This window comes from Amblyomma maculatum, unplaced genomic scaffold (genome assembly GCF_055883805.1).
Source record: "Amblyomma maculatum isolate TAMU_Amacu unplaced genomic scaffold, ASM5588380v1 scaffold_18, whole genome shotgun sequence".
NCBI classification, from domain to species: Eukaryota; Metazoa; Arthropoda; class Arachnida; order Ixodida; family Ixodidae; genus Amblyomma; species Amblyomma maculatum.
Window position 1 is genome coordinate 6,007,150 of NW_028146743.1, and position 144,179 is coordinate 6,151,328.

General features: G+C 46.5%; 1 protein-coding gene across 1 annotated transcript; it reads left to right on the forward strand.

Annotated features, from left to right (window-relative positions):
- Positions 1 to 7,385: 7,385 nt before the first annotated feature.
- Positions 7,386 to 86,507, forward strand: LOC146171816 (neurotrypsin-like). The gene is made up of 26 exons (XM_084586353.1): positions 7,386 to 7,513; positions 17,343 to 17,400; positions 17,599 to 17,796; positions 17,893 to 17,953; positions 21,027 to 21,158; positions 21,228 to 21,388; positions 22,327 to 22,509; positions 23,337 to 23,588; positions 24,914 to 25,041; positions 25,919 to 26,033; positions 26,131 to 26,194; positions 26,688 to 26,758; positions 27,818 to 27,906; positions 28,421 to 28,580; positions 35,705 to 35,812; positions 35,878 to 36,046; positions 36,354 to 36,541; positions 39,219 to 39,329; positions 39,413 to 39,560; positions 43,025 to 43,233; positions 65,027 to 65,137; positions 74,562 to 74,739; positions 82,825 to 82,946; positions 83,405 to 83,584; positions 85,113 to 85,289; positions 85,843 to 86,507. Exons 1-26 carry the CDS (start codon positions 7,463 to 7,465, stop codon positions 85,971 to 85,973), a joined length of 3,555 nt encoding a protein of 1,184 aa, XP_084442479.1. The 5' UTR covers positions 7,386 to 7,462; the 3' UTR covers positions 85,974 to 86,507.
- The last annotated feature ends 57,672 nt before the right edge of the window (positions 86,508 to 144,179 follow it).

The following is a 144,179-nucleotide window of genomic DNA, read 5'->3' on the forward strand; positions in this document are numbered from 1 at the left end:
GGTTAATGGGATTGAACGTCCCAAAGCGACTCAGGCTATGAGAGGTGCCGCAGTGAAGGTTTTCGGAAATTTTGACCACCTGGCGTTCTTTAACGTGCACTGATGTCACACAGCACACGGGCGCCTTGCTTTCAGCCTCCACTGAAAAGCGGCCGCAGCGGTTGGGATTCGATCCTGCATTTTAGGGTACAGGAGTCGTGGTTCCTAACCACTGCACCACCACGGCGAAGTCTTAAATTTTTGGTATGAACACGATATCACTTTTTCTAGATGACTGGTAGATATGCATTAATACTTACCTCAAAAGTATGGAGTAGCGCAGGGGATAAAACAGGTTTTTTTTTTATTTATTTATTGGTACCTCAAGTTCCCACTAGTGGCGTTACATGAGCGGTGGGCTAAAAGATTACTTAATTAGTTCGCTGATGAACTACTTGAAATGTTCATTGCCAGGATGAGCAAAAGCTTCGTTCCAATCTCTTGCAGTCGCAGTCTGGGAAAAAACGATTTGAGATGATAAAACTTGTGAAAAAGCGAAAGTCTGGCTATTTTACGACGGGATTCAAGACTGGGGAGGTTAGGTTTTCTTTTCAAGGCTCGTAGAATATGAGTAATCAGCATATACGAATAGTAAGGCTTGATTTTGAACGGGCTCGAGTGTTTCGGAAAGGTTATGTTACTGGGGGTGCAAGATAGAGCATAAGTATTCTAGTTTAGGAGTTCAACATGCGGCAGGTTTTGCTCCAGCCGGTGCCAGAAATTTTCTTGAAATGCCATCAGGTCTTAGGGTTCTCGGAAGAGGCAAACAGTCAATTGCCTTTTCCACTTCACGTAAGGTTAAAAGTGAACTTATCGCCGTGAGCTTACCCTCAGAAAGAGGCTTCATCATAGACACGAAGCGCTTTGTATGAACATAATCAGCCGTGCTTGAAGTAGCAAAAAAGAGAGTTGTAATAATTCTAAAACTGGGTTGCTCTTTTATCCGAGTTTGTGCGGCAAAGCACAACCACACTAGAGCTCAAAGGCTGGTTTGGCAGCCACTAGGCGACGCTCATCTATTAATGCCAGTTTAGCTGACTCCTCGGAGTGCGAAACACGTTTGCTACGGAATCGTACACAGACCGCGCGAAGGCGCTATACGTCGAAAGTTTGAAGGTGGAACTTTCTAGTAGCGAATTTCACTGTGTCCTTGTCATCCTAGGATACCCGCATCCAAGTTTGTGCAAATGTATAAGAAGCAGAAGCAGACTTTTCTTTTCACCGTATTTGAAGTAAGGCATCATGGAGCCAGTTTCAATAGCTGCACCACGAACTTCTTACTTAAACATATCCGAAGCTGCAAATAGTCAAAAGAGATTCCAAAGCTGTCCCCACTCGCTGAACACAGTCAAGAGTTGAGCTCGCCCAAAGCAAACTGAGACTGAAACTTTGGGCGGACACTTTTACAATCCGCACAAGTCACTATAGAATGATCACAGAAAGATATAGACTTGACAACTGTCACGAAATCGGCACAAATTTTTATTAAGCAGACGCGGCGCGAAGTCCGCGGGGCGCCGCACAGAAGGTTCGACGTTCGACAACTTTCGAGAAACGCCTCCTTCCCCGCGCGAGGAGAGCACGTGGCCTTGTATGCATCGGCTTCACCCTCCCTCTCATCGCTCGGCGATGATGGTGACTCACCAGACTGGAAGACGCGAGTCTTCTCTGGAAGCTTCGGTCGCGCATAACCAATGACGACGCGTGGCTCAGCGAGAGGAAAAAGGGAATGCTTCAACGAACAAAGCTAAGTGTGTGCGCGCGTCAGCTTTGGCGCGCTGGAACAGAAAGACGCGGCGAGCCCTATTTATGGAGGTCGTGTCACTTGTGTGAGTCAGTCAGCAGTCAGTGTGTGAGGTAGTATATCGGCATGTTCGCAAGTACTACGGCTCGACTCCTGGGGTTCACCCGCTGCTGGCAAGCCCACAGACCTGCGAGGGAGCGGCGCTCGTCTTGCATGGCGGCCATATCGTGACTCTCGAAGCGTCGGTCTGCAACAAGCAGTGCCCGATGAACAATTTTGTGTTTGTTTATTTGACTCTCTCGTGTATTGTTCTGTGTTGAAAAGCCTCTGTGTTATTGAATACCTCTTTAGTTGCATGCTTAGCGTTGCTTTTTCTGTGAACCTCTCGTCTGTGCATATTAAGTGTTCGTGTGTATTCCTCTGTATCGTCTCTTGCTGTGTATAAAGTTTTGTTTGTTACTTCTGACTCCGACCCTTACTCTGTCTTGAACCGGAGACCGCTGGGCACCAAACGGCCACCCCCTTCTTCACTACAAGGTAGTTGAATTACGGCTGAGCTTGACACGCAGGTCGAGGGCATCTCCTTCGCGACCGGAACAGCTACCCCCACTCACTCTAAGGGTGTCTGGGGGTCTGCGCACCATTAAGGGGCACAGTTAATAATCCTCTAATTATTAACGGGTGACAATAACACATGTATGCGCCGTTTAAAAATATATGCGGAGACATACATCCGATCAAGACGTGGATAAGGGGCTTCGATATATATATATATATATATATATATATATATATATATATATATATATATATATATATATGTATATGTGGGGGGGGGGGGGGGGGCATCAAATAAATCTGCGTTTCTAGCTGTAACCAGTAAAATATCAGGGCTCTTATTGGCATCCCGGTAGGCCCTGTACGATGGTGAGTCGCACACACATTTGATTTCACCCATGAAAACCACATACCGATCACAGTATAGAAGGTTTTCAAAATAACTGAAGAAAAAAGCTGCCTGTTGCGTCGATTATTAGAAGCACACACATTGAAAACTTCCACGACTCGCCACACAGCCGAAAGTCACAACAAATAATGCACCCTTTAATTTCGGCATTGTACATAAAGACGGAAACAATGAGACTTCAAAAAACAAGGAGCAACCCACCTAAAAGTCTATCAGCTTCCGGACCTTTTCGTCCTTTCTCGTTTCGAACAAGCACTGCGTGCAGTCCGCGTAACTGTTTTGAGCATTCTTTTTTTGTTTTTAACTAAGAGTAATATAACGTAATATTTTAACTAGTCACTAAAAGATAAATCCTCACTGTCGATGTTTGGTAATTCTTAAAAATGTGTTAGCTATGCTTATCTACCGAAATGATCAGGTTGCGTTACTATTATTTGTTTTGTGTTCCTTACCTATGTTATTGTGTTCTTTATTCGTATGTGTATTCTGTTCCACCATACTCAAACAGACAGCAGGGATTGCGGTATGTAGCAACGCGAGAAATAAAAAATTCATGAAGTGTATAAATGGAGACGTCACGAGTAGTATCCCTTATAATGTGATATTACTCATTTATAAAGTGATTACTTAACATGTGATTAAAAAAACATTAGTCGTATAAACGGGCAGCTGAAGAGATAGTTTTGCGTATATGCGTGCCGCCTCGTCGCGGTCTGAGAAGTTTCGAAATCGGCCGTACCTCGCGTAATTGTCAGCCTGCAACTAGGCGCGCTAGTAACAATAAAGCTACTTCCGATACGCCTGCTTTTCGATGGGAACACGGCGTGCGTCTTTTAATACATGTGTTCGTACAAGAGAAATAATGGAGTTTAAGACTAATATCAGAACTGCCAACGTATTTTAAGTCTAATCATGCATGATCCATTTCATTGTCTCAAACAAAAGCCTTGAAGCTATTATTTGAGATTTGGTATAAGCACTGCCTACAGAGCTGGGTCTGCAAAGAACTATCCGCATATGTAGTCCACACTATATTGACCTTGGTCTACACTACGTATGCGGCCATGCGAATGGATGCTTACTCATTATGGCACTGGAATGCGCTGAACGCTGTTTAGGACGCCAACCGGAGTGCAATTAAACCGCCCTTGGTCAAAGACCTTTCGCTCCTGCACAAAAAAAATAAATAAATAAATAAAAAAAAAAATATATATATATATATATATATATATATATATATATATATATATATATATATATATATATATATATATATATATATATATATATATATATATATATATATATATATATATATATATATCATAACCCGTGTTCGTACCCTTCAAAACAAAAGGCCCATCCCACTACTACGTTCCACTCAATGGGAAGGACATCTTTTGATAATCGACGTAATGTGGTGCCAGTGATCATGCACTGGCACCACGTTATCATTTTTTATATTTTAGGTTCACTGTACTTATGCGGCAGCTTGGCCTTTTGAAGCAAAAGCTTTACTACGATACCTCGGGCGGCCGTAGGCGACCATGCAGTTTTCACCTTGAGATGAGCTAGAGGTCAAAACACAAGAGAGCATTTCGGAACCCTGAAAGGAGACATCAGAGAGTTTTAGAATTGCGGACCCCACAAGGAGCTTGGGGCGTCGAAATGTGCATGCGCAGAACGTAAGGAGCGCTTGGGGTCTTGGGTTAACGCTAGGGGTGGCCCCTATTTTTCGGAAATAGCGTTCGCCCCAAGCCGCCGTTGGGTCGCTTGGGTTACGTCAACATGGCTGCGTCCGGCCAAGCAGCGGCCGCTCGCCTCGGCACACATTCGTTGTCACCGCTCCATGGTGTCCTGCGTTCATGGCAAACGAAAGGCCAACGAAGCTTATGCTATGTCTCATGATGCCCGCACCACCAAATTTTAGCGATAAAACACACTATAGTTTCTGATTGCTTCCGGATTTACCGAGCTGCTAGGCTTAGCGAGTTCGCCTCATTTGGTCGCTATGGGGACCAGACTGCGGAGAGCGCGGAAGGTTCAAAGGAGGTTTCCCGGCCTCGGCCTGGATTGACAACTGGCCAATTTCGTCTTGTCTGACGAAAACGGTTTATATAACTGGTAGTCTTAATATATTTTTGAGCAGTAATAGTACTCTTTAATGAATAAAATAGCGTTGTTGGCTTTTATAAAAAGGCTTTTCCTTGGTTGCACGGGAAAGCACGGCTCCGCTGCGTCAGGAATATATAATAATTGGTTCACGGGAAGAGAAAGGCGCGATATCTGTCACACTTGTGTCTGTGGACACCTGAATCACGCCGTAAGGGAAGGGAGTAAGTTGGAGTTAAAGTGGAAAGTGAAAAAGGGGAGCCGTAGTGGAGGGTTACGGAGTAATTCCGACCACCTGGGGATCTTTAACGTGCGCTATCTTTAACGTGCGCTGACATCGCACAGCGCACGGACGCCTCTCCGTTTCGCCTCCATCGAAACGCAGCCGCCGAGGTCGGGTTCGAACCAGGGTATTCCGGACAGTAGTCGGGCGCCTTACCACTGCACCACCCCGGCGGGGCGCGTCGGATAGGGAGTTTTAGAATAGGGGGACCCAAGGCTTGGGGCCCCCGGCGGCGCAACGCGCTAGCCGAGCGGCGAGTTTTAGAATAGGGGCGTCGGGAAAACCCTTATTCTAAAATTCGCCGCACGCTATTTCCTTGAGGCCCCATGCCTTAGGTCCTGCTATTCTTCCCGAGAAGAGTAGGAGTTTCCCGAGAAGAGTAGGGCCTGGCTGCGAGGCTGGCGCTGTAGCACTGTAGAAGGTTGGGAGGCTAGGCCCGCCGCTGCGCCAGGGAGACGTCGCCGCTTCCCATTCCGCAAACGCGCCGCAGGAAGGTATAGCGAGGGAGAGATAGGCGGCTGCTGCTGGCACGCATCACTGTGGGTGAGTGCGCTCCGGCTCTGCGGCAGCGGGGCGAAGATGATGCGCTAGAATAAAGGCAGCATAGAGATTCATAAAAAATGCATAATATTTAATCCACACTTTCAATACATAAACAGCGACAGGGACAGCAACATCATCGCGAAGAGGCTGTCGCCTCGCCATCCTCTCCTTCGCGCCTCAAGTTCACGGAGAGAGACAAAGAGACCGAGAAAGCAGGCGTAGGATCCCCACCAGCGAAATCCGTGATTGCAGGCAAAAGTGCCACGCACTAAAAGTTTTGACGTCAATGTGACGTCAATGGTCAAGTCCATCACATCTGAGGAAGAGGTTTGAAATGGAAGTTTCCACCCATCGACCCAGTACAACCACTCCGTGGAAAGCCAGTTTAGACCTCGTCTTGCAGTGGAAAACTTCAAGAATGTGTATTGTCCAAGTTACAACCAAGTCTCACTACCTTACTGATCACCATAATGTCTTTATAGGCGTAAAAAAGATGATGAATAAACAGTGTATTCATCATCTCAGTGTATATTATTGCGAAACCACAACTCTGCCACAGCTCGACAATAGGCCTAGCCAGGGTAATGAAGCTTTTACTCTTAACCAGGGTTTCTCAAAGCTAAACCACAGCCATTTTTTTCTGCCTGCTTATGCTTACAGATGATTGGTTTATACTCCTCCAAAATCCTCATTATATCATCACTGATGTCGTTCACTGTTAGGCCGAACACACAGGTTGGTGGCCACCGTATTCGGAGTGCCAGTACTCCTCACCCAATTGCACATCGAAGAAAAATGAGAGCCCGTGCGAAGAACCACCTCCAGCTGTCTCTTCACCTGTGCCACTTTGCTCCAACGCGTGCTCGTGGCAGCCGAAATTGTATTTTGAAGAGGGCAACCATCTACTGGCGTGTTCACCCTAACAGTGAACGGACCCTGTTCACTCCTCTGCCTCATACTGAGCGCGCCCTTTATTATGTTGGAATCATTTTGTAGCGGTACCCAATAGGCCGTTTTGATGTGGGCGCCGCCATATTGCCACTCGACTGCCGCACCAGCCGACGAGAGGAGGAAAGGGCACGTCGCTGCGTTCCCCTTGCCCGCGAAAACGGTCTACAGGCATGAATAAAAGCTGTCCTAACTCTACGAGATTTTAGGTGTTAAAAGAGCATCACGTGCCGTAAACACCTAGCCTAAAGCAATGCATTCTTTTTAAAAGTGGCGCATGCGCCTTCCACTCGGTGTTTACGTAGCTTGCAGAAGAGCAGACACACTGGCGGCCTGCGAGCGTCGCCTTCTATCCACTTTTCCCTCGCACGCTACATCGTTCAAATTTTTAATATTAAAAATGCCCCTCCAAGCAATGTGGCCACTTTGTGTATGTTACGCTCAGCGATTTAGTATGGCATACAACCATGTTGTGAGGTGTTTGCGTCAGCAACATAATCTACTTGCCAGTAAATACAGATCAAATTTCGGCTAAGCAAACAGACTACGCTTCGTCGGCACGCGCTTTCCCAATTCCTTTTCTTCGGCCTTTTTTCTAGTCTTTAGCTTGGACGGAAACACCATATCGTCGCAACGCCGGCTATCTACTGCTTCGCTAAAGCAAGGGCCGCATGTAAGAAGCGATAAGCGAATGCCTAGGTTGCAAGAAGCAGCTCGCAGTCTCTTCGCGTCGAGCACAGTTCGCAAGAGGTCACAACACTGAGTGGACACTGGGTGCGGACGCGATTCTTTCAGCCAGCGAGGTGCGCCCGTATCTGCGGCTGCCATGACTGCGGTGAAATGGATTACTCTGATGGCTTTTGTGATCGGAAGGAACGTAAGAGACAAATGTTCTCTTTTTTGTGTGTCAACTCATTATGTCCACTGCACGTCGATATGACTGACTTCTCAGCCAGTTTTATCTATCAAGCTGGCATTGCTTTCTTTTCCCGTTTCTGTATTTTATAATTTTTTTTACTACAGGGCTGTTACGTTTATATAGTCGGTAACTGAGAAAAAGGCGACAATAAATATGTGCGCCATTTTCCCGGTATGCATAAATAGAAAAGGTGCAGAACGCGAGGACGTCCTTTATATCTGCGGCATTGTTATTTCCCACCAGCTAGAGCTATCAGCTTAACTCAGACTGCCTCTTTGTGTACGTCGCTTGGGAATGATACCTTGTGGAGAGCAAAGCTGAGGCAGCTGCTCGACATTTCAAGTGCCGTGCTCATGATCCGCTATCGGGAAGCACTTGAACTTTTTGCTTTCGCACAGAGCAGTCTTTTGCTACTTTGCAGCTCTGTGGTTGTGTTCATGCACATTCTGGATCCTTAATGCCAATATTCGCCTTGCTTCTTAAAACGGCGCGCAGGACGAACTCAAAGTACAAGATGACACAAAAAGCCTTGGCTCTCAGCTATATTTTTGCAAAAGTTTCCGTGTTTTTACATATATGCATGACTTAATGCACGACAGATGGCAAGAACACAGCGCAAGCAACAAAATTAAAGCATTGTTTTTGTTTCTCCATATGTCACGTATCCAGCCATGTATATAGACACACGTAAATTTGTGATAAACGCGGTTGAAAGCAGTAGCGTCATTAGGGGGAGCAGGGGCCACCGACCGCGTCGGATGTAGAGAAGACGGATGTGTAGCCACAGCTGGCAAGAGAGGGGCTGTAGAAGGTGAAATGACCAGATTGTGAGGCGGAGCCTATTACTCCAGCCTTGCTGTTGAAATGTATACGTAACGATGCAAATAGGCTAAGGTTGAACTTCGCGTTGTTTTCAAGAACATTGACATACATACTGATACAGGGATAATGGACCATCAAAGTTCCTGCTGTGCACTTGTCATCCCAGCCTCCGTATTTCAAGTGTTGATGGTAACGATGAAAATGTGCTACTCTTTAAATTTTGGACGGGTGGACCCCACGCACTAACCCTCTCCAGGTATGTCCATGTAAAAAAGAAAAAAGAAAGATGTGCTACTGCTGAATTTCGTGCTTAAGTGCTTCCTTTTAAGGCATCACTTTTATCTATGGACTGTTGATAAACGTACTGATATAAACATATTAATGGGAATGGCATAACATTTCAGTGCTTAGCAAAACCTTGTTTGGGCGTGTCCTGGGCTCGCACTGAGTGAAGACTGCCCCATAAAACCAGCGGGGAACGTTTTACTTTACGAGACGGTTGTAGAATGTTGTCAGACACTGTTGTGAACCCACCGATGATGTGATTTTCAAATCATTGTCACTATTCCGCTTTTAAAGTTTGTCCTGGGCCCGTATTCCGAGTTTGCGTCGTTATCGAAAGTGTCGCTATCTCCCTGACCTCGAGCCATCTGATTGGTGGAAACGCCAGAACATGATGTTGCCACCTTTTCTGGTTTCGCAGTGGCAACACCCGGTTCCGGCGTTTCGACCAATCAGATGACTCGAGGTCACGTGAGATAGCGACACTTCGATAACGATGCAAACTCGGAATGCGGGTCCTGGTCTCGTACCGAGCAATTAAGTCTGCATGTTTGTCACGGTGCAATCTGACAGTATGCGAAAAAAAAATGCATTCATAAATTAGCTACAGTTGAAAACATGCGCATGTCCAAAATTTCTGGTATGTATTCATGAGGATAACATAGCCGCGCATTTTTTAGCTTGATTTTTTGCTCATATATGTTAAAGCAAGATTCGTATTTATCGAAAATTTATTCACTATAAAGTTTTGCATTGTCAGTCCAGAGTCGCGTCACTTTCACGACGTTCTATCTCTCATTATTGCTCCCATTTAAAAAAAGTGTCAAGCTCTCGTTTTTAAACGTTTTTCAAACGAATAAGACTTCAAATATTGAAACTTAGGTACATGCGATTTCGGTTTGGTTTAAGGGGTTTAACGTCCCGAAGTGACACAGGCTATGAGAGACGCCATACATGCGGTTTCATCATTCGATTACCACCAGGTTATCGCAGGTCGTTAGGGAGGACAAGGGCCCCGAAATGGCCTCCTCAGTTGCAGCGCGTGGTAGCAATAAGCTTAAAGTGATGCTCTTCTATCATTTAATATTTCGTGCCCCTTTTAGGAGGAGGTGGGCTCTGTACCTCGACGCTTAATTTTTCCATTAGTTTGTGCTACGTCGACGAGGTTGCGGTCTACTCAACTGAGCTTCCTACATACCTCCAATGGCTTTTTCTTAGCCATACATTTTATCGTCATGGGCGGCTCTATCTCGGCCACAGCTTTTCACCTCTCTTAGCGGCCTGTTCGATGCCTCAGGATTACAACCAGACTCCATTTAAATTTGCGCCGTCAACGACTTCCGGTTAACAAAAGCCACCTGAGGCTTTGACGGGCTTTGTTCGTATTTATGCGCTGCCCTGGCCCACCAAAACAGCGGCCATGCATGTACGCACTTTTGTTTCTGTCTGCCACCTTTCCTCTGCCGCCGAGCACAATTACTGCACCACACAGCGCGAGTGTGTTGGCGCCCCTGTGCTCGATTGTGAAATTTCACCTTTATCTGCAGTCACTTCACAATGGGTAGCGACACCAATATTTTTTGTTGTCTTTCTTAATAAAAGACTAGCAAGAGCTGAATCAGCCGCGGAGCTTTCAGTCTGTAAGAACATTCATTCACCGTCTCGTACAAGTCCGTGTGTCTACTCCACGACGTGGACTACGTGTCTCAACATGATAAGTAGCCGTCTGACTCAAATTAAGCCGGCGACTGGTCTTGCAATTTTACCATTTCAAAGTTTACAAGCATCATCTTTACTGAGCACTGAGTACCATAGAACCGCTCAGTGAAGGCCTCGACTCTACAAACCCGAATGTCTTCCTCCAGCTATACTTGCTCTCAGTGATTGCACCCTGTACACTGGCAGACCGCAGGTTCTTCTGGTGGTGCCCCAGCAGCTCCTCTAATCACATCTAATAAAATTTACAAGCACACTTAAGCTCAGTCTTTTTTTGAAGGGTATGACGGGATAGTGTTAATCGCTTTCGTCTGCGACTCCTCTTGCGCGTTCTCGTTCGCGTTCTCATTGAATGCTCGGCGCGAGAGTGCGCCTTCAATCTGCAAACGGAGTGAGCGATTGGCCTGTTTGGAAGAATAAAGCAAATGGAAAAATTAGAGCATTCTCTACCAGCTAAATGCACTGCAGTTTTGTGAAATGCGTCTGTATTAAATATTGCCTCGTATTGAACAGCGTCTAGTTTCGTGTTGAGAAGTTTTGTTTTGCACTGTAGTGTATTTTTTATATTGCATCATCTCGCATTGAAGGGGAAGGAAAAGAACAAACGTGTGACGATGGGGGTGACGTTCCGTTCTCACTACCCAAGAAAAATCGTTTGTTTCGAATCTGCTCCACACAGGCCATGTTTTTTTTTTTCGTCCAAGTTCCGTATATGTTCGGCATTTCTAGCTAATGTCAGCCAAAACGAGCTTAAGATGTATTTTTTTATATATCGCGCTTGTGTGCCTCTGCCAGCTTTCATAACTGCATATGTAATCTGAATGTTGTTTGCTTCCCGCTTGTTACGCTTGTAACTGAACGCATTCACACTGTTTTGGGTTTGTAAACCGTCACCTGGCATCTGTTGATAGTTTGATTAGGCTGAGTTTTTAACATTGTGTTCAGTTTAATCCAATTCATGTGTGTTGTGTCGCTAACTGTCAATTAGAGGTTATTTGGCCCCTGTCAAGCCATAGTTGGCCCTTGAACCTCTCCAGGATGTATCTTTCAATTCTGGAAAGACAAAGAATTGAATCTGAGAGCCAGAACGTCCTTGGTTTGGTTTGTCCTATACTACACTCATCAAGTGTTTAACCTGGTTAAACCGATGATACCACGCGAAAGCTCCATTTGAACTAAACGCACCAGTACTTATAAGCTATGGTGTCACTATCTATCGGGCCAATCAGAAGTCGGGATTCTTGCTCGTATCTGGTGTACATGTGAGCGCTTTCGCGCTAATAGACAGGACGTGCTACAATATCTCCCGCACAAGTCCCTTGTTATCTCTTTGCCTGAGCGTTACTGGTTGCGTGTAAAACTAATGTCAATGCATTACCCTCGCGTGAATCCCATAGATCCTATTGCGTTGTTTTTTTTAACTTATTGCACTTATTAACCTATTAGCTAATTGCAATGAAAGTTCAGCGGTGGCGTAGCGGTATAACATCCGCCTCGCATGCAAGAGGACCGGGGTTCAAATCCCGGTGCCGCATAATTCTCCACCAAAATCAAAAAAAAAAAAAAAATCAGCGTGTCGATGGAATTGCATAAACAGGTTTGGGGTGCGACCTGATGCCGGTGAACACCCCCGGCAACGCACTCCCACACCAGAGCAGGAGTTGCCCACCCTGGTGCAGTAATTAGCCGCAACCTCTCATGATTAGTTCCATAAAACCCCGGCCCTTAGTCACCAGCGGCTACGGAACAACTGACCACGGCGGCGGTCAGACCTGTGACGCAGCAAGGCGTGCTAAGAATATCTGGCTCCGCTGGACAGGCCGCCATTGGAAACTGACCCTGGCAACGTTTAACGCTACAACCCTAGCTAGTGAAGCTAGTTTAGCAGTGCTGTTAGAGGAACTATAGGGCATAGGGCGGTTAGGAGGCCGAATGAGGCATATAGTGCACAGAAGGATGGGCATGCACTCTGTTATCGAGTTTACCGGAGAGGCGAGAACTAGGAGTAGGTTTCCTTGTCTATAAGCATATAGCGGGCAATATAGCTGAACTCTGTAGCATCAATGAGAGGGTGGCAGGCATCGTAATTAGGCCTAATAAGAGGTATAAACTGAAGGCTGTACAGGCTTATGCACCTACATGTAGTTATATAGACCAGGCAGTTGAAAGCTTCTACGAAGATGTAGAATCAGCAATGCGAAAAGTAAAGACGCAGTATACTGTACTAATGGGCGACTTCAATGCCAAGGTAGGGAAAAAGCAGGCAGGAGACCAGGCAGTAGGTGACTATGACATTGGCTCTAGAAATAGCAGGGGGGAGTTACTAGTTGAGTTTACAAAGCGCAATAACTTAGAAATCATGAATACCTTCTTCAGCAAACGGAAGAACCGGAAATGGACATGGAAAAGTCCTAACGGAGAGACTAAAAATGAAATCGACTTCATATGTTCAACCCCCGCCATTACGCTAGATGTAGAGGTAATCGGGAAAGTGCGATGCAGTTACCACAGGGTGGTGAGGTCCCAAATAACCCTATATTTGAAGAAGGAACGTAACAGATTAGTAAGAAAGAAACCCATCAACGAATTAGCGGTGAGGGAGAGGGCAGAAGAGTTTAGGATCTCACTACAGAATAGATATTCAGCTCTAACTGAGGATGACGACATTACCCTAGAAGCAATGAACAATAATTTCAGAGATATCATTACTGAGTGTGCGGTAGAAATAGGCGGTAGGATAGTAAGAGAGGATATCGGTAAGCTGTCTAAGGTGACGAAAGATTTGATTGAGAAACGCCAGAGCATGAAAGCTCTCAATCCAACAAACCAGATCGCAATGGCCGAGATATCAAAGCTAATCAATAAGCGCAAGGTGGCCGATATAAGGAAGTATAATATGGAAAAAATTGAGTATGCTGTAAAGAACGGGGGAAGCCTTAAGGCGGTGAAGAAGAAATTGGGGATAGGTAAAAACCAGATGTATGCGATAAGGGACAAGGCGGGCAACGTCATCACGAATATGGACAAGATAGTCAAGGTAGCTGAGGAGTTCTATACAGATCTCTTCAGTAGCCAAAGTAGTCAGGACCATACCGAGATTGGCGGTAGGGAAAAACACTCAGACGTTCCACCAGTGACGAAGGACGAGGTCAAGAAAGCCTTAGAAACTATGAAAAGGGGGAAATCAGCTGGAGAGGATAAGATAACTACAGATTTGCTAAAGGACGGGGGGATATCGTGCTAGAAAAACTGGCCACCCTGTATACGCAGTGCCTGGTGTCATCGACGGTACCGGAACCATGGAAGAATGCAAACATTATCCTCATTCATAAGAAAGGGGACTCTAAAGAACTTTAAAATTACAGACCAATCAGCTTACTGTCTGTTACGTATAAGGTATTTACTAAGGTAATTGCTAATAGCATCAGCACAACCTTAGACTGCAATCACGCAAAGGGTCAAGCAGGTTTTCGGAAACGGTACTCTACTATCGATCATATTCATACCATCAATCAGGTGATAAAAAAATGCTCGGAATATAACCAGCCCTTATACATAGCATTCATATGATTACGAAAAAGCATTTGACTCAGTTGAAACCTCGCCGGTGATGCAGGCATTGCGAAATCAGGGGGTAGACGAGCCGTACGTGAAAGTGCTGGAAGATATATATAGTGGCTGCACAGCAACCATAGTTCAGCATAAAGAAAGTAACAAAATTTCTATAAAGAAAGGTGTTAGGCAGGGATACACAATCTCCCCAGTATTATTCATAGCTTGCTTAGAGGAAGTATTCAGAGACTTGGAATGGGAGCAGTTAGGGATAAGGGTAGATGGAGAATACTTCAGTAATCTGCGATTTCCTGATGAGATTGCCTTGCTAAGCAACTCGGGGGATGAACTGCAAATAATGATTGATGACCTAGACCGGAAAAGTAGAAAGGTAGGCTTGAAAATCAATATGCAGAAGACTAAGGTAATGTTCAACCGCCTCGGGAAGGAACAGCAGTTTACATTAGGTAGCGAAGTACTGGAAGTAGTAGGCGAATATGTCTACTTAGGACAGGTAGTAACCGCAGATCCGGACCACGAAAAGGAAATAACAAGAAGAATAACATTGGGATAGAGCGCATTTGGCAAACACTCGCAGATTATGACTAGCAGCTTACCGGTATCGCCCAGGAGGAAAGTATACAACAGTTGAATCTTACCTGTACTCATCTATGGGGCTGAAACGTGGAGGCTAACCAAGAGGGTTCTACTTAAGTTGAGGACAACGCAGAGGGCTATGGAACGAAAAATGGTAGGGGTAACATTAGGATATAGGAAGCGTGCAGAGTGGGTCAGAGAAATAACTCAAGTTAGCGACATTCTAGTGGGAATTAAGAAGAAATGGGCATGGGCAGGACATGTAGCGTGAAGAGAGAATAACCGATGGTCGCTTAGGGTAACAAACTGGATTCCAAGGGAAGGAAAGCGTAGCAGAGGGCGGCAGAAAGTTAGGTGGGCGGATGAGGTTAAGAAGTTCGCAGGGGTCAAGTGGATGCAGCTAGCACAGAACCGCGTTAAGGGGAGAAATATGGGAGAGGTCTTCGCCGTGCAATGGGTATAGTCAGGCTGATAATGATGATGATGATGACTTCTATGACATTCGTGTATTATGGGGGTGACGAGAGAGCTCAGTGAGAGAGGAAAGCTTGGTTTGGTTTTACGGGGCTTAACGTCCCAAAGCGACTCAGGCTATGAGAGACGCCGTAGTGGAGGGCTTCAGAAGTTTCGATCACCTGCGGTTCTTTAACATGAGCTGACATCGTACAACACGCGGGCGCCTTGCTTTTCGCCTCCACCAAAAAGCGGCCGCCACGGCTGGGATTCGATCCCACATCTTTGTACGCAGTAGTCGAGAGCCCTTGCCACTGCATCACCAGGGTGAGGCTTTGCAATGTACTATTGTCCCCATGAACCAAAAGTAAAAAGTTAATTTGTTATTTTTTCATAATTGCGTAATCACCAAGCTCAACCACATACATGGTGTCCACCTTGCTGCAAAACCCACCAGCACAGACCGCACAGCTGTATCAGTCGGAGGTTTTACAATTAGAGGTTTATATAAGTGGTTAAAAAAATACCCTGTTTATTTACCCCTAGAATGAAGTCCAAACTTCCACCGGTGAATTACGAAGGTGGTTGCATTCTAATCGGCGTTTGATGTCGTAACTTGAATCAGCCATAAAATCATAGTCCAACCATCAACCAGGGTATGGGTGAGCGTCCTTGAGAGCGGGTTGGTCCCGTACCGCAAGCTTGTTGACTGACAAAAAACCTGACGTTCCATCCTTTGTGAACCAACGAGGAGGCTGCATGCGGCACACAAGTTCACAATGGGCTCTACGCTATCGATATTTCACGTGTAATGCGCTGCACCTGAATTTCCTTGTGCTTTAAATACAAATTCCTTTAAGAAAATACTTCTTAGTGTAGGCTTGCAACAACACGGTCATCGGTCATCACTCCAAGGAACTGATAAATACTTTTGGAATTCTTCAAAGGGACAGATCTAGCAGTGCTTTTTGTAACATGCAACATTGTCCATCTTGCTCTGCAGTGCTGCTTTAAAGGCTGCTTGTAGAGTATGAAAACCTAGCTAGGACGACCAAGGTTAATAGATGCCTTAAAAATGTTGTGTTGTCTGAGTAAATATGCATCGACGCCGGTGTTGGTGTTCTAGCTACCTGAAAAAAACAAACCGGAGGTGGTCTCATTAGAAGTTTAAAAAGGGGAGGTTGCAGAACGTTGTCTAGCGGTCATTTTGTGGAGACAGCTGCGATATCTTAAAACGTTGACTTTGACAACACGATGTGAAGAAAGGAACGCGAAAGATTGCGCATATTACACTAGTAATAGGTTGCAATTTAATCCTTACAAGTATCCAATACCCACCAAATCATGAACAGGACTACTTTGGCAAGGGTAAGAGCATTTCCCCTCATTTTCAAGCAAGCTGATAGTATCCTAACGTGCACTTTTATATGCCGCGCGAGCTTCACCACAACTCCTCTGGAGCATAAAGGGAAATACATTCCGCTAATAAGAGGTCCACTTATATGTGGCTTGTTTACTGGTCTTACGTAATGTGTACGCAAGACACCGCTGAAGACAAACCAAAGCTGAACTCCTAAGCTACGCCTCATAATTTCTGACACTGGAAGTAAATATTTGTAACCAGGCTCTGAACTCCGAACACGCAATTCGTTACGACATCGAAAACGAGATAGACTGGCAAGGTGCTCTTTTGTTACGTGCTAATCATATCAGCCATCAAGCCAGAGTTACCTCACAAAACGCGATGCCACCTTTTGATCAATTTTGTACGTGATTGTCATTTGTTGTGGGAAACTAAAAGTCACCCTGACTTTAACCGTGGCGTGCTTGATGCCCCATATTCGTGAAACTTCGAAACTGGTTGCGCAGCGCGAAGAACTGTTAACACAAGTGAGCAAAATGCACGCTGGCACGGTGTGTGTGCCTTTCCTCTTGCTAGTACGTGAGACGACCCCTGCGTGCTTCCATGATTGAGCGCCAGGAACATGAAGATAATCAGCCGTTTCCTAATATGGTCTTCAGCTTTAAACGGATCCACCCTGTTATTCGAAAGCAATACGACTGCGACAACTAATTTGCTATTAGCCATGTCACCAATTTCGCATGGTGCATTGCTGCCTAATCATAACTCTCTGTGGTGGACTCCTGCATCCTGCATCGCATTATGGTTTTGGTAGCAGAAAGCTCGCAAGACTGCCGTGTGCTACGTTAAAAAATCCCAAGGGGTTCGAATTAATCCGGAGCCCTGTGCTAGGACGTCTCTCATAGCCCGAGTCGTTTCGGAACCGTTATAACTCGTAAATCAATCAGTACTCGTGTTCTACGCCTAAGACTTATTCATTTCTTTTTCACAAATTCATTGCAGAACTGTCAAGTGCCGACAGTATATACAGGCTCGTATTTCACCCATCAACGACGAAATGGTGAGTGTGTTCTAACAAAGGTATTGCGTGCAAATGAGAAGTAATTCTCCTCGTGATCACGTAACTTTTCGTCACCTTCACAAAAGTTTGCTTTCATTGATCTCTATATGAAATCCTTCGCTCACCATCTTTCTTCTTCTCCGCCATGTTGTTCCTGCCCGGCACAACGGGTGGAACTCACGGGCCCGCAATGACCAGAACTCGTTCAAGCTGGCCACCTTCCTCAGCCAAACTTTCAAAAACCACCTCCGTCCCCGCCCCACATACATTTCTTCGCTCCTGTCTGGCCCTCATGGTTCGGTCATTGGTTGGACCCGAGGCATGCTAAAACTGGCGAGTCCCTACAGTGGAAATCTCCTCCGTATGTTCTGCCAGCCAGCAATGACGCTGCAGGAGGTATGAACGTGAGCAATGGGAAAACGGTGCGCCAAAATTTCCGTGCACTGCGGGCTGCAAAATGCACTTAATTGTGCTTGGTTCCTTTGTCTGTAGCTCCCCGAAATGCGCTGCCAGTGCGACTCTCTGTACTGCCCCCTTCCAATCATACTGTTCGGTGAGTACTTGTTTGTTTGTTTGTTTGTTTGTTTGTTTGTTTGTTTGTTTGTTTGTTTGTTTGTTTGTTTGTTTGTTTGTTTGTTTGTTTGTTTGTTTGTTTGTTTGTTTGTTTGTTTGTTTGTTTGTTTGTTTGTATCATGCTGTCATCCGAGGACCTTACTACAGGCAGTATACAAGAGGCGCCGTGAGGAGCGAATACTTGGGAAAAGAAACTAAACAGCATCCGTCTCATATATGCATACAGGCCATATACAAACCAAGCCTAAACTTTCAGCAATAATTCAAGAAGGGTGGTGCTATTTACTGCTTGAGGAATTAAAAAAAAAAAGGCAAGTCGAGCTTTCTTGGCCAGCCCTTGTGTTGAAGTAACTGTGGGATATTGTAACATACATCATCATTATCATCATCATTAGCCTGACTATACCCACTGCAGGGCGAAGGCCTCTCCTGTATTTCTCCACTTAACCCGGTTCTGCGCTAGCTGCATCCACTTGACCCCTGCGAACTTCCTTATCTCCTCCGCCCACCTAACTTTCTGCCGCCCCCTGCTACGCTTTCCTTCCCTTGGATTTCACTTTGTTACCCTAAGCGACCCTCGGTTATCCTCTCTTCGCACTACATTTCCTGCCCATGTCCATTTCTTCTTCTTAATTTCCGCTAGAATGTCGGTAACTTGAGTTATTTCTCTGACCCCACTCTGCACGCTTCCTATCTCTTAATGTTACCCCTACCATTTTCGTTCCATAGCCCTCTGCGTCGTCCTCAACTTAAGTAGAACCCTCTTGGTTAGCCTCCACGTTTCAGCCCCATAGGTTGTAACATACAATTATGAACATATTCATGGGTGTCGTCCTAACTTACGAACCGTTTTCCTGCGCTCGAAAATAGTAGTTAATACTGGCATACGAAACGAAAGAAGGGCGTTTTTGATAACTCGCAAAAAACTACAAGCGTCCTGAAAGATATAACCTGCATCAAAAAGCTTTCGCAGACAATGTCTTGTTAAAAAAGCGCTTGTTCATAATTTGTGCATAAGAGAAAAAAAAATGCAATTTTTTAAACAGAACAAGAGCGATCGAATGGCAAGCAGATGGCATGCAACGAGAGGTTTAGCCTAGAGTGCCCGCAAAGACAGAAAAAACATGTCATTCTCCGCACAACAGGCACAAATAAAGAAGGCAAAGTATTTTAGTTTATCTTAGATTCGTCAGCGGTTAATTTTAGTTATTTGCCACATAACACGTTTTCGCAGACCCGAATGCCAAGGTAAATGATTGCAGTTGGAGTAAAGCGGAATTTATGCAGGGGGACCAGTACACACTGATCAAAGCAATGGCGCAGTAGGGAATTATGGTGGTCAGGCTCGAAGTTAAGACGGCATATGTGCAGGACGATCTAATCAGCTACTAGCTGAAAGCTCCATGCACCAACAAAAACAAATCATCCGGCGGTTACTATCAGTAATTACAATTGCAGCGATGGCACGCGCGGCAGAAGGTTTACGCCTTCGTCGTTTTAATACGTCGGCATTATTATTAGCATATTCGCGAGCATAAACCGTTAGTCCACCGTCGCCTTGAGGTTTCGGCCACAGAGGAATGTAAAGGGAAGGGGGGTGGGATGGAGAAGCAAGTGGTTTGGTTTGTAGTGTGGTTTACAATGCTTAATGTTCGAAAACGTCTCATGCTATGACAAAAGCCGTAGTGGAAGGCTCCGGAAATTTCGACCACCTGCGGTTCTGTAACGTGCGCTGACATCGCACAGAATACAGGCGCCTTGCTTTTTGCCCCCATCGAAAAGCGGCCATCGTACCCTTGGGCACAGCAGTCGAGCTCCCTAACCACTGCGCCACCACGGCGGGCAGGAAAACAAAAAGAGCGCAGTAACCACTTCAGCTTTCGGTGGACACCTCAACTGCTCCGTGGAGATGAAAAAAAAATGGCGAGGAGGGTTGAGCTCTAATGCGATAGCATTAGTATAGTTCATTACGGGTTTAATGCGACATCATTGGTGGTTTGAAGGCTCGGTGTAAGAGTGCTACAAGCTCAGAACCACCGCCGCATGGAACATTTCTGGCTTCTGGACATCTGATTTCAACTAATTAAAGACCAGGGTCAAAAGTAAACTAATCACCAAATAGAATTATAGTTTTCGTTGGTGCGAATGAATTTACTTCTATAGAAATCGGTCATACATTCGGAGCCGCAAATCTAACCATACCCCTCAGCATCAATCACATTAACGGTCTGAGCATATTTTTTTCCTCGACGTCAGCAGCGCGTGCTTCCATTTCGATAGTCCCATATATGAGACCTGGTAGCGGATTGCGTTTGCGACCAGCGTCCCGAGCGGGTTCGTCCTCTATTCGATTCGAAGGACTCTGTCATCAGGCTTATGTACAGCACCAGAATAAACCACTCCCTTGCTAAACTGCATCCATGGTCAACATTTGTCAAAACACCGCAAAAGAGATGTCATTGCAAGATGGCTAAACTGCGATGTCGAACACTGCATGATGCACAGCGCATTTAACTCATCTGCATCTCTATCTTGTCATCGTACTGCCTTGCATGATCAAGTGGGTCTTCACTATGTAGCTGTACTGGCAGAAAGACAAAATTACTACATTAGCTAACTGCGAGATACAACCACCCATTTCTTGAGCGTCGATGAAAGCTATTAAAGGCTGAAATAAGCGCAGCCGAAAGGAGTGCTTAAGAAGCGGTTCTGCTCGCCGCATGCCAAAACACCTTGTGGCTGATATTGGTAATGTAAGAAGCAACCGGTCATGCAAAGTTTTTCTGCCGAAAAAAGCGTTTCGATGCCGTCTTGTATAGGAAACACATCGGCGAGGCATATATGACTATACAGCGCTGGGCTGCTGATGATGCAAAATCCACTTTCCTTGCTAGTATCAACACTCTATATGGAGATGTATTTGCTGTCAGCCAGAGTCGCCATTGTCCCAAAATAATGATTCCAGAAGCTTCATACAGCGCAAACAGGCGCTAAATTACCAAACTAAATGTCTCTGCTCTCGTAACTCACACTGGTTTGTTTTCTTTTCGTAGCCTGCATGGAGGAAGATTGCCACACGAAGGCTTTCTGGAAATAAAAATTGCGGGAAAATGGCAGTCGCTGTGCGGCGACGCTTGGGACCAACGACTCACAGTATTGGCTTGCGAAGAGATGGGCTACACCAGGTGATTTTGGGATACATAACACGTCCTGCTTTGCCAGAAATTTTAACGACGACTCTTCTTTGTCTAAAGAGGTGGAGAATACATCCAGAGAAAATACCCTTGGCTGACATCTCGACACGGATTTGACGTGGACTGTCCCAAGGAAGTGAAAAAGATGGGACAGTGCAGCGTTCAAAGAATCCTGTGCTCCAGCACACGGCGGATTAGGATTTCTTGCTTCCGGGATTATGGTGAGTACATGTGCTCGATTAGTCTGCTTCCCACTGCATTGAGATGCCTGTGACACGACGAAGTGCAGCATAGTGCTCGACAAATCATCATTTCATGTTCCTTCACATAATGCCACATATGATTTTGAGGATTCAAATGTTTTCAGAAACGTTAACGGCGAGGGCACCTTTGTTTCTTCTCGTGAACGTAATTTCACGCTTTAGCAGCAAGCTAAAGACGGTGAAGTGGTATGTGTTTCACCGCAATACGAATTTACAGAAGGGTTTTCAGGGCACATTGGAGCACAGAACGAACAAGCTTGCACCGCCAAAATACACTTGTGTGTGTGTGTGTGTGCGCGCGTGCGTGTTTTTGTGTGCATGTGTGTGTGTGTGCGTGTGTGTATTGCGTGTGCCAGTGTGTGTGTGTGTGTGTGTGTGTGTGTGTGCGTGTGTGTGCGTGTGTGTGCGTGTGTGTGCGTGTGTGTGTGTGTGTGTGTGTGTGTGTGTGTGTGTGTGTGTGTGTGTGTGTGTGTGTGTGTGTGTGTGTGTGTGTGTGTGTGTGTGTGTGTGTGTGTGTGTGTGTGTGTGTGTGTGTGTGTGTGTGTGTGTGTGTGTGTGTGTGTGTGTGTGTGTGTGTGTGTGTGTGTGTGTGTGTGTGTGTGTGTGTGTGTGTGTGTGTGTGTGTGTGTGTGTGTGTGTGTGTGTGTGTGTGTGTGTGTGTGTGTGTGTGTGTGTGTGTGTGTGTGTGTGTGTGTGTGTCGTACCATGGTGGGTCCCTTTGCTCTGGCGTAACCACTGCTAAATGTGTCAATTGCAACCAGTTGCTTTATTGGGAAGGAGGGCGAGACGGTTTTAGGAAAAGGGTGCAATTTGTTCTTACATAAGCATTTTCTATGGAATGTGCACGAGTCTTTCTTTGTACAACCTGCCCACCACGTAGTTCTTTCTTCCTGCAGCCTCCGCTTGCAATCCGGGAGAACATCCTTTCCAAGGTATGTGCCACCTAGTGGTTGGAACACCAAGTTTGTCTCATGCCGAAGCCAAGTTGTTTTGCCAGTCGAAGGGCTCCCGACTGCTCACCACCAATTCTGACGTCAAAAGCAGCTTTATATCGTCCTTACTTCCGGCAATTCACAAAGGTAAGCACCAAGAAGAGCGCTCGTTTCAAAAGTCAAGCTAATGCTGTTCCATGGCAGGACTGGAACGTCAGCGGAGGCTGGAGTGAGCATCTGCGTCTCGATAGACTCCTCATCTAATGCCAGTAAGCAGCGGATCAAACGTAAGAGGGGAGAGCAAACAGGAAACCGTGTCAACAAACGAAACTCCACGCCAAAAATGACAGTGGTTTGGCATACCTAAGCGCAAGTTGTACTTGCGAAAACTAGAACTACTTTCGCACTAAATAGACTGTCAGGCCTATCAGAAATTAGCTAGCCTAATCAAGCTTTATTATTCTTAGGAAGGTGTAATTGCGTATAATGTGCGTTCAGAAAGCAGAGTGCTACTGTAAAATGATCTTACATTTTGACTCCGCTAGGCCTATTAAGCTATCATGCTCAATTCGGCTTAAGCAGTGGTGCCTGCGCCAATGTGTATGAACACATTCAGACGTCATCTTCTAATATGTGTTTCACAATAGTTTAATTAATGTTAATAAGGCCTAATTAACTTGCACCTCGATCTTGACCATGGTACTCATGCATGGTCACTCGACCTCGTAGAAAGCCACATTATAGTCATGTATAAGCAAGGCTCGGGTTTTGCTTGTTGCCGTATAGCGACGTTGGGTTAGGCGGAAACCGGTACTCGGATGTCGTGGTATAGGACAAAAATGAAAACATCGTTTTTAACGACGCTGTCACACGTGCACAGCCAAAAGCGTTCGCCGTCGCTCCAGTCCGGTTATGGCTGCTTACAGCTAGAGACTGGCAAATCGGCTCATACCGAATGGCTGTCGCACCCGCAGGCGTTGACCGCTGGCACACGGATGGCGTGAGGGTTGACGGCGTCTGGATTTGGGAGACGACGAAACTCAGTCTTGCAACCGACCAGCCTCGGCCACTCGGAAGTACTGCGACTCCCTCTGTGCATGAGTGTCTCATTCTAGAAAAGGTGAAACCTCAAGCACCACAACTCAGAGACGCCCGACATGGCTGGAATGCTGCCCACTGCTCAGAGAGGCTTCCTTTCATTTGCGAGAGGCCCGCTTTTCCAATAGGCAAGTGCCCAAGTCGTATCAAATTCCTTTTAACGAGTCATTAATAGAGGAGCTGAACATTAAACGCATGTAAAGGAGCTCAGATATCTTGAAATATATTATCTCCTTAACTCCAATTAACTTCTTAAGCCTCGATCACCCTAGTGAGAACCTTCCCGTAGCGGCGTAGCGTTCACGGTGTCGCAGCACCTTGGAATACGTTCACACCAGGCGTGTTTTTCCATCTCGTCAGACGAGGTATTTAGAGAGAAAAGGCGCCGAAAGAGAACGTTAACGATCAGAGAGGGAAGGGGGTAGTCACGTGACACCAGTCTTAAGTTGCTGCCTAGCAAAGTGGCCACTAACTGCACTGCGCAGCCACAGCCACCCGTGGGTCACTGAACTTGGACTGACGTCACGGTCCACGGTCGGCTCAGATTGGCTGCTCCGCCATGCGGAACGGGAAATTGTTCCCGACCCCATTGTTACTCGGGACATCAGGCAGGCCAAACTGCGGCAGAAAAAAAAATAGACGGGGTTTATAACTCAGCTTCAATCGATTAAGACGTGTGAAATAATTGTTTGGCGTGGTTTTTATTGGCAGTTCAGCATTGAAAAACTGGCACAGAGTTTGGCAAACTGCTCAATGTGTTTGGTTTGGGAGCAAAGGAAAGGCGCACTATCTGTCTCTCTTCTTGGGGGGACCTACAATTCAGTTCAGTTCAGTCGTTCAGTCGTGTCCGACTCTTTGTGACCCTATGGACCATGTCGCGCCACGCTTTCCGGTCTCTCACTATCTTCCTAACATCACATAACTTTATCTGCAGCGCCTCGAGAATGCCATCTAACCATCGCGTTCGCTGCCTACCCCTTCTCCGGCGACTTTCAACCTTTCTCCCTTTTCCAACATCAAATCTTTCTCCAGCGACTCCTCTCTTCTCATCAGATGACCAAAGTAGCTGAGCTTTAACTTTAGAATTTGACCCTCCAATGAGCAATCAGGGTTTATTAATGGCATACAATTGGAGCTGCATATGTCAATAGTTCAAATACCTACTGCAAACTATAGCCTCCAGCTTGACTAGCAGATAGATGCTAAATGGGAAGCGAAATGGTGTGACATCACCCTAAGCGCTGCACAAAGAACCATTACGTCACATCTGTGATACGAAATCATGCAATATTTCGTTGCCACTCCTCGGTCACACTTGCTGTACACACCTCGCATGAGCCAAGTAAAGCTTTCGCCTTAAAAACGACTTCTGCGGGAGTCGGCACGCGAAGAATGTTCTGCGTTGCGCGTTTTCCTGCTGTAATGTGAGCCTGCCTTTACTCGATCTTTCCAGGGTGTCGTCATACCGACGGCGCTTACTATGGGATAGCGAACGTGACAGAAAGTGGCAGACCGTGCCTCTGGTGGAGTCATAGCAGCATTGACGAATTTGTCAGCAGAAACTACCCGCAATCTCGCCTGGTAAGTGTTCAGTGACAGTGGTAGATTTAAGACTTTCTTCTTCCTAACGTTTGAAGACATGACTGCATACCGAAAATTGCTTCTAAGTAAAAATAAGCAGGAAAGCCTACAGAACCCTAGATGTAGTCGATGGAATCATAAATCACTTTCACAATTCACATGCCACCACACTACGCACAAGCGATTACAGAGGCCGTATTCCTAGTTTTGCGTCGTTATCTAAAGTGTCGCTATCTTCCTGTCCTCGAGTCATCTGATTTGTGTAAACGCCGGAACTGGATGTCCGTTTGATTACCACCACTTTCGGTTTCGGCATTTCCATCAATCAGAAGACTCGAGCATCGGTTATGGTTGCAATTCCTCTCCGACAGCAGTGTTATATCAGAGCGCCTAAAACATACCCCTTTCGATATCTGCAAGCTTCGATCTTATTTTCATTGACGAAAATCCCAGGACATGTTGACGACCGTTTCCAATACGCTCGGCTACAACCCCGTGCCATGTGACTCCGAGCTTTCAAACTAACCACGAGAATTTCGAGCGTTTCGTAAATCCCATTGATTTTAAATGGCTGTCAGGAATATTTCTTGTTAGCTCCAGAAACATTTCAAGGGTCAGAATTCAGAACGATAAGGAAGAGGCGGCCATGGCAATCATCATTCATGCAGAGAACCTCTTTGTGTGAAATGTGCGGTGGCGCTACGTACGCTTTAGTGTTTTAAAAATTAAGGGTTTAAAATATCCCCATTGTGTGACTCAGTGTTCGGTGCTTGCGGCCAAAAGGTGGCGCTATTTCGTGCTTGTACAGGATAGTAAAGCTTTAGAATTTTCCAATGACATTGACCTAATGATAAAAACGTTTTCGGTTTTGTTCCAGGAACTGAGAGGGCATAACTACTGCCGCTCTCCCGATGGTGATAGTGCGCCCTGGTGTTTCGTGGATGAAAACGAATACGAGCACTGCGATATTCCAGATTGTTCCCAACTTTACGGTATGCACGACGTCTTTTTGGGTCTACCCTTAGGCGACACTGAACAGAGAACGACTAAAATGCTCATATTGCGCCTTCGATTCTCGTCTTCCAATAGGTCAAAGTGCCACAATCGTGGTGAAGAAATGCTCCGAAAACGAGTTCCAATGCAGCCCGGACCAGTAAGCGCAACTTGATGCACTCTGCTCTTCACAACCCCACGAAAAAACGCTAAAAAGATGTCGTCCCGAACGAAAACGCTGTATCTCCATGTATATAGAACAGCACGCGTGCTAAGAAAGAGAACCTGCAATTTGACGTTAGTACGCAGTTTCCAGGAGGAGGAGAAAAGGAGGTCGGAAGGCAGGGATGACGCAATTTTCGCAACTATGCTGCCGCGGTGTAAACGTGTGGATGCAAAACGTTGTCTGATCAGGGTCTGTTTGCCTGCTTCCGAATTCTGCTTTAGTAAAACGTAAAAACCATACAGGAAAAACATGAGGTGGGTAAAAAAAGGAGAAATAAGTTTACGTCATATATATGCCGCCATTCCAGATCAAAGCCCCCCGTAGGAACAAAGCATGCGAAGCACACGAGCAGCGCATCCACTCACTTTGTAATGTTCGCTTCCTGACATTAAAACAGAGCATACTTTCTGCATCCATCTGCATTCAGGTGCATTCGGAACGAGTGGATCTGCGATGGCGATACAGACTGCCGGAACGGAAGGGACGAAGCTGGCTGCGGTGAGTTTTAAGCGATTCGCGATTTTTTTAAGGCGGCGCGCTCCGCACAAAAGGTTTTTCGGAAGCCATGGAACAGCCTACGTTAAAGGCCCACTGTCCACCCTCCGGTCGAAAATATTTTCTTCCCCGGTGATTGTGAGACTTCGCCCCAGAACGCAAGGCCGCAAAATGTTTTTGAAAAGAGTAGCTAATAACGCAGTTACAGCCACCCCAATCACCCGATTCTGTCGTGTTTCTCTCCTTCCGTTCCCTCGCAAAGGTTTTCCACTCTCCTACCCGGTCGTCTAGCCTCCGCAAGACAAATTCCCCTTCCTCCTCTGAGTTTGGCGGGAGCAGGGGCGTGGCCCTCCGCCTGCGCGAAGAAAAAAAAAGAAAACGGGCGACGGAGCGTACGCCTCTGGATTCAGTCGGGCCGTGGAGAGGAAAACGCGCGCAGCCAGCGGTAGACACCCATCCTTCACCCTCAGACAGCGAGACGGACCAATGGACGTCGTTCGCGGAAACTACGTCATAACTGTGGCTCGACGGGCCGGCGCAGGAAACGAGGAAGCTGGCTTCCCGAAGGAGAGCATAAGAGAGCTTTGATTTGTATTTTCGTTGCTTTGCAGCGCGCGTTTCACTGTAGCATTTTGCACAGACTATCTCCGATACCTGATCGAAACACTGGGCTCCTTCGCCTAAAAGGTCCTTCCCTAGACAGTGGCCCTTTAAGAAGATGGTGAATTTGACTGCAATTACCATTGACAGAGGTAAAGTGACAGCCGCTTGGAGTGTGATACAACTAAAAAACGAAGAGACAAGACACCTTCAAAGAAGCCTCTTTGAAGCAACGCCGTCGACCAATTGTCACGACATCGCGGTTAATCCTTTAAACTGTAGATAATAACTTGCATCAAGCAGCGCCTGCAATGTCGCACTACAAGGTTCAAGGAGATTAAACATGGGGTCATGAAAATCAGTCCACACCATTGGCTGGAAGGCTTCCTCTGGGAGTCATTAGCCGTTTCTTTCTTGAGTATATTCGGCAGTTTCAGATGTTGCTTTTCCGCATAATTTCAGATCGCCTCCTGGAACTGTTCCAGAAGACACCGATGACGAGAATGAGCCGCTACGAATCTGCGAGATACTTTTCTGCAAGCGTCACGAAGGTATGGGGCCTCATTATACTACTTAAACACAAAAAGGTTTGGTTTGGTTTGTGGGGTTTAACGTCCAAAAGCGACTCAGGCTATGAGAGACGCCGTAGTGGAGGACTCCGGAAATTTTGACCACCTGGGGTTCTTTAACGTGCACTGACATCACACAGCACACGAACGCCACTCCGTTTCGCCTCCATCGAAACGCAGCCGCCGAGGCTGGAATTCTATCCCGCTTCCTTGGGCACAGTAGTCGAGCGCCGTAACCACTGCGCCACCCCGGCGGGGCTTAAACACAAAAAGGATTCCTCCTTATTTTCCTTAACGTTGACGCAAAACACCACGACCTTGTCAAGCACCTTGCCAAAATTCGTTGTTTCCTCATATCACAAAGCTAAATCCACGGTCTTCCGAACTCTCCACCTGTGGCACAGTTCTCTACTCGTGATATGCCGGTTGCCGTTACACTTCTCGAAATCCGCGATAAAAGCCTGCTCTCTTCATTATTTTTTCCCTGCACACGCAGTGTGCGGCGAAGTGCGTGAACACGGCGGCTTTCACCTGCCGCTCATTCAGCTACATGGCATCTGGAAGCCTGTGCATTCTGAGCGACCGCAACGTGGCCCGGACGGGATCGCTCGTGGTCGACACTCGGTTCGACTACTACGAGAGCACGGCCCACTCTGGCAAGTGGATACGGCGCATGCGCTGTCGCGCGCATCCCGCGCACACCAGACGGCGCCCCGATAGCACCCCTTATCGCGAGCAAATTCTAGAATCGGAGACAAGACAAATAGAACCTTCTTTGTCTTAAGTGCACCCCGCGGTTTACCGCCGCACTGCACGTTGGGTGAAAAGCTTGGCGTGCCACAACTAGGGGGTCCAAACATATGCTGCTTCATTTAATGCCAGCCATGAGCTCTGGTAGGCAGTTAGTAACACAGTAAGTAGTTAATTATTGCTTATAATAAAAACATTGCTTATTTTTTGCTCTTATATACGTCGATACACTCATCCGCGCTATACGACAAAGAACTTCATTTCATTTATTTTACCTTCATGGCCCGAGAGCATTTAAGAGGGGAGTGGTAGAATACAATAGATATATATACAGTGCAGTAGATATGCAGTTATGTACAGGGTGTTACAATTGTAATCATACAATATTAGCTAGCGCGGAACAAAAACGCTGATGATCAATGATGGAAGCAGTAGTTCCGGGAAGGTGGTTCCAGTCCTTTGCTGTTCGCGGGAGGAAAGACTCGGCTGCATGTTTAGTTTTAAAAAAGGAATACCGATTTTATGTGAATGATCAACTCGTGACGAAACATATGAGGGGAGAGGTATAAGATCGCTGCGCAGACTGGGTTATGAAACATTATTTTATGAAGTAAACAAAGACGGAGCGTACTTTCGACGGCTAGCAAGAGATGTTAACTGTAATGTACTCTTCATAGATGTTGCGCTGGCGGTGCGGTTATAGTTCCGAAGAATGAAATGTGCCGAGTTATTCTGAATTAGTTCCAGGGTGCTGATTAGGTTTTCAGTAAAGGGATCCCAAATGGATGCAGCATATTCCAACTTACTGCGAACTAGAGGTTTGTAGAGCAGAAGTTTAAGTTAGATGGGAGCAGAAAAAAAGTTACAACGAAGGTAGCCGAGAGCGCGGTTGGCATTGTTAATTACGGAAGTCATGTGAAAAGACCAAGTTAGATCCCTTGTTATGTGAACGCCTAAATAGCGGTATGAAGACACTTGTTCAAGTTCGATATTATTACGATGATAAGAAGTGGGCTGGGTCGAAATGCTCGACACACGTAGTACTTTACAATTGGTTATATTTAGTTGCATTGACCACGTGGTACACCATTCACAGATTCCGTCAATGTCTTTTTGCAAAAGAAAAGTGTCGTTAGAGTCATTAATTTCACGAAATATTACGCAGTCATCTGCAAATAAATGAATGTTAGAAGAAACGCAAAAAGGGAGGTCATTAATATACATTAGAAACAGAAGGGGCCCTAGGACTGAGCCCTGTGAAACCCCAGAGAGCACGGAAGACAATGAAGAAGGAATGTTATTAGCTAGTACAAACTGTGTTCGGTTACAAAGAAAATATTCTAACCATGTTAAAACATCGGGGTGAAGATTTAGCTTGCTCAGTTTATAAAGAAGTAGTTTGTGACTAACCTTCTCGAAAGTCTTCGAAAAATCTAAAAAATACAGTCCGCGCATGAACGACGATCAAGAATAGCGTGAAGTTTGTGCGTGAAGGTAAGTAACTGTGTCTCGCATGAAAATGATTTGCGAAAGCCATGTTGAGCGTTAGTGAAGAAGGAGTTAGATTCAAGAAAGTTAACTATGTTAGTGTATAAGATGTGCTCAAAAATCTTACATGGAATACTGGTTAGCGATATTGGGCGGTAATTAAGAGGGGAATTTGTACTACCTGACTTGTGCAGCGGAACCACCTTCCCGATCGTCCAGTCCGCTGGAAGCTCAGATGTATCGAGTGACTGCTGAAATATTTTGGAGAGGATGATTGGGGGGGGGGGAGGAAAAAAGTTTAGTACTTTTCAAGAACTTAGCGTTAATTAAATCAGCACCAGGGCTTGTAGAAGGTTTAAGATTTTCTATTAATTTTTCTATCCTTTGGGTCTCGACGTATATTGCGTCCATCATTGAAAATCGACACTGTTCTACTGAAGGAAAAGTGATGTTAGGACAAAGTACAAAATCAAGACAAAAAGTTTCATTCAGAATTTGAGGACAATCAGTATCAGCGATAGTTGACCCATTTTCATGTAACAGTTGAATTGACTGATTCTTATCGGGATTGATGGTACGCCAAAATTTTTTGGGATCATTTGTAAGCATGTTCGGCAGAGTGTGCTGTAGGAAGTGAGCCTTTGCGTTTTGCATTGCCGATGTATACGCGCTATTTGCCGCTTGATAATTTTCCCATTTATAAACAGAGTTAGATTTTTTAGCAATGTGTTAAAAGCGTTTTTTTCTGTTAGAAAGCCTTTTTAGGTGAGCGTTATACCACAGTGCATTTTTATGAGTTGTAATGGTGCGTAGAGGGATATATCTTTCTGTTAGTTCGTTAATTTTAGCAATGAAAATGCTCCAGTTCACTTCCACCTGGCGGTTATTGAAATCTCGTAAATATACATCGACAAATGAAGCTAGCTCTTCATTAATGGCCTGAAAATCAGCTCGGCTATAATCACGTATACGCTTGATTTTCTTGTCAGCATTATTCGATGGAATGCAGAAATTAAAAGAGAGTAGAGAGTGGTCACTTATGCAGGGCATGCAGGTCAAGTGAGAAATGAGATCAGAATGGGATGTTAATACCAAATCTAAAGTATTAGCAGTGGTATCTGATGCCCGGTTTGGTTGCGTTACTAGTTGGGAAAGGAAAAAAAGTGAACAAAGGTTCAGGAACTCATTGCCTTGCGACGATGGGAATGTTTTAATAGTTGATTCTAAAGACCACGTCAGCTCAGGAAAGTTAAAATCACCCAACAAAGTAGTAAGTGCTGCAGGATAGCGCGTAACAACAAGGTTAAGCACATCATGTAGTTGCAAATTACGAGCGCTGCGACGGAGAACAACAACGAGAGAGTAATGACAAGGACAGGCGCTACTATCAACTGAACGTTTATTCGAAGAACACAGATTAAATACTCGCAGAAGACAACCAAAGGCACATGCGCTTCACAGATTTTTCCTAGGTATCCAGATATAAAATCTCACAATCTGACAGTTCTCTAGTCATTTGATCTTTGTGTCTAAACTTAATCTTGGTTTTGTTAAAAAGCGGTAGGCATTTTTTCCTACTAGGCACATTTGACCCACTAGGTTTATTCAAATGACAGTCCCTGTAATGAAGGGCCAAATTGGATGAGGGGGCACTATTCAAAGAAGTGTTATGCTGGCGCAGGCGCGTATTAATACATTTGCCGGTTTGCCCTATATAATTTTTCCCACATTTAAAAGGTACTTCATACACAACCCCTTCTTCGCATGCGACAAAACGCGAATCATGGTCCACTTGGCACGCACCTTTTCTTGTTCTACTTTTTTGTTTCTGATCTCTAGCCCTTCTGTCAACAACCGCACAAATTTTGCCCAGCTTATTAGGAACCGAAAATAACACTTTAACTCCATATCTACTGTCGATTTGCTTAAGCCTGTGGGATAACCGATGGATATACGGGATCAGTGCTTATTCTAGCAGCAATAAAATCATAAAGAAGATTAAGGCTTTTTGTAGAGAAGATACACAAGTCCATATCAATAGCGATAGAAAGAAGTATGCAGTGATCCCGTATATCCATCGGTTATCCCACAGGCTTAAGCAAATCGGCAGTAGATATGGAGTTAAAGTGTTATTTTCGGTTCCTAATAAGCTGGGCAAAATTTGTGCGGTTGTTGACAGAAGGGCTAGAGATCAGAAACAAAAAAGTAGAACAAGAAAAGGTGCGTGCCAAGTGGACCATGATTCGCGTTTTGTCGCATGCGAAGAAGGGGTTGTGTATGAAGTACCTTTTAAATGTGGGAAAAATTATATAGGGCAAACCGGCAAATGTATTAATGCGCACCTGCGTCAGCATAACACTTCTTTGAATAGTGCCCCCTCATCCAATTTGGCCCTTCATTACAGGGACTGTCATTTGAATAAACCTAGTGGGTCAAATGTGCCTAGTAGGAAAAAATGCCTACCGCTTTTTAACAAAACCAAGATTAAGTTTAGACACAAAGACCAAATGACTAGAGAACTGTCAGAGTCATATCACATCCATAAGAACAGTGACACGTGCGTGAGCTCACCATCTGTAAGCATCCAAGAATGTGAGATTGTATATCTGGATAGCTAGGAAAATTCTGTGAAGCGCATGTGCCTTTGGTTGTCTTCTGCGAGTATTTAATCTCTGTTCTTCGAATAAACGTTCAGTTGATAGTAGCGCCTGTCCTTGTCTTTACTCTCTCGTTGTTGTTCTCCGTCGCAGCGCTCGTAATTTGCAATCATGTACCAAATAGCTCAACTTTCCGTATTACTGCTATCATGTAGTTCTGATGTGAACGTGGAAGGATAGTTAGGAGGTCGATAACATAGACCAAGAACGTATTTTTGATGGCTTAGTTCCATGCATGCCCAAACAGATTCTAGGTTAGTTTGCAGAGGAATGTGATAGGACTGTATTGTTTTAGATATAGCCAGCAAAACACCACCGCCTGGTCGCAAAGTGCGATCGCATCGATAAACTGAGAGACGGGATGAGTCGTCAAATATCTCGCTGTCGTGTATGTTAGGATGAAGCCAGGTTTCTGTTATTGCGATAATATGAGCCTCGCACGTGTCGACAGCGGTATTAAACAATTTACGTTTATTAAGAATGCTTCTTGCATTCACCAGGAGAACATTCAGTAGGGTCGAATTTTTCACAGAATCACAAACGAGTCACTTAGGACTGGTGGGTGGAAGGGACTGTGACGAAATACATGAACCAGCTGTTGGCAATGGTAAATGCACATTTTATACACAAGAGGTAATTGCATGCTGGCTAACTGGCTCGGGTGGGGTACAAGAAAGCACAACCAAAGAATTTGAAACGTGATCCCAGTCGTACCGAACGCCATCAATAATCATATGGTCAAAATGCAGCCGTACCCGAGAACCGTTACTGCGAAAAGAAGCCGAGGCGTTCCAGAGTTTATGTCGAATAGGCAAGAGGCGGGCACCTCAAGAGTCACTGTGGGAAATAAATAGTGCAACATGCAGTGTATAATAAATAAAAAGCCAAAAACAAACTAGTTGGTAAAAAGGTAATTGTGTGCTCTAAAATAAAAAGCAAGCGACTACTCAAGAGAGTAGCCGTGCAACGGCCTACAGGCCCACCAGTGAAGAAGGTACACAACTCCTTGCAACAATTATGCAACAACGAAGGTTACCCTTGAATACACCACACATGAAACTCACTCACCCCCAAACGGAGGCTTATAAAGCGGTTACTGAAGGGCGTCCCATGCGTGATAGTGGTGAGTAGGCAACAAAGTTTTCCCGGAAAATAAATGGGACACGCATGCCACCTACGGCAGGCACCATATAAGAGATTTACTGCAAAGAACTGCCAGTTAAAGAGCATGTTTACTGTAAGAACAGATAAATAAAAAGGTTGCGACTCAGTGGCACAAATGTATTTATAGCGTTGTTTTACAGCTGTGACGCCAACCTAATAATTATATTTACAACAGAATGTTAAAGCAATGTTTACATTGAGCGTCAAGCTGATTACGATACAGCATATGAAAACGTCGTTCATTTTGATGTTATAATGACATTTAGGACACAGCATTAGTACAGTATGTGCTTTCAATGTTTATCATCTGTTTAGTACGAACATATAACGTTATTTATTAATTCTTTAACATTACGAAAAAAGTGATCTTGCTGAAACTTGAAGAACAATTTTATAACGTTAATTTCCAGTTCGGTGCTCACTCGGGAGACACAGGCAAGCAGTATGCCTTCGTAGCTGTCAACTAATGCCCCATAATTAATTAATTTTCTAGCTCGTTTGAATGAGCTACTTAATCACCGAAGTTGCGCGGTAAAATTCACCAAGAAAAGCTCCAATTAAGCGACAAAGATATATACCTTAATGGGCCGCCCACAAGCATGGCCTTTTTACGAACTATTCTTTTTCCCACTGAACCAAGTGGCGGGAAGTTTAGTTTTTACCTCAGGCCCCGTAACACTTACAAGATACACACATGCGCTAGCGGTTCTATAAACGCTATCTTCGTCGAAGTCCTGCAAGAGGCTTTATTACTCAGGTCAATAATAAGAACCATGTACACATGGCACGTGCTGGCCAGCGAATGAGATCCTGCATGCGAGGAAAATCGTTCAGTCGTGATGCCACTCCATCATTACAGAGACTACGCTTCTGACATGGCATTCCGCCTGAGTGGACCATTTGATCAGGCGCTGCGCTTTTGAATTCAAAAGTTCCAAAGTCGCGGCAAAAAAAAGAAAAAAAAAAAGAAAGTTTTGTGCTTTTTCTCGCGTTGCCGCCCACTGTGGAAAAATGTGACCACCTCACTTCCTATAGTTAAATGACCGTATTTTTTTACGGGGTATACAAAACGGTGATTCGGAGTGTCGCCGTGAATTCGCGAACCACTGCAGTATCCACTCCGCTCCACTCAGAATTCTTTATATCTATCTAAAACACTCATGGAAATGCGCTTTTCAATTTCGAGGCGCAAGAAAACTTGCTCCGGATCGCCGTTTGGGGCGTGCTAAAACACTCCAATTCGTTTTCCACTCATTTGATCACCAGCCATTGGCTAGTGCTTCAAATCACGGAGGCCGTGAAATAAGGGGTCACCTCTTGTTGTGACATAAAGGCTAAATGCGTCCTACACAGATATTTCACTGGCGCGCCAGCTCCAAGCAGACGACTGATGAAGCATGCAGGACGACGCGTCTGACACGCCTCACAAAATTGGTATCGGTGGTCGTGTGACTCAGCCGTACTGGATGCTGCGACAGTAACGCGTCTAGCGGCGCCGGCGCTAACAGATCGGTCGCGTCCGTGATTGGCAGTACGCTTCCTCGCGTGCTGTTGCTTAGTCGTGACGTGACGGCCAGTTTAAACGAGAAATGAGTGGAACATTAGAAAATACTGCAAATGAAGTTTAAACGAGCTATCGGTAAACGGTCTACACCAAATTATTTTCCAGCCTGATATGATCGGAGTGCATGTGCGCTTGTTTACATTCTACGAAATTGCAGGCAACTGCACGGGAATGTTCCGCTGTCGCAATGGCAAATGCATCGAGCGACATCTGCTGTGCGACATCGCCAACGACTGCGGTGACCACTCGGACGAGATAAGCTGCGGTGAGGCCAATTGACCTCATTTCGCTGCTGAGCTGTCACGCAGTAACCAACGTCCTCGTTTGCAGTGTCCCGGATGAACTTTCAGGTTCGCCTACGCGGTGGACCGAACTCCCAAGGCCGCCAGGCCGAAGGCCGGGTGGAGGTCAAAGTTCACGATCAATGGGGCCTAGTCTGCGATGACAACTGGGATGTCGAGGCAGCAAATGTTGTCTGCAGGGAACTCGGCTTTCCGCTGTGAGTGCCAGGCAACAAGGAGCCCAAATTTAAGTGCAGGAGTTTTTCGTGTAACCTCACAATGTTCGCAAACGACGAGAAACACAGGCAAAACCTACTAAGACGTACAAATTTAATAATGTAACGAAAAACTACGATGTAGAAGAAAATTGTATTTCGAACTCATCGGCGAAAGTGCACGTTCATTTACGCTCAGAAAGGGGATAAGCCGTATCTTGTATTATTGTCTGTTGATCTATTAATATTAATTTAGAACTACGCTCACACCCTGCACGAAAAAGCTTACCCGCTCACTGGTGACTTGCAGGGGTGCTATTGAAGCAACGAAAGAATCGCAACACGGACTCCCTGCTGAGGAAAACGCCCCTCAAATATTTATGGACGACGTGATGTGCGTTGGGAACGAGACATCATTGGCGCACTGTGCATTCCCCGGCTGGAAGAAGCACAACTGCTTCATCAACGAGACAGCTGGAGTGAGATGCAGAACCAAAGGTATCGTGTGCGCCAGCAAATTTAAAACTGTGCCCAAAACCGCTATACGGACACGAATATTTACATTGCTGTCGCAATGGGATACAAAATGTAAAGCCATTACTTTTTAGATTCTTCTAGGGGATGTTTCTGATTATCTCTCATGTTCAGCATTTAGAGCATCTGAATTCATATCCTAGCGAACAATATTAGAGTGTTCTGGCAACAGATGTTTCAAATTATCAAGAAAAGATTAAAGCAACAAAAATATCCATGGATTCTTTGATGTAACTGCGGCTTTGATGGCGAAACAAAAATAAATCGATATCATTGGTTAATTTGATAGGTAAAAAGCTGAAGCAAGGACAAGATAGGGAAAAAAAAATTTCCGCTGTCATCGCGCATCTAGAAGGTGTGTCGCTCTAAAAAGGCAAAACCGAAATGTTTTTCCTGAAAATGTAACCAAAGATATCAGCATCAAAGTTGGCCAGTTTTACACCTGTGTTTTTCCGCTGGGAACTTGTAATGCGACTTGTAATGCGACTTCTTCTTAAAAAGGGAATACAATTTCAAATTCCTGAATCATACAGTTTATTGCCCCGAAGAGACACGTGCAATAAGAGAGACGATGTAAGAAAAGGCTCCAGATTGATTCAGACCACGTAAATTTTTTTAACGTGCGCTGGCATCACGCGCAGGCACAAGCATTTTTGCGTTTCACTTCTTACAATTAGTGGACTTGAATCGGAAGTCATTAGATTGTTTGTTTGTTTGTTTGTTTGTTTGTTTGTTTGTTTGATCGATATCAAACCAGTCCTGCTACTACACTGGCCAGCCAACTGTGGAAACGTTTCTCTTTTTTTCGCGGTGCCTTTAATGCATTCACCTTCCGTTGATTAGATCGCGATTAATTTTATCTGTTCGGCCTTTCCGTTTCATAGTTTACATTACTTGACAAACCGTCTCTCTCCGTTATTTTACTTGGAAATGAACCTGATTTTCTTTTCCCGCTCGACGCAAGAAAAACAATTACCCCAGCGCTCATCCTCTGAAGCAGCGAAATGGAAGTCCTGGCGAGTATTACGCTTCTGATCGGGGCCACGTTCTTGCCTTGGACACCGTAGCAAATCATACGCAACTCACCAGACCAAAGCCAATCAATGCTCTTAAGAATGGCGTCCATGTAGTTGAAGCTGGCCATCCTTTTAGTGCTCAGCTTTAATGCGCCCGTACGGCGGTTGAGCCGTGTCGCCGCTGGTGCCGTTTCCGGTGTAACCTATAGCGGAAAATGGTCATGAGGTAAAGCTCAGAAAAGAAAGAGCCATGAGCTCTGCGTCGCTCACTCGTGGCTCTTCTCCTCTTCTGGGAAATTCTGTTTGGCTCGTGAGAAAAATAGATTGCGTTGCTACATACATACATACATACATACATACATACATACATACATACATACATACATACATACATACATACATACGTACGTACGTACGTACGTACGTACGTACGTACATGCATGCATGCATGCATGCATGCATGCATACATACATACATACATACATACATACATACATACATACATACGTGTATACATGCATACATATCACATATTCTTTGTCTTAGTATATCGCAAAAACCATAGCTGCGCTCAAAATTCCCATTAGAGAGTATTATAATCGTCCTCATATTTTTTCTTGCATCAAGCGACGAAATATCACGGTGTATGCTTATTTAAAATACCTTATTTAAAATGTTTATTTAGGAATTTAAAAAATATATATATTTAAAATTTAAATTATTTACCAAGCAATATACATTATTATAAAGTTATTAGGATTTAAATGAAGCGCGAATAAAACTAAACGCGATGTAATTAACGGATCAGTGCATTAAAGCCACCACTAATGAAGACAGGATGGATTGCACGTTTGACTGGCCACTATAGACACCTAAGTGGTTCGATATCGGCTGACATTTTTCGCTGTATTTCTAGAAATTTTCGGCAGTATTTGGTCAACCACTCTGAGGTATACAGATTCCGGTCAAGAAACTGGGGAGAACGCTGTGGCTTAAGAACTGCGCTACATTTTTAGAGGATCACTCCTGGCGTAAGAACCGCAGCTGTAGTCAAATATCTATTTTTTTTTTTGTCCTTTATGGTTGCGGACACCAGACCTTTGATTGCCTTGCTGATGAACGCAGCCTGACGAAAGGCCGCGCACATACCTTACCGCATCTGCTTCGGTCTCCATCTTTGCTGGTGACGATAAATAGATGAAGCATACACGCGGCTGTTCGCCCTGGCCGCGCTCCCTGTTACATGCGCCTGGTAAGTTCGTTTATTGGAGGCACATTGAAGGGATACACGGGTACATTTACTGGAGAGGAGGCTGTGCTCTCGGATGCGCTGCTGCTCGGAGCTCTGGCGTTGGGCTATTCCTTTGTCGAAACCGAACCTCGCGCATATCGCACTTAAAACCGAAACTAACGAACAACCTACTACCCATGCGATGCGACGTGCATGATCCATGGCGGCCAGAGGTCCGGGGATGAGGCGCGAGCTTTACAGGACAAGTTGATGGTGAGACGTCACGTGACTACTGGTCCACGAGCAGGTGGTTTCTCGTGTGAATCGACTGCAACTTCACAACGCGTTCAACCGGTGGTGCTCGACGGCAGTCTTCTCTCGGATTCTATGCAGACTGTGGGGAGTCAGAACTGGAGTGTTCCGGATCGTGCATACCGTATTACTTGGTGTGCAACGAGCAGCGAGACTGCGTCGACGGCTCGGATGAGGATCTGGAGTGCGAAAGTAAGCCGAAACGTCTTCACACCGCGCCAGCCAGGTGACGGTCGCGGTGGCACGGGCGCTCAGCGCGCCTTTTTCTTCTCGAGGCAAGCTGGAAGTCCGGCTGACGGGAGGACCACAACCGCTCTCGGGGAGGCTGGAGCTGCGGAAATACGGCATATGGGGCACCGTGTGCGACGACGGCTTCGGGAAGTCCGAGGCCCGCGTCGCTTGTGCCATGCTGGGCATAGCCAAGTATGTGTGGCTGCGTGCAGCCAGTGCTGCTATTTTTGTGAAGAAGCGGTAGCGGTAAAGTTACGAGGAAACACCGAGACAGAACGACGCAGGACGAAGCGCGCTCTTTCAACTGAGGCATTCCTCTAAAAAGCTCATGGGCGTGCTTAGTCCTGTGCCCTAGCTTTTGTATTGGTGTTTTATTTTGGAGCTTAGAGTGCATGCTTCTAGAACAAGAGATACGTACCAGCTCATCGAAGTATAAGCCCTATTGTACCTTGCTCTAAGTCAGCATTTATCCGCCACGCACAGCTCGTGTTTTTGTTTTTTATTTTTTTAGCGTGGCGGCATCCAGTCATTAATTGATGTCCTCTTCGGCAGCGGCGGGTGGTGCCCGACATTAGCATTCATTCAAAACGTGCCCCAAGGCATCATTTATCTCAGCCTGTCAGGCTTTCCTCGCTTCTCTGATGCTTTAGCACCCAATGAAGAGCAAGCTTCCCTGTGCTGTGCCGTTGTAGTGTACATTGTTTTGTTTTAGTACGGTCGGACTTACTGAAGAGAGTTGAAAACAAAGCGTCTTGGCTTGCATTATTCACCATCTAGACCTTCCTGTTATCTTAAAAAAAAATGCAAGGGTTCAACGCTGCTGAACCAAATATTGAGCGAAAGCATTAGCTGCGGGTCATCGAGCGTTCTTCTTCTCATTTTCTTCTTCCTGAGTGCACATATAACGCCCGCTTTAACCAAGCCGTATGAACGTGCCTTAGTGGCCTATAGGCGTAACGTGAATGCAAGGATCTTGGCAGGCTGATTCTAACATAACCGTCCCATGTGAAACGAGAGACCTAAGTTGGCAGCTTCTACCGACCGCTTGAGTTGGTCTCACCCTAGTGTCACGTGGGGTGTAACGTCACAGCATCGCGTGGATGCGGCCGCGCCACGCTGAAGGCTCAAAACCTAGAGTAGTATTGCTTTCGCAATAAAACCTCGAGGGGCAATCCTTCAGGCACATCGCAAAAAAAGTAAGTGCATGCTAGCCTCTTTTATAATAAAATCATCGAGGTGGTTTTGAGGATTATAGTAAGATACAAGTTAAAAAACAGTAATTGCTAACTACGGGCAGTGGTGCGCGGCATCTGTACCACGCTACTAAACAGTAAACGAAATCAGTTTTTGATATCTTACTACAGCAAACAAGCCAAGAGCGTCGAAATTTCATCTCATATTAACATGGGCGGACAGCTTTTATTTCGGCAAGTAGAAAAGGTTTACCTGCGGACTATGTTCTGTCAAGGAACAATTGTGTGTGGCGGTTGCTACAGACCTGTCTCCGAGTGTATGACTTCATACTGTCCCACAGGTTGAAGTTTGTATCATTTTTTAAGTTACGTTTAAATAAAAGAAACCACGTGGTCCAGGCAGGAAAATAAGCACGAAGTGGGGGGGCAAACTTCCAGTAAATGTTTTAAATAACTATGTCGAACAGTGTTCCACATACGTGTATCTGAAATGCTGTTCTGGCTATATTAAGAAAATCGCTGTGTAGCACCGCGCTTCCGGTTGGGTTTGTTTGCAGGAGTTAAAAGTGCAAGCAGGCTCGTCAAAAAAGGCCTGGAACCACAGCTATGTGGGCGCTCACAACCTCTAATGCAGCTTAACGTCCTCACGTCGTGTTTGCGACATTCTGGGCAATCTGAATCTTTAGATTCAGTACTGTTTGGCAGGGCTCAACTCAGGCTAAGCAACTATGCTCGGGTAATAAAGGAGTAATTACTGTGTGTGTGTGTACGTTCATACGGGCTGGTTGAAAGCTGTGTAGCTTTCTTTTGTAGCCGTATGGCTGCTCTGGGGTGGATGCCAATGAATACAAATCTACTCCACATTGGGGGTTTCCCCTAAATATTCCATCAACTATGCTCGGGTAAGCAACACCTTCCACAGGTGATAATACCTAATTCCCTATACTAAATACCTATCAGCCTTTCAATGGTTGATAATGTAATGTTGGCTAACCTAGTGCAAGGCCATCGAATCATCTGACGCAGGTTATTCGCACCCACATGTCAGTAAAAACAGAATGTCCTATGGCGAAATGTAATCAGCCTTTTAAAGAAGACTGAGTGCGCCATAGTCATGAAAATCAACTGAGGGCTGTTGAGAGTCACGTAGCGCAGTCTGCAGTATATTTGGTTTTGCCATATTTGCTATATTTGTTGTATTTGTTTCGTTATACAGAGAAAATTTATTAGCGAAGAAAATTTTGCTCTATTTTAATCACTGGGGTGGGGAACAAACTGCCAGTTCAGGAGTTGTAGATTGTTCTAAAAACAGCTGAGTGACAGGTTGCAGTGAGGTTCGCGAAAAGTATTTTTTTAAGTCACCTTAGGAGAAACCTGGCTCAATAAAATAGCTACCACACTACAGCGATTTTGCTTGACCACCTAAGACGCATGTGGATAAACAAAATCTTGTTTTCTCTGGAGAACTCTACCTGAAGGAGTTCTGCGTGTGAACTGAGCCAGAGATACGCGCTAGCAGTTGATCCTGTCACGTGTTTGAATCGGGCTCATGTCTAACCATATCGAGAATAAACTTCGAACTGGCAGCTACATATCATTGCATCACACCTAAAATCTTCTGAACGACCAGAAGAAAGCTGCAAAAGTTTGTGTTCCCCTTAAAATATGCGGAAATAAGCCTTGTTCCGGACCAAATATATGGGGTACGAAGAATAATTTACAGGTTTTACCTAATGTTTATGAGAAACCAAGACTGACAGCTCAGCTCTCGACAACCAAGCGTTGCAATGAGTATAAATGCTTGCTACGTCCCGCTAGGCAGCTACCAAAATAAAATGACGTGGCAGTGATATTCGCACAATGTCATATCCGAACTTTCATTTAGCCGAAATTTCCGACATCGTTTTCAGGGATGACAGTACCAATGTGGAAACAATAGTCACTGTCCGCTCTCAAACACACCTAGCGAAGACCGCCGGACATCTTGACATGTTGAGGTCATCTTTTCGGAACTGTATTCTCGATAAATAAAAATCGCATTGTTGGCTCCTTCGGTCAAAAACTATACGCCGCCTAGGCAGCTAGTTGTTTAGGGGCTCCCATACAGCTCAGGCATCAGCTGTCGGCAAAGCCGTGTGTCAGTGGCCTTCAACAGTTTCTATGGCCGTTATACGAGGCGCAATGTATTTCCTAATCTTGGTCTAATGAGCTGATCAGCCATTTAAATGCAAGGCTTGTTCAGGTTTTCGCGACCAACAAGATTTTAAGAAATTCCATTTATGTAGCGTGCGAAGGAACGTGTGCTGTCAACACGTGTGCTGAAAACTAGAGCACCCGTCTTGTAACACTCCACCCCTGAAATGGAGGCGCTACTGATACCGCCGGAAACGAGTCACAGGTGTCGCAGCCCGTTAACGGTTGGCTATACTATCAACAATTTGTTCTTCTTTTTCGTTGAGCCAGTGCTAGCGCCACCGTGCTCGCAAACGCCGATTATGGTCCTGGAAAGGGCCCCATCTGGCTGGACGATGTGCGCTGTTCCGGCAAGGAGAGCTCCCTCGAAGAATGCCGCAGCAACTCCTGGGGACACAACGACTGCGGCCACAGTGAAGACGTGGCGATCGCATGCATCCCAGGGCAGACCACGCAGAAGACTGCCGCCATCGAGTCCTGTAAGTTGAGATGCAGTTCCGGTTTTGGGCGTTTGGAAACTGTGCCCCGTTTCTTGAGGGAATTCAGGGTTGAACCGCCCTACCGTGTACACCCCATCACATACTGCACTTCGAGCCAAACGAGACTAAAATTTCTGTGGAGGCTAGCAGGTCGAACTGCGTTACCATACGCCATTAGTACATACAGGAATTTATTCGCAAACAGCAACTAAGAATAATATGAAGATTCCTTTCATCAACAAGATCTGCAGCTTTGAGAGCTGTAAGCCATGCTCATGAATAAAACCAGAATCTGTAACGCGATCATTTTACCACACAAAATAATGTGGTTTTGTTTAGTATTTGAACGTCCTGCTATTATTACCCTTTTCTCCACGTGGGTTTTTGTTATCATTGCTATCACGCAGGTGTTTAATAATGTTTTTACACACGTGTTTGTTGCATTCGTTATTTTTTTAAACCCCTGCAAGGACAACCTGCGAATGGTTCACAAATTGTTTGCGCCATATGTTAAAGAGCCGTGGCGAGCCATCACCTTATAAAAGGAGTGGGGCCCCAGTCAAGCTTAATTGCCGCACAGGGTAGCTTTTTGTGCACGCTCCCTGCATTTGTTTTTCTGCATGAAATGCTAAAATGAAGGTTGAATTGAACAGAAATAATTAGTCTCTGAAAGAGCCAGCAGCACTCCCTCGAACACTACCTGCAACCACATCTCCTCAGCAATAGCCAAGTCTCGCTGTTAATTTACTGTAAGTTAAAAATTTAATTATCGGTTAAGTAACAACTAATTGAGCCTCCGGCTCACGCCAGACGACTGCGCCAATGCATGCTATTGGTTGAGCATTGCCGGAGCGATACAGCGTCCATGCTTACTAGAAAAAGAATAGGATGCATAAGCTTCGTCTTGAGAGTAAACACGATAACGCCTTTAAAACCGCCTTTCTTTACTGCGCGATTTTTTAATTGTTTGTTTACATTAGTAAAGATTTTAAAATTATTATTACTGCAACATCAGTGCACATACTATACACGCTTAAGTAAGTCATATGCATCACAATGCGTTTACTGGGTGCCCGTATAGGGGAGAAAACCTGGGCCAGGGGGCGCTGCGCCGCTCTGTGCGTCAGCGCCCTCCATGGAGACCCCGTCAAAACCTCCGCGCAGTGCGGCCGCGTCGTCTGCTCCCCGCCGCATAGAAAAGCATGCTGTCGTCTGCTCCGCGCTGCTTTCCAGCACGTGTTTGCGCGCGCGCGCTCACTTGTTTCTCTCCTCCTCCGGCCGCCTTATGGCCGCCGTCGCGCTCCAACAAAGGGGGCAAGAAAAAAAAACGAATGAAAAAGTGACGGCGCGCTTTTTCGCAAAACTCGTGAAAGTGTTTTTCTCTCTTCTCTCTTTTGTGTTGAAACGATGGTTGTCGGTTTTTTTTTTTTTTAGGTATCTCGTACCGCTCGTATCTCGCACCTCTGTTTGTAACTGGCGGTGCCGCAGCAGCCACCGCGGAACCAAGTCGGCCTCAAGAAACAGATATATGTCATTAATGCCATCACTCGGCGCTTATAAAGGGAAAACACATACGTTAATCGTCCTATCCTCATACGCGATCCTGCTTCGGAAGCTCAAAACTGCGAGTTCGCTAGAGGAGATAACTGAACTAGGGATTGCACAGCGTAGCTGTGGAATTAAGAAGACAAAGGTTTACTTGGAGAGATGTCCCCGCCTGCATGAAAAGTCGTCAGGCATTTACTCGTTCTTCGTCTCGCGGAGAGAGGAAACTGCCGAAAAAATGGCATGCCTCGGCTTCTCGTCAGTGGTCCAGGTCGTTAAGAAACCTCTCATCGTTAAAGGTAGATAAGTCATTGATTTCGGATGGCAGCGTCACAGCAGCGAACTCCCCCTGACCGCTGTCAACAGGAACCAAAGGGTAAGGCGGCATGCTTTGTGCCTTTGTAGGGAACGCGTCCTAAACGCGCCGAAAGCAGGCACCACGGCGCCGGCAGCATCGCCTAAAACGTCTGTCCTCAAAAAGTTGAATAGGCCCCTTTCAAGTGAGCAGTCACAAATGGAAAGGAAGCTCCCCAACCAGCGCCCGGAGCACTCGTCGCTGTGTACACGCGTATCAATTCTCAACGAGAAGGCTGGACCCTTCATTCTCTGAACAACATGGAAGAGACATCAAGAGGTGCCACCTCAAGTCCTTCAATATACCTGTCGCTTGCCTCTGCCTTCGAGTACCGAATTCGCGTTCATGTTTTTTTTTTTTTGTCTGAGCCTCCCAACAAGCGCTCTTTGAAAACAATGTCCACGGTGATCAATTAACCATAATTTCTCACTTTCGAAAGCACCGATAAAAAGCGTGCCTCCAGCCAGCCTCTATGTCAGCCGGGGCACAGAAAAAAAGCAAAAATAAGAAACACCACTGGCAAAGAGCGCCGGCTTTGAGCGCACAGACGCACGACCATCCCCCCTCGTCCTCACTCTCTTTCTCCCGCTCCGCGTGCACGTGCGGCTGCCTGTAGCACGCGCTCCCGAGCGAGCTAGCTGCGCAGACTCCGCAGACAGCCGCGCGCAGCGCGGGCGCGGATGCGCGTAGGTTTTGTAGTTCCTCTCCGCTCCGCTGGAAACCGAGCGCTGGCGTCGCGGAGCAAACTCCAGCTTTAGTTCCCTATAGACCTCCTTCATGTTTGTAAACAAACAAGGCGATCGAGGTGGCGCTGCTCTCGTCAGCGATCCCACGGTAGGCAAAAAGCACGACCGCGGCCGGTGTACAGTGGCTAGCCGGGGCACTGTGGCCGAGCTTGTCAAGGCAGTGTTATTGTGATTTGCAGGTGCCTTCTAGGCAGACGAAGTGACCATGTGCTAGTATTTCGTGAGCCTCAGCGATGAGAACAGAAGCGATACACTGAAAAACTCTACGTACACGGCGTGCAGCGTACGGACCCGTACGCCGTACCGATGGGGATTGGGTTCAAGGCGCACAAGAGAAGCGTTGCTGCCAGCCGAGGAAAATGAGCGACGTTGGCATCTATTTTCTGTTTTCTCCCAGAAAATTATGCATGGAACGCATCGAGAATTACAAAGCTTCGAATGCTTACAACTACTTTGAGTCGAGTAAGCTGACGGCGATTTTTCTCGCTCATAAATAGCGCTCGTACCGCGTACGAATAGTCCGCTCGAAGCATCATAGCATAATCGGAGGATTCTTCACACCGAGCGGCAAATGAGCGTTCTTGGTAAGCACGAAGCACCTCGCTAGCGTCGAGCGGCTGTATGGTTAAGATGATTTAGGTCAGCGTGGCAACGGTAGCCTTGACACCGCACGGTTTGCGTATCATTGCGTTATTGGTTGAGATCAGAACGCTGCGCATCTGTTATATTTGCTTTGTTCGTGGGCGGCTGTCGTCGATAAAGGTAGCAATTTTATTACGGGTAGTCGCGCTGTTAGCTTGCATTACAATTACGAGCTGCAGCGGCCACTGTGGTTCCGTGGGTTCCGGTAAAAACGTCCCAGGAACAAATGGCCCCGGATAAAACCTCTCCAAACAGATGCAATGAAACGTACTGCAAAGTCGAGCTTTCCCCTTGCCTGGTGCTTGGCTTATCAGCGATGAATTACGCTCATTGTAATCAACTTTCACTGTTTTTATATTGTGTTTATTGTTTTAGCGAACATTATGTATATTTTGAACCCCGCCGTTTTATTTTTTTTTTACGTTCTGTAGTTCTGTTTACTAAAAACGTAGACTGAGTTTCCTTGTGTCTAGCCGTCATAATGTATGCTACAGTGCTTTTTTCTACCCGTCCGCTTGAAATTTGCAAAACAATGGCACTGATGCCGTGTGTTCGCAAAGAAAAAAAAACGTTATGGCGCCGAAATGTGTGCTGTCGAGGGCAAACACGTCTCTCGAATGTGTAATATTAGCCGGGTGATTAGACCTATATTAAAGAGCGATATTTCCCAGTTTGGAAACTGGGAACTATGCACTGTATAATACTCGCTGGATGTTATAGTGGTGGGGTTGGTTTTTTTTTTTCGTTTTTTTTTTTTTTGCAATGCTTTCTCGCCAAGCCTTCTCCAGTTCCTGTAAACCTGTAAAGCACCCAGAGGGCATACTGCCCAAACAATAGTTGCATCTATTCTAAAAAAAAAAAAAAAAAAAAGGCGTCCAATAAGATGTTCAATTTTTCGCGGAGTGAGTTCCGGGCAGATTTTCAGCCAATTTCTTCGGTGACATTTTTTCCTAGGGGCCGCTTCCTGATAGGGCCTTTCTGGACGATTATTCCGGGGCTATATATTTCAGGGACCTTTTTTTCGGGACTGTATCTTCTGAGGAACTATTTTCTGGGGCCGTTTTTACCTTCACCCGTGATTCCGTAGTTAGGGCGGCCCAGTTCGGTCTCGGCCACTGTGACCGCGTTTCAATGTAGGATAAACCCCACAACTCGCATTCACAATCAGCCGCTGTGAATACAAATAAAAGCGCTCGGCATAAATACAAAATGCAGCTCCAATCCAAATCAGTAGCTGTCAACGTGAAGTGGCAATCTTCATCAAGAAGTAGATTAAAATAATTTGGCGTGAACGCGGCGAAGTTTAGCCATGCAATATGGTACATCACGGATCGAGGAGTACTACACAGATCACTTGCGTAGCAGCTCACTGCGCTTACATACACAGCGAAAAAACGGGCTTGAGGAACAGTTTACAAAGGTAAAACATCTACGCATGCTCCAACAAAGAAACGCGCCGGTGCATATGTTACCTGCGCGCCGGCACCAGCACTAAAACAGTACCAAGATCCCATCACGCGTCGTAAAAAAGGCCAAACTCGAGATATTCGCGACCTTTGATCCGGTAGACCGCTCTGGCGTAAAGGTGAATAAGTTTCAGCTTAGCCGTTGTGGGCGATTCCTCTGCCCGAGGCATGCGCACGACAAAACACACAGTGGGCCGTGTAACATTCTTTATCTCACGTTACGCGCGGGGGTCGTCGAGGCCGTCCGGGGTCGTCGTCCGGGTGGCTGCGGGTCGTTCTCGTGGAGAGAGCCAGGGGAGAAGCGGGAGCGACGAGCCAGGAACCAAGAAGAACCAGACGGCGGCACGAGCCTTCCTTTATAGACCCCTCGCGCGGGACCGGTTATCCCCGAACGAGCGGGGAGAGGGAAACCGGCAGCGCGCAAGGAGCCTTGGGAAGGTGGCGCGGCCGTTGAAAGCGCGGCGCGCCACGGGCGCTAGAGATATGTGGCGTGGGCCCCCACATCTTCCCCCCCCCCTCAGCGTCCGACCCGGAGTCCGCCAGCAGGCGATCCAATTCGTCCGGGTCCGGGCTGACGCCCGTGGAGACCGAAGGGGGCGCTGGGGACCCTGCCCGCGCCTGGGCGATGATGGCCTCCGCCGCCGGAGACAGCAGCTCAGGCCGGCTCGATTGAAGGAGGCGTAAGGCTGCCTCCTCCGGGCTGCCCCTCTGGACGGGCCGTCCGGCTGCCAAAGCGGTCGCTGCGACCACTGCCCGGTGCAGCCGCTCCGCCGCCTCTGCACGGCTCCTATGCAGCGCCCCGGCCTCGTGGACGGCGCGGCACACAAGCAGGGTGTCGCAGAGACCGCACAGACCTGCTCGCTCATCTTCTCCCGGTCCTCTAAGGTAAGGCCCCGGAACGGCAGGGGCACCGACTGCGCGGCCTCTCCGCGGAGAGGCCGGGCCTGGTCTCGCCACCTGGACCCCGCGCAGTAGGAGACCGCCGCCCCGTCGGCGACCGTGGTCCAGGTGGCGGTGTGCCGCACAGTCCTGTGCCGCTTGGACTGCGGCTCCAGGCCTGGGGGTGGGTCCCCCGAACGCTTTCCGTGTCCCACATCACTGGGGGGGCTTCTCCAGTGCCTCTCCGGGCCGGTAGGCCGGTGGCGATGGGCACCGCGCCCACTCGTTCCAGGCCGCTGGCGCAGCCTCTGTTGCTTGTGCACCTGGTGGGTGCCCTCGATCCGGGCGCCGGGACACCGCCTGGGTGGCATGCTGAGGGGCAGAGAGGGGTTAGACGAGAAGCACGGGTTTTACCTGGTCCTCAGGTTGTAGCGTCGGTTGCAAACCGTGCCACTACGTGCTCGCCTTCCCGGGGGAGAGATCGCTGAATCGCCTTGAGCTTCCACCGTTTCGCAGTTATCGTCCTTGAGAAGGTGGTAAGCTTTCAAGTCTGCGACGTGCACCGGACCAGCGGTTTCACCGCTCGCCAACAACCGCAGCTGGTAGGTGAGTGGCGTAGTCCGTGCCGTAACTTCGAACGGTCCAACCCACTTGTGCGCTAGCGACGCGGCGAAACCACGCGCTGCGTTACTAAGCGGGTGCGTTCTTTTCAGTACCAAGTCGCCCGTGTTGAAAACGACGTGACGACGACCTTTGTTGTACTGATCCGCTTGCTCCATGCAAGCGACATCGAGGTTTTCACGAGCCGCGCGCTGCGCTGCCTCAAGGCGCTCGCGGAGCTTTGCCGCGTACTGCGTTAGCGGAGGGGGCGCGGGCCCCGCCACGTCAAGTAGGGCGTTCTCTAGCGGAAAAGCGATCTCTTTCCCAAAATTCAAGTAAGCAGGTGTCATACCCACCGACCTGTTCACGGTTGTTCTAGTGGCGAAAGCCAGTTCGGACAGCCGTGCGTCCCAATCTCTGTGCTGCTCGGTCGTCGCGACCAGCATACTCTTAACATTCCGATTCACTCTCTCGGTTATGTTGCTCTGAGCGTGGTAGGGACTCGTTTTCCTGTGGCGGATTTGAAGCGCCCGACAGGAATCAACAAAGACTTTGCTTGTGAAATACGAAGCATTGTCTGTAATCAAGTCGGAAGGGAAACCGAAACGAGTGAATGTCTCCAACAGTTTCTCCCAAATCCGTTCTGACACCAGCTTCCTAAGGGGGAAAACCTCAACCCACTTGGAATAGTGGTCCGTTATTACCAGGATATATTGGTGTCCGCGCGCGGAGCGAGGGAGGGGTCCCATGATATCGCACGCGACCACTTGCCACGGATAGTTGCTAACTACCGGCTTCATCATGCCAGCGGGTTTCCCCGCCCGAGGCTTGGCTACCTGGCAAACAGGACATGTACGGGCGTAACCCAGCACATCCTTTCTCATACCTGGCCAGGTCGCGACACGGCATAACTTGTCGTAAGTCTTACTGCCGCTGCCATGGCCTGCCAGCGCTGAGTCATGGAAGTACTGGAGGAATCGTTTCCGCAACTTCCTCGGGACCACGACTCGGAAGGGGGATGCAATCGCCTCTTCCTCGTCAAGTTGAGGGATGTAGCGGAGCAGTAAGCCATCCTCGCCCAGCAGATACGCGTCGTACTTGCCCTCAGCGTTCCCGGTGCAAGCTGCACTACTCGCAAGCTCTGTCAGCACCCGCTGGCATAGACCATCTGCTTTCTGGGCCTCAATTAGCTCTTCCCTACTGACCGCTACTCCCCAAGACAGATTTCTCTCTGCCTCACTTCTTGGCAGGCGAGTAGTCGCCGCCACCAGCTGCTGCGCCTTCTCTCTCTCGCAGCACCGCGCGGCAACTCTGTCCGCCTCCTTTCTCTTTTTACCTACGCAGGGCGCGACACTCGCGTCCGCCCTCTCCTCCTCTCCACTGGCGGCGACGCCGCTTTCAGCAATGCTGGTCTGCGCCTCTTCTGCGCATCTGCCTGCCTTCAACGGTGCGCGCGATAAAGCATCGGCCACCTTATTCATGCTGCCCCGGCGGTACTCAATGGCGTACGCGTAACGTTGCAACGTCAGCGCCCATCTCGCGAGTCTGCCTGCGGGGTTTTTCAGCCTCTTTAACCACGAAAGTGCCTGGTGATCTGTCTGCACGGTGAAAACCGCTCCGTCTAGGTACATGTCGAACTTTGACAATGCGAACATTATCGCCAGGCATTCCTTTTCGGTCACGGAGTAATTCCGCTCCGCCGATGTGAGCGTGCGGCTAGCGAACGCGACAGGGCGCAGTTTGCCCTCGTGTTCCTGCAACAAAACAGCTCCTACACCGGCATCACTAGCATCTGTCTGCAAGACAAACGGCTTGTTCAGGTCGGGGAGGCGCAAACTAGCGGTGTTCGCTATCGCGCGAGCCAAGGCAACAAAAGCGTCGTTCTGTTCCTTGCCCCAGACCCACTTCGAGCCTTTCCGCAACAGCTGGTTCAACGGCCTAGCGAGCTCTGAACAACTAGGGATGAATTGTCTGTAGAAGGCAACCATTCCCAAAAACCTCTGCAAGCTTTTCACGTCCGTCGGGCAGGGGTAGTTCAGAATTGCCTGCAGTTTGTCATCGTTCGGTCTCAAAGTGCCATCATCAACCACAAACCCCAAGAGGTTAACTCTCTTCGATGCCAACTGCACTTTCTTTGGGTTGATCGTTATACCCGCACGTCTCATTCTTTCAAGAACGGAATTCAAGTGAATGAGATGCTCTTCGAACGACTGTGAGAATATCACGACGTCGTCGAGGTACGCCATCGCGTAGTTGAACCTTGCATCGCCCAGCACGATGTCCATCAATCGCATGAACGTGCTCGGTGCATTAGACAAGCCAAACGGGAGTCGAGTAAATTCGAAGAGCCCGCGGTGACAGGTGAATGCGGTTTTCTGAATGTCACCTTCCGCCACCTCAATCTGCAGGTACCCTCTGCTTGCATCCAGGACTGTGAAGAACCTTGCGTTTCCTAACGCGTACATCACAGCCTCGATCGACTGGAAAGGGTACGCAACCGTAGGCGTCAGTGAGTTGAGCTTTCGATAATCAACACACAGCCTGACCGAACCATCTTTCTTTGGCGCTAGAACCACTGGGGACGCCCAGGGACTTTGTGAGGGTCTCACCGCGCCGGTATCTATCATCTCGTCAAGGGCGCTGTCGAGAAGTTGTCTCTTATGCGCGCTTAACGGCCGCGGGTTACATCTGAAAGGGCGCGCATCACCCGTTTCGATCTCGTGCTGAAGCAAGTCGGTCCTGCCTGGTTTCTCTGTGAAACAATCCGAAAACGGGAGTAAAGTTTCTACGAGCCTTCGGCGCTGACTACCGGTTCCCGAGAAGGACGCGATAATTGCTTCTAATGGGCTACCATTCAGTGTCGCGGGGGAGCCCTCCGCGACAAAAGCGTGAACGCTCGCTCGCTCAGCGACGCATTCCTGCTTGGGTGCGCTAACAAAGGGAATGAGGGGGGTGAAGGGGCTGTAGCGATAGCCATTCTCCCCCATGTCAAGCACAATGCCTTCGCTCGAAAGAAAATCTCTTCCCAGAATAACTGGTATGGTTAAGCCGGGCAGATAGACGAAGCGATGCCTCCGCTTCCTGCCGTCAAAACGCAGGACCAGACGCACCGCTCCTTCCGCTTTTGTCATCCCTGCTGCTAAGCTCAAAGGGGTTTCTGCTGGCCTTACACGGATGTTACATCTACGGCAGGCCTCGAAAACATCATCACCGACCAATGACAGAGTTGAGCCCGTGTCAACGAGTGCCGAGTAGCTTTGACCAACTAACCGCACTAGCATAAAAGGGCTCGAGCGCGACAACATTCCTTGCGCTCTACAGGCGAGGGGGACAAAAGCCTCAGCGCCCGGTGACGCGGCGTGGGAGTACATTTCCCATTTTCCGCCGTGGCTACCACGAAATTCCCCGCCGACGGCGACAGGCTGGTGTTACCAATTATGGCCGCCGGCGGTCCGCGTTTCCCTGCATACGCCTTGCTTGACACTCTCGTGCCACGTGGCCCGGCTGGTTGCAATTCCAGCAAAGCCGGTCGTTCACCTGCCGCGCGGACGGGGGATGCCGCGTTCCACGAAGCGGTTGGGGACGTCTTTCCCCTCTCTCCGCGCCTGTGCGTACGTCGCTGGCGAGCCCAGCTCGACGCCGCTGCTCGAACGCGTACGGGTCAAGAGCGCGAGGAATATCGGAGCCTTCCGCTGGCCCCTCCTGCCCTACCGTCATTACGTCTGCGCCTCTGGCGCGCGGCGCGGAGTCTTGGCCTCCGGCCCAGGCGCATCGCGGCTCTAGCGATTCGGCTGGCCTGGGGGGTGGCTGGTAGCGCAATTCAGCGAGTAAATCCGCCTGTACTACCTTCGCTTCCTGTGCCAGGGCCTCGAGGTTTGCAAAACCACGTCCCCGCAAATACGGCTTGAAGCGCGGATGGCATTGCCTCATCACGCGCGTGACCTGTTCTAGATCGGTTGCCGTGGGATCTGCCCTCTTGTAGAGCTCCTGCATTGCGCGTACATACTCGAGGAGGCTCTCCTCTGGGTGCTGTGTGCGCAACGCTAGCTCCTCAAGCATCCGGCGTTCGTAATCGGGCGGCAAGAACTCGGCGCGGAAGCGATCTGTGAAGTCTGCCATCGACTGGAAGGCCGGCTGGCAGCGTCTCCACCGCGCCGCGCTCTCAACAAGTGCCACGGGGATTACCTGCGCTAGCACCACGTCGTCTGGGGAACCCAGTGCCGTCTGATAATCCTCGAGTTCTTGCAAGAACTCGTGGACTGACTTCACGTCCGTGTAGCCGGAAAAGGAGGGAACCTCTACATTTATCCGCGGACGCGAGACTGCCGCCGCAGCTGTGGCTTGGTTGGCGCTAGCCACCGAACCGAGCTGAAGGGCGAACACAGACAACACCTCGTTCATCTGCCTCATCAAGGCGGCCGCATCGGTAACCTGCACAGACTCTACCGCGTCCTTTACCTCACTTCCGGACGCACTGGCGTCCGAAGCGGCGGCCCTATCTGGCACGTCTTTTCTCGGAGGCATTTCACTCAATAACTAAGGCCGGTCGGGAGCCTAAACGCGCACGACTACCACCTAGCCCGCATCAAGAGGCTAGTCACAAAGGCTAAACACTTCATAAAACTAACATATGCACAAAAAAAATTAAAACACAAACCGCCCGACACTAACAAACACGCACATAACCCAAAACAAAATAAAACACTGTACAAACACTACTATACTACACTCCGTGTCATCTGTACACACGATAGCCCTAAACTCAAAATGGCGTCGCGCCTAACATACAAAGGACCGGCCCGTCGTGTTGCCGTGCGCTGCCACGTTGGCAGAAAAATCGTCCACATGGGTGCTAATTCAGCCCCAGTTGGGTGCCAGTTGTGGGCGATTCCTCTGCCCGAGGCATGCGCACGACAAAACACACAGTGGGCCGTGTAACAAACATTCTTTATCTCACGTTACGCGCGGGGGTCGTCGAGGCCGTCCGGGGTCGTCGTCCGGGTGGCTGCGGGTCGTTCTCGTGGAGAGAGCCAGGGGAGAAGCGGGAGCGACGAGCCAGGAACCAAGAAGAACCAGACGGCGGCACGAGCCTCCCTTTATAGACCCCTCGCGCGGGACCGGTTATCCCCGAACGAGCGGGGAGAGGGAAACCGGCAGCGCGCAAGGAGCCTTGGGAAGGTGGCGCGGCCGTTGAAAGCGCGGCGCGCCACGGGCGCTAGAGATATGTGGCGTGGGCCCCCACACCGTGACGAAGTATTTGCCACATATTCGATGAGCAGGCGTCGGTATCCAGCCTTGGCGCTTCACCGCGGCGGCCCACCACTGTTTACGGCGACCATTGTCGGCAAGAAACCTATGCAAGCTTACTAAACTTCCTCTTGTGTGTCTTTCAACACATGTCATAGCGACGCGATTAGTCGGCATGGTGCTCTGCATTCCCCGGCAGCAGCAAGCCATCGCACAATCACGGTAGGCAAAGCGACTGAAGCGTGTTTTTGCCTACCACGCGAAAGTCACTAACGACGACAGCGCCACCGCATTTTCGTGACGTAGCCGGAGTGAAGGAGGTCTATAACAGGCTTGGTAACAATGTCCCTTCATTTCCTGTGCTTGCGTGCCTGCCTTAAAGGCCCACTGTCCAGGGTATAACTTTTTAAGCAAAGGAGCCCAATGCTTCGATTAGGTACCGGAGATAGTTTGTGCAAAATGCTACAGCGATACGCGCGCCGCAAAGCAGCAAAAATACAAATCAAAGCTCTCTCATCCTCCCCTTCGGGAAACCAGCTTCCCTGTTCTCTACGAACCGCTAGGCTGACGTCGGAGTAGCGACGACTATTCAATGGTCTGCCTCGCTAACTGACGGGTGAAGGATGGGCGTACACGACTAATTATGTGCGCCGCTCGCTGTGCGCTTTTCTCTCGCCACGGCCGGACTGAATACAGCGGCGCGCGCTCCCTCGACCGTTTCGTTTTCGAGCACGCAGGGTACCACGCCCCACCTCCCGCCAGACACGGAGGAAGAAGGGGAATTTGTCTTGCGGAGGCTAGACGACCGGGCAGGAGAGTGGAAAACCTTTGAGAAGGAACGGAAGGAGTAATACACTCTGAAGGGCTAGTTGGTTCATATTAATTGAACGAGCAAAACTGCGTTTCTTACGTCCCGTCTTTTTCGCGCAGTTTTACTCGTTCAGTGAACGGCAGTAGATAAGCACGACAGAATCGGGTGATTGCGGTGGCTGTAACTGCGTTATTAATCACTATTTTCAAGAAGATTTTGCGTTCTTGTGTTCTGGGGGCGAAGCCTCGCCACCGGGGAAGAAAATATTTTCGACCAGAGGGTGGACAGTGGGCCTTTAAATGACGATAAACTAATTTTTTTTACGAATTGCTTATATTTTCTCAAATACCTTAATGAGGTTAACCTCCTCGCCATAATATTCTGTCCCCATTTGGGCCGTCCCACAACTTTCTAGCTTTCTTTGAAAATATAAGGATTTTTCCCGAGCGCTCCAGGGTGACGGCAATGAAGACGCCTTATTTCAGCAGAACGACCTCCTCATGCCATCGCGTAAAAAAAGCAGATTTTTGACTCGGCTGCAAAGAAGGAACGCTCGGCCAGATGCATCCATTTGTGCAGTAATACGACAGAAGCGGGAGGCCCAGATACATGCATATACAAGTCGCTTTCCTGTGGCCACAGTCACGCTGCAGTCGGCCTTGTCAACCTAACGCACGCTCGAAAGCAGCATAATAACAGTCCACAAGCGCCTTGCGAAGTGGATTTCTTTTTTTTTTTTTGTATCGAGCTTTCTTTGAAACGCAGAAAAAAAAAAGGTATAGGTGAGATATATCATGCAGAAAACAGTTTAATAAGTGGCTTGTGGTGATGCTCGACAGTTCGCGTGTCAGACCTGGGATCTGCTACCAATATTCAAAACCGTTGAGCAAGCTGATACCTAATTTATTTCATTTAATTTAATCAAGCCTTAAAGGCCCGAGGGCATTACATAAGGCGGGGGCAATAACATTCTACAACAGCATACCAATACCAGTTCAAGAAACAAAACAAAAAAAGAAAACGAAACTAACAAACAAACATTAACAAAATATACAAGAGCGGACTAGTGCGCGTTGTCAAATAGAACACTGAAAGTGGCTCGTTTGTTTTGCTCGGAAAATTTCACGATCTTTGCATGAAGCAATAACGTCCGGTAAAGAATTCCATTTGGCTATGGCATCTGGAAAAAAAAGTTATTCATTGTTGCAGTGCGGCCAAAAATCAGATTTATCAGGTGACTGTGATTAAGTCGACGGGACATTCTTGAGGGAAGTTGCAGGAGAGGGTGCCAGTTGTGAGGATGGTAAAAAAAAAAAAGAATAAAGGAGGCAGAGACGTGCTATTATATGACGTGATTGAAGGCTTGGGAGGGAAAGAGTTCGTTTTAGTGCTGTGATGCTGGTTTCACGTGAATACTGTGACATGATAAATCGCGCGGCACGGTTTTGGATGGCCTCTAGGTTATTAGCGAGGTATGCTTTTGAAGGGTGCCAGATGGATGAAGCGTATTCTAGTTTTGGACGTACATAGGTCTGGAATGCGAGCTGTCTGATTTGGCCTGGTGCTGATTGTAAATTTCTCTGTAAATAACCAAGGATGCGTGAAGCCTGCGAGCATATTGTTTCAATGTGAGTAACCCATGATAAAGTTGATGTCAGGTGGACGCTCGAGCAATGGGAGTGGAACTGATACGATATGTGCTTTTATCAGAGCTGCGCTTACGAGAGAAAGACATGGATTGACATTTGCTTAAGTTAAGCGGCATGTGCCATTGCTCACACCATGATACAACCGTGGCGATGTCATTTTGCAACATAATGGTGTCCTCAGGGCATTTGATAGTGTTATAAATGGCACAGTCGTCCGCAAAAAGTCGAAGTTTTGTTTTTATGTTAGTCGGGAGGTCGTTTATGTATATGAGAAATAACAGCGACAATCCAGCGCCCTGAGGGACACCTGATGTTACGTCAATTAGCGATGAGTTATGACAGTTGACGGATGTAAACTGTGCACGGCCTTTCAGGAAGTGCTCAAGCCAGATGAGTAATGTCTGCAGGAATCCAAGGGAGGCAAGTTTAACTATAGTAGATGATTATGGGGAACACGGTCAAATGTCTTTGAAAAGTCGAGAAATATGGCGTCAATTTTTAAGCGGTCGTCCATTACTGAAGGATGTCGTGTGTGAATTCGACGAGTTGAGTTTCACATGACAGAAACTTACGAAAACCGTGTTGAAGCGGATAAAGGTATTTCAGTGATTCAAGGTGAGTGATTAGATTTGATGCTATCACGTGTTCCAGGAGTTTTTACGGAATGTTGGTGAGCAAAATTGGTCGGTAGTTGTTAGCTTTTGATCTATCGCCGGATTTAAAAATGGGAATTATTTTTGCTTTTTTCCAAACGTGAGGAACTACGCCATTGCTAAGCGACTGTGTGAATAACAGGTAGAGTATCTTGCTTGATATTGCGATAGTATTTTTTAACATTTCGGGGCTGATTTGATCGCTGCCAGCTGACGATGATAGTTTGAGGGATTTAATCAAGTTCGCTATTCCACCAGGACTGATTTGTATTTCAGGCATTGGGGTCACCGATAAGTCGGTAAATAAGGGGATATCGATGTTAGGGGTAGAAAATACTGATGAGAAGTAATTGTTTGGGGCCGACGCACATTTATCAATCTCTATAGGTTTCTCATCTGCATCTAAGAGTTCTATTTGGTTTATGCGGTTTTTTGAGGAGAGAATTCGCCAGAATTTGCTTGGATTTGACTGCAGAATTGATAAGAGGTCAGAAGAAAAAAAAAGTTTTTTAGAAGCTTTCAATTATTTCATATAACAATTCGCACTACGTCGATATCGCTCCCATGCTTTTTGATTGTTGGCTTGTTTAGCATTTCGGTACAGGCGTTTTTTCTTATTAAGCAGGCATTTTAGACGAGTATTGAATCATTGATTGTTTGGATCAGTCTTTACGAGGATGGTTGGAATGAATGAGAATTGCAGATTTAACACTACATTTTTATATAGTTCCCAGTTGGTGTTAACAAAACAAGCAGAGTATGAAGTTTTGAAGTGTTCATAAAAGCCTTCGAGCTCAAGGTTAATTTTTTTTCAAAGTTCGCCCTCTTGTAGTCAGTGATTAGTGTATGAGAGAGAGATTGCTTTTTGATAGGCAGTGCTATGCATATATGAAGAATGCTATGGTCGCTGAAGCCGGGTATTAAGTTTATACTTTTGATGTCATCCGGATTAGATGTAAGCAAAAGATCCAGAGTATTGTCGCCCCGTGTAGGGTATGTTATTACCTGATGTAAGTTGAAATCTAAAACTAATTCAAGAAACTGGTTTGCTTTGTTTGATGATGATTTATGAAGTTCTGATAGCAAAGGCCAGTTGATGGTCGGATAGTTGAAGTCTCCGAAAAGAAATATAGGGGCATTGGGTAACTTGGTTCGAACTAACGTCAATGATAGGTGAAGGGAATTTCTAAGCGATGGATTACTTCCTGGAGGACGGTAACAGACACCAAAAACTACATTTATAGCTGTACATTGCATGCAGACCCATGATAGCTCGATGTTGTCGTCATCGAAGATGAGTGATGATGATAGGGTACTTCTGACGGCTAAAAGTACACCTCCTCTTTTATCTTGCCGATCACGACGATACAGTGTTAATTTGATACTGGAAGGGAAAATTTCGTGGTCGTATATGTCCTGGTGTAGCCACGTTTCGGTGAGCAGAATGATGTCCGGTTTACTATCTTCGATAAAAGAATGAAGGTCTTCACGTTTCGGGATTACACTTCGTATGTTGGTATAAATGATACTTAAATCTAGAAAACAGCGCGGACGGGTGCTTAAAGCTATCGGAGTGAATTGCGCGATAGTGCGTCACTTTGCATTGGCGCAAGTATTATCAGATGCTGAAACAATAGGAGAAGTGGAGCGAGGCATGGTATGCTCTTTTACGCTGTTGGATGCGGAATCGTAAAAGTAGCATTTGCTTCCCACGTGTAGTTTATTGAAGGAGAGCTTAAAAGCGCATTTCAGTGGCCGGACGAATGCCAATAGTTTAGAGCGTGCAAACCGCGCGGAAGGAGCGAAGTCTTCTCTAATGGCAAAATCTGTATCTTTGAGGCCCACAGCTCAGTATGCTTTCTTTGGTTTTAAAATGGGTGAGTTTGACGACGAATCGCAGCAGTGGCGTAGCGGTAGAACATCCGCCTCGCATGCAAGAGGACCGGGGTTCAAATCCCGGTGCCGCGCGATTCTCCACCGGATGAAAAAAAAAAAAAGTCCGCGTGTCGATGGAATTGCATAAACAGTTTTGGGGTGCGACCTGATGCCGGTGAACACCACCGGCAACGCACTCCCTCACCAGAACAGGAGTTGGCCACCCTGGTGCAGTAATTGGCCGCAACCTCCTATGATAAGCTCCATAAAACACCGGCCCTCAGTCACCAGCGGCTGACTGAGGGCCGGTCCGCAGCAGCGGCTGCGGAACAACTGACCACGGCGGCGGTCAGACCTGTGACGCAGCAGGGGGTGCTTAGAATGTCTGGCTCCGCTGGACAGGCCGCCATTGAAAACTGACCCTGGCAACGTTTAATGCTAGAACCCTAGCTAGTGAAGCTAGTCTAGCAGTGCTGTTAGAGGAACTAGAGGGCATGCAATTGGATGTCATAGGGCTTAGTGAGGTTAGGAGGCCGAATGAGGCATATACTGTACTGAAGGATGGGCATGTACTGTGTTATCGAGGTTTACCAGAGAGCCGACAACTAGGAGTAGGTTTCCTTGTCAATAAGTATATAGCGGGTAATATAGATGAATTCCATAGTATTAATGAGAGGGTTGTAGGCATCGTAATTAGGCTTAATAAGCGGTATAAACTGAAGGTTGTACAGGCCTATGCACCTACATGTAGTTATGATGACCAGGCAGTTGAAAGCTTCTATGAAGATGTAGAATCGGCAATGCGAAAAGTACAGACGCAGTATACTGTACTAATGGGCGACTTCAATGCCAAGGTAGGGAAAAAGCAGGCAGGAGACAAGGCAGTAGGTCACTATGGCATCAGTTCTAGGAATAGCAGGGGGGAGTTACTAGTTGAGTTTGCAGAGCGCAATAACTTACGAATCATGAATACCTTCTTCAGCAAACGGAAGAACCGGAAATGGACATGGAAAAGTCCTAACGGAGAGACTAAAAATGAAATCGACTTAATAAAGTGTTCAACCCCCGCCATTATGCAAGATGTAGAGGTAATCGGGGAAGTGCGATGCAGTGACCACAGGATGGTGAGGTCCCGAATTAGCCTAAATCTGAAGAAGGAACGCAACAGGTTAGTAAGAAAGAAACCTATCAACGAATTAGCGGTGAGGGGGAGGGCAGAAGAGTTCAGGATCTCGCTACAGAATAGGTATTCAGCTCTAACTGAGGATGGCGACATTACCCTAGAGGCAAGGAACAATAATTTCAGAGATATCATTACTGAGTCCGCGGTAGAAGTAGGCGGCAGGATAGTTAGAGAGGATACCGGTAAGCTGTCTAAGGAGACGAAAGATTTGATTAAGAAACGCCAGAGTATGAAAGCTTCCAATCCAACAGACCAGATCGAATTGGCCGAGATATCAAAGCTAATCAATAAGCGCAAGGCGGCCGATATGAGGAAATATAACATGGAGATAATTGAGCATGCTGTAAAGAACGGGGGAAGCCTTAAAGCGGTAAAGAAGAAATTGGGCATAGGCAAAAACCAGATGTATGCGATAAGAGACAAGGCGGGTAACGTCATCATTAATATGGACGAGATAGTCAAAGTAGCCGAAGAGTTCTATACAGATCTCTACAGATCTCTACAGTAGCCAAAGTAGTCAGGACTGTAATGAGATTGGCGGCAGGAAAAAACAGTCAGACGTTCCACCAGTGACGAAGGACGAGGTCAAGAAAGCACTAGAAACTGTGAAAAGGGGGAAATCAGCTGGAGAAGATCAGATAACTACAGATTTGCTGAAGGACGGGGGGATATCGTGCTAGAAAAACTGGCCACCCTGTATAAGCAGTGCCTGGTGTCATCGACGGTACCGGAACCATGGAAGAATGCAAACATTATCCTCATTCACAAGAAAGGGGACTCTAAGGACCTTAAAAATTACAGACCAATCAGCTTACTGTCTGTTACGTATAAGGTATTTACTAAGGTAATCGCTAATAGAATCAGGACAGCCTTAGACTGCAATCAAGCAAAGGATCAAGCAGGGTTTCGGAAACGGTACTCTACTATCGATCATATCCATACCATCAATCAGGTGATAGAAAAATGCTCGGAATATAACCAGCCCTTATACATAGCATTCATTGATTACGAAAAAGCATTTGACTCAGTTGAAACCTCGGCGGTGATGCAGGCATTGCGAAATCAGGGGGTAGACGAGCCGTACGTGAAAGTGCTGGAAGATGTATATAGTGGCTGCACAGCAACCATAGTTCTGCATAAAGAAAGTAACAAAATTTCCATAAAGAAAGGTGTTAGGCAAGGAGATACAATCTCCCCAGTACTATGCACAGCTTGTTTAGAGGAATTATTCAGAGACTTAATTGGAATGGGAGCAGTTAGGGATAAGGGTAGATGGAGAATACCTCAGTAATCTGCGATTTGCTGATGACATTGCCTTGCTAAGCAACTCGGGGGATGAACTGCAAATAATGATTGATGACCTAGACAGGAAAAGTAGAAAGGTAGGCTTGAAAATCAATATGCAGAAGACTAAGGTAATGTTCAACAGCCTCGGGAAGGAACAGCAGTTTACATTAGGTAGCGAAATACTGGAAGTAGTAGGCGAATATGTCTACTTAGGACAGGTAGTAACCGCAGATCCGGACCATGAAAAGGAAATAAGAATAAGATTGGGATGGAGCGCATTTGGCAAGCACTCGCAGATTATGATTAGCAGCTTACCGGTATCGCTCAAGAGGAAAGTATACAAGAGTTGCATCTTACCTGTACTCACCTATGGGGCTGGAACGTGGAGGCTAACCAAGAGAGTTCTACTTAACTTGAGGACAACCCAGAGGGCTACGGAACGAAAAATGGTAGGGGTAACATTAAGAGATAGAAAGCGTGCAGAGTGGGTCAGAGAAATAACTCAAGTTACTGACGTTCTAGTGGAAATTAAGAAGAAGAAATGGACATGGGCAGGACATGTAGTGCGAAAAGAGGATAACCGATGGTCGCTGAGGGTAACAAACTGGATTCCAAGGGAAGAAAAGCGTAGCAGGGGGCGGCAGAAAGTTAGGTGGGCGGATGAGATTAAGAAGTTCGCAGTGGTCAAGTGGATGCAGCTAGCACAAAACCGGGTTAAGTGGAGAAACATGGGTGAGGCCTTCGCCCTGCAGTGGGTATAATCAGGCTGATGATGATGATGATGATGATCATGATGATGATGATGAGTTTGACGATTATAGGGCGTTTTTTTCCGGATGAAAAGTTACCAAGGCGATGTGCACGCTCTGTGCACGAAGGGTCGAGCTTAAAGTCTGCATTTGTTTCGCAGAGCGACAGAAATTTGTCCTCGGAATCTTTCCATTGCTCATTGAAGGAATCGTCGATTCCAAAGAACAAAAGATTCACTCTGCGCATGCGATTGATTGTGTCGATATTTGCTGCCTTCAGTGCTGCGATTTCCTGTTCAAATTTTTGTGTCACGTCTGTGTTGGCGACATTGCCCGAGATTTTTTCAGCTGTATCAGAATTATTAGTACGGTTTAACAAATCGGATATTAACTTTTCTTGTGCATTTTGGGCAGATTTAATTTGTTTAATATCTTCGCGAAGGACGGCAAGGCTAGCTTCTAACCGCGTGATGGCTTCTGTGAGTTCATCAGCATTAACAGGGGGTCCAGGATTTTCCTCAACACCACCGGAGAGTAATAACAGAAATTGACAGAGCAAATCAAAAGCATATGCTTCACAACAGAGGCGAAGAACGTTGGCAAGATCGCGGCATTTCAAGTCGTAGGGGCACGACACCGCGACGAGGAAACTGTCATCGCTTCTTAGTTCTTTACAAAACGGGAGGTAACGAACCTGGCAGGTGAGTACACAGGTGAACATTCTGTGTCTGGCGGTGTCATGCCCCGAGTAGCTGGTGGGTTGCTGGTGATTAAATAGGCTGTGCTGCGGTCCCGTGACAGTTGACGTCGCCGAAGGCCAGGTTTGCCAGGTCGATAGGCAGGAGTGTGCTAGTAGTGGCGGGTGACAGGCGGTGTTACTCTGGGGCAGGAAAATTGTAGATGGCAACGGGCTTGCTCCATGCAAGCAGAGGATTCAGGTAGGTGACAGGCAGTAGACCGAAGGGCACGCAGTTGCCAGGATCCAGTACGTCAGGAACTGGACAGTGAGTACACAGGTGAACATTCTGTGTCTGGCGGTGTCATGACCCCCCCCCCCCACACACACACACAGCTAATGGGAAAATAAAGTCTATTCTCAGTTACTCTAGCTCAGTACATGTCAACATCATACATCCGGTTCAGTTAGCATCCGAAGCGCTTTTCAGTTAATGGGAAAATAGTCTTTCTCAGTTACTCTAGCTCAGTGCATGCCAACATCATACATCCGGCTCAGTTAGCATCCTAAGTGCCTTTCATTTTTGAAATCTTGACTCAAGTTACGTGGCACAACACGCACGCACGCACACACAAACGCACCCGAGCGCGAGCGCGCGTGCATGTGTGTGTGTGTGTGTGTGTGTGTGTGTGTGTGTGTGTGTGTGTGTGTGTGTGTGTGTGTGTGTGTGTGTGTGTGTGTGTGTGTGTGTGTGTGTGTGTGTGTGTGTGTGTGTGTGTGTGTGTGTGTGTGTGTGTGTGTGTGTGTGTGTGTGTGTGTGTGTGTGTGTGTGTGTGTGTGTGTGTGTGCGTGTGTGTGTGTGTGTGTGTGTGTGTGTGTGACTTGTTAACTATTGCGGTATTCGTCCCTGCAGCATAAGGGTCGAGCTATGTGAGATGTAAATTTACCACCTTCACCACATATATCTTCATTCTCCGAGGGCTTCATGTCTCTGTTCAGCATGAATTCGCAGGCTCAACGGCGCAATACCATACTGTCGTACGGGTTAAAAAAATCCCAGAGGGTCGAATTAATACGCAGTCCGCCTCCACAGAGTGCCTTACAGCCCGCAATGCTGCTCTGGCATGTGAAATGGTGTTAACCTGTTGATCAAGCTGCACGTATCTTCGAGCAAGCAGCACAAGAACACATGCCACAGAGAGCAGATTTCGTTTAGCGCTGTAGGCTGTATGACGTTCTCTCCGCTGCCGTCTGTTCGAGTGCTGCCTGTTTAAATATGCCCACTAAAGTTCCTACAATCTGTTCCAGATGTACTTCATGTATTGCAGAGTGCATGAGGGGAAGGTACATAACTGGAACTTCAAGTGCACAAGCACATCTAACTCTGGTTCGAGACAAGTACGTCACGTCTTTACATCTATGTTTTATAGATAAAGACATCTGTGGGATGCCCAAGTACCAGCCCAGGATGGACCAGGCGTCTGTTCTATTCCAGTACCACGCAAGCAGGAACAGGATTCCTTTCCTCAATTTAAACGCAAGTAAGAAGTATGAAATATACGACGAAATAGAATTGTGTAATGTGCATGCCAACTGCATAATGCCGCATTTTGTATTTATTTGTTAATGCTCAAGATCGGCACGTGGCTTGCTCACTTTCTCGTTGTTACGTGAGATGCGACCAGGGCCCGCTTGCACAAAACAATCTTAAGACTGTCTTAGCTAAGTCCAGACTTAACTGGAGTCTAAAGAATAGGCCACTAGCATGGCTGCTTAAGACTGGAGTCAAGACTGGGCTTCAGTCCTGACTTGAATAAGTCGCTTGTTTGATTACTACTCTAGTGCTGTCTTGGCTAAGACATAAGGACGCCAGGTGTCTAAGTAGAGAAATTAGGGAAATACAGGGATGCGCTGGCACTGTCCCTGCTGTAAGATGTACACATTCCGTCAATTTTGCGTTGTGTAAAATCCGTGCCATTGCTTTTTGCGGCTTAAAATTGTGTTACGAGGAAAAATGCCCCAAGTGGTTGCTGAGGCCGTTCTGGGAAGCCACTCTGGTGAACATGAACCCAAAGCGTTCGACGTTCAGAACACGAGCCGTCTTAAATAAGCTTGGTCTTTCTAAAGACACCATTTAAGTCTGGACTTAGCTCGGACTTTATCTTGCAAGCCGGCCCAGGTCTATTTGCAATGATTGCAGCCACGCTCATCTGCTTCTACGTTGTTCAAAATTGACCGCTTTTGGGGCCTTTCTCGAAACTTCAGCTTTAAACAAAGCGCGGCAGAAACAACAGACAATTTGTTCTTCAACAGCCAGTAAGCACATTCTATGGCCACAGTTTAGTTGTTCAGTTCGTGGTGGGCGCAAGCCAGACCCCCAATAATGAATTCATTTTAACACCACCTCTATCTGGTTATCGGTTGTGTGATGGCCTTATCACCACCGCATGAAGTGTGGTGGAGGTGTCGGACTGTCAACCCTTTATGCCCCTGAAGATGGACTCCGGTGCGATGCGCAGTCGAGGTACATATGATCATCGATCCTCGTGAGGTACCGACCCTAATTGTCAGAACCCGTCAATACGACTGGTAACTGCAAGTTTCTTCAAAAGCTAACCAAATATTTTATAACCAGCCAGCGCAAAACTACGGGAAGTCATCCGCGAAATCGTTCGAGAGGATCGATTCACCGAATTCTATCACCGTCGACCCTTCACATTACTAACGAACGTGGTTCAGGAAAAGCTTCAACGGGCTTTGGGTGTCTCTCAAGAGATAACCTAGGCCATAAAACCGCAAGCCATGCCCTATGCCGCTGCAGTACGGTACAAAAGGCGCCCCGCAAGTCCGTACCAGGAGCCCCTTGTGCTGCCCTAAACACAGCCGCCCACCTACCCTCCGATGCTTGGAAACGCCGTGTCAACGGAAGTAGACGTATGGAGGACCCTCGACCAGTGCCGTCCACTCTGGTTTCGCTGCCAAGAAGCCGGCCATATCATTCCCAATGCCCATACAGGCGAACGGGATTTCGAGGCTTCTCCTACAACGCACCTCGACCACAGCCCGGCCAGAGACAGCGCGAAGTCGAAGAGTACGTATACTTGCTTGCATCATCTTGAGCGCACAGCGTAGCGTTCATTCAGGTTATCGTCATCGACATCTGCTCGGTTTCCTTCGATGTGGTGCAACTACGACGCAGCCTCTAGAAAGTCTCCCAGCCCCCATAGAGGAAACTAAAGAAAGGATGTGAGGTTGCCCAAATCGGTTGCGAGCGCGCGGTCACCAGGACCCCTTTTTTTTTAATATTTGTAAATTATGGGTTCCACACAGAGATTTCAAATTTGATACGATTACTCACAAAGACCACCAGTATGGATTTCTTGTATTATAATGTTACCGCAAGTAGCATTTCAGGAGGTCTTTAACAAAGGTGCAACGATTACTTTTCTTGAGGAACGAGCAAACATTTGAGACGTTTTCATCTTCACCGTCCCATCCTCAGAAGGCCTCGCCAACCAAGATCACACACCTTCAGTATCAACTCAGCATTACCCCGGAACAGAGAAGGCCAGATCCACACTCTTCAAAATTACATCGAGTGCTTTTCGTATATTCGATAGATCCAGCACATGCCGACTGCAAAGCTCGTATTGTAACTGAAGAACGCGTCTAGCCTTTCTGCCCAAGCCCCTACCGTGTACAGCCTCTAGAACGCCAAGCCATCCAGAATCAAGTCGAAGAAATATTTCGCGGTGACGTCATCAAGCGATCAAACAGGTCCTGGGCGGCACAGGTTGTACTGGTGAAACAAAGACGATACACCTCTGTTTTCCATCGAAATTTAAGAAAGGTGTCTACCCCCTGCACCGCATCGACGACCCACTGGACCGGCTCTTTAACATCAAGTACTGCTCAATGAAGGACCTCAGCGGCGGCTACTGGTAAATTGAGGCCAATGAAAAAGATCTCAAAACCGCCGCAGGCATCATTCCAGAGGGCCTCTTCAAGTTCAAGGTGATCCGATTTTGTTCCGCACCAGCGACCTTACGGCGAATATTGATATTCGCTACTGGAAGGCCTGAAGTGTCAAGTTTGTCTAGCATATATACTTAGACGACGTCACTGTCTTCTCCTAGAACATTAAACACAATTTGAAAAGGCTTCAGACAGTTGCTGCAGGCAACCAAGTCGTCACGGGCTAACCTTAAAGCGAGAGAAGTTCCACTTCGTCTACGGAGAGCTGCCGTTTCCATTTCATATAATAAGGAAGGCTGCAGTGGCTTTTACCTGCAGAAAACTGCTGTGTTGGGACAGTTTCCGCTACTTGCCGACTAGACATCAGTGCGCACATTCCTTATAGTGCGCTCGTATTACCGACGATCATTTGGCAATAACTTTTCGCCTTTCGCCGAACCTTTGATCCAGCTGCCAAATAGAGACGCTCCATTTAAATGGTAAGCGCCGCACGCCGAAGCCTTCAAAGAAATTATGCCTCGTTTACAGTATCCTGTCTTCGAGCACTTTCACGAATACACCGAGACTGAAATCCATACCGACGAACATCTGTGGACTGGATAATGTAATCGTGTACGCTATCAGTTCTCGGCCGAATGCCGATGTTAATTATTCACGGACCGAGATGCAGTGTCTACCCATTATCTGTACCTCCCCTGCCTCCGCAGATGACCATTCTATGTTTTAGCGATCACCACGCACTGTGCTGACTTTCCACTTTGGAGGACCCCTCCTGTCGCCTTGCTTAATAGAGCATGTGCCTCCAGAATTTCGACATCACGATCGTCTGCAAGTATCGCCGAAACACGCCGATGCAAACCGCCTACCGCGAACCCCTCCCGATCAAGCGCCAAACTAAATAGGTCAATCCCAAGCAATGTAGAAGCAGTTTCGTGTGGCTGCGATCACAAAACCTATAGTCGCATCTCGCGACACAAGCAAAGTGGTAAAGGAGCGTGCTAGCGAATTTTATAATGAACAAACAAATAACTATATCATGACTAGAGAAGGTGTTCACTAGCTGTGCATGCGCTGAAAATTGTTTAATAGGGATGTTTTGTCTCAACGTTAAGGACACTGAGTACCTGTGCAAGCACAACAAAATCTGTTGCGCAATGGCGGTTCACCGTAAATTGACGACAGTGCGTCTTTGCCGAATGGCTCAAGTCAAACTAAGTATGGTCTAAAAAGTCGCAAAAAATATAGGTTGCATGGTTAGCCCAAAAAATGGTTTCACCGTAGTCTCCTGACATTGTTCTTTCATGCGAAGTCCATTTGTGTATCCAAAAGAAGGGGGGTGGGGGGGGGGGGGACAAGAGGTTTGTGCGTGCCTTTTTAAAGGAAATGAAAATTTATTTATTTATTTATTTATTTATTTATTTATTTATTTATTTATTTATTTATTTATTTATTTATTTATTTATTTATTTATTTATTTATTTATTTATTTATACATACTGCAGCCTCGATGAGATGAGGCTATGGCAGGAATGGGCAAACAAAGCAAACTGTACCAAGCAAATACAAACATTATATATATATATATATATATATATATATATATATATATATATATATATATATATATATATATATATATATATGAAGGAAGGAAGCCAACAGTCGGCGAGGCCAAGGAAAGCGTTGGGGATGGTACTTTATGTTTTTTTTTTTTTTTCTGGCAGTCTTGAAACCATAGGTAGCCTGAGAGGGTTCTAGCACAGCTTTCGCCCTCGCTCTTGATCACGTTCTACGTGACTCTGGCGGTAACAAAAGACGTTCTACGTCCGCCGCTATGGCTGAGGGTGGCGCTGGTGAACACTCTCAAGGTTCGTATACAGACAACATAAATACCCAAGAAAGTAGCAGGGGCGACAGCGGCCGATGTAGCTCAGTTGGAAGAGCACCGGACGCGTTATTCGGAGGTCGTGGGTTCGGTTCCCACCATCGGCACGTTGTTTTTTCTTCTACTTTGTGTTTAATTATCTTTCCCCTAAACACTACATTTCTAATTTCTGTGATTATCCAAGTAAAAAATTACGTAAATAAAAAAAAAACATAAAGTACCATCCCCAACGCTTTCCTTGGCCTCGCCGACTGTTGGCTTCTTTCCTTCATGTATTATAACGAGCACCCTCATTTCCCCTTATTTGATCTGCTTATATATATATATATATATATATATATATATATATATATATATATATATATATATATATATATATATATATATATATATATATATATATATATATATATATATATATATCACATATATCCATACATATATACACACATACACATATACATACATGTATATAAAAAGGCATTAGGAAGCAATGGCTGTCAAGAATTGTTCAATTGGAAGCGAGCGGACGTGTCCAGGCAGCGAATTCCAGAGTTCAATGGTCAGAGGAAAGAAGCTATGTTTGAATGTCTCAGTGCGGGAAAAGAAAGGGATGAGATTTAGGCTATGGGAACTTCTAGTTATGGAAGGCTTGCTAATGTTCAAATAATTATTTAGTGATGGAAGGCGCTGAGAGTGAACCAGTATGTGCAAAAACTTCAAACATTCTATTTGACGGCGAGATGATAGGGCTGTGAGACCTAAATCTGTATTATGGGAAGAAGGGGAAAAATCGCGGCCTTAGTTGTGAAAGATGAAGCGTACTGATTTATTTTGAACTGATTCTAATTTTTTGATATCGGATTTCTTATAAGAGTTCCATACGATACAGGCATAATCAAGAATGGGGCGGATAAGTGTTTTATATGTGAGCAGTTTGGTATCCTTTGGGGCTTTACGCAGTGTACAATGGAGGTATCAGAGACGTTAAAAAGCTTTATTACATATGATGTCAATGTGTTTAGACCATGAGATGTCATGAGAGAAATGAAGGCCGAGGTATTTATACTCGGTGACTCGTTCTAAATCCTGACCGTGAAAACTGTAGGTGAAATGTGAAGGAGATGGGCATCTAGAAAAGGACATGGAAACAGTTTTAGAGAAATTAATATTCATTTGCCATTCCTTGCACCATTTACAAAAATTAGAAAATGAGTCGTTAAGTATTTCATGGTCAAGTGGTGTATTAATCTCGTGATATAAGATGCAGTCATCAGCGTAAAGACGAATTTTTACAGATACACAACATGGAAGGTCGTTAACATGTAATAAGAAAAGAAGCGGGCCTAAAACGGAACCTTGCGGAACGCCGGATGAAACACTAACAGGAGTGGAAATAGATCAATTAAAGTATACAGACTGCGAACGCTGATTTAAGAAACTGGATATCCAACCAACCAGGGAAGGGTTTTTCAGAACAGAGTTAAGTTTGTGTAGGAGTTTAGGGTGTGGGACAGTGTCGAAAGCTTTGGATAAATCAACAAAAATGCTGTCGACCTGTCTACCTAGATCTAATGACTGAGAAATGTCGTGCGCAAATTCAATTAGTTGGGTAGTGGTGCTCAGGCCTTGACGGAAACCATGCTGGTAAATGTTTAGGATGTTGTGGGTTTCAAGAAATTCAATGATATGTTTGAAAATAACATGTTCGAGTAACTTGCATGAATGGGCTGTTAAGGAGATAGGTCTGTAGTTCTGCAGTAGTTGAGTACTACCAGATTTGAACAATGGAATGACCTTGGCAAGCTTCCAGGAGTGGGGAACAGTGCTGGTGGTAAGAGCCACAGCTAAAAGAAGGAACGATAGAGTTATCCAGTGTGAATACAGAATGAAAATAGGAATTAAAAGCAGAAGCAATTGTTAGTGAATCTGCAACAGGAACGCCGTTACCTATAAAACTGTTGCAAGTACTGTTAATGGGTAGTATCGATTTCCAGCATTTGCGAGGGTTCGTTTTCATTAATTTTGGCAATGTAACGGAATAGTAAAAATCTTTGGCAGACTTTAACCTGACGCGTAGCTCCTCCTTGGCATCATTGAACTCTGCAATTTTGACAGGATTGCCATTTCTTTTCGACTTACGCAACCTTGCAACACGACGCGATAAATGCAGTAGGTTTCTTGTTGTCCATGGCAAATCTCTATTTTTCTTTTTTGTTTTCAGCGGAACAAAGTGATTAATGCATGTTTTAACAATATGTTCAAAAAACCCCACAACAGCATCAACATCACTGGTCAGAGATAATTCTTCAAACATTCTTCAAAAATATGTTCAGTGTGAAAACAATATTTTATTTAATGCAGCGTTATTTGTACGTAACTTGTAACTCTTTTCCGTGGGCACTTACGGTACATTTTTCGCAAAAATAGAAACCCGCAGAATGAAACCTTTTTAAAGAAAAGGCGTGAATTGGCAAAACCGGGAGGTTTAAAGCAATGAAATTCCGCAATGTAGAGTTTCATGTAAAACGTGCCTAACATGAAGAGAAAAAGGTAACGGAGATTCATTCCTTAAAATTTCGAAATTTTCATTCTAGCTATGCTTCTCGCACAAAGAGGAGACATTTTGCATATTGAGTATTGGTGGCATCACGCGAAGTGGCTGTCGCGGGTGAACAAGGTGCACATTCTGCCGTCTCTTGTGGGACACGCACCGCACATGTTGTATATTCTGGTTGTAACCAGCATTTCTGTGATTTCTAGCCAGTATTTAGTTTTTCGTACCATCGAAAGCCTCATATGATGCCCTCAGGTGAACATTATTTTCTTTCCTTCAGGAAAGTACAGAGTTTTGGAAAGGTATCTCAAGGCAAACTAAAGCACTGTGAAATTTCTTGAAAAAGCCGGCGATAGTTGGTTGTAACGTCTGAGACGTTTGGCACGGTTCGACTTGGGCTTAAACGCTCTGAAGAACGATGCGAACGAAAAATACAAACAATGCGAATATGCACGCGATACGCTTGCGTCTCCTATAGAAATGCATTCATGTCGACTGCATGAAGATGAAGTCCGTGTATCGTGTGGGCAGTACAACAATGCGGCACTGTCGCTTCGCTAGTGCAGATCACCAGCCGGCAGCACTCGCAAACGTACGCGGCGGTGGCTTCCTGCCAAATTGGCGAGGGATTTTGTGCCGACAACACTTTCGTCTGCAATCTACGAGCGATATGGTGCTTACGATGATCAAGTTCTGCACACAAAAGCATGATACGGGTATCAGATAGGCAAATTTAGTTCCATTTCGGGCAAATGCACTTCGCATTATGAAAAGACATTGTGGCGACACGGCGCTACACTGGCAAGAAAACCACCATTCATAATGTACTTTTTTCCTCAGCAACGTACAGCGCATGCGCTTTTCCTCTTCCGCGATGTTTCCAAGGCGAAGCCGCTGCGGCTGTCTTGCACGACAGGCGTTCCATTGGGCAAAGACACGGCGAACCTGCTTCTAGTAAGGCTGTGACAGGGTGCGGAACGATAAATTAGGTGCAGTGTTAGCATCTCCTAATCCCGTGCAGTGGAGACATGACCTGCGCCCTCGAGTATAGGATTAAACGGATTAAATGCAGCGATGACGGAGTACTACCCACCAAGTATGCCACAGACGATGGACGCGCATTTGCTTTGGCTAGACAATGCCGACCCTGCTCTGAAGTAGTATTCCCCCCAAAAAAGATCACACCCTTATTCTGCAGAAATATTCGTCGCACTGGAAAGCTTACTGTGCGCGTGCACAGTGTGAAAAGTGTTCCGAGTGCGTGGAGTGAGTTCCCCATCCCACTACGGGACGAGTGCGTGCATTTGCAGTCATCGCGTGTCACTCATCGAGTATGACATTAAATTTGTTTCTGAGACAGATTTGTTTCTGATACGCTCATCATTTTTAAGTGAAAGCTATACAATACGGCTGCGCATGAGTGCGGTTAGGCTTGCACAGTTTCGAGGGTATGGTTTCTTTAGCACTGTAATTATACGACAGTGTTTTCAGCCTTATGTAAAACATAAATTTTGGCATTTTCAAAACCCATTTGGGCACCGGAAAGAAAATCTTTTATATTATTTCCCTTTTCCAAAAGAAATAGATCGTCTTTGTATCCACACTATCACCAGGCCCTATTACTTCTCGCCAAATAAGCACCCCGAAAAGATGGAAGCCAGATGACTAGGAACTTATGAGTTTCAGCCTTTACCGAAGAGCAAAGTTGCAAGGCTAACAACGGCGGGCATACCTTTGGTCCCGTCTATTAACGAGTGGCACTCACTTCCTTCTAGTATCGCTTTTATTCCTGAAGCATCATCTTTTCAAGCAGCGCTTCTATCACAGTTGAATTCACAAACCTAATCTGATGTGCATTTTACCTTTCTAGCTCTTCAATTTATCGCCTTCGTTACGTGCTCCATTGCGTTCCCTGAAAAGTTGCCCTGTTCCATGTTCCACAACTTCTGACTGCGATATTTTTATCTTTTTTTTTTAAGTACTGCATTTTCCTGTTTTGTTATATGTACATTTTTATTTTTTTAAATCTCTGAAAACCGACTCCGGTCGCCTGCATAGTTCATGGTTTTTTGTGTGCCTATTTCTGCTTACAACTTTTTGTTTGCTCTTATTGTAAATTATTTGTGTTTATTTGATGGATCCCTTCCCCCCATGTAATGCCCGCAAGGGCCCTTAGAATATTTGAAATAAATAAATTAATCCGCAGTCAATTGTGCGAGGTTAAATTTACCCTCTGCTGCGATATGTGACAGGTGCGCAGTACCTTTCAAATTCAAAAGCAAAAAAGAAATAATTTATAAACGCCTTGCATGTATAGGAATGTGTGGCCGCGCTATTCGCTGTGCCATTGCGTTCAACACAGCCTCGCATCGAAGCACCAGCAGAAGATCCTGGAGGCGGTGTTGGTGGTGCTGTTTCGCGTCATCTGCCTTCGAAAATTAAACATTCGCAAATGGCACTTTATTATAGCAAGGAGGAAGTCTGTGGTCATCCTTCAGTATTGTATGGGTATTTTCAGGAGACGTTGCTGTTTTTCTTGTCTGTATAGACAGGCCTCATTGGAGACGCATCACTGGCCGCATTGTGGACGGAATCCCTGCCCACTACGGCGCCCATCCGTGGTTGGTGGACATACGGCTGCGAGACCTCTCAGGAGAAACCATGCACTGGTGTGGAGGTGCCATTCTGTCTCCAGACTTTATCCTCAGTGCCGCCCACTGCTTCAAGTGCGTACGCTTTGGTGTACCATCCGAGTACGTAGTCTCAACTTAATGACGCGACGTAGCCATCTTCTTCCTCTCGTTCTACCTGAACATTTATTTCTGAAATACGAAAAGTGCCTCAAGGTTTGCGAAAACAGTCACACAGTTCGCAGCATATTAAAAAAAAAACAATATGGGGGTCACTTAAGGTCCGCCTTTAAGAGCATGAAGCGATAGCATAAATGGCTCCCGTCATCGGCTCCCCTCAAGGTTTCACGTTCGCGTACAGTACAATCCACTCTTAAAGGGAACATGAGGCAGCGTTGTTGCCGCGCTTGACAAAACACTCCCGAGAGAGCCAGCGAAAAATGATTTAGCGAGGTGCATGCGAAGTAAGCACAGCTGACTGCTCTTTCCGAATATGCACTTGGTGTCATTCATTCTTGCCAGTGGTCGACGGCAGTGCTTTGCAAAGTGTCTGTGCCACACGATCTCATGTTCCCTTTAACAGAGTACTGTACTGTACATATAGTTTCACCTCGTTTAATTATCGATCCCTTAACTTGTGCCCCTAATATCTCACATATTCTTATTAGCATACAGTGGAAAGCAACCACGTTATCCAGTTACCGGTTGTAAGCGACCACCCGACATAAAGCCCCGCTGTAACCAACCCGTACGAGGGAGCCTGTGTGGCCTAGGAGTAGCATTCCTCAGTCGGCACCCAGGAGCGCTGGAAGGTTGATTCTCCCACCTCGAGTGAGCAAGCAGAGGTGGCAGCTCCCTCTGTGTGGCAGTATGTGGTATCGCTACGTCACAGAACCCATCGACCTATCAGAGCTCGCGCCATGCCGCCTTCCAGGTATACCAGCTCCATGTTCGTGATTTTCCGCTCGCAACGTCAACGCCGGATTTTCCGCAGAGCGGGGACTTTAACGCGGTCGCATTAATACACACGAAATAAACGAAACTCGAAGAACTAAACAAGCGCGCGGCACCTGGTGAGGCAAAATGTCAATGTATAGGTACTAAAGAGACGTCAGTGAACAAGTGTTTGAATATTGTCACCAACACACGTAGCAAGCAGCACAACAACCGAGCTGGCCCTTTTTAATCAAGCGAAAACTCGAGAGAGACGAGGATGACGCTTAGCCACGTGCCAAGACATTCGGCCACTTGGTGGCGCCAGAAGATGGTCAGCGGTGTGGCATTGCCCCCCTTCCAAGGGGCATCGACCCGATGCCGCAAGCGTAGGGGAATAGTCGAAAAGCGGGGCAAGTTATACGGGAAAGCCTCTGGCTCTGGTTTGGACCCTGAAATGGTTTAACGATTGTAATATGGCTTCAACGTGAACTATTTCAGATTTCGGCTGCCGAGAGAAGCGTACAGTGCCTTGTGGTAGCACCTCGTAGTTCACCGCGCTGAGGCGGCGGAGCACCTCGTAAGGTCCAAAGTATCGCCGCAGAAGCTTTTCAGAGCGCCCTCGCAGTCGTATTGGGCTCCATATCCAGACTTGGTCGCCGGGCGTGTAAGTCACCTCTCGGTGTCGCAGGTTGTAGCGCTGGGCGTCGTGTACTTGTTGGTGCCGAATGCGCTGTCGGGCAAGCTGGCGTGCAGCTTCTGCGTCACGAATAAATTGGTCAGCCCCCACGACAGTGGAGGGAGCAGAATCTGGAAGAAGCATGGCATCCAGCATAGTCAAGGGTTCGCGTCCATGAACCAAATGAAATGGAGGGAAGCGTGTTGTTTCCTGGAGTGCAGTGTTGTATGCGAATGTGATGTACGGCAGAATTCGGTCCCAGTTCCCATGATCATCGTCTACATACATAGAAATCATATCGGCAATTGTCTTGTTAAGCCCCTCAGTCAGTCCATTAGTTTGAGGATGATAGGCTGTTGTCTTGCGGTGGGTGGTGCCGCTGAGTCGAAGTACCTCACTCGCGAGTGCCGACGTAAACGAGGATCCTCTGTCAGTTAAGACGACTGTTGGCGCACCATGACGGAGTACAATGCTGTGAATGAAGAAATGCGCAACTTCATCTGCGGTACCACGGGGAATGGCCTTGGTCTCACAGTATATGGCAACCGCTATATACCTGTTACCCATGGAGGACTTCGGAAATGGGCCCAGTAAGTCCATGCCGACCTGTTGAAATGGGAATTTCGGGGGATCGACAGGCTGTAAGAGCCGAGCTGGTTTAATGGGTAGTGTTTTCCGCCGCTGGCACTCACGGCAGGTACGGACGTAGCGGTGCACAATGGCAGCTAGCCTGGGCCAGTAGTACTTTCGGCGTATCCGTGCCAATGTGCGAGAAAACCCGAGATGGCCGGAAGAAAGGTCATCGTGGCACGCACGAAGAACTTCGTCATGTAGCGTTGTGGGTACTACAAGCAGATAAGCAGTTTCTGTTGGACCGTAGTTCTTCTTGTAGAGCACACCATCACGCAGGCAAAATGACGACAGTCCGCGCCTGAAGAGCTGAGGAGGAGATGACACGGTTCCTTCGAGGTATTCAACGAGGGGCAAAAGTTCAGAGTCAGCCCGCTGCTTTCGGGATAAGGTGGACGTCGCGATAACACCGAGGAAAACGGAATCGTCGTCGGAGCCGTCCGCGTGGCAGGTAGTAGGGGCGCGGGACAGACAGTCAGCATCACTGTGTTTCTTGCCGGACTTGTGCACGATTGCAACGTCAAATTCTTGCAACCGAAGGCTCCATCGAGCAAGCCGACCCGATGGATCTTTCAGGTTTGCCAGCCAACACAGAGAGTGATGATCGCTCACGACACGAAACGGACGACCGTACAAATACGGACGAAATTTCATGACTGCCCACACAACAGCGAGGCACTCCTTTTCGGTAGTTGAATAATTAACTTCGGAACGGGACAAAGTGCGACTGGCGTAAGCAATGACACGTTCTGCACCGTCCTGCCACTGAACAAGGACCGCGCCGAGGCCAACGTTACTGGCATCCGTGTGCAGTTCCGTGTCGGCCTCTTCGTCGAAGTGGCCAAGTATTGGCGTACATTGGAGACGGGACTTGAGTTCCGTGAAAGCGTTTTCCTGGTCGGGGCCCCAAAAGAACGGCTCGGCGTCATTTGTCAGGCGGGTCAGAGGCTCAGCGATCTTGGAGAAATTGTTAACAAAGCGACGATAGTATGCGCAGAGGCCGAGAAATCGACGCAAGCTTCGTTTATCCGCTGGTTTGGGGAATGAAGAGACAGCGGCCGTCTTCTCTGAGTCTGGGCTAACACCTCGAGCGCTGACAATGTGGCCGAGAAATTTCAGCTCGTTAAAAGCAAAATGGCATTTTTCGGGTTTTAGAGAGAGACCGGCAGATCGGATGGCCTCGAAGACAGCGCGCAAACGTTTCAGGTGCTCGTCAAACGTGTCCGAGAAAATCACAACGTCGTCGAGATATACGAGGCATGACTGCCACTTCAGACCAGAGAGTACAGTGTCCATCATTCGCTGAAATGTGGCAGGGGCCGAACACAGGCCAAACGGGAGCACTTTAAATTCATACAAACCGTCCGGCGTAATAAAAGCGGTCTTCTCACGGTCTCGCTCGTCAACCTCTATTTGCCAATATCCACTGCGGAGGTCAAGGGACGAAAAGTAAGTGGCATGGCGAAGGCGATCGAGGGAATCGTCTATGCGTGGCAGGGGTACACATCCTTTTTCGTGGCGTTGTTGAGGCGTCTGTAATCCACGCAAAACCTCAAGGTTCCATCCTTCTTTGCGACGAGGACAACAGGCGAAGACCAGGGGCTCGTCGACGGTTGAATAAAGTCGTCCTGGAGCATTTCTGTTACTTGGCGGCGGATGGCATCACGTTCTTTTGAAGACACCCGGTAAGGACGCTGACATAGTGGACGTTGGTCATCGGCAACTATAATTCGGTGCTTCGTTAGTGGCGTCTGTCGGACCTTGGAGGTTGATGCAAAACAATCTCGGAACGAATTGACGAGATTTTCTATGCAGCGTTTCTCACTGGGCGAGAGGTGCGGGTTCACATCAGTCTGAATGGCTGTAGGCGTCGCATTGTCGGGGTCTGACGTGTTGGTTAAAGCGTACTGGCCTGTACATTCTCCAAGTTCTTCAAAATAAGCGACCACCGTGTTCGCCGTCAAATGTTGGGGTTCACATGTGAAGTTTGTCACTAGCACGTTGGCTTGGCCACGGACAAGTTCGACAAGGCCCCGAACTACACAAACTTGTCGAGTTAGAAGCAGTGACATGTTAGCTTCAGCAATGCCACTCGTGCCGGTGCTATGATCACATTCGACTGTGACAAACTTGCTCGCACGCAGAGGGATCGTTATGTGGTTGTCACAGACGCGCAACATCGTTTTCCGGAAGTCCATGTTGCTATCAACGGCTCGCTTGGTTGAAAACGATACCATGAGCTGCTCCCGAAGGTCTATAACCGCACCATACTCTTGAAGAAAATCCATGCCGAGAACAAGATCTTTGCAGCACTCTTGTAATACGGCAAATGTGCCAGTGAAAGTAAAACCGCAGATCTCTATGCGGCAAGTACACGTGCCAATCGGCGTCATTACATGACCACCGGCAGTACGCATCATTGGCCCAGACCAAGGCGTCAGAACCTTACGGAGTGCCGTGGCTAGCTGGCTGCTCATGACGGAGAAATCGGCGCCGGTATCCACAAGTGCGGTCACATCACAACTGTCGGCGGTTACAAAAATTTCCCCGGAAACAATGCGTTCGCAGCACTTCGGTAAGTTCATTGGATCGGGTCGTCGCCGCTCGGGCCGTAGCGTCAAATCGTCGGGTGGAGGCTGTTTAATCTGAAACGTAGCGGCGGCCCCACCCCCGGAGGTCGCCGTGTTTAGTTTTCCCGGTGAGGGGGCGTGCCTCTGAATTGCCCAGAGGAAGAGTACCGACTGGGTGAAGCAAAACGCTTCGGAGATGTCGATCGCGACCGCCGTTGTGGTGACGTTGGCTGCATCTCGTTAGCAGCCAGGTACTCCTCAATCTCCTGTGGTCTTTCGCCATAGCGGGGTCGAGGCGCGTTTGGTGGAAATCCTCTCAAGCCTATTCTCCGGTATGGGCAATTGCGAAGAATGTGACCAGGTTCGCCGCAGTGATAACAGAGCGGCCGTCTGTTGGGCGTGCGCCACAAGTGCGCCTTGCTGATAGCGGGACGCTGGTATTGCTGTGGCTCGACGGGGCGCAGATCTTGTTGCTGCTCGACGGGGCGCATGTAGCGAGGAGGTGGTCCGACAACGGGACGGAATGGATTTGGCTCGGGAGCAGGTCGACGTAAGACATCACTATAAGTCATGATGCATGGCTCCGGTTGTGGTGCTGGTGGTGGTGGTGGCTGCACCGCTCACCGAATTTCATCACGGATGACGTCCACGGTAGAATAATTATTTGCAGAGGGAGCATTCAAGTGGATGTTTTGCAGCTCTTCGCGGACAATGCTCCTCACAAGCTCCCGCAATGCCTCGTCGCTGGCTGCTGGCACGGACGCGCAGCAGGGTGTGGCCGCTACGCTTGCCTGGCGGCCGTATTGGGTACTCCGTTCCTGCAGGGAACGTTCCATGCTGGTAGCTTCTCTCGCGAAATCTGCGACAGTTCTTGGGGGGTCGCGAATCAGGCCAGCGAACAACTGCTCCTTCACCCCGCGCATGAGGTGCCGTACCTTCGTTGCCTCAGGCATGGTAGGGTCGGCCCGATTGAAAAGCCGCGTCATGTCCTCGACAAACATGGCCACACTCTCATTTGACTGTTGAGACCTTGAACGAATTGTAATCTCTGCATTTTCTTTGCGTGCACTCGAGCTGAATGTTGTAAGTAACTCGCGGCGAAAGGCTGCCCAGTTGACAAAGGACGCCTCGTGGTTCTCGAACCACGTCTTGGCCGAGCCTTACAGCGCGAAGTACACATTCATTAGCTTCCGCTCGTCGTCCCATTGGTTAAATGCAGCCACACGGTCAAAACTGGCCAACCAGTCTTCCACATCCTCTAACCGGTCACCATGAAATGATGGCGGTGATTGCGGCGCGAGAAGGACGAACGGTGGGGCGTTGCTGGAAGGCTGGCTTGTCTGGCTGCTCGTCGTGGATGTCATGGTTCGTAGCGGGGTGAACAGCGGTTCAAACTCAGGTTGTAGGCCTCGCAAGCGACGGCTGGCTTTATGGACAGGAGTCGCGTCCACGCGTTGATGAGCAGCGTCACTGACGTCTTCGGGGGCAACGTACATGGGATCTACCCAGCACCTCCACCAAATGTCACCAACACACGTAGCAAGCAGCACAACAACCGAGCTGGCCTTTTTTAATCAAGCGAAAACTCGAGAGAGACGAGGATGACGCTTAGCCACGTGCCAAGACATTCGGCCACTTGGTGGCGCCAGAAGATGGTCAGCGGTGTGGCAATATGGCAATCATGGCTGTATTTTACTGAGTAATCTATACATGACACACAGTTAGAAATACCAGTCGTACACCGGAGTTTTCTGCTATTTACAAAATGCGAGGATAGTCAAAGTTAGCAGTGACGCCATCGGCGTTTGCATTGACTTTCTCGTGGCATATAGTAAAGAGATCGCTTGCGCTTTTCATGACTTTGACTTCAGTAAGTTGGCTTGACCAGTAGCCCATGTAGTCAGACAAAGTTATGGGTTCAGTCACCTCATAAATATGCCAAACTATACGTCCCTCGAATTTATTTGGCTTCCTCAGTTCAATTAAAATCTCAGTTCACACAGGAAACGACAGTAGTGTGCCTTGTTGTTTAGCGCCCTGTACGCGTCTACCATTTCGCGATTACTCGTGAATTTAGAATGGTATACAGTGTTGTACTTAATTCCATACCTTATAGCTAGTTTACTTTGCCGCGGCTGAAGTGTGGACGATAGAACAGAAGACTTTCACGTCAGTGCTTGACGCAGAAGCCTGCTGTTAGCCTTTATTTTCTCACGCTAAAACATAGCAGTGCTCCTCATTGCCCACAACGAACTTTCTAATTGTTTTTGTTGTATTTACAGTATGATCGCATTAGGTGTTATTTTCATTAATAGAGCTTTAGTATCGGTTTAGAAAAAATTCTACCAAAATCGGGTAAATCTAATTTTCACACCAAAAAAATTCTAATAATAATTGAATTGCTGGTATTGTCTAAATTATTTGCGAGGCATTTCATTAAATTCTGATGTCGAATTTCCCTAATATATGAAGCATATCAAAAAATAGCTTGGGTATACCTCCGGCTTGCGTTGGTAATAATCTTTCGCGTATTTCTCAGTTTACGTTTTGGTAGAAGTGGCTCATTTCGAAAAAGAAAAAAAAAACTTCATATTTCATTGTGTCATCGTGCCGTCCTATTCTTTCGCCTTGCCATCGCGCAAATAATTTTCAGTCAAGTGCACAAACAATTCGAGCTAACGCTGTGACACACGCGTGATGCTGAATTTTCATGCTCAGGTTGAATCGAATGTTTATTTAAACAAAAAACAGAAAGAACGAACGCAAATACGACCATAGCTGTTCATTCCACGCCTGTGGTGTGTGCTACCATGCCAATCACAAGTAGGAAAACGCGGTGCCAGTAAATCTAGGGAAAGCGCATCTAGTTTGCACGGTATCGACCATTTCAAATACCCTGTGGATCCAACTGGTTTTCTATGGCCTATAGGAGATGATGGGTGTAAGCATAGGAAGCGTTTCGTAGGTCAGGTCTCAAAGCGGAGAGGAAAAGTCGGCCATAATATTCACCACTTTCGCGCAAAATCTGTAGAGATTCTCTGGTTTTCTCGAAATCGCAAGTTTGAAATGTTCCGATCGTGTTACGAGATGTTCGCTACCGACATCTAGCAGCTAGGTGACACCATTCGTTGATGTTCAACAAGGCTGAGTATGCAAGGGCTATATCGTATGAAAATGAAAGGGAAGCCGTTACAGTGCATGGATACCATCTGATATATTACTGGAACGAAGCAACAGTAGTGCGCGCCATGAATAGTCCTTGACTAAGTCCGGAAGTGAGCGATGGTTGCAGCTTAAATATCGTTTTGTTGCCATAAGTTCTGCTGTCTATTTAGTTTATTATTCTATCTTTTTCTCCTCGTGCGACAGGTTCTCCCCAAATGTGTCACAGCTGGTCGTGCGCGTCGGACAGTACAAGCTGTACTCGCCTGATCCGTATGAACTGGAATTCCAAGTGGAGGCCTTACGCCTGCACGAGAAATTTAATCCAGGTAAGCGAGCTAGCATGGCTCGTGCTACCACACGGGGTAAAGGGAGCTCACTGAGCAAGCAGCTCTCACTCTTAGCCGATATATCACGGCGGCCGCGTTTCTTGCTTCTTTAGTCTATGCCAGTTCGCAGTAGGTCAGTATATGTTGGGTAATTTGTACCAAATTTCCGTTTTAATCAGCATTAAAGTAAAACCAGTTTTCAGAGCATGGCACAAAGTAACGGGGCGTTGGCGATTACAAACTTAAATAAGGCCACAAGAAAAAAATTCCTCTAAATAAAATTGGTGATGCTCTACTTAATATATTTTTTGTTGTTGCTGTTGTTGTTGTTTAGCTTCCAACACTGATTGCAGAGAAAAAGGCCGCAGCTCTGGCCTATAACCCTTGCGCTGACAAATTTGCTTTTTCTCTCCCTTTCTTGCGAAATGCTGTTCGAAATCAACCGGTGAACGGAACAGACAACTTCTACAACGACATCAGCCTGCTGAAAATTCGAACCACGGAAACGCACAGGATACTATTCAACGAATTCGTCAAGCCTGTGTGCCTACCAACAAGGCAAGACACCTACATCGGCGGTAGCTACTGCATCATTGCCGGCTGGGGAAAGACGTTCACGACTCAACGCCGGCAACCACGTAAGAAAATTAAGCGGGTCCTAAGATGCGAAGGGTTTCCAGACTTCGCCACTGCATTTTCTGCCACCTGCACCTCTTTCTGGCTACCTTTCACACCCGCTCAGTCAGTCTAATAACCCGCCGCCTATCTGCTGTATAATGTGTTGTACAACCTTAAAACTGCTGTGCGGCTTCCAGCTTATCGCACAGCATACAAAGGTTGTCTAGCTAGATTTACCCGTCGTTGACTCGGGAATCAGCGCCTAATTCTGTCGGCGTCACTGCTGTGAACATAAGTATGCGCGGCGAGAGAGCTGTAGAAATGTACACGAAACCTTTAGCTTTCTTGACGCAGGTTTCCTTGAGGAGCGATGCAAAAAACGTAGAAAAAGCGGGGAGGTGGTGGACTACGAATTTCCTGTAGGTCGTTTATGGAATGTTACAGATTCCTAAAATTGATGTGCGCAAAGTTTTGCAAATGTGAACTGGAAACTATGGTTACTGAGCAAAAGTGAATAATCACTGTTTTCACTTTCGCTCGTAAAAACTCGTAAGCTATCATTGTCCATGCTGGAACACTGCGCGCAACGAAATAGGCATACACAGAGGAACGAAGAACAGTACAGAAGCGCAGAAGCAATTGAAGAATATTCAATGAATATAGAAATAACACAAAAAGAACCGAAAAAGAGGGTTCATTCGCAAAAGGCCGGAGTAAAAAAGGCGCAAAAGACAAAAGTTACTTCAAGAATGTTTTCACCTACTCATCGTTCAAGTAAAAGTTGATGAAAGTCTTTTGTAAATCATTTCTTTTCCGTTTTTTTTTGTCGCTTTCTATAAATTTACTCTTCAGTGCGGAACAAACTTAATTGCATCTGCGCTTGTGCGCTGCTTCTTCGTGCGTCTGTGTATGTCTGTTTTGTTGTTCGTAGTGTTTCAGCATGGAACTGTTACTTTGCTTCCCCATAAAGCATTTGTATTCTTATTACACTTCATTAATATGCAGGGCAAGCGGGTTACCGCCACATCTGAAGCTCTTCTGAAAAAAAAAAACAGGGCACGATTACCGGTCCCGAACGCGACAGTTCAGCTTCATATAGCACAGGGTGCACCGTTTTGCCTCTCAGTCTTTTAGAAGGGAAGGGAGGACTTTCAGAAATGGGGATTAGATTGAGGAGGGTGGCAATTATTTGTGTCAATTGCCCTGGGTTAATCTTCTCTGTTTCGAGAATTCTCGAACACTCAAGAATTCTTTCTAAGGAAGCATCCCCCCCCCCTCCCTTTTCAAGAAAAAAAGCGTCGGTGGCGAAACTGCGCAAAACCTCAGAAACAACCATAAATCCGCCCTTGCACCTACGCCATCAAACATAGGTAAAGCAGCAAGCGCAGCGAAAGAATTCTCCCGAAATTGTACGGCCATTTTAAAGCTCTAATCCTATTAGTTATTGTGAAATTTCACTTCTTTTCTTCTTTTGCCTGCTGCTAATTCATCTAGGGCTACACCCAAAGTTTGAGGTCGACCGCGCGTTGTCTTTCGTTGCACCCTCAGGCTCAGCAGTGCTTCAAACAGCTGCAGTGCCCCTGTACCAACCAGGCGAATGCGAGCAGCCCTGGGTGTACGGAAACAGGATCCAGCGCGGCATGTTCTGCGCGGGCCACATCCAGGGTGGAATGGACGCCTGCCACGGAGACAGCGGTGGGCCACTCATCTGCAGGTCCATCACTGGTGAGCGAGGCGGGCGCGCGAACACCGTACTGCTTCTTGTCTCGCAACGTGCCGAGAGAGAGAGAGAGAGAGAGAAGAACATGCAGCCCAAGCCCTTCTTTTATGACTTACTGGTGCATTCTCGACAAATTCAAGGATTTCCAGCCCGATGATTTGAAGCAGGGGCATTTTGGAACCAGCAAATACCTAGCGTATTTCAGGCATGCGTTAAGCATCTTCGCGTCCTTCGGAGTTCGTTGAAGTTGTACTTGCGGTGTGCGAAGAAAGGCTCCCCCTTCGAGCATTTCTGCCGAATACAGCCTCATGCTGTAGCTATCATATCGAAGGGCATGCACAAGTGGTCCATGGTGAAAACTTCGCAGCACAATAGGGACGAAGACAGAAGCGTCTTCGCCTCTTTTGTGCTGCGAATTTTTCACCTGCAAATTTTTCACCTTTGACTACAACCAACTGGCCCAAACCACCGTACTTTCACACAAGCGGTGTAGCTTTTTATTAAATTTTCTGCCAAGAACTTTCATTGCAATGCCCCCGTCGGCCCCGCTTTCTGCAGGTCGATACGCAGTCTTCGGCATCATCAGCTGGGGAGAGCAGTGCGGCCTGCCTAACCGTCCTGGCGTGTACGTCAAGGTGCAAGACTACCTTGAGTGGATCACCAGAACAGCAGAGGAGCTTCGAGGGTAGTTTTATGGTATAATAGACCGGCACTTCCAGTATCTGGTTAGCGATTGCAGCACTGCAGCGGGTGTGCCAAGGATATGCCGCAGTACTGCGTCACGCTGATCCTCGAAGGCTAGTCGATAAACGTAGACACATTAAGCTTCTGAGCCACTCATGCACAAAGCCTTCAACAATCCTTTTCTGTAGAGCAATGGTCGACATTTTCTCGTCTGAGGCTTCGTGGTGGCCGTCACTCGATCTAGTCGTTTTGTGGCAGAATATAAGCATATGGAATATAACCCTTTCGTTTTATCCTTTGCAAGATGGCTCAACAACGTATTGTATCCCCCAACGAAGAAATAAAACTTTAATACGACGCTGTTCAATTTGTTGAAGGTTCGCAGTTCGAAGTTAGAACAATTAGAACAATCAAAATCGATACTCGCAGTTCCGAAGCTCACGAGAAATTGCGAATAAAAAAAATGATTCTTGCCCACAAATGTCGCCTTTGAAGAAAACTGGTACTACAATATATCCATGTGTACTTCACTTGATTGATCAAAGCGATAAAAGTGTCTTTTTATCTGGGCATATGCAATGAGCTTGCGTGACTCTACGTGTAACGAAAGCGCATGCGCGGAACGCTTCTTATCTCGCCGCGTGTTGCGGGAGTACGCACGTTGAAAACCACAGCGTGCGCACCCTGCGTGACATATACTTTGGCGGATAAAATTTGCAAGAGATATGGTAAATCATGCGGCGAAATAATTGCAATAAAGCTGCACAAATGAAGTATGTGTTTCTGTAAAGTTTGTTATAGCACGAACTGCCATTTGTTTGCGGAAATAATGAGCGCATAACGCAGCATTTTATTTCCCACACAAAAATAAATATTCCCTTTCAGTAAATTACGTTCTGTTACAAATCACGCAAATACTCGGATTATGGAATATTTTGCTGAATAATCAGACTTGTAGCCGAATTTCGGTTAAAAATATCGAATTTCAAAAAAAGATATAAAACCTTAAAATGAAAGGCCCTATAATAATTCGATCGATGCTGAGGCTCGACACACATGGCCGCCGTTCGGCGACATTTTTTTTTTTCTCTGATTGGTTCTCAGAACAGTCACGTGCTTCAAATTTGTGGCGCGAAATTTCGATGTCGAAATGGCTTTTCGCGGTGAGGTAAAAATGACGTGAGCGTAAAAACAAATTTTTAGCTGTGGCATTCATGATGCATGGAGGGTATGTATAAGTAATTGTAGAGGGAAAACAGAGGTATATATGATAGAAAGGGAAGCACTTACGCTTGTATTACGAATGGGCTGAAATGAACTGCCCATTGCCAATAGCCGACTCCTGAAATCTGATTGGCCGATGTTATGTGGCGAGAAATACGTCATGCATAAGCATTTAATTATGACGTCAAAATGACGTTTCATTACGCAAAGGATGTTCTGCCATTGCTGTAAATAACCAAAGTTGGGCGCCGCATTTCGAACCACTTGAGGCGGCCGCGAAAAACAACATGGCGAATTCGACTTGCAGTGTAAGCGGCTCTTAGCTCCCCGCAGTTTGGTAGACAATTTGGTGGGTGGTGAAGTGGGCTGACACATCTTGTTGTAATTGCAGAAAGCACTTAAACGACGTCATAAGGGACATTTTGAGCTGCGTCATCTTTTAGAGGATTAATAATGAAGACGCAGATTTACAGCCGCACGAGGGTCGTAGCTACCCTCCCGTTGCAAATGCTTTGCTCTCATAGAGAAACCATCGATCCGCGCAGTCGTTGCCAAGCGCAGCAATGCGGCCCGCTAACTCAAGCGGTTGATCTGCGCGAGACGAGGCATTTCAGAGAGCAACAGAAGGGGAAGTTGAGCGAGTTGTATGTTGCTCATGGTGGTTTCGTGGGCGCTCTTCAACACAGAGACAAAGAAGAGAAATAAAGGCGCCAGTCCCGTGTTTTCTCTTTGTCTCTATGTTAAACAGCGCCCACCAAACCATCATCAAAGCATCAGCAAGCAAAAATACTCACAGCTTCTATTTTAATAAAAGAATTTATATTCCATGTACATGGAACATGTTTGCTTACCACATATGTGATGTGTTTCATATATAAAGGTTTCTTTTAATATGCATGCGGACTCATCATTTGCTTATTTTTTAGAAAAAAACTAAGTACTCCGGAGCACGTTATGACGGTACGCTGTAATCATATGATGTATTTGAGTGACATTTTGCGTTGATTGCTTTTTTTAATACAGCCTGAGAATGATCTCCCTTTATTGATTTGCATTTCACCGTTTCGACCGTAAGGAATACGCGCGCGCGGCGCCGCCCTAGCTTCATACCACGATATCCTCAGTCATCTTTCGCTTCCTTCCGTTATTGTCCGTTTATCCCCCTCTGCGTGTGTACGGTAGCCTGGGCATCACCTAATTAACCTTCCTGCTATTCTATTCTTCTGTTTCGTTCTCTTTCTCGGACATCTTTTGCGTTTCGTAAGATCTTTTCGCACGCCAGCGCATGAAAATTTAACCGACTAAAATGGCGAGAATTGGGCCTAGTCGGTTGTTCATAGTGGTTCACCGCGCTAACAGATAGAACGATAATAAACACAACACCACGGAGCGCGCTCCGTGGTGTTGTGTTTATTGTCGCTCTATGTGTTAGCACAGTGAACCACTATAACCGACTAGGTGTAAGGCTAAGCTTATGCCTTCCACTTCTTGTGTGTAGAAGACTCTCTTTCTCTCTCTCTCTCTGCGTTGCTTTCCGCGCTCTACGCAAATCAAGCCGGCACGATATGTTAGAAACTTAAGCAGGCTTGGTGACCTGACGGTAGCTGGTCATAACGCGGCTTTTCGAAAAAGGTGGGTAGTACAGCCAGTACCTAACAGTAATTGATACTTTGAGACTGTGAGCGTTTTCCTCAGAGATGGACATTATCGGCTGCGCCGGCGCCTCTTCGTCAGTGCTGGAGCTACTTTGGAAATCTATAACTTTTGTTTACGACCAAGTTATTAAACGTTTTAGTTCCTGCATTTAAAAACCGCTGATAAGTAAACGTGAGAGGTCATCGGCGCTTATGAATAGCAATGCGACTTTTCACTCCCATTTTGCACCACTGCGAATATTTCATTGTCGTTCTTGCCCTTCAGCTGAAACTCGCACAGTCTTTCAGTGCGTAGCTGATGCCGAATGGTCGACTGCAAGTATGTCATGACACACTGATACCGCAACGCCACAACATACTTCACTCACCTCACTGCAACCCGAGGCTTCCGAATCACGGAATGCACCGCAGAGTATCGGTTCCTGCAGGAGCACCATCGTTTTTATACTTAGCGCCAATATATAGTAGCAGACGACAGCGCGCTTTTTTCGGTCACTTTAGTTCTCTTTTTCTTCAGAATGCGTAACCCGATTGTGTGCTTACGTAGTCTGGCACCGTCCTACTGCACACGTCACGCGTACGTCACAATTTCAACAAAAAGGCGAATTGTCGAGAATAGGGCCCCTGCTGACACGCCCATGAGGTGTTAGCGCCGCAAGGCTGTCGACGTTCATCCGAAGCTCTCCAATATTGCACGTCTTCATTTATATGCTTAATTTCACTTCCTACTGCGTGAATTATGCGTCCACTTAGACGTGAATCAGTTACCGTGATTTTCTAAAATTAACTTTATTTTTTTTCAGCAGCAACAAAATACGATGGCAACCGTGCACTGAGATCACGGCACCCGTGTTTGAACAAAGTCAGACACGACACCACGGCGAGGCTCACTTATTTGGGCAGCGTCGTACCGAGATGGCACTCATCTGCTTGGGGTGCCCATCATGAAAAGCGTTCTCCCGCCTCGCGCCACCATGGTGCAGGGCGCTCGACTGTTGTGACCAAAAACGGGGAATTGAACCCCGGCCGCGGCGGCTGTTTTTCCATGGAGGCGACAAGCAAGGCACTCGGGTTCTCTGCGATGTCAGTGCACGTTAAAGAACCCCAGGTGGTCGAAATTCCCAGTGTCCTCCACTACGGTGTCTTTCAAGCCTGAGTCGTTTTGAGACGTCAAACCCTATAAATGAAACCGAACCAGGCTTTTCTGGTAGATCGTTTTTTGTTTGTTTTTTTTTTTTTTTGCCCGATCATTTCTTGAACTCTGTTCAACATTTAGAGCGTGAGCTCTATTGCTCGCATCACTCAAGGTCGCTGCAGTACTCTGGTGCCGCAATAGAACTGTATACTCTCGTTCCGCTATTTAACTCCGGTTCGTGAACCATCAAGGCCGGACCACGTAGCACTACCATTCGTATAAACAATCTGTGGACAGCCGTTTTCAAGCACAAGGTTCGAAGTGGTATCGAACGATTCAGCGTGCCACGGAGCAGAAAATTTCTAGTTCAAAGCTTAGTCAACGCTAGGGATTCGCACCGACTAAGTTTGTCACCCGAAAGCATACCTCCCATGAACCTTCGACCACCGCACCAGCTGCAGTGGAGAGGAGGGATGAAGACGGTAGTCTAGGGAGACGAGGGCTGTTCTTATAGGGTGGTGCAAAGGAAAGGCGCAGTATCTCTCAAACTTCTGGGTGGGCATCTGAACCGTGCCACAACAAAAAATAGGAAGGAGGGACTGAAAGAAGATAGAAAGGGCTGCCATAATGGAGGGCTCCGGAATATTCAAAATTTGGTTCGTAATGTAAAATCCGCCGTGGAAGCGAGCCAAGATCGAAGCGTCAGCATCGACTGCAGCAGCACTCCATGGCTAATGCTCGTGAATCTTGATTCAAGGATATTTGAACCTCTGCAATCATTTTTAGAAATCTCGGAGATATTCGGGCAGCTGTGGTTCGAGCTTTTAAGAGTTAATCCGTCAGTAGTCATGCTGGGCACAAACACCCAGAATATCCGTGGACATTCGGGGAAAGCGAATACATCGCCAGGCCAAGTAATTAAACGTCCAGCCAGCTTCATATCAGGCCGCTAAGGATAAAATTTTGAAAATTTCCCTCCCTTCGATTGATGCATGCAAATCGTACATGTAGTAGAGAAAGTCCAGAACGAAAACAGTAACGGTGGTAATTATTCTACGAACTGTGCATGACACCGACGAAGGTAGCGAGCTTTCGATCGCTGAAAATTCAAAATCCCCTATCACCATCGACTAACCGGGCTCATGATCGTAGTGTCGGCATCTCCTTGCGTCCGTCTTATGCCACTATTCCATAAATGTGTGCAACTGACAGGCCTGTGCTAAGCATGCATGTGCACTTCCTTCAGAATAGTCCCGAACGTTAATATGTCCAGGTAGCTCAGATATAACCTCAAGCATCAAACGAAGTCCATTAAACGACAGTCATATTTATTTATTTATTTATTTATTTATTTATTTATTTATTTATTTATTTATTTATTTATTTATTTATTTATTTATTTATTTATTTATTTATTTATTTATTTATTTATTTATTTATTTATTTATTTATTTATTTATTTATTTATTAGTACCTCACAGGCCCCGAAGAGCATTGGGTGAGGGGGGCAAATCGGTACAAGAATATCGTACAAGAACGCGGTACAAGTCAAATACAAGAAAGGAACACGAAATTTATACAAAACCGAGTTAAAATAACATCAGACACGAGACACGAAAAACAACGTTAAGAACAAATGAAACTGTTGTACATTTCGAACATCACTATCACTGTGTGTTACGCTTACCTTCCCTTTTAATCCACTCCGTTACCTCAAAGGAGTGCAGGGCGCAATGATGGGGCAGACACCTTCGTAAAGAACAAAATCATTCAAACAGCAAACTTGGCCACTGGACAGTAAGTACGACTCTGTTGCGATTTGTCCAAGAAATGAATTAGCATACAGGTCCGCCCTTGTGCGGTATTCCCGAAATTTTAAGTCTTGATTGGTTCGTTCAGATATATGTATGTTAGGGCTGGGTAAAACCAGACAAAAATTTACAAACATGTTTTTTTATTATTATTATTATTGCAAACCTCAAAATGTTGTTCATAAGCCTTCGTTGGCACGTTGGCTAAGCGGTCAGTAAAATAGAAAGTTTGCAACACAACGTTAAAACTAATATAGGAGTAATTAGTCTCTGACATCCATTCAAGCGCAGCCATAAGGCTACGAAGGAAAGCTATACAGCTTTCTCAGAAAACGTCGTAGTTATAGAAAAATTCGTCCTGATCCGGGGATCGAACCCGTGACCACCGCCTTCCCGGGGCAGTCGATCTACCAACTGAGCTTACCAGGACGGTCAGCAGACCAGATGGTAGAGCGAGAGCTGATTGATCAATAACTCGAAGTGGGAATATTGTTGGTCAAATATTTAGGGGAATCCCCTTGAGGGGGGACTCCCCTAAATGTTTGGCCAACGTTAACGTAATTATAAAGAAGTCCCATTTGTCTCATTTTGCCTTGACACTCGGGGCAAAACGAGACACAAGCAGTAGCAAAACGAGACATTTTGTTGAATAAAAAAATCTTGCATACGGAGAACTTGAAGTGCAATCCATTCGCTTCACATCCTGCATTGGGTCGACGCAGAACGAGGCACTGGGTTGTTCCATAATTCTTTGCACAAAAGGCACTCCTCTCACATTTTTTGCTTGCCGGTCACATAACAGAACATTTTTCTTTCACTAGCACTGCCACCAACAGCAGTTTCATATTTCGTTTCCTTCCGATCGCACCTGACTCCTTGACAGCTTTTGCTGAAACTATAAAGTCGACTTTTAATATGATAAGGTTAAATCGGTGCTTATCTCCGGCTTCCCTAATTTTTTTTTTTTCTATAAGCTCGCATCACTATGAGTTGCCGGGCCACAGTCTTCGGTAGAAGTAGATGCGGAACAGTCAGCGCGTGAGCTTCTCGTTGACCGCGTCTGCTGTTCAGCTGTGCTTGGCAGTGGCGCTTCATCGAAATCAGGATCATTCAGCGGCACAAGAGAAAATGCCAAAGCACCACACTTCCGGAGTCTATTGGTCATGTTACTCATGTTTCCTGATCGTTCAAATGTTTTGTTTCCCAGCTCACCTGCATTCTCCACCGTCATACCACTTCCAGGGTGGCTCAGCAACAATTCGGGTCATGCGTTGTTGTAATCAATTTTAAAAAAAGGTTATGTCAAGTGGCTGTAGCTAATGTGTTGTGTACGAGAGAAATTACCGCGTAATTTTTAGCATACTGTATTCATGCTCTTCATGTGGCTACAGTGTCCATCGAAAACAATCAATACCTTCTGGTCAGAGAGACAATGTGATCAGACAGACTAGACAATGTGCTGCAAAAAGCGCATGAAAATAGTCTCGTTTACCCGCGCATTGTCGGAGATGCACTGGACGGTTCCAGTGGGAGGGGCTGTGCGTGATAGTTTGATGTCTTGCGCACTATGAAAGGCGAAAAAACGAAGCCAATTGGAATGACACAGCAAAGCACGGTTCCCATCCCTTCTTTTTGCCTCCTCGTGAGGGAGGATATATGTCCCTTTTCCTTTCGTTGCCATAACCTTCGACGGTCTGTGCACGTTTTGAACACTATAGGCTCGTCCGCATTGAAAATTTGAGACGGTATTAGCTGTTCTTCGGAAATAATGTTTTTCAAAGTCGGTGTGCTCATTTGCTCTGGACAGTTCCTGCACTATAAGCATTGAAAGCCCTTTGATTTACTAATCGATAAAACAGCATCACTATACGCTTCAAGAAGGAGGTGAGCCAGTTTTTCCCTGCAATCTTACGGTCGCCGTTAAAGGATGTGGAATTTCGTATGGTTCATAGAAGTCATAAGCAACCTCTGGAACATTCCTGCACGTCAGTCTAAAAAAGAATATCTCCATCCCCAAAGCACGCTCCACAAGCTCTTCTTCCTTCGCCGAAAAGCTCGCCTATCAGAGGCACAGAGAAGCCTTTAGCTTTAGTTTGAATGGAGCGATTCGAAAGCCTTCTTCATTTTAGCCTTGCTCAGTGCAGCCCTGGTGATCAATTCTTTTTTACGTGCGGGCCATTCTGAAAAACCAGGCAAAAAAAAAAATAAAGAACTCAAGAATGCACTGTAGCGGTTAAAAGATCGTACTTGCTTCTTTCGAGCGAATAACTGTCGTGTTTTTCCCCTCCCGGGAACTCCTACTCTATCAATGTTATTATGTTAAAATGTTAAAATGTTAAAATTAAAGTTAAATGTTAAAATTATGTTAAAATTAAAGATAGGGCATTATAGTTTTTTTCCGCAGCTAGCCAAGGAGCTCCAGTAACGGCATAAAATACGTACCTTGTCACTGCACTTTGCAGGTGCTTGATGCACGGCTCCAAAATAACGGAACGTCACGGATCAGCCATCCTACAAACGTCACTGCAGAATTTTTGAAGAAATGCCTATCGCAAGATTCACACGATTTGTAATATGCCACCCTCGGGTTTAGTTTAGTTCCACGCTAAAATAAAAAAATATATTTTATTTTTTGAGGGAAACCAGCACCGTTGAGGGAAACTAACAGTCGCAGTTCCGGGGGCAAGAACTGCGCTTGTTTCGAATTCCTCAAGTCCTCCATGTCGTCCCGCTAATGTTATCAAAGTTTCTGTAGAAGGCGCCACAGTTCTCGCTCTCGTCGATACCGGTGCAGCCGTCTCCGTCATCAGTGAAGCGCTCTGCCGTCGAATTCGCAAAGTGACCACTCCGATTTCCGACTTTTCGCTCCGCACCGCCTCATCACAGCACATTCACCCCTCCGCATCTTGCACAGCCCGTGTGCTCATTCAAGACGTCTTGTACCCCATCGAGTTTATTGTTCTGCCGAACTGCTCGCATGATATCATCCTCGGATACGATTTTCTATCGACTCATCAAGCCGTTATTGACTGTGCTCGTGCGCAAATTGCCTTCGCCCCCCTCTGTGATGCCCCCTTCTGTGATACCCCTCCCCGCACTGCAAAACTTCTCGTCGCCCATGACACCGACATTCCTCCGTTCTCTGCTGCCCTCGTACCACTGTCTTGTGAGTGGGTAACTCCTTTGACTGCGATTTTTACACCTTCCGAAGCCACCTCCCGTCATCCCTGCCTCCTTTTTCCGTTCGCAATTCTCGAAATTCAAGACGGCAAGAGTGCACTTTACGCCTCGAACCCATTTTCTTGCCCAGCAGTCCTGCTCCGTGGCGAATGCATTGGACGTCTTGAAGAGCTTGATCCCAGTCATATCACCACTCTTGCTGACTCAACCCCCTCCTTCGACGTTAGTCTGTGCTCTTGCGATGTTGCGACCGCTTCGACGCCCTCCGACGTTTTCCAACATGCTATTGATGCTGATCTTCCACTTGCGCAACGTGATCAACTTGTCGCCCTCTTGCAGAACTTCGCTTCTTCATTCGACTTTCCTCAAACTGACTTGGGCCGCACGTCTGTCGTAGAGCACACCATCGACACCGGTAAAACTGCACCTTTGCGCCAGCGCCCCTATTGCGTGTCGGCTTCGGAGCGCCAAGTAATTGCTGATCATGTGGACGACATGCTCCGTCGTGGTGTCATTCGGCCATCCCACAGTCCCTGGGCGTCTCCAGTTGTGTTGGTACCTAAGAAAGATGGCTCCTTCCGGTTTTTTTGTCGACTACCGCCGGCTCAACAAGATCACGCGCAAGGACGTATATCCTCTGCCACGCATCGATGACGCACTAGACTGCTTGCAGGGCGCCGAGTTTTTCTCCTCGTTGGATTTACGATCTGGCTACTGGCAGGTGCCAATGGCTGACGCTGACCGCTCTAAAACTGCCTTCATCACACCAGATGGATTATCTGAATTCAACGTCATGCCCTTTGGGCTTTGCAACGCCCCGGCCACATTTGAACGCCTCATGGACACTGTGCTTCGTGGATTCAAGTGGCGAACCTGTCTTTGCTATCTCGATGATATCGTAGTCTTTTCTACCGATTTTCAATCCCACCTGCTCCGACTGAAGGACGTTCTCACTTGTCTCGCTACCGCCGGCCTCCAACTGAATCTGAAGAAGTGCCGCTTTGCTGCTCGCCGACTAACAATTCTAGGTCATGTCGTTTCTAAGGATGGCATTCTTCCCGATCCCACCAAACTACGTGCAGTTGCCGAATTCCCACGCCCAAAATCACTGAAGCAGCTACGAAGTTTCATCGGCCTGTGCTCCTACTTTCGCCGCTTCATCTTAAATTTCGCCTCTATTATTGCTCCTCTCATCCAGCTCCTCTCCGGCAGCTCCGACCTCTGCGCATGGACACCTGCTTGTGATGACGCCTTCAACACTTTACGCCGTCTTTTAGTTTCGCCTCCCATCCTCCGCCACTTCGACCCGAATGCGCCAACTGAGATTCACACTGACGCTAGCGGTATTGGGATAGGCGCCGTTCTCACCCAACGCAAACCTGGTATCCGAGACTATGTGGTGGCGTACGCAAGCCGCACCTTGACCAAGGCAGAGTCCAATTACTCTGTTACGGAAAGAGAATGCTTGGCCATTATTTGGGCCATCGGCAAATTCCGTCCGTATGTCTATGGCCGACCATTTTATGTGGTCACTGATCATCACGCTCTGTGCTGGCTGGCGTCCCTCAAGGACCCGTCCGGCCGCCTTGCTCGCTGGGCTCTTCGCCTCCAAGAGTATGACATTCGTGTCATATATCGCTCAGGCCTCAAGCATACTGACGCGGACGCTCTTTCGCGCTCACCGCTGCCTCCCTCTTCGTTGTCTGATGAGATCTGCGCCTACGATTTGTCTTCGCTTGCCACTATCGACATGGCCACGGAACAGCGGCGCGACCCGTGGATATCTACACTTCTGGACTTTCTTTCAAGTCACTCTCCAGGTCGTTTGTCTCGGGCGCTTGCCCGCCAAGCTCACCATTTTTCAATTCGTGACGGGCTACTCTATCGCCGCAATTATCTTCACGACGGAAGGAAGTGGCTTTTAGTCATCCCCCGTCATCTCCGCGCCGAAATTTGTGCTGCTTTCCATACTGATCCCCAGTGCGCCCACGGCGGAGTGTTGAAAACCTACACGCGCTTGCGTCTACGCTTCTTCTGGCGTGGAATGTACCGCTTTGTCCGCCATTTTGTCCGCTCTTGCCATTCTTGCCAACGCCGAAAAACTCCTCTCAAGTCCCCTGCTTCGTTGCAGCCGTTGCCCTGTCCTGCCCGTCCGTTTGATCGTGTCGGCATAGATCTATACGGTCCCCTTCCTACAACTTCAGCTGGCAACCGCTGGATTATCGTGGCAGTGGATCATCTAACCCGCTACACTGAGACATCATCATTGCCCTCTGCTTCCGCACGCGACGTGGCTGCCTTTATTCTGAAAAACCTGGTTCTTCGCCATGGTGCCCCTCGCGAACTGCTCAGTGACCGCGGACGCGTTTTCTTATCAGACGCTCTTGAGGCTCTCCTGAAAGAATGCCGCATCATACACCGCACCGCTACCTCGTACCACCCTCAGACGAATGGACTGACAGAACGTTTTAACCGCACTCTCGGTGACATGCTGGCTATGTACGTGAACACCGACCATTCCAATTGGGACCAAGTTCTACCGTTTGTTACTTACGCATATAACACCGCGACACAGGCCACTACTGGATTCTCTCCATTCTTTCTCCTTTACGGGCGCGAGCCACCCTGTACTATGGACACACTTTTTCCCTACCGCCCTGACGTTTCCGAATCTTCCCCGCTATCCGATGCCGTCACGTACGCAGAAGAATGCCGTCAGCTCGCCCGCTCTCTCACAACAGAAAATCAGTGGCAACAAAAATACCTCCGTGATACCGGCGAAGCTTCGTCATATCTCCCGAACACACTGGTGTGGCTCTGGGTGCCCTCCACAACCCCTGGCCTTTCAAAGAAGTTTCTTGCTCGCTACCACGGGCCATATAGGGTCCTCCAGCAAACATCTGCAGTCAACTACGTAGTTGAGCCCGTCACGCCCTCTGCGGACTTGCGTCGCCGTGGTCGTGAAACAGTTCACGTGAACCGATTGAAGCCATTCTATGACCCCGCTGTGCTTTCCGCGCCATAAGTCGCCAGGATGGCTCCTTTTTTTACCCGAGGGGAAAATGTACTGTGATAGTCAGCACTTCAGCCATCGTTATGCACCTGTGCGTTGTGCGACGAAGACAAAGAAGAAGTACGCTGGGCTCGCCGTTGCAAGGTCCTGTCCTCACAGCTCTCCATCTGAGCGTCAATAAACGCCCTATTACAAAATCTATTTCTTTCACGAAATATTACATATATACCATGGCCAAGCTGGAGAGGTCGGCACAATAATTTTAATACGACAAAAAGAATGTGTCATGTGTTAATATATGTTTTAAAAATAAAACAAATAAAAAGAATGCACAAATGAATAAGTGCAAACCGGCGAGTTAATCGATAGAATATATTCCATTATGATGTCGTTCCTGAAAAAAATATGAATTCGTGCATGTTTTTTTCAATGGGATTATTGTCAAGTTGGAAAAGATACCTCTGAAGGAAGGCTAGTCTGACCAGCGTCCTCATTTTGTTCAAGCCTTGTTGGAATCGTGACGAGTTGAGATAAACCGAATGTGAAGCACGCGGTTAAGAAGATCAATTTCGATGTTCCGTTTACTTAGTGTCGCCGCAAAAATAAAAGGGGGGGGGGGGGGGGTGCTGAAGCAATGTTTTTCAACCAGTGGAATTTTTTTCAGCCATTTCGTTCATTAACCATTCACTGAACATATGAAACCCTCGATCAGTACAGCTGATCCCGTGGTAGCTAGCACCTTACTCCCACCTTCCTCCCACTCTACTTTCTGAGTTGCTTCCCGGAAGACCGCTGGGAGAAGGAGGAGCAGCAACAGCAACAGCGGCAGCAGCAGCGGCAGCAGCAGCGGCAGCAGCAGCAACAGCAGCAGCAACAGCAGCAGCAACAGCACCAACAGCAGCAGCAAGCTGCAGCAAGCAGCAGCAGCAGCAGCAAAAGCCGCAGCAAGCAGCAGCGGCAGCAGCAGCGGCGGCGATAGTGGTAGTGTGAGTGGTAGTACTAGTAGTAGTAGTAGTAGTAGTAGTAGTAGTAGTAGTAGTAGTAGTAGTAGTAGTAGTAGTAGTAGTAGAGTAGTAGTAGTAGTAGTGGTAGTAGTAGTAGTAGTAGTAGAGTAGTAGTAGTAGTAGTGGTAGTAGTAGTAGTAGTAGTAGTAGTAGTAGTAGTAGTAGTAGGGGTTTTTATTCAAATCAACACAAACGGGAGCAAAAGATTATTGTCAGCCCCGGCATCTGCTATCTAATCATCAAAAGCTCCTGAACTGGAGTGGCAGAAGTAAAGCGATAGTAATTAAAAGAGAGAGGACATTAAAGAGGTGAGCGACAGGAAGAAAGGAGAGAAGCTTTTGCATTTCCTCCCTTACGAAATCCCCGTTTTGGTCTCATTACTCTCTTTGGTAAATAAAACAACAATACAAGCCAATTTCAGTCTATGTCCCTTTAAAAACTGTACTGCGGGAAATGGCAATTATGCATGACGGGGAATGAAAAACAAAATGACACCTAATTAATAAACTTCAACGACTGGGGCATACCGGAGAACGCCGGACAGTCATTTTCATAAGGCCTTTCTTGCAGTTGTATTACGTCAAGCTGTCGTTCGTGCTGTACTGGTTGCAGGGATGAAACAAGTTAACGGGATATTGCGCACAGCTTACTTCTCTCGTTTGTCCCTATCATATTGTCATCGTCAAACAGCCAGAGCAGCCAAAATAGGTTCCCCCAGAAGGTAGGTTTGTGGCCAAGACAGCCGGGAGCTCGAGAGAGGAAGAGGAAGATGAAGCCGAAGATGGCCAAGGCCAGCTAAAACGGCCGGTAATGCAGTCCGGCTGCATGACGGCGCTACAAGATTCATTAGGAATGTGGCATTACTCACCCTCTTTGAAAGGCACCGGCCGGCCTCAGCGCTAAGCATTGGCGATCCGAGCAACAAGGAACACCGGTAGTGATCGGGTGGCTAGGCGGAACAGATGCGAAAGAGTTAGGCTTCATTCGTGCGACGTGTACTGCGTGTACCACTTCGGATGTTGGTCTTCGAGAGGAACTAACAGTTCCCTGGGAAAGAACTTCCATAGTTCACTTCGCGAGGTAGCGAACTACCTCATACGGGCCAAAGTATCGACGAAGCAGCTTTTCAGACCGCTCTCTCTAGTACTGATTGGGCTCCACACCCAAACTTGTTCCGGGCTCGTAACTCGCATTTCTGTGGCGTAGATTATACCGGTGAGCGTCTTTTTCTTGTTGGCGCAGGATACGCTGTCGAGCAAGTTGGCGGGCGGCCTCGGCATGCAGAACGAATTCATCAGCACCCATGACTGCGGGATTAACACTATCAGTAAGCAGAATTACGTCCAGCATAGTCATGGCTTCTCGGCCGTGGACTTAACGAAACGGAGTGAAATGTGTCGTTTCTTGCGGCACAGTATTATATGCGAAGGTGACATAGGGAAGTATTACGTCCCAGTTTCGATGGTCCACGTCGATATACGTTGAAATCATGTCGGCGATTGTCTTATTAAGCCGTTCGGTGAATCCATTTGTTTGCGGGTGATAAGCGATTGTTCTTCAATGGCTTGTGCCACTGAGTTGCATAACCTCCTGTGTAAGCGCCGACGTGAAGGCCGTTCCCCTGTCAGTTATAACGACTGCGGGTGCACCGTGACGAAGTACAATTCTCTACATAGAAAAAGGTCGCAATTTCAGCAGCGGTTAAAAAGGAAGAGCTTTCGTTTCACAGTATCGGCTAGGATAGTCGGTGGCGACCATAATGTACCGGTTACCGAGCAACGACTCCGGAAACGGGCCGAGTAAATCCATGCCGACTTGTTGGAACGAGACTTGTGGCGGATCAATAGGTTGTAGTAGTCCGGCAGGCTTAGTCGGCGGCGTCTTTCGACGTTGGCACTCCCGGTAAGTTTTTACATAGCGCTTAACCACTACAGTGAGCATAGGCCAATAATATTTTCAGCGTATACATGCCAACGTTCGGGAAAAACCCAGGTGACCAGAAGAAGGGTCATCGTGAGACGCCTGCAGGACTTCGTCGCAAAAAGCCTTAGGTAAGACGAGAAGATAAACAGCTTCCGTCGGCGCGTAGTTCTTATACAAGATGCCGTCTCGTAAACAGAACGAAGACAATCCACGCGAGAAGATTCGGGATGGAGTTGGATTATTTCCTTCTAGATACTCAATGAGAGACCGTAGTTTAAGGTCGTCTCCTTGTTGTTGAGCCAAAGTGTCCGTGGAGATAGCGCCAAGAAAAAGAGAATCGTCTTCGAACTCCGTGCTGTTATGCTGAAGAGGCGGGCGAGATAAACAGTCTGCATCACTGTGCTTCTTGCCTGATTTATAAACGATAGTCACATCAAATTCTTAAAGTCGAAGGCTCCAGCGTGCTAGTCGTCCTGAAGGATCTTTGAGGCTCGCCAACCAACAGAGTGAGTGGTGATCGCTCACTACTCGAAAATGCCGGCCATACAAGTAGGGGCGAAATTTTGTCACTGCCCACGCAATAGCAAGACACTCCTTTTCGTTAGTGGAGTAATTCATCTCGGATCGGGATAAGGTGCGGCTTGCGTATGCGATTACACGTTCAACACCATCGTGTGGCCGAGTCCAAGGCGTCGAAACCTTTCTCAGGGTCGTGGCCAGCCGGCTGCTCATTACCGAAAAATCAGCCCCAGTGTCCGCGAGTGCATTCACCTTACGGTTGTCGGCAGTTACTGTAATTTCGGCGAAAACCGATTTTTCGCAGCCCGTCGTTAGGCTCGTCGGGTTGAGTCGCCGTCGGTCGACACGTCGCGGTAAATCGTCGGGTGGAGGCTCTTGATTATGTGCAGCTGCAGCGGCGCTACCACCGGAGGACGCCGTCTTTAGTTTTTCCGCCGTGGGACGTCCCTCTGAACTGGCCAGAGGTCGACGGGCGGTTGGGAGAAGAGAATCTTCTTGAAGACGGGGATCGGGACTGGCGTCGTTGTGCGGTCGGGGACTGCACGTTAGCGGCCAGGTATTTCTCAATCTCCTGTGGCTGCTCACAGTAGCGTGGTCGAGGTGCGTCGGAAGAAAAGCCCCTGAGACCCATTTGGCGGTAAGGGTAGTCGCGCCGAAAGTGGCCGGGTTCCCCGCAGTGGTAATACAATGGCCGGTTGTTTCGCGTCGCCACACGTGTGCTTTACGGACGGCGGGCCTGAATTCCTGCTGTGGAACGGGTAACACTGGGACTCGGTACTGCACAGGCGGTAAAGTAGCAACAGGAGGAAAGGCTTGTGGCACTGGGGCAGGTTTTCGTAACCCGTCGCTCTTGTAGGGCTCCGGTTGCGGGGCTACTGGCGGTGGCTGCACCACTCATCGGATTTCATCCCGGACCACGTCCGTTACTGCAGCGACGCTTGCCTGTGGAGCTTCGATGCGTAGTTTCTGGAGGTCTTCACGCCCAATACTCCTCACATACTCTCGAAGCTCCTCAGCGGGCAGAGGGGTAGGCGTGCAGTGATGAGCAGTTGCTACAGAAGCCCGTCGGTCGTACTGCGCGCCCCGCTCTTGCAAAGAGCGCCCCATACCCGTTGCCTCTTTTGTAAATTCCGCCACAGTTCTCGGAGGGTCGCGAACAAGTCCGGCAAACAACTGCTCCTTTACAACCCGCATTAAGTGGCGCACCTTCTTAGCCTCGGGCATAGCTGGATCAGCCCGGTTTAAAAGTCGCGTCATGTCTTCAATGAACATGGCAACATTTTCATTTGGCTGTTGCGATTTGGACTGCAGGAATTTCAGTTTTCTCTTTCCTCTCGTCGGTACAAAATGTCTCCAACAACTCTCAGCGCGCTTCCCAGCTGGTAAAAGAAGCTTCGTAATTCGCCTACCATGTTTTGGCCGATTCAAGCAATGAAAAATAGACGTTTTGTAGCTTGCCCTCACCGTTCCACTGGTTGAAGGCCGCCACAAGGTCGCAGCTGGCCAACCAGTCTTCAACGTCCTCGAACCTATCACCATGAAAAGAAGGTGGTGACCGAGGTGTATGGAGTACAAACGGCGGGACCGTTCCAGACTGCTGAAGAGTATGACTGCCCAAGGTAGAAGTCATGGCTCTTGAAATTGTACTTAGGCCGCTGAGCTCAGGCTGTAGGCCTCGAAGGCGACGGCTCGCTTTGTAGACAGGTGGTGTATCCAGGCACTTGGAACTGGCTTCAAAGGTACCTTCGAAGTCAGCGTACATGGGACGATACCCGGCACGGCTCCACCAAATGTCACTGTCAAACAGCCAAAGCAGCCAAAGTAGGTTCACCCAAAAGGTAGGTTTAATGAGCGAACATACGTGGCCAAGACAACTGGGAGCTCGAGAGAGGAAGATGAAGACGACTATGACTAAGGCCAGCTAAAACGTACGGTAATGCAGTCCAGCCGCATGACGGCGCCATACGATTGATTAGGAATGCAGCAATATTGTACATCTTCATTTATTGCTGCTCTAGACTGCTATCCGCTGGTTTAATAACCTGACAATCTAAATAGTTTCTTTTACGAGAAGTAAAGAACCTAAGAGCCAAATAACATGACAGCTATTATAAAGTTGCAGTGGTTGAAAGACAAACTAGAGGTCGACAAATCTAAATCCGCTAAGTAAACATTTCGACCGTTAGCGAAAGCCGCGTTCACAATAACCGCTCATAAGAACGAAAATGTAACAAAGCTCTTATTCTTTTAGCGACAGTTCATAATACTTACAAACGACGGAATAAAACAACAGAGGCAAATCCTGAACGATTAGAGAACATTATATACGGCCGATAAACAGTCTCAATGAAATCAGAAATGTGTGCGCTAAAAGTTTTATAATTACCCTTTATCTATTGCATGCTCTTTTAATTTTTGCATTTTTATGTGTTTCTATTCTCGTTCATTAGTTTATAATAAAACAGGTAATATTCAGTGTATAATTTTCTTTTTATTTGAGCTTAAACCTTTCCATAGCTTCACTTCCTGGTTTACTGTGATCCGGTTCTTGATGTTCTTGGCTCCATTGGCATGCTTGAGTGTGTTTAGCGTCTCCACTAAATCTCTGTTACATGGAGAGATATAGGCAATCATCAGGGTGCTGCTGTTTCCTCCTAGGGAGTCCTGTAGTGACTAGCGAGCTTGGAGTTACGATATGGAACATGCGACACTATCATCAATGCGTCGCCCAGGGCTGAGATGACATTATCGAGAGGAAGGAGGCCACAGTTTATGGAGTTGTCTTCCTTGCCTCTGCCCCTGGGACACCCGCCTCTCAGATCCAGCCAGGCGACAAAGTGGAATTTGCAGTGACGGTTTAAAATTCAGTCATGGATGACATTTCTTCCCTATTGACCTCGGCACGGTGCGGTCTTAGTCGCTGTCAACCCCATCCACATTCGTTTTGACAACTCGCTGATGCTTGATGTGCAGGGTGAAGAAAGCTTGTGACCTGGACGACTGCATTTTCATTTGGGTGCTAGCCGTTGTTCGTGACAGAGCTCCCGATTCAAGGCACTTCATAACCTCGCCACGCCTACAGTGCAGATCTCACCATTTGCAATGCTCGACTTTCACAGACCTGCCCGGTTCATGTACGTATTTGCCAGAGCTTAGCAGGTCGAAAATTTCTTCTTTGCACAGCTCCATAAACTGTACGTTTACCTTGAAATCGGGCGATGGCGTCTCTTCTTGTCGACTAGCGATGCCCTGGAAGAGGTGCTCCACAGCTCGTGGGATGAGACCCTGCTCGTGGGCATTAACGTGGAGGTCGTAGCCAGTTCCCATTGTGTACGCCTTGCGTGTCTCAATTTGGCCGTAGGCAAGGACTGTTGTACCCTTCCAAATATCCCTGGATGAGGGGCCGCACACGCAGGTATTGTAGATGGTGTCTTGATTTCCGAGGCGCAGTCGAAGACATGGTCGAAGGTGAAAGTTTCCTCCTCGCCGACCAAGATCTGAGGCTGCCCAGTGGGAACACTGCTGGAGCAATGGCACTCGTCTATCAGCTCCCGGGGTATCAAGGGCTGCGCCCGGACGGCTCCCCGAACACTGGTGTTTGTCACGCATTTTGCGGCTAACAGAGGCTCGCCGACGGCAACTGGCTCGCTCAGTCCTAAACTGCGCTCATTCGTTCTTGTTGTTGTTGTTGACCAAATAACATATGGCACATACCCACAGAGGGGGATCGGCCAAGAATTGGGCAGCACAGAAAATGTTTGAATTATACTTGCATAAAAAAAAAAAGTGATTTGACGGGTAGAGCCTTCGCTCATCCGTGCAATATCCTCGTGCACACGGGCTGCTTCTTCGTCGTCCGATGCACCCAAGGAAAGCGCGAGAAAGAGCATTGGCACCACACACAACGCTTTATTTTAGCGCAATTTTGTTAGCCGTGCTCGGTTTTGTGCCTAGTATTCTAACCGTATCGGAAAGCATAGTGAATATATTCGCTCAGTTTAGAAATCACTCGTCCGGTCGAGCGCAGCCTGCTTTGTTCAAAGAAGTTAAATCAACTCCTACTCTTCCGAGGGTCCAAAGCTCCAAGCGTCTGTTTTGGTTTCTATATTTTTTAATCTGTATAAATTTTGTTGTAGTCCTTGAGTGCGATTTCAGTTTATATATGGGACGACTATCTTTTATCATGTTGTGCTAAATGATCACTTATATAACAGCGTATTCAGCCATTTGTGTTGATGTTGAGTGCAGCACGTCGGTGAATTTTAAATATCATGTGTTAATCACCCGTGCAATGCTGCCGATGACGTCGCCTTGGAAGAGTTTACCACCATAAAAATTTGGAGGTCTATTTTTCAGTAAACTGGACAACGCCTAACGTAAAGAATCCTCGAATGCATAGCCTCATTCAGCGTCATTTTCAAAGTCCTCCAAAAATGCAAGAAAAAAAAAAAAACAGGTTTTGATTACAAGTCTGCATGCCATCGCTAGTCGCTTATATCCCAGAGAAAAACATCCAAAACTCGCGCTACGAGGTTTATTTCTGATTACTTTTCTCCCGCATCAACACTACAACGTTCAGACCAAACCTTGCCTGGGAAGAGACAGCTACGTCACCAACTAACCGCGAAATTAGGTGACTTTCTGAACTTATTGTTGTTTTTTGTGGAAAAAAATAAGAACTTCTAGATTTTACCTCTCTACTTCATTTATAAACGATGCCATCATGGGTTGAAAGTTCTCCGAAAGGCCTGCCATCACGTTCTTGACATGATCGCATTTTGCTTGCGAGTACAGCCGATGGCAGCGATATCTAGTAAATATTTGCCTTTCAAATATTTTCCTAGTAGTAGTAGTAGTAGTAGTAGTAGTAGTAGTAGTAGTAGTGGTAGTAGTAGTAGTAGTAGTAGTAGTAGTAGTAGTAGTAGTAGTAGTAGTAGTAGTGTAGTAGAAGTAGTAGTAGTAGTAGTAGTAGTAGTAGTAGTAGTAGTAGTAGTAGTAGTAGTAGTAGTAGTAGTAGTAGTAGTAAAGTGGACTGTTGGGCGAATTGGTTGGGCCTTATGTTAAAACAGCGCTAGAATTTTGAGTCAGGGTGCCGGCAGGTGCAGGTGCAGCGGTGCTCAATGGCGTCTTTCTTTTTTTTTTTTTTTCCTCTTTGCGAGGAGGCCAGCTTGTCCAGTTGATGCGGTTTGGGGCCGTCTGACTCAAAAAGGCGTCTTTTTCGATAATTGGCCTCGATCTCCAATGTGTGTTTGTCTTCGTATCTGTCCGCGTTTCTAGCGCTGTTTTATCTAGTCATCTTCTACTACTACTAATACTACTACTACTACTGGTGCAGCTACCCTGCTGCTACTACGACTACTACTACTGCTATTGCTACTGCTACTGCTACTGCTACGGCTACTGCTACTACTTCTACTTCTACTACTGCTGCTGCAGCTACTACTACACCACCCACTGCTACTGCTAGTGCTACTACTACTACTACTACTACTACTACTACTACTACTACTACTACTACTACTACTACTACTACTACTACTACTACTGCCATCACTACTAATGCTGCTACTGCTGCAACAACTACACGCTAAGCCCAACACCCTCGCAAAGCCACAGTAGGCGGCGGCGATAGGAGATGGGGAGAACAGAACGCGGCGATGAAACCGGCCCCGGATAGGTGAATGGGTGGGTGGGTGGGTATGGGTGGGTGGGTGGACGGACGGACGGACGGACGGACGGATTGGTAAGTGGATGGATGGATTAAGAGCATTCCCTTTGAAACTCGGTGGTGGCAGCTTCCAGCAGCGTTATCCTATATATTGAGTGCTGTTGTAAAGCGATCAACTATTTCGTCTTTACAGTTATTAAATTTATTTTTACACTTACCTTATATTTCTCCGTTTCTGCCACTAATATTCTAATCGCTTTTTGCTAACCTGCACCGCCGATTCATTCACCCCACCGCTGGTGTTTCCAAACCCCAAGGCCTCAGGGAGAGTGACTACGCCTGCATCGAGATCCGAATGGTTATCATTGCATTCGAGTATAAGATGTTCAGTTCTTTTCACGGATTTAGCTTGCACTGCACATGTATCAACTTTTCGTTAAATTTCTTTTTGTAGCTGTGTGTTCTAAGGCACCCAGATCTAGCGTCAAAAATAAGGGACTGTCTGTTGTATCGAATTTTTACCTTATGTGTCTTTTACCTCTGTTTAACGTTCATTTCTCCTCCTTTGTGTCCTGCATACTTACTGATTAGCTTCCCAGTTCTTTTCCGCCATTTTGAATCAACGCTGTCAACCTGTTACTGTTCACTTTCCTCAGGCGTTCTTCATATAGTATTTTAGCCTGAGCTTCCCACGTTTCGAAAAATGCCCAGCCCATATCACCCAGTACTGTCTCGTTAGTGATTTTGCCGTGGACGGCTAGTGCTAATTGTCCAAAAACTCTCTTGTTTATTTCTAATCTCGACCGTACCTCTGCCTTTAGACCCAAAGCGGAATCCCCGAAAGTAAGCCCTGGCACCGTAATTACTTTCTAAATACCCATCGGCACCTGAACCTTGTGATATCCTCGCAATGCCATATTTTTCATTACCCCAGCATATTCGCCCTTTTGAGATAAAATACTGATCGTGTTTTTCCATGTATGTAAATCATTCGTTTATCCATACGAGGTATTTATATTATGCCACTCTGGACTTCATGGCTTTGTATTTCAAGCACCTGATCGCTTATAAACCATTGAAAATCATCAGAACCGACTTAATAGCGCTAAATCTGAAGCCTAGAGTGTCTCCTTCGTGTCCACAAGAATTACCTAGTTTGCAAGTCTTCCTGGATATCTGCTAATAGTACAATATCGCCCGCATACACTAAACCGGTAGTCGCTGCTCTACGACTTTTCCGCCTAATCTGTACGATCGATTCAAACCACAATTAATTTTTGTAGCCTCCTTCCCGTATTTATCTTATAAAGCATGAATGTAGTGGCGATAGAGGACTACCTTGTCTTCATCCTTTGCATATCTCAACAGTTTCAGTACTTTTTATCCCTCCCCATGTAATTTCTATTTTATTATCCCGGTATAGTTACAGAATCTGGAATACATAATTACTCACTAGATCAGGAAACAGCCTACAAATATTTGGGCATCTTTACCTCTTCTAACCTATCATGGGAACCAGACATCAACTATGGTATAACTAACAATGCTAATCGTTCGGCTATTTGAAACGGTAATTTTCCAAACAGTCCTTCATCCCTTAAACTTAACCTTTACAAAACATTCATCCGTCCAAAACTTGAATATGCAGCCTCTATACGGAATCCAGGCCTTGATTTTCTAATGACCCCCGTCGAAGATATTCAGAATCGACCTGTTTGTTACATACTCAATAATTACCATAGTATCGCCAGCACAACATAAAAAACACCTTACACCTCCCTGCTCTCTAACTGAAACGTCATATACTTCACCTATGCCTGCTACACAAAATATACTATCATAGTACACCCCACGGTCTATTTCTTCAGCTTTTTTCTTGCATATCACCTCGTGTGGACATTCATCATAAAACTGGATCCTCAACATGTCGCACAAACACTTTACAGTTCATTCCTCCCGCGTTCAATTAATGATTGGAACCACCTTCCTGCGGCGCTAGTGTCTATAACTGATATAAAATTGTTCAAAAATGCTCTTACTGCACATTATAGTGTTCCGAATTGGTCATTCTGCACTGTTTATTATTTTTCGCTTTGTACCCTTACATATTTTCCCATGCTTTTCTCTCATTCATCAAAGTTTGTCATGAATACCACTTCTCTCTGTAACGCCAGACCCGAGCCCTTAGGATATTACAAATAAATAAATAAATAGACATTTCCTGTAGAACATATGTTACCTCATGACCTATACCTTCATCCTCTAGTATGTTCCACAGAAGTTTCCTGGTTACGTTGTTGTATGGCCCGTTTATGTCTAGGAAGGCTAAATACAAAGGTTTGTTTTCCGCCCTAGCTATTTCGATGCATTGGGTAAGCACGAATTCATCTCTGGACCTACCATTCCTAAAACCTTCTCTAAAGTTCTCCGAGTATCTTATAACTTTCTACCTATGAGTGCATTTTTAATTTGACCGCTTGCATTGCCCGCCGGTATATAACAGACGTTATCGTAATCGGGCTCAGGTGTCCGGAATTGGCTTATTCATTATGATGGTTTCCGAAGCTTTTAACAACGCTTGGTTGCTTCTTGGACCAAGGGCATTAGTATAGCTTAATTGAAATTTCGTAAATCCCCGCGGATGTGCATTTAGGAATATTTTCTTCCTTTTTCCAGTTCAGATTGGTACGTTTTAAGCTGTCTATTTCGTTGTCCTCCGTTGCTCCTTCATGTGAAGAGATTACCCTATCGTCACTCCTAAATGATGCAGTTATAACTGAAGTAATGTAGTTTACAGCGTCGTCTCCCTCTAACCATTTTCCCTCTGTATCTAGAATTCGTTCCTGGTTTCTCTGATTTTTACCTATAACCAGCTTTTATGGTTCCAGAATTTTCATGGCCTGCCTTTATTTGCATTGCGAATTTCAACCATCCAGCAATCAGTTGACTTTTTTAGTTTGCTTTGCACGAGGCCCTGTAAAACCAGTTTCTTTTGTCGATACGATTCCCATTTTCGGTCTAAATTTCCTCTCGAGATAGCTGCTCCTTATTTGCCTTTCGGTGTTTTTTTTTTTAAGCTACCCGCATTTGTTTAATGGTTTTTCTCATTTCCGTATTCTATCAATTTCGTGTCTTCCTCTTTCCATACCAGCGGTTTGCTATTTTACTTCTTTAATTATTCATACTTACGAGTAGTTCTGCCTGATTGCAATCCCACTTTGCCATGGGACGTTTCTCTATACTGCTTCCTCTATAAGAGCTGCTATCAGCGTTATTTGTTCGTCGTTTAACTGGGCGTCTTCTTCTTGCTCTTCCTGCATTTCTATCTTCAAGAGGTCCCCCAACTGTAGACTAATGTGTTTATGATCGCTTTTCAGACTGTACTACCACTCTTCGTCTATTTCCATGTTTGTGAGCTTGCTATAGATTCCCTGAGACATTAGGTGGCAGTCAATGGTCATCTTCCTGTTTTGAAATTCCCACATGATTTGTCCCTCACATTTAGTTTCTCTGTTTACAAATAACTAGGTTGTGTTGCTCACAGAAGTCTAGCATTAACTTCCCGTTGCAGTCAGTGTGTCAATGCAGGTCCTCGATGCGGCCGTTAAGTCTCTCAATGGTATAATATCTACATTGCCTCCAATCTGCTTTATACCTTAATTGAGACATTTAACAAAATCCTTGTTTTCCTGCCTACATTTGTCCCATATACCTAAATAAACTGCCCCTAGCCATGATACGTTTACCGGATATTCCTGACACCCAGATAAGTTCTTTGCATGATGTTTTTATTCGTTGCCAATTTGTTCTTTAGTCTATTAACATACCTACACCTCCCCCTTCATCTCCGTTGTTGTTCTCTTGCACCCTTCCCAGACGTATCCATCTATAAATGGTGGATCTTCTATGTCCATGAGATGTATCGCGCATACAGCGTACACCCTTATTTTGTCGTCCTTTAATTACACTGTTCTATTTCTAACCATTTCGCTCTCTTTCTACCCCCTTCCGTGTTTATGTAACTGATACTGATGATCAATCTCTTTTTTGTACTTTTCTTTCTGTCCTCCCTTTTTGCCATTTTATTGGGCACAACCTCCATTTTTACGCTTTTTTCTGCTTCACTGCCAACCACTCCTGTGCCCGGAGCTCTCGCGAACCCCTTAAAGGGCCACTGTCCAGGGAAGGCCCTTTTAAGCAAAGGAGCCTAGTGTTTCGATCAGGTACCGGAGTTAGTCTGTGCAAAATGCTACAGTGACACGCGCGCCGCAAAGCATCGAAAATACAATTCAGAGCTCTCTCATGCTCTCCTTTGGGAAGCCAGCTTCCCCGTTTCCTGCGCTGGCCCGACGGGCCCCAGTAATGGCGTACGTACCGCGAACGATGTCCATTGGTCCGTCTCGCTGACTGACGGGAGAAGGATGGCTGTCTACCGCTCGCAGCGCGCTTTTCCCTCGCCACAGCCAGACTGAATCCAGCGGCGCGCGCTCCCTCGACCGTTTTTTTTTTTTTTTTTCGCGCTCGCGGAGAGCCACGCCCCACCTCCCGCCAAACGCGGAGGAGGAAGGGGAATTTGTATTGCGGAGGCTAGACGACCTCAAGCAGGAGAGTGAAAAACCTTTGCGAGGGAACGGAAGGAGAGAGGCATGACAGAATCGGGTGATTGCGGTGGCTGTAACTGCGTTATTAGTTACTCTTTTCAAAAACATTTTGCGGCCTTGCGTTCTAGGGGCGAAGTCTCACAGTCACCGGGGAAGAAAATATTTTCGACCGGAGAGTGGACAGTGGGCCTTTAAAAAGCTATTGCCCAGCCGACCAGGCGCCAGCCGGTTTATGCTCCCGCCCTTTCATTTAAATGGATGCCATCTAGTCGAAACAATTTGCCGAAGCCTGCTCTAAATAATTCCTTGTTAGTTTCCACCACTTCGAAACATTTCTTCAGGCTTATAACTTCCTTATCTCTTGATTGACCCTCACCACGTCCTGTTCAACCTTTCTGTTATGTCCTATAACTTCCGAAGATCTTCCGGAGCGACGCCCGGAGCGCGGTGTCCAGCGCTGCCGCGCGTCAGAGGCAGGCGGAAAAAAAAATGCACAGGCTGCGCGCGCATTGTCTATGAACTCGCGCGCGCGACACACTACGCCAAAACTGGCGGCCGGTGTGGGGCGAACAGCCGTTTTTCAAAGAAAGGTTCTGGAATGCAGTCGAATACAGAAGCAGCTGATCCCTGCCGCACGGGTTTGCCCCTACCACCTCCCACCCCTCCTCTCTCTCAGAGGCATTGGTTGCATTGCGGCGAGCGACAATAGAAACTTCCAGCACAAACTGGGAAACCAGGTAGAGGCACAGCTTCACGCGGGCTAAAGTTGAGCAGGTTCGATGTGTCTGTGCAACACGTTTTCTACCATTGTTCCTTCCGAGTTGCGTTGTTTTGATGACGTGTCGTAGCGGAGTGTGAACTGCAGAGAATGACGTAGAGACAACGGCATCAGAAAGATATGAGGCGCGTGTTGCATCGCACTGCAAAAGCGAAGGCCGAAGAAGCGCTATATTTATATGTTTGGTGCTCCGCTGGCAGTAGAGCGAGGCAGTAGGAGATCAGCAGTTTCGCTCGATTCAGTGAGACAGTTTATACTGGCAATAAAAACCGCGCTACGCCACACCACTTCTTAGTGACGAGATGTGCTAGAGGAGAGCATTTTGCAACATTGCATAGGCCTTATAGAGAGAACTAAAGCTCTTAAGTGTTCAGTTCAATGCGGACGCACAAACATCCGCTGGAACCAGAGGCCAATTAAGTAACATTGAATCATTCCTATAACTGAGTAGGTTGCAAATGTTTTCACTGAAACGTTGAGCGAATAGTAAAAAAAGACGGCAAATATCGGACTTCAATTGCGTAAGTTTAATGTTCAGCTGATAAATATGAAATTGCTGTCTTTTCAAATGTCATCTTATTCAACTCATAACTATAATATGAATTTGTATATATATCGCGACCACTGCATCTTAGAATTTTTCTCAATGCTTGTACAGTTTTGGATCTTTATAAGTACCTCATGTTCTGACCCCTAAATATCACGCAAAGCTTCCAAAAATTAACCAGAAAAATTTTTCTTGTTAACCATTCCTCACTGCCACGTATAGGACACTCTTCTCGGGTAGAAAAATAGAAACTGGGAATGCGGGGGGCAGCGCGTTTTACTTGCACTTTCCCGCTCCTTTCCGTGCGCGTTCAGAGCTCTCGTGCTGCATCAGTGGCGCGTCGCAATATACCGTCTGCGGCGCGGTGGGTTCAGAAGAATCTGCTTACTTGACTTACTTGCTAACGAACTTTAATAAGGTTAAAAAGCTATCTGATAACGTGTACTCTCTGAAGCAGTCAGTCGACAACAACGATACACGACTGGACGCGAAGTGGGCTTTAGAAGTAAGCGATCACATCGCATACTACACGTTCTTCGTTTTAGTCACTCATTTTGTTATATTCTCGAAATATCGAACGCTCCATAAGCACTAAGCACTCGATGGAGCACTAGATCGATGTTCTACGCTGTCGAATATGAGGCCCACGCTTTATTTGTTTTTATATGGCACCCCTGTAGGAGTGATCGTGTTCTGTCAGTGACGAAGGTTAACGGCGTGCGAAAAACATGTTTTAGCGAAAGCTAGACTAGTCTAGTAGAAGCGAGTCGCGCCGTGCCTGCCATAGACCCCAACTGCGAATGCGCCATAACCATGGCAACCAGCTGCGCCGTTCCACAAGTGTGCCGCCGCTGTGCAGCACCGATTTTCACTGCTGCGCCAACTCGTGACGTCACGTGCATCGTTATAAAGCCTTACCGCGCATGCGCACACCAGTCCCCTCCACTGCGCCGCCTCCTTCATCGCGTCTGACTCCGTATGATCATGTGACTAACTTCACAGCTGAAAATATAAGCCTGAGCGCGTGCGCTTGCTAATCAGATGCACCGTGGATGAAGAAGCGGACGGTGAGCGCGCCTACAGTGCGCTGCACCTTCGGAGGCTGCGAAAGCTGCGTCGGACGACCCGGAAATCGTTGATTGGCGTGATGACGCTGCCAGTGAGCAAGAACGTTTTGCACAAGCGGCGGCGTCAAGACGCCGAGCCTTTTCTACGGCAGTGGTATGCTATCCACTGAAAAACTTTGGAAGGTAAGAGATACGTTCGTCATCTACTGAAGTACCAGCCGCGAAGCTGTTCACAAGGCAGATGGACAATTAAGCTAGGCGTGCTGCTCTTCTCGTGCATTTCGGTTCTCACGCTGCTTCAACTTGAGTTTTGTGAAAAATATGGTCTCTAGAGATTTCCAACTGGCTTTGAAAACGCAGTGTTCAGTCAGTGGTGCCAAACCAATGCACGAGACGCGCTCGCGTAAATAATTAGGGCGTAAACACACGCGAAATGATGTTAAGAAACTTTCAAATAAGTTATAGCGCTTTATTGTTACTTTGTACCCCCTCCCGGATTAAAGGGCAAAGATGCGAACAAGATTAACGTTTGTTGAGATATAATATCGGGAGGCTAATAGAATTTTTAAGGTAAGGCGGTCAAAGTCTACGCTAGCTCGCATTTGTTTATTTGATAGCGGATGTGATGATGCCATGAAAAGCGAGAACTTTTCGTCAGAGAAGGAATATGCCCTAGCAGGGGCTGGAACTTACGCTCACTGCAAGCACGAGGCCTCGGTGGCTTTCATCTTATCGCGAAGTAAAATCATGCACCAGTGGGGGCCGCAATTGCCCAATGGTTCCACCTCTTCGCCTGCGAGTTGGAAAAGCATTCATGCTGTACAATGTAGGACTTCGATAAAATCAATGCATTAATACTGAACCCGCGATAAATGTTTTCCAGTAGGCAACAGGTTGAGTGGTAGCTTTCACTTTTTTTAATAAATCATTAACTTGTTCATCCCTCATCCTCCTAACCGGCAAGGACACAGGAATTCCTGAACCAAGGTCTACTAATTCAAATCTTTTTAAATTTTCGGACAAAGGACAGAGAGAGAGCGCGCGTCCTGTCGGACTGAAGGACGCGTACTTGGGCCCTTGAGCGGGCTACTGGTGCTACCGTCGCCAGCGCCCCCCGCGCTTCTCCCCAGCAGCCTCGACGGCTCGCCGCTCTGTGTAATAATGGGACGCCAGCGTCGCGCAATCAGACTTGAGCTTATGGTGTTTAGTATGTACCATATATCTTATCTCTGCATAGCCAAGTCAGCATGCTAATTGTGAGGATATTCTGCACAATCAGTTCAGTTGTGTCCGACTCTTCGTGACCCTATGGACCATGTCGCGCCACGCTTTCCGGTCTCTCACTATCTTCCTAACATCACATAACTTCATCTGCAGTGCCTCGAGAATGCCATCTAACCATCGCGTTCGCTGCCTACCCCTTCTCCGGCGACTCTCAATCTTTCCCCCTTTCCCAACATCAAATCTTTCTCCAGCGACTCCTCTCTTCTCATCAGATGACCAAATTAGCTGAGCTTTAACTTTAGAATTAGACCCTCCAATGAGCAGTCAGGGTTTACGGTCGACAATATCGACTGATTTGATCTTCTGGCTGTCCAAGGTACTCTCAAGAGTCTGTGTGACTGACCATAGGGTTTTCTTGGTAGGCAATACTGTAGTGGGTTGCCATTACCTTCTCCAGCGAATCACATTTTGTCAGAACTCTCTGCCGTGACCTGTCTATCTTGGGTGGCCCTACACAGCAGAGCTCAAGACTTCATCGAGTTTCGAAAGCCCCTGCGCCACGACAAGGCAGTGATCCATGAAGGGGCACAAACCTGCTAGTAATTAACTTCCCCCAGTATGTTAATTCCCAACCGCTTAATTACCACGCAGGTGACAGCTGTCTTCCTGCATGCAGACACTATTTCGCGATCACATTCAATACTTCATTCTAGAGAACTATATGGTGATTCGGTTTGGTCTGTGAGAGGTGCCGTTGTGGAGTGCTCCGGAATAATGTCGACCACCTGGGGTTCTTTAACGTGCGCTGATATCGTACAGCATACGGGCGCCTTGCTTTTCGCTTCCATCGAAAAGCGGCCGCCGCGGCTGGGATTCGGTCCCCCATCCTTGGGCACAGCATTCGAGCGCCCTAATAACTGCACCACCGCGACGGAGCAGAAATATATGACCGTTAGGCGCGAACCGCCAATCTGATTTGCTTTCAGTTTAGCACCCTTGCAACCACGCCAAATGTTCCGCCGTGATGACAAATTCAACACAATTTGCCGCGGCGACGGAGACGACTCGCCATGCTGTCTCCGCTCACGCTCAAACTGCTTTGCACGGAGGCGGAAATGTCATTTGCCAGTGGTCACTCTGCTGCTAATTTGCAAAAATATTGTGTATGCATGTCTGTTAGAAATCAATAATGCAGTAACGCTAGTTTTTTACATTAAAATGCACAAGAAATGTCTCGGCGACTAAAAATCCGTCTTTTTAACAAGATGTGGGGTCCTATGAGGAGTGGCAAAAATTCATCCGTCATTGTATGAAAACGCCCTTAGAAGACGCAGTTAGGGTGACTAAGCTTAAATTAATCAACGGGGCAAATTCATCGGCCTAAGGGAAATTTTCCCAAAGCAGGACAGAATTGATGAAACCCTCGTGAAACACGTGGCATCGACTGACATACGCATGTTAAAAGGCCCATAAATCACACCGCTTGTAAAGCATTGATCTCGGTACCTATAACTATTAACGTCCACCAAATTGTGAATGAACGTCTAGCTACGATTTCCTCAGTTTCTGTAGAAACGAGGTGGCAAATCCCAGTTTGCTTGTTTTAAACTGTCGCGATCAGTTAAAAAAGAAGAAAGCGACAGCATAGCATCGCTGGAAGGAAACGTTGGTCACAAGCACACACTTGTGACAAAAACAGCGCGTAGCAAAGGGACAAGACCCCGCGTGAAGTGTCCCTTTGCTAAGCGCTGTTTGTCGCAAATGGATAACCAACTTACCCAAGCTGCTGTCCTGACACACACACACACACACAAGCAAACAAATAGGTAAGTGCCATCCACTACGTTTCGAGAATTGGTTTCGAGAAGTCGCATATACCCGGCTAACTCAGGCTGGCCCCAAACCAGCGTAATATTTACACTAGTGCGTGACAAATTGAGTGACGATTATGTGTAATATTCGAACCGCATAGCACAACACTTCAGCCATATTTAATTAAGATATCTACAGAAAGTGCGCGCATCAGGACCCACATCACAATAGCTGTCGCGCTGCGCTGCCAAGCAGACGCCGCGCGACGCGGCGACCCTGGCTACAGCTGCAGTGTGAAGCGCATGCGTACAGTGGCCAGCCACTGACGAGCGCGCGGTCTCCCTCTAGGCCGGCCGTGCACTTGCAAATCGTGTTGTTGACAGCTACCGCCATCTGTCTCATACGCCTGTCACCATAAAAGGCGCGCCTTGTAAATATACTGGCGCCATCTAACTAAATAAATTGAAAGTGTAAACAACTCAAAAACACGTTATCAAAAGGCACGCAATGCTCTAGTTATTTCCGTAAATTTATTATAGACTGCCACATTAAATTCTAGAAATGCATAAAATAGTCACAAAGTTTCAAAGCCTTGCTCTCAATCGTAACACGTGCTACGGCAACTTGCTAAAGTGAGCTAAAGTTGGGTAGTGGGCTCAGTTTTTTTTCCTCCATGGCTCATTCCCATGGAGGAAGGAAAAAACTTCCTTCCTCCATGCTCACTCGTCAGCCGGCGCCATACTGTAGCCATACATTGCGATGACGCCGCCATGTCAACACATGGCCTCCAAGATCACCTCCGCGCGCGCACGGCTCACGCGTGTAAAGGTGATCTCGGAGGCCAGTCAACAAATTTTAGTTTTGCACACCTCCGCGCAGGGCCGCCACCGTCGCCTTCAATGTAGCCGCGCGGGTATAGTCAGTGTGACGACCGGCGCCGAAAAGCGGGCCGCTTTTGCGATGACAAGAACCGACTCCCGCGAGAGGGCGCGACGTGCAACAAGGGTGCCACGTTCGCCGCTCGGCGCGTAGCGGCCGCGGGATAGCGGAGGTACAGAGGAGGGATGCGGTTCTCTTTGGAGCGATTTTCAGACGGTACGCAATTAGTGTGATAATTAATAAAGAGGCTACTTATTCCAGGTGCTTAAACTGATCCCTGCAATTCTTTTACGTCTATCGGGAGACATCATGCACGCTTGGGTAGTCCTTCGGAGCAGCGCGCGATGTTTGAATCGCTATCTGAAACTCTCAACATTTCTTCCTGCGGACAGTTACAAATCGTCCAGATGAGCAATTTGTACTTAATGTTTGCAATGAAGCGTGGTGTTTTGCATTCGTTCTTCCAGCAAGGGAATAAAGGCTGCTGCCCAAGAGTGCTATTAACACGCGGAGAAAAACAGTGTGCATGCGAATCAAAGCATCTGCTTCGTAAGGCCTCTTTAGGAACACCTATTTTTTACAAACCTTATTTACGAACACCTGCTTACATTTTGCAGCTTGCGCTTATTAATACATAACAACGTTTATCTTAAATCGTCAGTAATCTGTAATATATATCTTAAATCGGTGGTCTTTATGGGCCCTAATCACTGCTTATAGAAATTAAAAATAGTGTGCGAGCAAAACACATTTACTCACTACCGTACTAACTTAAAGCACTGTGGTATTTACCGACAAAAAAAAATAATAAACAAGGTATACCCGACTCAAGCATTTATTCTTTCTTAGTGATTAACAATTACGTATATCGCGGACATATGTTTGCGTGCCACTAACAAAAGACAAAAAGTCAAGTACAGCTAGGGCATTACTTCAAATAAAATATGAAAAATTAAACCCGTCACATACGTAATACGTTCATAGTGGGCACTTGAGTGCGGACGCTTTACTGGCATCAAATGGTACAGAGCAAACAAACAAAAATAAAAGCACTGATAATTACGCGTCGAATTGGCAGGTATGATGCAGTTCTTGGCGCGCACCGAGAGAAAGCGGAAAAATGCGAAAAGGATGACGAGCACCTAATACGCAAGCAATTAATATAATGCCGAAATCAAATGCGGACATAATGCGTGTTTATTCTTTAAGTGTGTGGTATGAAATATGAGTAATCGACTGGACATACTTGCAACTACTGCTTACCGGACTATATATAATCGGGCTACTTGCCGCGGGTGCTCTTTGCAGTACTAACCAGACTATAATTGTTACCAAGGTTAATATTACACGTGAAATACTTCCAAGGGAATTTAATTATTTTCCATTTGGGAACTCTTGTCGTGATTCGCTTACTTCGCAAAGAGCGAAGCCGCAAAGACACATTAAATTTCATTGCTTCAAGTGAGAGCTTTTCTGGTGCTTCAAGTAGGTAAACGTTTTGAACCTTCACATTTTACAGGAAGTTTGCAAAATCTGAAGTGCAAAGCAGTCGAAAAGGACCGTGCATCCGAGCCAAATTTTTGAGTAAATTGCGACCTACCTTCGAACCTATGGCGCTATTTTTGTTCGTGGTGAGAAACCGTGCCGACCTCACAACCTCTCTTTCGCAGAATTATGATCTAGCGGAAGCGAATTAAGCGTACCCTATAGCCTTTGCGTCCTCTATTTTCCGTCGTTATTTCTTTTTCAAAGCTATTCATTTTTTTTTTCTGTATGTATACATAAAACAGGACTATAGCGATCTTCTGGAGGCAATGACTTGCATATTACCGGTAGCTTGCGCACCCTAGAATGGAAACATTTTCTGGAACAATTAGGTCATTGTTAAACTATAACGCATTGAGATTAAATGTTTTAAGTATAGCGCACATCTCTGGGTATTTATAAAGCTACCCGTTACAACAATGTTTCAACTTATGGAGAGAAAAGAAAATGGTGTGTTCTTAGATTAGTGTACAGTTTCACAAATTGTTGTCTCAAATTTCGACGCTTATATCTTTATACGCGTTCGATTGCAGCCTGTTTGTGCACTGCTTTCCTCTTCCCTGGCCTTCATTTGGTTCTTATGCTCGGTTGTTTCCTCTTTTTTTATTGTTTTCAATATATCTCCATTTTCTTCCTCTTTAGCTGCCTGCTTTCTTCGTCGTGCGTTTGCCGTGCCGCACGAAAATTCTGAACCTTTATTCACATTCGCGGTCGCTCTTTTCACGGCGCTGCATGCGTGCCTTCCACCAACCCCTTTCTCCCTCCCATGGTAGGCGACACGTTTCTTTTTATTTTCCTGTGAAACCTTTACCTCCCACTTCTTCCACCTTTCCTGACCCACTGTGTTCCGTTATTCAGTAGCCAGTTGGCGTGGTGTCGTTCGTTTTTCATGTCCTTACTTTACTATATCTCTACCTCCATGCGGAGTATTTCACATTTAATTCATATCCAACTGAATGCCGACTTCTCTTGTGGCTTCAGTGACGTACTGTAGTCGGCATAGTTGGCGTGAAAAACAACGGAATATACCATTTTGGACTGTTTTGATAATGGGGTTACTGTGACCAGTTTTAGTCAGCGCTCGAACGCACGTGTTGTATGTTTCACTTCTTCATACATCCTGCCTCCACACAGCCCTCTCTTCAAAACGACTACATTTCTGGACGTGAATTAGGTGCTTTAGGAATGCTAAAACAAGCTGTACGGCGAGTGAAGCGTGCTGTGCGAGTCGTACGCCGGCCCTCTCCAAGCTGTTTTCTTCGGAGCCAACTCCTGTCATGTTACTTCCCCGAGGTGTTGCCGACGGCCAAAATGGAAAATAAATTAGGTGATTGCTAACAGTACTGAGCACCGTTAACCGGCATATTTGTAAAATCTTGTCGCGAAAAGCTCGAGACGACGCACAAGCAAACAAGAACGTACAGTCCGCGCGGTATCCGCCCCGCCGCACAGCGCGCATACGCGGGCGCCCGGACGGCTGACACACCAGTTGCTGGTGGCGCCCTCTGCGCTGCGGCGCCTCCGTCATCGCAAAAGCGGCCCCCCGCTCCCATGCATTTCGCGGCGCGGTCGACACACTGCCCAATCTTCTAGAGCACTATTATAGTGCCTAGAATATACTGACTAGTGTGTCGAGCGCGCCGGCTGGGATGGCTCGAATAGCAATGAAAGCCGCCGGCGGCCGCATAGCGGCGCTGTGGTGCGAGAGGGTGCGAGCCGGTTTCTCGCGCACATTGCGCCGCGCTGCTGAGAGTTGGAAAGGGAGCTGCGCGTTGTTTTGGCTCACGTTTAATACTTTGTTTTAGAGCTCTTTCAGGAGCTTAGGATTGACATAACGTTTTACCATGCTAATGTTAATATCGAATTGCTTTGTGCAGATTGCTCGAACTTGAAAGCTCAATCGGTACGTGAGCCACACGCTAACCCGGTAAACGCACATGAGAGCTTTCGCGTTTGGAGGAATTCAAACTCAAAGAATACAAGTCACGAAACACAGATTCGGTTTAATAGAACGAAGGTTTAATCAAAGGTGACAATGCGAGTGGAAGGCAATGCTGGCATGTTCTTCCCACTTGTCCAGATATCCTAAAAAGTCTTCCAAGAAACGCATGTCTGGGCTACCCGGCTCAAGTGCACGCTCGGTTATCCTGGAGGTCATTACTCGTATCAGGCGATTGATTAGCTTGACGAAGTCTTCTGTTGGTTGCACCCGACTGTATATGTCTCCACATGCCGCCGGTGCAAAAAAAAAGTCCTTTAATAACCTCATCTCCAAAAAGTTGGAATGCAAGGTCAACCTTCATCTTTTCAAAGTTATTGGGTCTTAAGCATAAGCTAGGCTGTCATCCACGGAAGGTATCCGCATCCATGTAACCGGAATGAGAATGTCCTCAAACGGATGACGGCCTCCGTGGTGGTTAGGTGTCTGCAGTGTAGCCTGGCTGCCACTCTGTTCACCCACAATGCCCGCTTCACTGGAGCCGGAGGAGTCGTTGCGGTCTTGAAAGCCAGCTTCGAGAAAACAGGAGCCCTCGTTGATTTCCGAGCCCGAATCGCCGGGTCGAGTCCCTGCGTCCCGCTTATGGCGTTTACGAGCTGGTTGCTGCTCGCATATGTTTTTTTCCTTCCTTTTTGGTGCCGTCTTGGGCACAAGGTGTGGAGGGTATAATGTTAACGTTTTGAAAATAACGATGTTAAAATAACCATCTTCTACATGCTTCTGTTTCGCACCCCAGTTATGTAACCCCCCTCACATAATACTCCAATCGGAGCCCGTGAGGTAATTGAATAAAAAAAAAAACAGCAGAACACAAACGAGGAACCTTACTTACAGCGGCTAATTAAGGTACATCGCGGCCTGCGATTGCACAAGGTTTTGCCGAAGTCACCGTCTTTTGAATGAAGAAGCTGACGAAGTTTTTTTTTTTTTTTTTTCTCAGATACACAATATGCACGAGACACGGCCGTTAATCGCGATGAAGCTCGTTGGTAATGCCGCGCTTACGGTGAAACATGCGCCTAATATATAACTGCATCCATATGACATGTGTAGCGCAAAAGGACAATCGAGGGACACAGAAAAGGTACACAACACAGGTGCTGTCTGTAGCGCCTGTGGTACACTCTTTGTGCTACACACTGCCATGGAGCACCGTTACCGACTCGCCCAGGTTTGCATCCTTGTGAATATAACTGCATGCTCTAAAAATGTTTCTTGCCAACAAAAGCAGTTGCCGTTTACCTTCCGTCATTTCTATCGATGCTTCGTTCCCATTGTACAGAATGCGTACTTACGTAGCATCAGATAGCGCAGTAATACGTACGCTTCTTGTTCTAGCGGTAGCCCCGTTTGCCAAAAAAGCAAGTCTTCTTTGTGCACCACCACTTTCTCTTTGGCATTTTTCTCTGCAGTCTAGTGAGAGGCACTGGGGAAACAACAATCGGGAACCGCGCTTCACCACTGGCGACACAGTAAAAAAAGTAGGGATACAGGCGAGCACAGAACGCGCGCACAAAACGAGAAAAAAAAAAACCGATGCAATCGTCGCCGAGCAGGTAGAAGTGCGGAACGACTCGCATGAGCAAACACCTACACCGTAAATAAACTACTGCACCTTCGTGAAAGCAAAAGACGCGCAGAAGCAGGTTTAACACGCACGCACAACACCAACAGATTGCCGTATTCTGAAGAGAGAAAACTGCGTCGTCTGCTCAAGTGGCACCCTCCCGACAAGCAGCGCCCTCTGCCGCTAACGATTGGCTTTCATTGCAAAGAGCGCCATCCTCGCCCATAGGGAAGCGCGGGCGCTCGTCACACTAGCCAGTATATTCTAGGCACTATAGCACTATAGCGCGGGGGCCCGATTATAGTGAACTAGAATACTTTCTAGTGGCGCGAACGGAAGGAAAATGGGCGCCTCTTGCACGCCGGACGCCACTGACCGCCGCAGGTGGCGCTGCAGTTACGTTTACTAGGACCTCGTACCCCTCCGCAAAGGGAAGTCAAGGCTTGGCGCGCCGTGCAGTCTGCACATTCTTGCGATTTTGCCCTCGAACTTTCAGTTCTGCCTTCCATCACAGCAAATAAGACATCTCAGCTCTTCAAAACCACCATGCGATTTTCGAAATGGCCAGGAAAAAGACCAACTCGCACTGTTTTGCTCCGAGATGCCGAAGCGCGGCTATCCGGATGCTCCAGTCACCTTTGTTTGCTGCTCCGAGGGACAATAAACATCGCACAAAGTGGAAACGAAGCTTGTGAAGGCAGGAAAAGCCTCTCACAGAAACATTGGCAGTGTGTGAGCATCATTTCAAGCCGCATCTGATCCTGCTGCGTGACTACGCACATATATGATCAATGGCAGAAGTGAGGATATACCGCGTGAAATCCATCCCTGGCACCTGATGCGGTGCCTATACACTCTTGCCGGGTTATCCGGCATATATTACCGTCAAACCCGTGTAGCCAAGGCTGGATGTGGGCAATATTGATGTTGCAGAGAGTTGTGCTTAGTGCAGATTCTTGCTATTAAGCCTGGGGCACCAAACGATAGCCGACATATTTTGTACCGCGTGTACAAGCTAACTTCAGCCAAGTGTTAAAAATAAACCATTTGAGATAGGCCAGAGAAACCACTTGCTGACAGCCACCTGGCGCACCAGGTCTGAACAAAAAAGGAAGACTTCGGGGAAGAAAGCTTCGACTGTTTGCGTGTTCTCGAATACTACCACTGGCTCAATAAAGCAGGCAGCTGAGATTAAATTAAATTCAATTCCGCGTAGTCATGGTATGTCCTTGGATCTCTAGCTGGCAGATTTATTTAATCATTTATTCATTCTTCATATCATACCCTACTGATGTCCCAAGACAATAAATATCGATAAAAAAAAACGGTGCAGGCAATTTTTCATTTTGCAATTCTAATTTACTAAGTATTGCTTTCAAATAAATGTGATTTGTAAAGTTGGGGAGGACCTTCTGAAACCCCCATTTCATTTATTCCCGATAAAGAAAACCTCACGTGCATAGTTTTTCCCACCTCTATAGAAAGCCCGGGAAATTAAAAAAAAAATCACGTGATTGACGCATTCATGCGCTACGATATTGTGGTGCTCCCAACCGTACATGGTTTGAGTGACAGAAATTAGCTGCGGCCGTGACTCAACAGCCCAGTCTCAGCGCTATACAGGCTGATAATTTCTGTATTTCGCGGGCTTTCTTTAGAGCTTGGAAAAACGATGAGGCTTTCTTTATCGGAAATAAATGGAATGGAGGTTTTAGAAGGCGCTCTCAAATTCTGCAAACCCAGTTATTGTGTAGAGGCGATAGTTAGTCAATTAGAAAAAATAATTACTAATTACTCAACTTCGAAATTAAAAATTGCCTGGGGTGAGCCAGTTGGCTGGCAGCTGTATACAATTGTGGTCTCTCTATCCTACCTCAAATCCTACCTCAAACTAACTGTGATAAAAGCTTTAATCTTTTTTTTTTAAGAAAAAGATAAGTCATATGTAATAAACTTGGCTAATTTTACTAATTTTAAGGACGCAGAGGCCTTTTGCACCCTTCAAGTGATACCAATTTGTGGCTGACCTTGAGAATGTGTTTACAACCTGCTTCAGCCTAAATTCAAGCAGACAGCTTGTACTCAGTATATGCTACTGGTCAAGCAAACCTGCTAACTTGGGTGCTCTGACCACTGTCAAATTGGTGCAGCTGAAATCACTGCCTAACTACCCGCATGCACTTTTTCACAAAATGCATTATTGACCAGCGCAATGTCAAGATTCAAAGCACCTGAAGATGAGCAGATGGATGCTCTTAGGACTGTTTGTGTAGTCAAAAATTTCACAAAACAACTCATTGTTGATGGCTTTTGTCCCATGCACTCTAATAAAATAAAATAGCAGTGGAGAAGCCTTGTGAAGTACCTAAACAAAACTGCTCTGCCCTCCTCATGTATGTATTTTTGGCATATATGTTATGCATATGAGATGATGAAAAAATTTTAGCACCTGGCTTACAGCGATGATTTATAACAGATATTGTTGCTGTGAACAGAGAATAATGGTGACGCCACAGAATATAGCTGGATGATTCGTTTCAAAGCGTAGGATTTGTTTTTTTCATGACCACTTTGTCAAAAATAAAAAATATATATATAACAGCCTGAAGCTGCTCCTCACTTTGCCAGTTGGCAAATTTCCTAACGCCAAGCAGATATCAAGCTAAAATGAGCATTCCTGGTTACCAGTGGATACCGAATAGCGCAGTGTAATATAATCATCACTATTGGCTAAAGGAAAGTTACTGCGGCGTGGTTGGAGAGATGCGAGAACCCGTGCCTGCGCACGATGCCTGGCCGCTCTGCTAACAGTCTGCTGCTGACAGTTGAGTTGGCTCTGTAATAAAGCGGGCTCTTCAGGGCTCAGAAAAATTCCCGTCCCGTACAAATGAATGTGCCGTAACGATTTACAGTGCGCGATAACTCGTCCCGCATGAGCTGTAGCAGACGCCAGCGAAATAAGATCGCTTTCACCCTAGTACAACAGCGAAAACCCGAATAATGTCGAATGAAACGCTTTCTGTCCTGGGTGGAGGTCCACATACGTCGGCAGAGGGAAAAAATCACCACTTTTACTGAATAGGCGCACGAAAGCATCGGTACTATGTCGCACTATTGCAAGAAAGCATTGAAAAGTCGACTAGTAGATGTTGCAGTGGCGCCGTCTGGCGGTGTCAATGAAAATCGGCGTGCCTGAGCCACGGCCGGTCTCGAGGGAGAGAGCGCTTCTCTTCTCTTACGGCCTCTCCAATGGGGTCTGTTTCTACCGCCCGCCGCGCCTCGGTGGGGTCGCCACCGCCCCACTGCTGCTCCTCCGCTACAGCCGTTCACGCGCAAGGGAAACGCGCGCTCGCTTTTAGCTTCGCCCGCGTCAGTTGCAACCGGCAGGTCCTGACATTTCGCCCCTTAAGGTTTATACAAAGTCCGTCATCATCATGGAACATTTATCGTGTGCGAGGAATAATATACAGTCAATAATCCGCTCACGCGCGCGCTCCTTCGTCAGTGCGGCCGTGCACGGTCGAATGAAGCTTCGGGTCCACTTCAACATTTTTTACCCCCAAGTTTTGTACAAAAATAAATTTACCAGGCTATGCAATTTGCCTTTGAATGCTTTAAGCAGGTGTAGCGCGACCTGACGTGAGTGCATGGTGAACTGTTAGGTGGAGATTCTGTCAACCGCTACCGTTTTCGTTTAGATCAGAAGAGGCGCACCGGCAAAAATTCATGGCGCGTCTCAGATTCAGAGCAAATAACAAAAATTTACTCATATAGTAAAAATTTCACTTGTCTAGTGGAGTGGGCTGTTCTAGCTTTGTTTCAAACATATAGTCGGTTGAAAGATCGAAGATGTATATGTAGTCTCGCGACTACTTTTAATCAAGGAAATGGCATAAACAGTTAAGCAGAATCGAAAAGAGCGGCAAACAATAAAAAAATTGCCCTTCAAAGTTACATATTGCACTACATATTCATCAATGCATCAAAATGCGACATGCGTCTAGAAAATTCACGCTCAAAATCTTCCTGCACGGCTTGTGCACATACGGAGTTGGCCTCTCGGTCTTCTCTGTCACTTTCCTGGTATAATTAATTGAGAAGAATGATTCTGAGAAATTTTTCAAATATCAAAGAAGCGGACCTAATAACATAGCTGTTGTCAATTCCTTTCGGGCAACTCAGTGTTGAGTTCTGAAATGCTGACTGAATCAGGATCTTAAGTACTTCGAGAACGTTTGTGTGTAGTAGGTGCACGACAGCTTTTTCGAAAAAAAAAAAAAAAAGAAGTTTGTCCAATAGGGCAACAAGCTTTGGTTTCAGATAATGCAGTCCACTAGAACATTGTCCTCATAGAAGAGCGTACTACATGGGGCTGCTTCTTTGCTGGTTTCAAGAAAAATAGCGCAAGCGTCACACCCAAAGTTGATTAACTAAACGATATATCCAGCGACGTAAGGTGAACCGGAATATGTGACAGTGGGAAATGGGATGGTAGGAGATGCCATCACTTCCTTCGGTGCCTTGATTTTGCTATCAGATAAAACGTCCGTCTTGAAAATGTAGTCATGTAGTCATGTGCCGCTAGCTGTTACGGCCCTCGCATCTAGCATATGTCATTCCCTTCCGCACATTAACCTTACTTTCCCGAAGAGAGCCTCAATGGGTCACTATATAAGGCTTTAATTGAGTCTTCAGTGAGAGTGTCCTTCTTTAACGCTTTAGAAGTTTCTTGCATACTTTAGATATAGCAGATGAGCTCATTTGTAAGTCACTGCATCGATTTTCACCTTCATCATTTATTGGCCTTTTTTACACTTCGAGCACAACGGGTGTCATGAATATCAAACCATTTTTTGTTTTCATAATAAGCATAATATAATGTAAAAATTTCATTAAAACAATGTTTATTTGCAAAATTAAAATAATGTTCATAATACCACACATTACATAGTATATGAATTGTAATAACATTTAAAATTCGACCCTACAGCGTTTACTTTGACTGTTATAGTAATACTTTATATCATGCAAGCATTTTGCAATTTACATTACATTTTTATGAAATTATTTTCATCTTCAGTGCTACATGAATGGTTTCGCATCTAGCGCTGAAAGACGGTTTTGCTGTAGCAGACAAGTTGCTGTCATGTTAGCCTTGAAGAAGCTTCGATGTGATCACTGCTAATTCAGTTTTCTTTTTGTTTCGATTCTTTTACAGGGTTGGGGAAAATTCGGATTAAAATGGACAAAAGTAGCTACCGTGCCGCAATGTATACCATGCTTGTCGAACGTTTGCTGAACGACAGTGTTTGTTATATCCGTTCACATGTGGTACGTTGACGACATGCCGCTGCAGCATCTACCTTCTGTGCTCTTTAATTTCGGGGCTGCACTCACCACGAAACTCGCGAGCGACAGCGCGAAACCAGGCAAAAGCCACCCGCCGCCGCTGAAGCAGACGCGAAGCGAACAGTGAGCAGGTCGCGCCCCTTGCGGTGGCGGAGAGCGTAACTCAAGGAGAAAAGTTTCCATTGTTCCCGCGGCGATTGAGAAGGCCGTAAGAAAGAGCGCGCGCTCTCTCCCTCGAGACCGGCCGTGCCTGAGCGTCGTCGTTCGCGCCCATGGAGGAAGGAAACAACTTAGGAGAGGCCCTTGCCATTCCCAATGCATTGGAGAAAGTGTGGCGGAAGTGACGTCAAAATTTAGGGTTAGCCAAGTCGGGCCATTAGCAACGGCGACGCTGTTGCTATGAAAACTCGGGCCACTAGCAACAGCGTTGCTAAGGGCCCTAGGTACGTGAGCGTCGCGGAGAAAGGGTAGAGGAGGAGAAGAGAAGTTGTAGCGTCCGGTCGCGGCGCGACCGCGCCGGCTTCAAAAAAATGACGTCAGGGCCTCTCCTAAGCTTTCCTTCCTCCATGTTCGCGCCACTAGAAAGTATTCTAGCTCACTATAGGCCCGATTATAGTGCTCTAGAAGATTGGGCAGTGTGTCGACCGCGCCGCGAAATGCATGGGAGCGAGGGGCCGCTTTTGCGATGACGGAGGCGCCGCAGCGCAGAGGGCGCCACCAGCAACTGGTGTGTCAGCCGTCCGAGCGCCCGCGTATGCGCGCTGAGCGGCGGGGCGGATACCGCGCGGACTGTACGTTCTTGTTTGCTTGTACGTCGTCTCGAGCTGTTCGCGACAAGATTTTACAAATATGCCGGTTAACGGTGCTCAGTACTGTTAGCAATCACCTAATTTATTTTCCATTTTGGCCGTCGGCAACACCTCGGGGAAGTAACATGACAGAAGTTGGCTCCGAAGAAAACAGCTTGGAGAGGGCCGGCGTACGACTCGCACAGCACGCTTCACTCGCCGTACAGCTTCCTTTAGCATTCCTAAAGCACCTAATTCACGTCCAGAAATGTAGTGTTTTGAAAGGAGGGCAGTTTGGAGGCAGGATGTATGAAGAAGTGAAACATACAACACGTGTGTTCGAGCGCTGACTAAAACTAGTCACAGTTCAGTTCAGTCGTTCAGTCGTGTCCGACTCTTCGTGACCCTATGGACCATGTCACGCCACGCAGGAGTAACCCCATTATCAAAACAGTCCAAAATGATATATTCTGTTGTTTCCCACGCCAACTATGCCGACTACAGTACGTCACTGAAGCCACAAGGGAAGTCGGCATTCAGTTGGAATGAATTAAATGTGGACTACCCCGCATGGAGGTAGAGATGACCTAATTGTTCAAGAAAATGTTTCCATTCTAGGGTACGCAAGCCACCGGTAATATGCAAGTCATTGCCTCCAGAAGATCGCTCTAGTCCTGTTTTATGTACATACAAAAAAAAAGAATAGCTTTGAAAAAGAAATAACGACGGAAAATAGAGGACGCAGAGGCTATAGGGCATACGCTTATTCGCTTCCGCTAGATCATCCTTCTGCGAAAGAGAGGTTGTGAAGCAGGCACGGTTTCTCACCACGAACAAAAATAGCGCCATAGGTTGGAAGCTAGGTCGCAATTTACTCAAAAATTTGTCTCGATGCACGATCATTTTCGACTGCTTTGCACTTCAGATTTTGCAATCTTCCTGTAAAATGTGAAGGTTCAAAAAGTTTACCTACTTGGAGCACCAGAAAAGCTCCCACTTGAAGCAATGAAATTTATAGTGTTTTTGCGGCTTCGCTCTTTGCGAAGTAAGTGAATCACGACAAGAGTTTCCAAAGGGAAAACAATTAAATTCCCTTGGAAGTATTTCACGTGTACTATCAACCTTGTTAACAATTATAGTCTGGTTAGTACTGCAAAGAGCACCTGCGGCAAGTAGCCCAATTATATATGGTGCGGTAAGCAGTAGTTGCAAGTATGTCCAGTCGATTACTCATATTTCATACCACACACTTAAAGAATAAACACGCATTATGTCCGCATTTGATTTCGGCATTATATTAATTGCTTGCGTATTAGGTGCTCGTCATCCTTTTCGCATTTTTCCGCTTTCTCTCGGTGCGCGCCAAGAACTGCATCATACCTGCCAATTCGACGCGTAATTATCAGTGCTTTTATTTTTGTTTGTTGGCTCTGTACCATTTGATGCCAGTAAAGCGTCCGCACTCAAGTGCCCACTATGAACGTATTACGTACGTGACAGGTTTAATTTTTAACATTTTATTTGAAGTAATGCCGTAGCTGTACTTGACTTTTTGTTTGTTTTTTTCATCTAAACAGCTGGTACATCCTTTGGTTAGTGGCACGCAAAGAAATGTCCGTGATATACGTATATGTTAATCACGAACAAAGAATAAATGCTTGAGTCGCGTATACCTTGTTTATTTTTTTTTTGTCGGTAAATACCACAGTGCTTTAAATCAGTACGGTAGTGAATAAATGTGTTTTGCTCGCACACTGTATTTGTAATTTATATAAGCGGTGATTAGGGCACTTAAAAAACACCGATTAAAGAGATATATCACAGATTAATGACAATTTAAGTTAAACGTTGTTATGTATTAATAAGCGCAAGCTGCAAAATGTAAGCATGTGCTCGTAAATAAGGTTTGTAAAAAATAAGTGTTCCTAAAGAGGCCTTACGAAGCACAAGCTTTGATTCGCATGTACACTGTTTTTCTCCGCGTGTTATTAGCGCTCCTGGGCAGTAGCCTTTATTCCCTTACGGGAAAAACGAATGCAGAACACCACGCTTCGTTGCAAACATTAAGTACAAATTGCTTATCTGGACGATTTGTAACTGTCCGCAGGAAGAAATGTTGAGAGTTTCAGATAGCGATTCAAACATCGCGCGCTGCTCCGAAGGACTACCCAAGCGTGCATGATGTCTCCCGATAGACGTAAAAGAAAGGCAGGGATCAGTTTAAGCACCTGGAATAAGTTGCCTCTTAAATATTATCACACTAATTGCGTAGCGTCTGAAAATCGCTTCAAAGAGAACCGCACCCCTCCTCTGTACCCCCGCTATCCAGCGGCCGCTACGCGCCGAGCGGCGAACGTGGCACCCCTGTTGCACGTCGCGCCCTCTCGCGGGAGTCGGTTCTTGTCATCGCAAAAGCGGCCCGCTCTCCGGCGCCGGTCGTCACACTGCCCAATATTCTAGAGCACTATAGCCCGATCCTCGATATTCGCCTTTTCGGCCATGTTGTGACGTACCCGTGACGTGAAAATTGGGGCGGCGCTAAATCACGTATAAACAGAAATTGATGACGAAATTTAAAAAACAAGGAAAAAAAGTTACAAAAAATAACGCCATCGTCTGCTACTTGGCGCCGATTACAAAAATGCCAACGCTGCGATGCCAAGAAGCTGAAGGGTCGGTGCGAACCGTGTTTACGCTGCATACACGCGTCGCGCGGCAGGGCAAGGCTGAGGAGATAGTGAGATACTTACGTATACGTTGCGGCTGTACTGTACTATTATAGTTACGGTAGTTGCGACCACAGTGCATCATAGTACACACGCTGTCGGACGTCCAGCAGCAGCTAGGCTGAGCGAACGGCGGTACTCGACGCAAACCCCACAAACAGCCGGTCGTCAAGTGTGAGCGATGCCTTACTTGAGATGCCTGCATGTGGCTAGCTGTGCGTGTTTCATTTATGGACTTAGTCGCGCAGAGAAATCGGCGAGTATCAGGATTAAAGAAATCAGTCGATATTGTCGACCATAAACCCTGACTGCTCATTGGAGGGTCAAATTTTAAAGTTAAAGCTCAGCTACTTTGGTCATCTGATGAGAAGAGAGGAGTCGCTGGAGAAAGATTTGATGTTGGGAAAGGTTGAGGGTTGCCGGAGAAGGGGTAGGCAGCGAACGCGATGGTTAGATGGCATCCTCGAGGCACTGCAGATGAAGTTATGTGATGTTAGGAAGATAGTGAGAGACCGGAAAGCGTGGCGTGACATGGTCCATAGGGTCACGAAGAGTCGGACACGACTGAACGACTAAACTGAACTGACTGAGAATTGGAAGCGCCCAACAGATTTTCGGGCTGCAGTTGTCTCTAGACAAGAGACGCACCTGTCCGACGACAACGCTGGCCTTCTCAGGGTATCACTGTCGTTGGAAACTGCCTGCGGCAGCCCACCGTTTCCATCATGTTAGCAAGTCTGCTACGGATATACGTGTCGGCTTCAGTGGCGTAGGGTGCGGATATCGGCCCGGTGGAGCGGCGTAGTGACGCATAGTGGAGAGCTCGATTAGGCCATATATCTGGCGATCTTAGCATGCGCTGACATCGGGCCACCGTTAATTAGCGTGTTAATTCCATCGAAATGCGATCGTCGTGGCTGGGCTACGCACATATTGCGGGTCAGAGAGCCGAGCGTCTATAATCATTACTGAGCCATCGCGGCGGGGACGTTTTCACGCAGCCGCAAAAATAAGCAGATAAGATTTTCTGGCAGCAAAGAAAATGCAATAAAAAGTGTATCCAGATGCCCACTGGCAGCAACAGGTTAGCTTTCACGCTGATGGCATTTAATGTGCCCTGAATTAGACATAGCACGCTGTATGCACATTTCACCGCATGCAGAGTGTCACTGTGTTGTGGCAGATGTATTAATTACCTCGTTAAAATAAAAAAAAAAATCTGTCGGTATTATTCTGCTTGGTTTCTGAGCATGTTGCATAAAAACATTTTATAAAAGTAGCAACACTGCTCGTCTGATGCAGGTGCACATCACACCACAATGTCACAAGAGAAACAAAATTTGTCAGGTACAGCCTAGTTCCTTTGCTAATGTTTACCAGTCTTGCACTTGCAATAGCATCCGGCACTTTCTTTCAGTGCAGCAAGATTCCTCAGAAGAGAGAAGGGTGATGAGGTCGGCTAGAGAAATGCCTTCACATATACTATTTGACGATCAGGAAGTGAAGGAACAGACATGAAGAGTGAATATGATATATGATGCCTAATTACAATGAGCTAGATGCAGTATGGAAACCATTTTCTTGAAGCAATTGTCAATTGAATGTAGCATTCATGCACACATTAACCAGTGCACGTGCTACACAAAGCCCGAACCTGTCTCTGAGTGAAGCAAGGGAGCAAAAGGGGAAAACAAGCGTGACTTTAAGGACACCGTAAGTAAAAAGTAACAGCAACAAAAAAGAAAGACAGAAGCATGCACGGGGACAATATTAGACAAAAAGAGGCATGAATTGCAAGGCTGATGTGGCCTGCAGCACATTAGGGTGGTGATCTGGATTTTTTGGCAAAGGTTCATTAATGCCAGGTGATAATACTGTATGATTTGTATTGGCTTTGCCATCCCCTGTGTGCTCTTCCAGCAATGCATAATGTCCAACGTGCAACTGTCTAACATCCACTCTCTACACTCTGACTCAAAAACATGCTCAAATGAACCTCACCTGAATACGGGCATAAATATGGGAATGAAGCATGGAATTTACTTTTTCGATATTCTGATTGCATATCATTGGAAAACTAAATGTGATTTAAATGAGCGTATGATTTGCAGCTAGTGTGTCTTGTATGCATGGTTTTTCCAACAGGTTGCAGTATAGCTTCTGTCCTTTATTTTGGTAAAACATGCACACTTTAAGAGACCTGCTACTCACGTAACACATTCCCTGTAGCTTCTCGTCGTTGACTAACAATTGGTGTATCATTTGCTTTCGGTACTTTTTGGCATTTTTTTTTTACATGCACCTGACATGAAGCCTCGCTTATAAGAAAACTGAAAATTACAATATACAAAACAATACAAAATTTATTTACAGCACTGCACAGTCTACAATACACAGCCTAAAATGAAAGGCTGTCACGCATTCAAGTAATTACAGTATTGTTGTACTTGTACAGCTCATCGCCATATCTGGTGGCACGGCCTTGGAGACCAAAGAAGAGAAATTAGTTATACAAAGCAAGGGAACACAAGATAGGGTCAAAAACCCATTCTCCAAGTGTTTGGCCCAAGATAACCCCAGCACCAGCAAAGCAAGCACCCACTGTTTTACCAAAGAGTACCCAACACCACTGAGGATTGGTCCCCAAATGCTCAAACCACTAGGCTGCAACTACAGTCAAGGGATGCTATGCGTTCCGCAGTGTTACCAGTATCAAAGATTATGGAACTCAACGTCATTTAAATGGTAGTCGGCACCTGGGACAGAGCAAGTATTCCCTGATTCTGTTATGGACAGGGCAAAGGTAGTTATAGTGTGTGTAAGAATGATTTTATCTGTGCATAAATGCCTGCCACACCTAGAATGTTCCCTTTATGCAGTCTACCAAAAAGCAGAAATGTTTGTCTCAGGAAGACAAGCCTTAAGCATTATTTCAGCAAGTCACTCAATGTGACGGCTATCAGGCAAACCAGCACAGCACTTGAAAACTTCATGCCCTAAAAACAATTGTGGAGACACGCAAGCTCAACATTTACCGCTATGACACAACAGCTTTTATGGCTCCTGTCTGCAGACTCTCATTCGTGTGAATCGACTTTGCTACTGCTAACACCTAGTATTTATTCTATGATACATATCAGTAGCGTATACCTGTAAGTTATCCAATTATGTGGAAGACCACTTGTCCAGATACCTATAAAGCCCACTCTAACCAAGCTGTACGGATGCGTTTCCATGGCCTAAGGGTTGCCTGTCCCAAAGATCCTGCAAGGTTTATCACCTCACACATTCATCTCAAAGGTGAAGCCAGAGACATCACATTGAGTACTCGGCCATGTCACCTGTCTGAAATGTGCCCAAGATTTTCCACTCACAACGTCGCGTTTTGTGCAGAAAAGAGACTTTAACGTTGCTGCATCAAAAAAAAAAAAAGCAAGAAGCCAATAGCTGAACATCTACGCTACATTAGGCTCTGCTGGCTCGCAAGACATTTGACCACAGTGCCAACAGCCAAGTTATAGATGCAGCTGTGGCAGAGGCTGTACCACAGAAACAACAGATGAATGTGGTCGAGATAAAATGAAATCGCTTTGTTCACAAATTCTTCAATACATCATGAAAAAGAATGGCTCACTTATGGATAGTATGACATCTACTGTGTTCAATAGGATTGTACCTTCAGGAAGTTATCTTTTGAATGCAATCTTAAGAATATATTGTGGTGTTCAATTTAGGCTGTACACATAGCAGACGTGCAAAATATGGAACACATTCTGAGGGTTAAATGCAGAGAGGATTGCTGAAGCTGATATAATAGGAAAGCATAGGGATACTAGATAAAGTAGAAAACACATGTGACAATAGGATAGGTGTAAGTGAAACTAGTGCAGCTGTCACTTATGAGAGCAAAAAGTTATACAACTCAGTACTAGCACAATGGTACAAAATGTTGAAAAGTGATAATGAAACACAAGTTTCCTTGAAAGTGCTTCTACATAAATGAAATGAAAGTGATTGGCACAAAATTTATGCCCCTTCCTTAAAATTCTCAATTTAAAGCTCACAAAAAACAATGAAGATAAGGCTACAAAAGCAACTAACAGAAAAAAAAATAATAAAGCAGTTATACACAGCTGCAATCATTCGATAAACATCTCGAGTGATGAAGCCATGCTCCAGTGGCTTAGAGCATGAATATGTGAGCTTTACCAACCCTCTTTTAACATATGTGAGTGCCGGAGGGCATGTGGCAGCAGCAAGAATGTGTCAAGAAGCAACTGGCCCAGATAGCAGCCTCATAATAGGGGTATGGAAGGTCTACAGACAACGCTATCATGGAGGGAGATATTTTATGGAACAAGATATGTAGCAATGCACAAAAGGAGCAAAGCATTTTGTAGAGCTGCAGTCAAAAATTTATGAAGGACAATCTTATCAAAAAGTTTTTATTTCATTCCTGCGCTTGTGCATCATTATTGTGACTATGGGTTATTATAGCGAAACATGAAATGTCAAGCAATTTATCTCGTACACAAATGAATGCATTCTTTCCCCTGCGAAGCCACCTTCAAGAACTTTTGCCAGTGGGTGCACATGCACATCAATATCACCTAGTTACAAAACAGAGAAGCCAATAGTTTCCTCTGTGAAAAAACTGAAGAATACAAAAATGTTCATTGATAGCCGAGCCACACAAATGATGCAGAGGTTAAACAGGTTATCTGGGATCTTGATTAACATCACTACAAAGCATCAGTAATTGCAGTGCAAAATGAAACTGGCAAATTTTGCAAAAGTGGAATCTAAAATTGCCAAAATGGGTTGACAAGTTGGCGGGGGCCTCATTTTCCGTGCATACAACAATGAAAGACAATGACCACCAAATAGATGCACAGATTATCCTTGGGAAAACTAGTTGATTGCTGTTCATTTACATTCAGCATATGAAGGAAGCAATAGAAAACAAGCATAAAGGCAACCAAATACAAAGAAGCACAGCTCGCTTCACTCTGCAGTTTGTGGAAAAACACAGTGGGCACCTCACGTTTCACCCTAGTAGCACACAAGATAGGTGTAACGAAATTGACTCTGCTGTGGTAAACGACTGCAGACACATCCACCAGGGTGCACGTATGTCAAATATTCTCAATGAAGTAGTACATCGCAGACTGCCTGCTTGCCACAAACACCAAAGTGAATTGTGAACTATTGGTGCACGCACGTCCTACTCAGAATGGCCCTTCTGGAGGTAGAAGGAGAACATTTTTGTACCTTCCTGTGTTTCAGTGACATGAAGCACTTAATAAAATGCACACTGAGTTTAAGCAGAACACAAAAAAGCAAAATATACAACAAAGAATGACAGCTCTCAGCAAGGGCCACAGCACTTGTAGAAGAATACACTCAGTATGTCTACAGATGGTAGACAAAAAATTATAGCACCAAGGAAAGTTTTGGTTTGGTTTGTGGGGTTTAACGTCCCAAAGCGACTCAGGCTATGAGAGACGCCGTAGTGGAGGGCTCCGGAAATTTCGACCACCTGGGGTTCTAACATCGCACTAACGTGCACTAACATCACACAGCACACGGGCGCCTTGCCTTTCGCCTCCATCGAAAAGCGGCCGCCGAGGCCGGGATTCGATCCCGCGTCTTTAGGAATAATAGTCGAGCGCCGTAACCACTGCGCCACCCCAAAGCTGAACTTGGTTCTTGCACATGCTATCAACAAAATGTACACCAAAGAGATGGTTATATCTCAAAACCACAGAAAAAATAAGACTTGGAAGGCTTTTCAGCAGTATGCTATCGAACATGAAGCAGTAAGAATGTGCACATTGATCCCTTGTGGCATATATCAAAATCATGACAGCAAGTGAAAATCTCAAGTGCAGGTGATCGAGTTGTTCCTGTCCGAGTTAATATAAATGTTGCACGTCCTCTTCCTTGTACTTGTTGATGTTCCTGCTGCGATTACCATTTGCAGGTGGCGTCAATGTCATGTGATCTGCACACACTACAAGCTGTAACGATCTTCAAAAAGAGCTGTCCATCTGCATAGCACTTCACATCTGATGTGGCCGTCCAGGGACAAGGCGTGGCCTCCCAGATTATACAAGCCTAGCAGAGAGGTTAATGATGTTGAATATGGCCCCAGGACTTCTCGCCCACATGATGACTTGGATTGGAAGTGCTGCAACGGCTGCACAAGGTCCACACGATCACCTGCAAATGTTTAGTGCCTAAATTATATGCAAATAAAATATCAAACACGCATGGCACAGGAAAATTCAAAATCATCAAAGCTGCGGTAAAGTGTAATCTATGAATGCAAGAAATGGTCAGTGCAAAACCTAAACCTAAGTGAACCATTTCCGTAACAGGTAAAGACGGCTTGGTGGCGGAAATTGTATTGTGACGGCTAACTTTTTCTTTTTTTTTTTTTTTTTTTTTTTTTTGCAATTAAAGGAACGACTTATATCAGGCGATTTCACTTGTTTTTCCTTTCTCGGTCGTCGAAACCATTAACCAAGAAATCTTGACAACTACAAGCACACTCAGTTTTTTTGTTTTTTGTTTTTTTTTTTTTTAAGTTCGTGCAGTGTAGAGAAGTTGAAGAAAATTATAATGCGTCGTAGAAATATGCAGCTAAAAGCAACGCAAAATGCTGATTAAAAATATCGGATTCGCCGCATGCGTCCTGTGAGTATTCCTGTGAGTCATTTCCCGCCTGCGTACAACTTGAATGCGAATGACGCTGTATGAACAGTCACCTTTACAGGTTTTCCTATTGCACTTACCTCTGTGATGCTCGACGTGCTGCACCATTTCCAGCAGATTGACTGCGTTGCCTTGCTGGTCGACACCCATCGAGAAGCCCGACACATTCCGGGAGCTTGTCGCTCGGCCGAACGAATACATTTCGTGCCATCCAACATCAGAGGCGTTCACCACTGGCGATCACACCCGAAACACCAGTAGCTCAACAGTTCAACATTACGAGCGCAGGGCGATTCTCTCCTCGGAGCTTGCAAAGCCGCCACACTACACTCCTCGTCAGATGACTGATCTGACTGTACTGACGAGCTATCTTTCAAGACAATTTGACAGCATTGCTGTGCTGCAGCAAATCCTCGATCACTACTTGCAGACGACGAACGGCACGAAGACCACTCATAAGCGTACAAGTTCTTTCTTTCCTCCATGTAAGCTATAGTGAACTAGAATATATATTCTAGTTCACTATAATGAAAGCGTACCTCCCTTCATGCCTCCCTTGCTGGGTTATCATAATCGCGCAGACAAGACCCCCCTAAAAAACTTGTTTCGTATTATCCGACAATCATGACTGCTCACATCAATGACCACCCCACTCCGCAGCCTAGTTTTTTAGTTGTCTTTCATTCTAGCCCTTGTGGAAACAGTAAGCCAGGGGAAGTGCGAGCAGAGCCAGCTAGCCTCATTACCGACACGCTCTCACATAAGGAAGCAGAAAGCCATTCTAGCTCACTTTAACTACAGTGGCTGGAATATGCTATTTTGTCTTTAGTGTTTTTTAATACCAAATTTGTTTGGGGTACTTGCCTGATTCACGGCCGGTCTCGAGGGAGAGAGCGCTTCTCTTACGGCCTCTCCAATGAGGTCTGTTTCCACCGCCCGCCGCGCCTCGGTGGGGTCGCCACCGCCCCACTGCTGCTCCTCCCCTACAGCCGTTCACGCGCAAGGGAAACGCGCGCTCGCTTTTAGCTTCGCCCGCGTCAGTTGCAACCGGCAGGTCCTGACATTTCGCCCCTTATGGTTTATACAAAGTCCGTCATCAACATCGAACATTTATCGTGTACGAGGAATAAAATACAGTCAACAATCCGCTCACGCGCGCGCTCCTTCGTCAGTGCGGCCGTGCACGGTCGAATGAAGCTTCGGGTACACTTCAACATTTTTTACCTCTAAGTTTTGCACAAAAATAAATTTACCAGGCTATGCAATCTGCATTTGAATGTTTTAAGCAGGTGTAGCGCAACCTGACGTGAGTGCACGGTGAACTGTTGGGTGGAGATTCTGTCAACCGCTACCGTTTTCGTTTAGATCAGAAGAGGCACCGGCAAAAATTCATGGCGCGTCTCAGATTCAGAGTAAATAACAAAAATTTACTCATATAGTAAAAATTTCACTTGTCTAGTGGACTGGGCTGTTTTAGCTTCGTTCAAAACATATCAGTCGGTTGAAAGAGCGAAGGTGTATATGTATTCTCGCGACTACTTTTAATCAAGGAAATGGGCATAAACAGTTAAGCAGAATCGAAAAGAGCAGCAAACAATAAAAAAATTTTCCTTCAAAGTTACACATTGCACTATATATTCATCAATTCATCAAAATGCGACCTGAGTCTAGAAAATTCAGGCTCAAAATCTTCCTGCACGGCTTGTGCACATAAGGAGTTGACCTTTCAGTCTTCTCTGTCACTTTCCTGGTATAATTAATTGAGAAGAAGAATTCTGAGAAATTTTTCAAATATCAAAGAAACGGACCTAATAACATAGCTGTTGTCAATTCCTTTCTGGCAACTCAGTGTTGAGTTCTGAAATGCTGACTGAATCAGGATCTTAAGTACTTCGAGAACGTTTGTGTGTAGTAGGTGCACGACAGCTTTTTCGAAAAAAAAAAAAAAAAGAAGTTTGTCCAATAGGGCAACAAGCTCTGGTTTCGGATAATGCAGTCCACTAGAGCAGTGTCCTCGTAGAAGAGCGTACTACATTGGGCTGCTTCTTTCGCTAGTTTCAAGAATAGCGCAAGCGTCACACCCGAAGTTGATTAAATAAACGATATATCCAGCGACGTAAGGTGAACCGGAATGTGCGACAATGGGAAATGGAATGGTAGGAGATGCCATCACTTCCTTCAGTGTCTTGACTTTGCTCTCAGTTGAAACGTCCGTCTTGACAATGTAGTCATGTGCCGCTAGCTGTTACGGCCCTCGCATCTGGCATATGTCATTCCCTTCCGCACATTAACCTTACTTTCCCGAAGAGAGCCTCAATGGGTCGCTATATGAGGCGTGAAATGAGTCTTCAGTGAGAGTGTCCTTCTTTAACGCTTTAGAAGTTTCTTGCAAACTTTCGATATAGCAGGTGAACTCATTTGTAAGTCACTGCATCGAGTATCGCCTTCATCATTTATTGGCCTTTTTTTACCACTTCGAGCACAAGTGGTGTCATGAATATCAATCATATTTTGTTTTCATAATAAGCATAATATCACGTAAAAATTTCAGTAAAACAATGTTTATTTGCAAAATTAAAATAATGTTTATAATACCCCACATTGACAAGTATATGAATAGTAATAACGCTTAAAACTCAACCCTACAACGTTTACTTTGACTGTTATACTAATACTTTATATCATGCAAGCATTTTGTAATTTACATTACATTTTTATGAAATTATTTTCATTTCGGTGCTACATGAATGGTTTCGCATCTAGCGCTGAAAGACGGTTTTGCTGTTGCAGACGAGTTGCTATCATGTTAGCCTTGAAGAAGCTTCGATGTGATCACTGCTTATTCAGTTTTCTTTTTGTTCCCATTCGTGTACAGGCTTGGGAAAAATTCGGATTAAAATGAACAAAAGTAGCTAGCGTGTCGCAATGTATGCCATGCTTGTCGAAAGCTTGCTGAACGACAGTTTTTCATATCCGTTCACGTGTGGTACGTTGACGACATGCCGCTGCAGCATCTACCTTCTGTGCTCTTTAATTTCGGGGCTGCACTCACCACGAAACTCGCGAGCGACAAAGTGAAACCAGGCAAAAACCACCCGCCACCGCTGAAGCAGACGCGGAGCGAACAGTGAGCAGGTCGCGCCCCTTGCGGTGGCGGAGAGCGTAACTCAAGGAGAAAAGTAAGAAAGAGCGCGCGCCCTGTCCCTCGAGACCGGCCGTGCCTGATTCAATCAAAATAAACCATTGCCCCCAACGCAAACTCCAGTGGCGCCATCTTGTGCAACAACTTTCCAACCCTGTGGCGTTGACCACGGCCGGTCTCGAGGGAGAGCGCGAGCCATGCGTTGACAAACGCCTGCCCTGAGTCAAAAGGGATCAGGACTCACTCACTTACTTGCTTACTTACTATCGCTTCTTGTTTTGTTGTAAAAATATGGGGGAAACAGCACAGGATGGCGCCTCTGGTGTTAGCGTTGGGGCTTTTTTTTTTTTTTTCGTCGCCGCCGCATGTAGTAAGGATAAGAACATCCGACGTTTTTTTTATTGAATCAGGCAAATACCCCAAACAAATTTGATACTAAAAATGTTGACAAAATGCCATTTCTGTGCGAAATTTGAACTGCGAGGGAGAAGCATTCTACAGCGCGCCTATAACGCTTTGGCTGACCAGAATCTAGAGTAGATCGCTAAACTGTGCTGAATTAGCCTCAACGTAGTCGTCGAAGCTAGTCACAGCGAAAAGCAGGAACACCGGTGATTTCGCTTGGAAGGAGCATGTTATCACGTAAAGTACGCAAAAGCTGCAGCGCTAACTTAAGGCTCGAGCATTTTTCATTTCTGAAGCGGCTTTAGAGCAATAAAACGAGTAGCATATTTCAAGTCAAATGCCTTTAAGCGTTGAAATTTTCTATCCCTAGCATACAGTATACCTCGATTTGATCCCTTCTTACTCAACGCTATGCTAAATATGCACGCATCTCTAACAAGACTGACAAATTGCCAAAAGATGTGCATATGTTCAAAATAACAGTTGACATCGGCAACAATTCGGAAGAGACTAGCAGCTAATGGAATGCTTGCTGTGCACATCAAAACTGGACTTAACGTTTACTAAAGGCTTTTGCCTATTTTGACTTGATGTTACGATTACTGGAGCTGTCACTTTGATGCGACATTAGCACTGACATTAGTTCGGAGTTCACATCAATGAGCAGCACGTATCTGCTGCAGGTAAATAGGTAGGTGGGTATAATAGAGCTTATCTTTTCTGACCCTACCCTGGACACTGGTCAGGTCAGTAGCACCAGGTAGTGCCTTCAGGAAGGGGCACTTTGTAGGTAGCCTCAACTTCTTCACTCTACCACTGGCTGCTCATGTTTATGCTTGAGCAGCACTGGGGCTTCTGTTTCAACATGCTGACAATAGCTTCGTACATTATATGGCTTTCTAACACCCGAGAAGGTTTTAGTGCTGGCACCTTCGTGGTCATAATTTTTGGAGTATGCTTTTCTGTGTGAAGTCTGGCATGGTTATTCACAAAGGTCGAAGTACCTGCATTTTTTCACAGCACAAGCATTACAGAAACTTGTGCAGGTCTCTTTCAAGTTTCCAAACAGCTCATAGTAGAATCTGCTTCCCTTGCTACTCAATGCTCGTTGCGTTCGATGCAATGCCTGGTCACCCACAGCAAAAGCTTTCACTCCACATTCGGTTCAGCAGTGTTGCACCCCCCCTTTTTTTTTAAGACAATGGCCCACTGCCCAAAAACCAGCGTCTCCACTAAATTTGACGGCAAAATACAGCAGCAACCAGTTTGGAGCAATGTTATGCTTTGGGACAAGATGGAGCTGGAGCAGGCAAAGCATCCTGGTGCAGCACTTCCAACCTCTGCAATTTAAATCTGCATGCGTGCGATATTTTTCCGTTTGAGCTCTATGCATATTTTATACCCTTGTTACGAAACGCCCGCTATACTGAGGGCCAAAAGTTATTGTCGAGTTATATTCAACTATTCCAGTAAAAATTTGGGAAAAGGTTGGTTGGTTTGTGGAGTTTAACGTCCCAAAGTGACTCAGGCTACGAGACGCCGTAGTGGAGGACTCCGGAAATTTAGACCACCTGGGGTTCTTTACCATGCACTGACATCGCACAGCACATGGGCGCCTTGCTTTTTCGCCTCCATCGAAAAGCGGCCGCCGAAGCCAGGATTCGATCCTGCGTCCTTGGGAACAATAGTCGAGCGCCGTAACCACTGAGCCACCCCGGCGGGGTATTTGGGAAAAGGGTTATAGATTAGGGCGCGGTTGGTCGGGTTCTCAGTCCGGGACGTCGTTAGCTGATGCCACTGCCGAAGCTCTCGCAAGCAAGGCCCTTTGTGCCACAAGGCCACTGGACAGGGCCACCTCCCAATCTGGCCACGTTGGGTTTTCTTTGAGGTATGGCTTGGTTTCCTTGGCAAACCTATAAGGTAAAGGTCTGCT

Excerpts from the sequence above, each read along its gene's own strand:
- LOC146171816 (XM_084586353.1), top strand. The coding sequence starts at position 7,463 with ATGACTGCGGTGAAATGGATTACTCTGATGGCTTTTGTGATCGGAAGG. Across the intron at positions 36,047-36,353 it reads AGGGAACTCGGCTTTCCGCT|GGGTGCTATTGAAGCAACGA; the intron begins GTGAGTGCCAGG and ends GGTGACTTGCAG. Across the intron at positions 65,138-74,561 it reads TTTCCTCAATTTAAACGCAA|ACAGGCCTCATTGGAGACGC; the intron begins GTAAGAAGTATG and ends TTGTCTGTATAG.